A 144,179-nucleotide genomic window follows, 5' to 3' on the forward strand; every position below is an offset into this window, starting at 1 on the left:
TGTGTGGGTAGCAATGCACAGAGATCCTTCAGAAATCCCTATAATACTGATAATAGTATTAAAAGAATTTTTTTGCTAGTGGCGGATACTTCATTTTTCGTCTTTCATCCATACGAAGCTAGTTTTGTAATCAATTTACCAGCAGAGTCGTTGTCCAGAGTGCGCCATAGAAGGCTGGTCTACGCCACACTTGCGATGAAATGAGATGATTATAGTGATATTTTGAGATGCCATAGGAGAATCGGAGCTCCCAGAGAAAACCCCTATGTTAGTTTAACCACCATGAGTTGCCCAACACAAGTTATAATTCGGAGGTACACGGGGATCGAACCCGGATCCACATGATTATAATTTCAGCCCTCCAGCCACCAGACCACTATGACGGCTAGTATTAAGCGTGTTGGTTGGTAAAAGCTTTTAATTTTATTGCAAAACTAGAACATGATAATTTAAGTTTGTTTACTGTCGACCACCGGTGAAATGTCAGAGGTTATTCTTCCAGGGGTTTGGCTCTCTTTATACCCCAGAGCGCACGCAGTAAACATTTAAAATGTACACAGCTGGTAAAACGTGATTAGAAAAACCATTACGACCCATAAAAGGAATTTAATTCCACAGTTATTTTCTATGATAAAGTTTAACATCGTGAGAAATAAAACGTAAATGTTACTAAAAATATACCAGGAGAAATTATGATGACCAGTAACACGAATACGATCTTACATCAGGACCATTAGCTGCAGATAATGTTAGGAAACCAGTATTTGTTCCAGAAAAAAGACGATCCTGGACGTTTTATTAGAAAAAATATAGCATGCTATCAAATTAGTTTAAAACAATGATTCAGCAACGAGCAGAAATTCCATATCGGATTGCGTTTACTCAGTTACTCTGGCAAAATTACCACAAATGATGATGGCAATGATGTGACATGATATTTTATTCATCCATCATATTTCTGTAAAATAGACCTGTTACAATTCTATATTGCCCCAGGTTACAATTCTATATTACCCCAGTTCTGCCTTACTTAACAATTGTATTCACCTGTTCCAAGTCCAGGTCATTATATCCAAAGCAAAATGTTCAAAACAAAACTGTCCGAAGTGTATAATGTCCAATAAAAAAATGCCCGAAGTGCAAAATATTCAATACAAAAATGTCCAAAGTGCAAAATGTCCAATACAAAAATGTCCAAACTGCAATGTGTAAAATTTTCAAAGTAATAATGTCCAATACCTAGAAGTGTCCAAAGTGCAAAATGTCAAAAGCAATAATGTCGAATGCAAAAATGTCCGAAGAGAAATTTATTATTCTTGACGTAATATGAATACGATATTAAAAACACAATACAAAACATACAAATCTCCAATACAAACTGCATCCGGTAGATCATCGTACAGCTGGAGAAATGTTTGTTTCGCGTCATCTAGAGGCACAAATGGTAGAACCATAACCTCCGCTATTACGTGTCGCACTTCTGGATGCTCACGGTCTATATAGGTTTCTCTCAAACATTGGTTCATAACTTTTTGATACAAAGATTGTGTCAAGTGGAAAAGACACCCCTTCACTGTGGCACCATTGAAAGAACGCCGGACTGAAATCATGTTAGTCATTTCATAATCCATCATAACTATTTCAGGGTTCAATTGTAATGTGTTTCTCAGAGAATTTAATTCTCCATATATTCCGAAATAACTTATGTATCTTCAGTTTTTCGTGTCAATGAAAATACTAATGGGAAAACAAATCCTTCCAATTTTCAATGAACTGTAAATAATTGCATGAATATTCTTGGTACACTTCTGAACGTGCCGTCAGTAAATACACCGGCGTGGTTACAAATTATTGGAAGATTTCAGAAGGCTATATTTTCATCAATATTGAACATAAATGCATGATCAGTATGGTCATAGAAAAAAAGTTATTTTTTGGTGGCAATGAGATTACGAGTGCGACAACGCGATGACGAAGCCAATGCCAATGAAATAACGTCGATGAATGAACGTTTTTAAGGAAAAACCGGTGTTGACAGCTGGAAGATTATGAAAATTAAGTCAAGATTATGGATATAAATGAAGATTATGAAAATAAGATAACGATAAGGAGATGTCGATCACGAAAAGACGATGATGACGAGCAGATGAAAATGGCAACAAAGAGATAACGATGACGACAAGAAATGGCGATGACGACAAAGAAATGAGGATGGCGACAAGGTGATGATGACAAGGAGATGAGGATGACAACAAGGAGATGACGAAGGCGACAAAGAGATGGCGATGGCGACAAGGAGTTGGCGATGGCGACAAGGAGTTGGCGTTGATGAAAAGGAGATGGCGATGGCGATAAGGAGATAGTGATGCGACAAGGAAATGGCAATGATGACAAGGAGATGGCGATGACAATAAAGAGATGGCGATAGCGACACGGAGATAGTGATGACGACAAGGAGACGGCGATGGCAACAAGAAGATGGCGATGACAACAAGGAGACGGCGATGGCAATAAAGAGATGGCGATGGTGAAAAGGAGATGGCGATGGCGACAAGGAGATGGCAATGATGACAAGGAGATGGTGATGACAATAAAGAGATGGCGATAGCGACAAGGAGTTAGTGATGACGACAAGGAGACGGCGATGGCAAGAAGAAGATGGCGATGACAACAAGGAGACGGCGATGGCAATAAAGAGATGGCGATGGCGACAAGGAGATAGTGATGCCAACAAGGAGGTGGCGATGACTACAAGGAGATGGCGATGGCGACAAGGAGTTGGGGATAACAACAAGGAGATGGCGAGAAGGAGAAGGTGATGATAACAAGGAGTTGGCGATGACGATGAAATGGTGATGATGACAAAGAGATCACGATAATAAAAAATGGATCGCAATGACAACAAAGAGATGGCGATGATAATAACGAGATAATGGCGATGATGAGATGGAGAATATGACAATGAGATAATGGGAATGGAGGCTCATCACGAAGTAAGCAGTAGGCTAATTCGAAAATGAAACGTACGTACAGTATACTCGTAAATCTACAAATATACTTGTTAGAAATTTCCCTATGAAAATGTGTTTATTTTTATATCAAGACCTAAATTTTAATTCTCCATAAAATTTAAGTGAAAATCGAATTAGAGGCCAATAAAACTGCAGAAATATTTCGTTTCTAGATTCAATATGAGGACTGGAACCACATACAGTATATAGTTGATGGCAACAGAATATTCCTCCTCCGCGCTGCAGAACTCCACGTCTCTTTCAAACCACTTTCAGCATAAATTGTAACGAAAGTGCTACGGAACCATGAATAAAAACAGCAAAGCCGGCACACTCGCGTCCCTGTTGCAGCAACCTGTTGGAATACAAATTAGATAATAAAACAGGGAACGAAATTGTTTGTTAACCAAGTTCGGTACATCTGCTGCAGGATTCATTAGAACGTGTCGCAAATGGAGAAGGATGTACAATGCCCTGACATAAAAGTCCCACACGTGGGAGAGGGCAATGTCTACCTGTCCGACCAGTGACTCGTGTAATCTAATATTACCATATTCAAATTTATTCTGACAAGGATAGCTACAATATCATTTATTTATTCTATGAAATTCTGTCATTGCTCGCTCTGATTCCTCATCCTTGTATAATATCCGTTGTCATAAATGAAACATTTTTAAATTGACAGCTCTACTATGAAGTTTTAAACAACCCAAAGATCAAGAGTACGCACAGTTTTAAGTCTCCTTCTTTTGCCAATACACAGTTTTGGGTTGTTTCCCGTCTGTGAACTACAAATGGAATTGGTCCGTCCAACGTCGGTGAGGTCTGCCTAAATCTCTTCGTCCTCGTGGATGGTAATACAAAAGTCTCTTTGGTAAACGATTTTCAGGCATCCTAACAAGGTGGTTTCTGCATTTACGTTGATAATGTTGGACTTCTGCGGCCATCTCCTCAACTTCCCACTGATTTCTTATGTCTTCGCTCCTAATGCGGTCCCGCAAGGTAACTCCTGTCACTGATCGTAGAAATCTCATTTGTGATGCGTTGGTTCTATTTATTTCCTTCTACCGCAGTGTCCAACATTCACTGCCATATAACAGAGCTGGTTTTGATATTATGTTGTGAAATCGGATTTGGACCTCTTTTCGCATTTGTTTTCCAAGGTTCCTTCTCAAGATACCATTTAATTGATTATATTTCAATATATTTTTATTTATGTCTTTTTGATAATTATACAAAGAAATATGACTTCCTAAATATACAAAATCTGTCACTTGTTCTATTATTTTGTTATCAACCACCATTTTTGCTCGTAGAAGGTTTTTGCCAGAAACTGACATTACTTTTGTCTTTTCGGTTGATATTTTCATATTGTATTCTTGCTGTTATAAGTGCATAATAAAAATCAAATACACACACATATACAGACTGAACCGTAAGTAGTTTCATGTAAGCCTAATATACAGAGTGTTTCAAAAGTGATGGTCAATAATTTACAGATGAAGAGTACAAACTAACGCAAGCAAAGGAGCTCAAATACACATTGGTCCGCAAATTAACAGTTGTCGAGATAATGCACATTTTCTGTTGAGATTCCTCGCTGACTAAGAGCAGACGTGCAGACTTCCCTAACTGAATGTTACCTAGAGCAGCTATCTGAACGCAACGTTGTGCTCTTCTCTGTAGTGAGCTGCGAATCCTCTCGGGCAGTCCTGGATCATTCCTTATTTACTGAAATGCATGTTCAATCCGAAACCGCAATTCCTTTAAGTGTTTTGACCTCAGAAGTGTAAACCAGGCTTTTTACATGACCCCAAACAAAGAAATCTAATCGTATTTAAGTCTGGTGACATAGGAGGCCACGGTACAGCTCTCCCTTGCCGAACGGAATATCGTTTGAACGGTTATTTTGCGGATTAATGTTTACTGGAACTCTTTTTGCTTCTTTCAGCTTGTAATTTTCATGTGTAAATTACTAACCAACACTTCTGAAACATTTTGTATATATATCCGTGATGTCTCTAGAACTTTTATCGTTTACTCCAGGATGACACAATGATCAGAAAATCTCTAAGTGAAGTAAATATGAAACATAAAATTAAGTGAAAACAATTACAGTCCATTACATTATGTATTTTGTTATGAAACGATATTCATAGTTTTATGTAAGATGAGTAATCCATTCATAAAACACTAAAAATTTCTTAATTAGGAAACAATACCAGATTAGATAAATGAGAAAACGTTGAAAGAATGACTACCGTATTCCGAAAGAAACAAAATTAGGCGCATCGCTAGCCGATTAAGAGGTCGAATTTCCAAACAGTAGACTCAGCTCTGAATTCCAGTGAGGAAAAATGGAAACAGTAATAAATAAAGACAAAATTCAGAAGAAGATTTTCTGGAAATACTCCTATTTTCATTTCATGAAATTCTTAAAATTATTTCCATTAGATCCACCTCCTACCAAGGGAAAAACTGAAGACATCAAAATTACGACTCTTTCATCCTGAGGTCCGCATCGAAAGCGCATGAGATCGATCTCTCTAGAGTTTTAGAAGGTTTTGAAAGGCAGAATAATTACAAGTACACACGTTCACCATTGATTTTGTAGTCTATCCCGCTCGATCTTTGCATGTAGCTGTTTGCAATGAGTTCACTAATAGATTGTATATAATATTAGTAGATATGTTTTCCTCTCTGAGAATTCAAATTGAATAGTATCTGTAGTATCTTATGTTGTATTACATATTTTTTAGTTGGTTATTTAACGACGCTGTATCAACTACTAGGTTATTTAGCGTCAATGAGATTGGTGATAGCGTGATGGTATTTGGCGAAATAAGACCGAGGACTCGCCATAGTTTACCTGACATTCACCTTACGCTTGGGGAAAACCTCGGGAAAAAACCAACAAGGCAATCAGGCCAAGCGGGGATCGAACCCGCGCCCGAGCGCAATTGCAGACCGGCAGGCAAGCGCCTTAACCGATTGAGCCACGCCGGTGGCTATTACATAATATTATTTCTTATTCTGATGACACCATGAATTCACTGTAATTCCTAAGGCTAATAAACGTCTCATCACTGATGAACTATTAAGTTATTTAAGTTAAATAAATAACAGCTTCACTGTATTAATATTTAATTTTGATGGTGTTTTACCTGATTGACTAGTTTCGATGTTATATCCATCTTTCTCTGAATTAGTGAGTTCCCAGGTTATCTTCAAGTTTCTTATTATGGTGGGATGCGTACAGGGAGAACAACAGGAATCCAAAGAGAACAAGGTGAATGCAGAGAGAACAAGGGGAATAGAGAGAGAGAACAATGGGAATACAATGACAACAAGGAAACGCAAGGAGAACAAGAAAAGCACAAGGAAACGAGGAAATACAAAGAGAACGAGAAGGATAGAAGGAGCACGAGGAACGAGGGGAATACAAAGAGAACAAGGGGAATGCAAGGAGAACAAGGGGGATGCCAGGAGTAAAAAAGGAGATACAAAGAGAACGAGGGGAATGCAAGGAGACTAAGGAGAAGACAAGGAGAACAAGGGGAAGGCAAGGAGAACAAGGGGAATAGAAAGAGAACAAGGGGAATGCAAGGAGAACAAGGGGGATGCCAGGAGAAAAAAAGGAAATGCAAAGAGAACGAGGGGAATGCAAGGAGAAGAAGGGGACTGCAAGGAGAAGAAGGGGACTGCAAGGAGACTAAGGAGAAGACAAAGAGAAGAAGGGGAAGGCAAGGAGAACAAGGGGAATGCAAGGAGACTAAGGAGAAGCAAGGAGAACAAGGGGAATGCAAGTAGACTAAGGAGAAGGCAATGAGAACAAAGGGAAGGCAAGAAGAACAAGGGGAATGCAAGGAGACTAAGGAGAAGGCAAGGAGAACAAGGGGAAGGCAAATAGAACAAGAGGAAGGCAAGGAGAACAAGGAGAATGTAAGGAGAAGAAGGGGAATGCAAGGAGACTAAGGAGAATGCAAGGATAACAAGGGGAATGCAAGGGGAACAAGGGGAAGGCAATGAGAACAAGGGGAATGCAAGGAGACTAAGGAGAAGGCAAGGAGAACAAGGGGAATGCAAGGAGACTAAGTAGAAGGCAAGGAGAACAAGGGGAAGGCAAGGAGAACAAGAGGAAGGCAAGGAGAACTAGGGGAAGGCAAGGAGAACAAGGGGAAGCCAAGGAGAACAAGGAGACTAAGGAGAGGGCAAGGAGAACAAGGGGAATGCAAGGAGAACAAGGGGAATGCAAGGAGAACAAGGGGAATGCAAGGAGACTAAGGAGAAGGCAAGGAGAACAAGGGGAAGGCAAGGAGAACAAGGGGAATGCAAGGAGAACAAGGGGAATGCAAGGAGAGCAAGGAGAATGCAAGGGGACTAAGGAGGAGTCAAGGAGAACAAGGGGAATGCAAGGAGAACAAGGGGAATGCAAGGAGAACAAGGGGAATGCAAGGAGAACAAGGGGAATGCAAGGAGACTAAGGAGAAGGCAAGGAGAACAAGGGGAATGCAAGGAGAACAAGGGGAATGCAAGGAGACTAAGGAGAAGGCAAGGAGAACAAGGGGAATGCAAGGAGAACAAAGGGAATGCAAGGAGAACAAGGGGAATGCAAGGAGAACAAGGGGAATGCAAGGAGACTAAGGAGAAGGCAAGGAGAACAAGGGGAATGCAAGGAGAACAAGGGGAATGCAAGGAGACTAAGGAGAAGGCAAGGAGAACAAGGGGAATGCAAGGAGAACAAAGGGAATGCCAGGAGACTAAGGAGAAGGCAAGGAGAACAAGGGGAATGCAAGGAGAACAAAGGGAATGCAAGGAGACTAAGGAGAAGGCAAGGAGAACAAGTGGAATGCAAGGAGAACAAGGAGAATGCAAGGAGAACAAGGGGAATGCAAGGAGACTAAGGAGAAGGCAAGGAGAACAAGAGGAAGGCAAGGAGAACAAGGGGAATGCATGGAGAACAAGGGGAATGCAAGGAGACAAAGGAGAAGGCAAGGAGAACAAGGGGTATGCAAGGAGAACAAGAGGAAGGCAAGGAGAACAAGGGGAAAGCAAGGAGACTAAGGAGAAGGCAAGGAGAACAAGGGGCATGCAAGGAGAACAAGGGGAATGCAAGGAGACTAAGGAGAAGGCAAGGAGAAGAAGGGGAATGCAAGGAGATTAAGGGGAATGCAAGGAGAAAAAGGAAAATATAAGGATAACAAGGGGAATACAGGGAGAACAAGGGAAATTTAAAGAGAAAAAGGGGAAGGCAAGTATTATATGAGGAAGACAAGGAGAAAAGTTGAAGATAAGGATATCAAGGACAATATAAGAAAAAATGTATTTACGTTTTTATGTGACGGTCAATTCTCAAGTTATCCCCGTACCTAGTGAGGAGAAAGGCGCAGTTCTACGTAAATGTGGAGAAATGACGAAATAATGGAAAAGATTATACAAAGGAGGAGAGTTCGGCCGGCACCGTGATTCGGGTCTCGGCATAGCTCAGATGGAAGGAGCGCTCAGCGCGCATGGCTGAGAGGTCTTGGGTTCGATTCCCGGTGTCGGAACAAATTTTTCTCCGATAATAGGTATCTACATGTCGACTACTTATAGAAAGTAGTTTTGATTATTCAATGAGCTTGGCGAGGCCCCATATATGAATATATAAATGGAAAAGAAAACTGAAAGATGGCTTGATGTTCAGATATAACATACGAGTATTACTTCGCGGTTTTAAACGAAATGCGATCAGAGCCACGCGAAGCTGTTTGGACTGTCTGACGTCAGCTTGTACATGTTAACGGTTTCGGCTTACACAGCCAGCTTCGAAGACTCCACAGACAAATTTCCACAAAATTCAACCGAATTCCCAGAACATACGATACACAATATGAGTGGGTGCATAAAGTCGTTTGTCCTTCTCGAACAAACAAAACTTGTATGTATTAGTGCTAACCTTCATCGACGGAGAAAACTATTTCTGTTTCTATAAGCAAATATTTGCTCCTCTTGTTTGGTGAAGGAATGTGCAGGGAGGAAAGTTCGCTAGATCAGTACAAAATGGTTTTCACTGGATTTTACTGGTAATATGTTATTTGTATATCCTTAATTTACTTAGAGTAGTTCAGTACACGAATGTGTTGTTGACTTTTCATTATGAACTACGTATTATACTGAAACAAATTGAAAGGAAAATAATATAGCATATACGTATTAATTTTGTCACTTCAGTTGTAAGTCTATCAGGAAACATTAAAAGTGTTAATATATTAACGAAACCATAAATTAATTGATGCTGTCGTCCAAGAGAAAATCCTCACGTTCCCGACAGAAGTTCACATGTAATCTTAATATGCACGTAACTAGTGCTCTTCTTCTGGAGAAAAATGTGCCGGAATTCTGTATAATGTATTTTTCTTTATAGTGGACAGGCAGATGATCACTGTCCAGTGCACGGGAATTTTATCGCTTTTAACTTTCTTTTCGTCCAACTAAGATTTTCAAGAGCTAAGCAGAATTCAAAGAAAAATTATGTCAAAAACATAAATATTCACACATTTTTCGGTTTCATGATGAAACATGCAACAAAAAGGTGTTGGATCGTCGTTCCGCCAGAAAAAAGCACTGGACCTATCCAGGGTTTAAGTTATAAAATAAGTAATTGTCGCAAAAATGCACAAGTGAAAAATTATAGGCTATTTGAGCAAATTGCGAAAATGTTGTGCAATATTATAGGCTAAATAATTATACAGAAAGATAAAATTAATAACATATGCAGAAACAAAAAAATATGTAATTTGTTTCTTGGTTTTTCATTACTTTCAATCCATCTTACCACACTGTAGATAAACTTATATAAGTAAAGTATGTTTAGAATCAATTACTGCTGAATTTACATCACATTAAAATACGTTATTTTCTGAGTATTCTAAACACTGAAATTCTTTACGAGTAGGCTCTTCAAGATTTATTGTTAGCAGAGTGCTAAACTCTTTTTACTGAAAGGCGGTTTCTAATTATAGTTCTTACAAGATTCATGCAAATAAATCCTAGCTCACAATTTACAGTAAGCTATGGAATTATATAAATCAATTATAATAAATTTCTTTACTTAACTTACATAAATTGCACCAACTCTTAGAAATCCATTCCTGAGCATCTATTGCTCAATACTTTTTCGAACATAGCCCATTCCATTAGCATTTCATTTAAATTCAAATTCTTCAGAATTGATTGTTCATACACATCTCAGATTTCATGTTCTCCATTAACAAAATTGTTTCTGAAGTCAAATGTGGTTGTCGCATTTTTGCACGTTTAGGCCTACATTGAAAGTTTGTTGCATTTTTAGAAGTCGAGTAGCAAAATGAGACAACTGCGACTGTAGCTTAAACCCTGGAACTAACCATCCAATAGAAGCTGTGTAATACTACCACGCACTTTTTATCTTAAATGGACTGCCTGTTAAAACCTAAACTTTCATAAGCTAAGTAATTTTATCTTAAAAAGGAACTGTTAATGAACTCATATCGAAATGTTCCCACAAACTACGCACATTTTTAGATCTCATAATAGACACACACATAAAAATAGCCGCTCACACAGCTACAAAGTTGCAAAATTAAAGCTGAAAAAAATATTATCGAAAAATTGAATAATTCTCAGATGATTTTATAGCTCAACAATATCAATTTTATAAAGCTGATATGATTTGCAAATAATGGGCATTCACAGTATCTGTCAGATTGGAAACACTTATAACTAAGCTTAGTATTTCAGCTATGTCTAAGTTGGAATACAGTTGCCTACTCTCATACTGTACCTGACGTCACAGCCCAGGGATACGTCCCGTCTGATACAACATAGAACCACATCTTACTCACGCTTACTCTAGTTTGTGTTGAAGCCGGAACACGGTCATAGTGAGTGCTTTAAACTAGTGAAATGTAACGTAACATTTGTATTTGTAACGAGGTAAAATTCCGAAGACAAAAAGTTCGAAGTATGAAAGGCTGGAGGACTTAATTCAGGAGTTCGGAGCCAATAATAATTTACATTACATGTAAGTTGTGCAAAGTAGATAAAAAAGTTACAAGAAAACAGTGCATTGAAAGACACTGCAATACAAAAAAGGCATAGAAATATGGTTGTACGTAACTCAAAACAAGCAGTACCATCAAACTCTGAGAGAGTAAAATAAGAAATCCATGTTTTGCAGGGATCTGTGTGTCATGATGGTCAATGCCAATATACTGCTTAATAAATTGAACAATAAACACTTTAGAGAAATTCTAGAAAAGTACACGAAGGAACATATTCCAAATGAACTCCAAATCCGTCAGCACTTTGTACCCATACTTTATGCAGAAAAAATATTTGTCACGCAGGTAGGCCCTGGCCAACTTCGGGCTGTTGCGCCGTTAGATGATAAAGTCAGTAGTTGCTCTACTTTTATTTCAGGTTGGATGTACTCTACCAACATGCAGTAAGAACACGTTTGTCTGTCTCTTTCTCTGCTGCATCACCCGGATTCGACCTACTATATAGACTATTTACCCGCAACTTGAGTCTTTTGGTAGCAGGAGTACTAAGCTTACATAAAACCAATTAATTCCCATCATTCCTATCGGAACACAGCTCCGACCCAATGCGGCAAACAAAGGAACTTCTGTGAGGACCCAGCTTCCATTTTAAGAGTTAAATCCCCAAAGGTTATGAGGACTCTTTTATGCTGATGGCCATTTGATGTCCATAAAGGCGATTGCTGCGGTGGCGGCGCGTTAATAATAAGGATTTACATTTGACTTCTCTCGCAAGTGGACATCGGCTCAAGCAGTAGCATGCAAGAGCGTAAAACTTTGGCAATTCCCGCGCCTTGTGTTACGTGAGCTAGGCTGCAGTAATTACAGGTGTACACAGAGCTTTGAGCAAGGCTACGCACGTCAGCGGGGTGAAAGTGGGAGCGACGTTGCGTTGTTGTAAATATCAGAGAGTAACCTTTGGAGTTACACCACCGACACGACTGACCTTAACATATCAACACTCGATTTTGAAGCGACAAAAAAGAGCCCTCAGAGTGAATGATCAACAGTGTTACTAAAGATACGTACAAACAACACAAACTGAAATACTATCTGTTACCATCAAGGATGAAACTTGATAATCGTTTGAATTACAATGTTTTCAACAAGAAACTCTCTTTGCCAAATAATATTCTGATCATTTTAGGTCTGAGATAATTGAACATCCCGTGAAATAAGGGTAGGCCTATATTCTAATTACGAGTAATTTTTAATTACACAACTGGGCAACGATGCGCGACATAAGCTAGAATAACTTAGTGGTATACTTTAATGTAATGTTAACTTTATTTACCACTGTAACTACAAAAAATAAAATGACAAGAAATGGATAAATAATAATTTAATATGAAGTTATGCAGGAACATAATGTAAGCTTAATATAGAAATAATTCATACATTATAGAAAAATAATTACATTAAAAACGAACAAAAAAAAAAACAGAAAAACGAGTGTGGTGGTTTGAACCATGACCTTCAGTTTTAAAGCAGCGTACAAATAGAGAGAACTAAACTCACAGGACTAACAGTGTTACCACATTATGCAATAAAAAATTCTTCGAACGAAATTTTGCTACTAACATTTTCGTCTTCATTTTCATCCAGGATTTACAGGATATAGTCCGTGTGCGCGAAGTTTGGACCACCTTGTACGCCTATATATATATATATATATATATATATATATATATATATATATATATATATATATAAAGAGTTTGTGCGAGATCGTGCGTATTTGCTTGTTTTCCGCACAGAACCAATACGCGGTAAGTGTGAAATACCACATTCAGTATTCCCAACGTAACACACATAACAATTTCCCTCTTCTTACCTCTTAAGCGCGACATTCATTTTACTGCTTTAGGCTTTTAACATATTATCTTTAGAGACGTTTAACATAGTAATAATTATAAATTGGAAACTTACCACTGCAATTTCACCTAAATTGCAATGTTAATTATTATTTTTAAATATTTGCAAAAATTAAGTAAAGTCTACTACTCCACGAAACTTATTGCATTCCTGATACAAGTAACATTAAGGAAGCTGTGAAAAAATCAACAAGATTCCAGATGCCGATGTTATTACTGCAATATGTTATATAAATAATATTGTTAAAATATTAAAATGAAAAATAAATCATTACATAACCTTACCGTTTGTTTTAAGTTCGCATTTATAGACTGGGGGAAAAAATACAGACGTATATCACTGCCTGCTGGAGTATAGTAAACACAGAAAACATTTTACAGCAACAATGTTGAAGAAAGGTATTTTGGTTTTCCGAAGTTGCCGTCATTAAACAGAAACCAACATGGAGATTTCATTGCAACTAATTAGAAATTCGTCTTTCAGGTATGTAATAAACGATCTTCGCACAAAATTATGTACGATACACGAGCGGTATGTTTATTTTCATGTTCTCGGAAATTAAAAAAGCTCAACTACGTTTCGCTTTTTCAATCTTTTCCTCGAACATGAAAACGTCAACATACTGCTCTTGTAACGTATATTACTATTTTATACCATAGAGCGTGAATATGCATTTTATCCACTGTTATGTGTCTAAAATGAGCCTTTAAAACACTAGTGCGTAAAAAGTAAGTAATCGCTTTAGGCGTTGCTATTCATTTTGCGCACTGGCAAAGAAAATGTAATATTCAATGTACAGTAGGGGCAAAAAAAAACCGGACCGACCCTTGTAGCTGATTTCAGAGCCTTGTTCACTCCAGAGCACGATAGACTGGTAACTAAGACTTTCGTGGTTCGAATCCTGCCTGGGAAGGAAACTTTTTTTTTGTTCCTTATTCAAATTTATTTCCAATACTTTTCGATCGCTGGTAAAATTCATGTTCTGGGAATACTAAGTTAATTAAGTAGTAAAATATCGCTGCAATCGAAAAGTATTGGGAATAAATTTGAATAAGGAACAAAAAAAAAAGTTTCCTTCCCAGGCAGGATTCGAACCACGGTAGCCTTAGTTACCAGTCTATCGCGCTCTGGAGTGAACAAGGCTCTGAAATCAGCTACAAGGGTCGGTCCGGTTTTTTTTTTTGCCACTACTGTACAAAATTCATTCAGTAAGAAATTAATGCATTACCTCGAACTTCCATTACTTAAATATTACACAAGTAAGTAACAAATTTAACATTCATATCTACCTTTTAGCCCTTATTTTTCAGAATTTGGATGTAGTACTCACTGTAACAAGATTTATCATTCAACTGATCCTAACCGCTTCGTAGATTATATGGCCGGTTTGGACGGCCATGAAAACGTAAACATGAATAAAACAGGCTGCCATTCCATGTATACTTACTTCTTAATGGTTCTAAGTATAGACGGCCATGTCATTGTGATCTTATAACCTCTCCAACTTGAAATATTTATTTAATGTAAATATGTGCTATCGTAGGAAAACATTGTATGACACACATTCGCCTTTTTCACAAGCTTTACACTCGTGCCAAAAAGGAAACCTTTACGGACTTGTCTCATAAATAACTATTACAGTTTCTGTCTGCTTTGATTGAACACTACTTGCATATTACTTTTCTGTAAAGACGATAAAAGTCTGTGCGAGTTAGAACCAAGAACCGCATCAGGAATATGGGTTTCCTTGAGGAAAATCCCTGATAACACTTCTAATTAATAGACTGTACATATTACTCACAAAATCCTTATATGGATCATATACTAGCTTTAAGTTACTATCAGGAAAAGTAGCAGAAAACAAACAGGAAAATGACGTTTACGTAAACACGCCAAGTTGTCTACTGTAACTCAATGGGCAGCATTTCTAGCTATAAATGCAATAGCGTTCAGTTCCCAGTAAGGAAGAAGCCATTTCACTTCCTCCACAGGGATTGGGTGTGTCGCCTTGACCATGTGTCGGTTCTGCGTTTTTCTAAGCGATGGCCTCGTATAGTGATGACGTGGTCAAGCGTGTTCCTAGGCTTAATTCTTGTCTAATAGAGTTGGACCAGCCTGTTATTACTTGGTAAAGGTAACAGATGTCTCTATTACATAAAAGTAAAATTACAATTAACTCCTATAACACTGGTCAACAAAATTAAACATATTTTTTGTTAAAAGATAACGAATGGGTGATTCTTATAGAATTTTTCGTGCTTATTTCAAATCTATTTTCAAAATGCAAATCAAGATTTCAGGTATAACTCTCTGTAAAGTTGATTTGCATAATTTCGAGGGAAAAATTGTTCCGGAGCCGGGTATCGAACCCGGGACCTTTGGTTTAACGTACCAACGCTCTACCACTGAGCTATCCGGGAACTCTAACCGACACCGATCCAATTTTTCCCTCTATATCCACAGACCTCAAAGTGGGCTGACAACCGTCAAGCAACCAACTTCGAGTGCACACTAACTCCGTGTGACTTAAATTGTGGTTTTCTGTTAACGAACAGTGACGTTTATTATGCAAATCAAGATTTCAGGTATAACTTCCTGTAAAGTTGATTTGAATAATTTCGAGGGAAAAATTGTTCCGAAGCCGGGTATCGAACCCGGGACCTTTGGTTTAACGTACCAACGCTCTACCACTGAGCTACTGAGGAACTCTAACCGACACCGATCCAATTTTTCCCTCTATATCCACAGACCTCAAAGTGGGCTGACAACCGTCAAGCAACCAACTTCGAGTGCACACTAACTCCGTGTGACTTAAATTGTGGTTTTCTGTTAACGAACAGTGACGTGTATTATGCAAATCAAGATTTCAGGTATAACTCCCTGTAAAGTTGATTTGAATAATTTCGAGGGAAAAATTGTTCCGGAGCCGGGTATCGAACCCGGGACCTTTGGTTTAACGTACCAACGCTCTACCACTGAGCTACCCGGGAACTCTAGAGGGAAAAATTGGATCGGTGTCGGTTAGAGTTCCCGGGTAGGTCAGTGGTAGAGCGTTGGTACGTTAAACCAAAGGTCCCGGGTTCGATACCCGGCTCCGGAACAATTTTTCCCTCGAAATTATTTATTTTCAAAATGTTTCTATCACTCAGGGTTTCTGAGTAATTATATGAAATGTAATTCAAACTTTTCTAGTGTTAATACCTCCTAACATTTTATCTAAAATCATGTTTACTTATCTAAAACGTGTGGTAATTAGATTTTAGGCTATACTTGGCTTGAGAAACATCTCTTTTGAGTGTCCAGCAGTAGTCTGCCAGAATATCTGGGCTCTATTTTCGCTGGTAGCGCCTTTCCATTTCAGAAAAATCCTGAAGAAAAGGCTCCTCACGTTCGACACTCACTATCCGAAGGTTTTGAGGAAAGAAAAAATAGATAAGAATACAAGAAGTTATTTAGAGAGACACATTAGATATTACACTTCGTCACGTTATAGTTCTGAATCAGCTCGCTGACAAGTTTTCTGTAATCTTCTGATCTGTGGTTCCTAAAAAGTACGAGTAACAGTCTGTTGAATGATCTTTAGGTTCCCGACACATAATTGGAACTGGAAAAGGCATATGACGGGATCCTTTAGGCAACCAGTTAATAGAATTACGTGGAGCACAACAGATTTCAGGGACTCAGTTCCTGTCCTCATCTACAGTATTTATCAATCAAAATAACACTCGTTAACTAGTGTAGTAAAAATTCGACTGTGTGCTTTCAAAGTTAATTAACCACAAACGTAACAAAAATTGCTTATGTGATTTAAACAATATTTTCGAGGTATGTTTTACTTTAGAAGATACTTTTACCATACTTAAAATTAGGATAAAGAAAACACAGGTTATGAAAGTTGTTACATGTAAGTTCCAACTCAACTGAGAATTAATGCTAACTTTTGTAGTCTAATGGGGAATATAATTCGTTTTTATGAATTCTGACCTCACAGGCAACAATTATCTAGGTAAATTGTTAAAGCAATAAAATGAAATATTTGAAATATTTTCTTTCCATTAGTATTTTAAGAACTGTATACCTATAGCAATAAAAATAAACCATTTTTTCTAAAATTACAAAAAATGGTGAGTGATAGAAAAATTCTGACTTCATTTTTGGAATCAGCAGATGAAATTACATAAGAACAAGCAGAAATTTTACATTTAAAAAATCACTGTTGGCCAGTGTTATTTAAACGAATTATATTAGAGAATGTGACAATATTAATATGGAACTTTTAGATGGAGAAGCCCCCCGGATATTTGGCATGAAGCTCTAGTAATACCAATTTTTTAAAATGGAGATAGGAATTACTGTGAAAATTACAGCGGTATTAGACTTCTAAATTCAGGATTTACACAAAACTTTTAAAACAAAAATTATGTACATATTAGGAAACCAAACTAATGGAAGAACAAAATGGATTCCGGAAAGTTAGATCATGTGCTATTGTGTACTTTACTCTAAAAATGATAATATAAAAACAAAGGGTTTAATAAAGAAGCACATTTTGCTTTTATAGATTTTAAAAAGGCTTTTGATAAAGTTAATAGAAAAGAATTATTTGAAATTCTGAAAGAAGATCATGTTCAACACCAATTAATAATTTATATTGTGAAAATTATATTTCAGTATGTATTGGAAACACTCAAAATGAGTGGAAATCACTTAATTAAGGTGTTTAACAAGGTTGTGACCTATCCCCATTACTATTTAGGCCTCCTACATATGGATCATATGATTAAAAACTGGGAAAGAACAAAACATGGTAATTTGAACATCAATAGAAATTTAACGTTAGATATATCACTGTTTGCAGATGATGTAATATTATTAGCAGATTCTGAAGATGATCTCCAACGTTCTGTTTTCCTATTACGACTCATTTTTGAGGAATACGGGATGGAAATTTCAGTTAATAAAACTAAATCAATGGGATTCATAGGAAAAAATCATCTCCGCAGCAAAATTTGCCTTTATAATAAACCAGTTGAACAGGTCTCATGTTTTTGGGTTATCATTTGAGCTATGAACAAGAAAAAAATATTTCTACAAAATTGAATTCCTTTAACTAGTATGCAATGAATACCATTAACAACATTTTCAAATTTTCCCTTGTCCAAAAACATACAAGAATTAAAGCCTAGAAAACACTGGCGAGACCTGTTCTCATGTATGGAAATGAAGCTTGGACCATACATAAATGTTGACTTAATGTCCATGTTTCTGTGTCATACAATGCTGCACTCGATATAATTTAGACATATGTATGTAAACCTATTCATTTATACTGCAAGTGGACAAACACCCAGTGGTAGTGGTAACTTAATTACACACAATAAAAATAATACACAACAATTACAAAATACACAGTAATTACAATTAATAATAATACATAAAAGACTGTAACTTAATAAGTGAACCTAATTTTCCATTACAACCTACATATGTATAAGCTCTACATAAGTTTCACATTAGTACTGATAATCTCCCACTTCACTCTCATCTCACTCACTGCACTGGCACTATGACACACTTCACTGACACTTTAGAACACATTTCACTTACACTATAGAACACATTTCATTAACACTATAAATTATCACTGATCTAAACTATTCACTGCCACTGTAAACTATAACTTCAATGACTCACCATGCTTCACTAATACAACAGTTCAAATAAGACAAACAATGTTGTTATTGTTCCGTAGAACTATACTTATAAACAGGACTACATTAAACTAAACATTTCTAGTCTAAGACTCTCTTACAAACTATCGGTGTTATGCATAGACATTTCGCTAGCCCGCGCTAAGAGCGTGCTAAACTAGCCCCGTCTATCGAGTGATTACTTGTACAGGATTCATATCATATCATATCATATCATATCATATCATATCATATCATATCATATCATATCATATCATATCATATCATATCATATCATATCATATCATATCGCTAACACTGGTTTATGAATACGAAAAACGTTAGTTCGCTGATCATCCACCGGAAGCCCGCGCTAAGAATATCTATGAATATGGCCCTATATGTTTAAATGACTATTTCTCTCTGGTATGAGAAGCTATGATCAAAATATCTAATATTGGTCGCTTATTCCAGTATCCTGGCACGTGTATAAATCTTGCTTCTAACAGTTCCTTTCGCCAAAAAAAAAAAAAATCCTTTTTGTAAGATTATACAGTAACAATTCTTTTTTAGTGTTATGATTTCATTTCTGAGGATCTTCTTTCGTCGTTCTAAGAAAAAATCTTGATCATCCAAGAATAAGAAAACGTTCATTGAATTAGTGAACTACAGCTCCCAGTGAATTCAAACAAATAATACTTCAAAAGGACGGGAAGAAGTCTTATGTTCATATTCTTGTTTGACAGAACAATCTCCTTAAGAAGTAAAAAATATGCCAGTCGGAGTTCGTCAATACCAGGGAGTCTTCCTGCTTCATGCATTAGTCTTTGCGATAAGGGCTTCGCTCAATAGCTTTGCTTTTACATTAATGGAATTTGAAGCCAGACAAACACTAAACAACTTGAGATTTCAAGACGCAATCTGTTGGAGTCCTTTGAGGCGTTCCGACAACTTCGGAATACATAACTATATTACAGTATATATCTTTCTTTGCTTTGCTATAGGAAGAAGTTAAATCGTTATGCACGAATCCATATATTTGTTATGGACTGAGTATGATAAGTTATTTCGTCATATTTGACTAGTAGCTGAGAAGAAAGAAATCAAAACTCTTTCATTTGTTTATTCATTAATTACCTATTTTATTCTATATTTAAAAATGGGAGTATAAGGGCATCAGTTATTCATACATTTCAAAAAGTCATATGACTCGGTTAAGAGAGAAGTTTTATATGATATTCTTATTGAATTTGGTATTCCCAAGAAACTAGTTCGATTAATTAAAATGTGTCTCAGTGAAACGTACAGCAGAGTTCGTATAGGTCAGTTTCTGTCAGATGCGTTTCCAATTCACTGAGGGCTAAAGCAAGGAGATGCACTATCACCTTTACTTTTTAACTTTGCTCTAGAGTAGGCCTATGCCATTAGGAAAGTCCAGGAGAACAGAGAGGGCTTGGAATTGAACGGGTTACATCAGCTGCTTGTCTATGCGGATGACGTGAATATGTTAGGAGAAAATCCACAAACGATTAGGGAAAACACGGGAATTTTACTGGAAGCAAGTAAAGAGATAGGTTTGGAAGTAAATCCCGAAAAGACAAAGTATATGATTATGACTCGTGACGGGAATATTGTACGAAATGGAAATATAAAAATTGGAATTTTACCTTTTGAAGAGGTAGAGAAGTTCAAATATCTTGGAGCAACAGTAACAAATATATATATGATACTCGGGAGGAAATGAAGCACAGAATAAATATGGGAAATGCCTGTTATTATTCGGTTGAGAAGCTTTTATCATCCAGTCTGCTGTCAAAAAATCTGAAAGTTAGAATTTATAAAACAGTTATATTACCGGTTGTCCTTTATGGTTGTGAAACTTGGACTCTCATTTTAGAGAGGAACATAGGTTAAGAGTGTTTGAGAATAAGGTGCTTAGGAAAATATTTGGGGTTAAGAGGGATGAAGTTACAGGAGAATGGAGAAAGTTACACAACACAGAACTGCGCGCATTGTATTCTTCACCTGACATAATTAGGAACATTAAATCCAGACGTTTGAGATGGGCAGGGCATGTAGCACGTATGGGCGAATCCAGAAATGCATATAGAGTGTTAGTTGGGATGCCGGAGGGAAAAAGACCTTTAGGGAGGCCGAGACGTAGATGGGAAGATAATATTAAAACGGATTTGAGGGAGGTGGGATATGATGATAGAGAATGGATTAATCTTGTTCAGGATAGGGACCGATGGTGGGCTTATGTGAGGGCGGCAATGAACCTCCGGGTTCCTTAAAAGCCAGTAAGTAAGTAAGTATTCTATATTTACTTCATATATAATGTACCTTTCCGTCTCTTGTAGACTACCATTTACTCCTATTCACAATTCGTGTACTTCACGTACTGTTGACATTTATAATTTAAATACAGTATTTCATTAATTACTTACATTGAACAATCAAGTGCATAAGATTTGTTGTTGATATGGCGTTGTTAGCTGAAGAGGAGACGATAATAAGGGACATGTTACTGAAGCTAAATGATAGCTGTGAGCAGTATGGGATGAAGATAAATGCAAACAAGACTAAGACCATGGTTATCGGAAGAAAACCAAAAAAGGTAAATCTGCGGATTCAAAATGAGGCAGTGGAACAAATTGGACAGCTTCAAATACATCGGGTGTACTATAAGCAGTAACATGAGCTGTTGCCAGGAAGTCAAAAGGAGGATAGCAATAGCAAAGGAAGCTTTTAATAGAAAAGTACTAAGAAAGACACTAGTGAAGTGCTTTGTGTTGAGTGTGGCATCGTATGGCGAAAGAACCTGGGCATTACAACGAAGTGAAGAGAAACGACTAGAAGTATTTGAAATGTTGATATGGAGAAGAATGGAGCGAGTGAAATGGACAGAGAGAATAAGAAATGAAGCTGTGCTGGAAAGAGTGGATTAAGAAAGAATAATATTGAAACTGATCAGGAAGAGGAAAAGGAATTGAGTGGGCCACTGACTAAGGAGAAATTGCCTATTAAAAGATGCACTGGAAGTAATGGTGAACGGAAGAAAAGTTCGAAGCAGAAAAATACATCACATGATAGACGACATTAAGATTCATCGATCATATGCGGAGACTAAGAGGAAGGAGGAAAATAGGAAAGATTGAAGAAAGCTGGGTTTGCAGTGAAGGATCTAACTTTCGGTAGAATACTAAGAATGAATTAATATTCTATATTTCAGTAATTTATTTATAGTTTGCTCATTAAATCAGAAATGTTTTCTGGAATCGATTTGCTTTTAATTTTCTATTCATTAGCATTTATATTAGCTAATCATTACTTGATTTTTTATCTGCTACTTAATTCACGACGTTGTACGAACAGTGCACTTATCTATTTTCGGCGGAACTGGCGACAGAGAGATAGCGTTTGACATATGAGGCTGATGATTTGCCATGAGATTACTCGACATTTTCCTTACAGTTGGAGAAAAATTCAGGAAATTCCAACCCGGTAATCAACCCAAGATCGAGTGCAGCCTTGATCGTTACCTCTGAGATACGCCAATGACTGGTGGTAGTGAAGTTAGTAACAGTAACACTGAACTGAATTGAATTTCGGGGAGCACTACGACCCAGCACTGAGACCTAGAAGATCTATTGCGCTAACCCTTAAGCTAGGCGTATTCCCAACTCATACCAGCTGACTACACTAAGGCTCGCTGTGCATTCAGGTTTCTAGTAGGAAATCCCACTCGTCCCCTATAGGCTACTAACCCATTCCGTACGTCGCCAGCCGGTTTTCGGGGAATGCTATGGAATGATAACGGAATGAAAATCCGACGGAATATGCTGATACTTAACATGGAGAAATGGCAGAAGCCCGAAGAAATCCCCATCTGCGACCTTGTCCGTCGCTAGTGTCACTATAGAATTTTGCATATTCGAACCCGGATCGCGAATTGGATTCTTCGGCAGTGATGTTGGCTATGATGGTTATATGAATGGACTTCAATGAAATTAAAAGCCACCGGCGTAGCTCAGTCGGTTCGGTTCAGGCGCTTGCCTGCTGATCCGGAGTTAAGCTTCGGCGTGGGTTCGATTCCCGCTTGGGCTGATTACCTGGTTGGGTTTTTTCCGAGGTTTTCCCCAAACGTAAGGCGAATGTCAGGTAATCTATGGCGAAAGCTCGGTCTCATCTCGCAAAACACTATCTCGTTATCACCAATACCATCGACGCTAAATAGCCCAGAAGTTGATACAGCGTCGTTAAATAACAGTGAAAAAAAATTAATTCTCAAATATTGTGGTACGAATTTTTATCAGTCTTGGCGTACAGTTACAGTAAAACCCCTCTTAACCGAACTCCGGCTTATCCGAAACGTAAAAAAAAAAGCCAATATTTTGTTTATCCCTGCAATATTTTGTTCATCCCCTATAGAATGGCAACAAATTTAAATGTCAATGTCCTCACAGCAATGCTATATCTGTTTTCCACCTCCATCCCCAAACAATTGTTTTGTATAGTAACTGGGCGCGGTCATTCCCGTTAAGTGAGGCGTTTTTTCGCCCTACATCCTCCCACATACTCGGATAATACAGGATTATGTTGTATTCATTCAAGGTAAGTTTCCAATTTCTCATTCATTTTAGTTATGTTGCAGTTATCACGTTATTGATACGTCTTATTTTTTAGTTACGTGAGTGCGATGTCGAGCAAAATAAAACATGTTGTTGTATCCATAAAGGATAAGTTAGAACTGTGAGACGTGTGCTAAGTGGCGCAATCTGCCGAAATGTTACTTCCGATTATGGAGTAGGAGTATCAACCGTCTCTGATAGCGTTAAATGTAAATCCAAACTTTTGAAACATTTCTGCAAAATACCGAAATATTTTTCATCGATTATTCGAAAAATCACATTATCCGCCCCCTTTATTTCGGATCAACGAGGTTCTAATGTATCGAGGAAACATTTCTAGCTTAAACAGACGCACTATCTCGACTACATTATTCCCAAGTAATCGCTCGAGTGTAACATGATCTTCTACGCTTTCAGTTAATTTATGTTTCTTCCCACAAGTCGCAAAATTGGTTCATCCTTGAGTGAATTATGTAAGATACTTTTACTATTGTTGACACACCAGTCCGCGGCATGAACTGAGTGGTGCCCAGCACGCGTGTAAAGACAGAGAGGTAATTCGATGTGGGAACATGAGAGCGCTGGAAAAGCTGCAGATATTATATAAAATTAAAGGTACATTCATTCTACTGGAAAATAACTTCTGACTCAAAGAACAGTTTTCGCAATATCCATGCATTTAATAAACTCCTCTAAAAAACTAACAAACAATGGGCGCGAGAAACATTCAGTGTAGCACCGTTGCGTATTCATAATAAATGGGTTTTCAATCTAAAGAATGTCATTGTGAAAAGATTTTAATGAAAAAAATAATAAGGATTATTAAATTCGCTCCAGATTGAAAGAATTCCTAATGTAATAATGAATAGCAGCATTGTAATAGTAATATACGTTACAAGAGCGGTATGTTGACGTTTTCATGGTCGAGGAAAAGATTGAAAAAGCGAAACGTAGTTGAGCTTTTTTAATTTTCGAGAACATGAAAACAAACATACCGCTCGTGTATCGTACATTATTTTGTGCGAAGATCGTTTATTACATACCTGAAAGACGAATTTCTAATTAGTTGCAATGAAATCTCCATGTTGGTTTCTGTTTAATGACGCCAACTTCGGAACACCAAAATATCTTTCTTCAACATTGTTGCTGTAAAATGTTTTCTGTGTTTACTATACTCCAGCAGGCCGTGATATACGTCTGTCTTTTTTTCCCCCAGTCTATAAATGCGAACTTAAAACAAACGGTAAGGTTATGTAATGATTTATTTTTCATTTTAATATTTTAACAATATTATTTATATAACATATTGCAGTAATAACATCGGCATCTGGAATCTCGTTGATTTTTTCACGGCTTCCTTAATGTTACTTGTATCAGGAATGCAATAAGTTTCGTGGAGTAGTATACTTTACTTAATTTTTGTAAATATTTAAAAACAATAATTAACATTGCAATTTAGGTGAAATTGCAGTGGTAAGTTTCCAATTTATAATTATTACTATGTTAAACGTCTCTAAAAATAATATGTTAAAAGCCTAAAGCAGTAAAATGAATGTCGCGCTTAAGCGGTAAGAAGAGGGAAATTGTTATGTGTGTTAGGTTGGGAATACTGAATGTGGTATTTCACACTTACTGCGTATCGGTTCTGTGCGGAAAACAAGCAAATACGCACGATCTCGCACAAAATATAGTACCGTATATTAGATCCCTTTTTACATATCGTCAAAGCAAAAAAGTATTGCGGGTAATATATGCGCATGTGTAACAGCGTAATAGTAGACCCGGATGTTTAGGCATTTATAACAATTAAAATAGGTAGGTAAAAGGCAATAAAAACGTAAAAAAGGCACAATAATATTTGAAAATGGCATTATAAAATTTAAGAAGGCATAATATATTTTAGCAAAAAATTTAAATTATATCAACATAACTCACCATAAACTTTACATAACAAAAGTGTTCCATCGGTCAAAAACATATGGGCACCAAATTCACTGAATTTAGGTATTCTAGCTAATCGATCTTATACCTTCTGCCACCCGACAATAACTGACTGTTCCTTACTAAAATTTCTTTCTCCTACAATAATAAACACGTGTAACACAAAATTGTGACAGTAAGGTTTGAAAGTATGAAAGCAAACAATTGGAAATGCTACATGACAACTTCTATGAGAACGAGCTGAATATTTAAAATTATAAAGCTGATTGTTGACATCATGAAGACATGACAATATTATATTTGTAACTGTGGATTTCGATTCATATTACACCAGTAGTATTAAAGCACGATTATTAGCAGATTAAGCACCGAAATAAATTACTTTTATTTACTATTGTTAGTAAAGTTAGTCATTGTTTCAAATATTTAAAATTCATACACATTACATTACAATTGATTGAGAATTGCAAGTAAAACAAGAAATATTATACATCTTGATTACACAACTTTTAACACTGTATCACTTCGGAATATGTATGGTAAGACTTTTCTTGTGTTAAATTTCAACGTACCTCGTTTACATGTTTCGACCTATACAAAACACCTCCACATATGCAGAACACATCACAAAAGCTAACCACACCCACAGAGACAACAATACAGACATGGAAATACTACACATCCAACCAAAAAGCCAGAAACTAAACACACTAGAACAATATGAAATATACAGACACACAAAAACACACCCCAACGAAATTCTCAACACACAACTCAACTTCAAAACACACACACTTTTTGACTTTACACTATACCACAGGAACACACCCTCACAGGAAACAGAACAAGTGGCGCCAAGACCAACAATGACCAGTTCTGAAGATGACCCATAAATAGATCGAAACATGTAAACGAGATACGTTCAAATTTAACACAGGAAATTCTTACCATACATATTCCGAAGAAATATTGCTTTAAAATGACAAAAAAGGGGGCATTTATTAGTCAGAAACACCTTAAAAAGACGAAATAGGCAAAATAAAAATTGGCCCTATCACTTTGATTTACTCCAAATCACATTTATATCTATGCTAATAATGATTTACTTCCACCCAGTAAAAAAGGCATTTTGCCAAACATCCGGGCCCTAAGTAATAAGGGTACGTACAAGACGAAGCTGGTAGCCTGACTGGTTACCTTGCTGGAACGAATGCCTAAACGTTACGCAATGGAGACGTGCAAGACGAAAACTGTTCGGTGGATTGCTACCTAGCCTGTTAGCTCGCTGGTAGCTGGTAGAATGGAACTCTTCATGTTTTCCAGCTACCAGCGACCTAAATGCCTTTACTGCGCATGTGTCCTGAGAGTCCGTACACATTGCTCCACGTGCTAAACGCCTACTGCTATTCATTTCGATGCGTATAAGGGACTGTGAAAGATTAATTTCAAATATTTACAATGTTCGGAATCAAGCTCATCCCGACCACCAAAACCTGTATCTTATTGTGAAATTTTGAGATGAAATACGAGTTGAAATGGATATCAATAAAGATAAAGGTAGCCCTTTCTCATGTCATAAAGACTCTTGGGGGCATAGAGATAGTCCCATACTTTCTTGACCTCTGTACTAGAATGAGGTGGTGGTGTGAAATGGATACCAATAATAAGTAAATTTCTAAATTAAAAATTTGGTGTTTTACAGTAAGTGACAATTTTAGAAACTTGAGATAATTGAATGGCTGCTAGAATAACGTTGTAAGTCCGTTTTTGGCAAAACTGAGTTTTCAGCTGAAAAATGTTGTATCGCACATCTTGCATCATGTGCTGTCATCGTCCTGCTGATATTCACACTACTTCGAGAGCTGTAGTATTTTGATTGTGTTGCTGAGCTGAATAACGTTGTAACGCAAATAAAATGGCGGACAATCATACTTGTAGCGTGTCACATGATCTCATAAAAACCGTAAATAGAAAGAGAAAACGTAAGACTAATATCATGCAATGGAAGGACAATGTATGTAAGACACTAAAGAATCAGGAGAAAGAATATACTTCGAAGAAAGGTGACATTACACCAGGTGCGAAACGATCTGAACTGGTGAGTAGAATAATGTTGTAAGTCAATGTAGGCCTATAGAATACTAAAGGAGAATAGTTAAAGGCAATAAGGTCATGGTTATTCTGAATTATTCTGCCATGGCCTAATAAGAGAATAAAGAAAAAAAGGATTCTTGTCTGTGTAATATTGATATTTTATGCCTAAACATATGTTCTAAGTTGTGTAATTTGTTTCAAATTCTTATGATACAAATTTGTCTATTATTATTATTATTATTATTATTATTATTATTATTATTATCATTATTATTTGATGTACTCAAATGTAACAACCATAAAGAATCTACCAGGAAATATGGACAGTATTTAAGTTTCTTTGCTTTACAATATTGTTCATCTGGATTGACATACAACGTTTTTCGACTATAAATGTTCAAATAGTTGTGCCCTTTGGAAGATGAAGACAATACATATATAAATGGTGTGAATACTTACTCAAGTATTAATACAGACCTAAAAGTGTCATATTTTGTAATATTTAATAATGTTAGTATGGAATAAACATATTTTTAATTTCCTGACAAACTGTAAAAACTGACTTACAATGTTATTCTAGGTAGCCATTCAATTATCGATATTGATATTTTGGTAATTAATTCATATTATTTTATCAATGTTCTATTTGCATTTGAATGAACTATATGTGATTTAATGAAACTGTTTTATTTACGACAGAAACGTTTACCAGAAAAGTGGAATTATTTACGTGATTATTTCCGCACTTTAAGTACCAAAATATCTAAAGGTACACTCAGGAGATCCTGGGGACCAATACAGTTCTTTCTGGCACTTTTACAAATTGTAATTATTTTAAAGACAATTTTGAAAAGCAGAGCGAGTTCAGCTACACTGACTGACAGATAAAAACAAGCTTCGTTTTGATCACCCTGACTTTCTACCCAGCTACCAGCTAGGCTACGAGCGATGAGCTCGGTAACTAGCCAGGCTTCGTCTTTCAAGTACCCTAAGGAAATAAAGATTTAAAGTTAGGAAACAGTAAGTCTGAGTACAGAAATTAGTTTAAAATTGCCAATACATTTTCCCGTGAAGTCAATCACATTCAATTTAAATGACACAGTAACTCGCTCACTTGTTGCTCATTTTTATATTCACACAAGACACTGATCTCTTTCTCTGAATGACTGACCAAAGTCATGACAAGTCTCATAGCTTAAATAATCTGGACTAAATCAGTGCTGGAAGATTTCTTTCTCTGTCATCAGTCATCATTTTTGCATAATTTTCACTATATTCTTGCCACAGAGAGTAACGGAAAACTGTCGCATATTATAAAGAGTGTAAAAGATATAAACTGTCAAAAAATACTGATGATAGAGCATAAATATGAGAGATAAAAAAATTATTTCATCACAAGAAAGAGAAAATTGTATTTTATGACGGTAAAAATAAATTGAAAAATGTTATATTCCGACCCATAAAGGTTTATCTCCCCTCTTAATTTATACATATGCATATACACTTAAGAATATGGTGGCTACATATCACAGCATCCTGCAAAGTTTTAAATTTTAACAAGTTCTATGCTTATATCTTGCATAATTTCTAACTAATTGTGATTTCGAAGAAAACATTTCGAACTGTTAACTTTATTAAAACAATGCAGACTCTTACCGAGGCCTCGGACGTAGCTCAGTCGTCAGCTGCTGATTTCAAACCAGCTGCGCCGCATAAAATTCCGAAGTAACTCCTGTAAATTAAAAGTAAGAAATTAGATCTCGCCACCGAGTGCATTAAATACAACCCACTTGCAATTGTAGATGTGAAGGCTTAGTTTTCGATTATAAACATTTTATGACGTAATCATAATTGAAGGAAAAGAAAATATACTTTGCGAGAAACTTATATAAGGTGCGAAAAAGACTTTAACAAGATCGTTTGAAAACTAATTACCAGAAATACAGTTTGCAAAGGAAATCATACTGTTGCGTAAGGAACTATTTTATATAATCTAGTTAGAAACAAGTCCCAGCTTTAATTATGTAAGCTGCAGAATGATATATGATGAGAATAATAAATCCTTAAGGAAGAAATTATTTTCAAATTATATCCAGTGAAGTAACAAGATCATGAAAATGAAACATTTTACAACCAACGGTTGAAAAAGTCTGTTTTTATTTTTTATATAGATGTGAGTCAGAGAATAAAAGAGACTAGATACAATGAAGGGATACGATTAAGAGAGAAAATCATAATAATTAAACATTTGCCCAGCCAACTAATGTTCTGATAGTCGACTGTTTTTTCAACTTTCCCTCCCTAAAAAATTACTCAAGTACTTTCTGTGGGAAAGTGTGAACGAAGTGAGACAAATGGCCTTTAGACTACGAGCTCACAAAAATGTTAAAATAAGTTCCAAGAGCCCTTGCAAGGACGCGAATTTTATAGTGTACTTTTCAAATTAGTTTTCTCCCTTTCTCCATTCATCCATTCGAACATTTATGTCCCATTTAAAAAAATTAAATTTACAAAATGAAATAGATAAATAACATTCAGATAACGGAAAATAGTCACTAGTGCTCGGATTTATATTCACTACAAGTTAATATTGTTAATCGGTATGGTTTATAAACATAAAATCCATCTCCCCTATTCCTTTTAGGTATCATTCTTGACATTCAGTACCTTCGTACCATTAATGGTCTTCAATCCGCCTAACGTCCACTTACAAATGAGCGCGCGGTTTACAAGATACATTGTTTAGTTCTTGTAACTAAGTTCTCTATTATTAAATTTCGGAGTCTTGTGAACCAGGCTCAAAACCTCTTAACCAACGCCACATCCACACAACTATACTCGATGTCGTTTTAAATTTTTAATGTTCATAAATCCGGACTCTAGTAATTATCTTCTCCTACACATCTTATAAAAATATCAACCAAGTGAAAGAAACAGAGCCATCTGAATGGAAAATACTTTCTCACTATACATTTTGCTCATTCATTTAAAAAAGACTATTGTCGGCCTATATGTATTGTATATGACAAGTCTGAAAGGGCACAATACTTTCAAAGTGACAGTAATTTCGCACACAAAAACATACATTCTTTCCTCGTTATCTTCAAAGGGAAATTAATCATGATAGATAAGACTTTCAAGGAGGGATAAGAAGTACATAGTGCATATACTTAAATTTCTCCTGAAATCGTGCTCCTTAACTTGTTGATGGCTCATATATTGGAAATAAATTCCTTGTAATTTTCAGTTTATAATTTTAGTAATTTTAATATTATTCATTTTTTCTGTAGAGGGTTTTAATTGGAATATATGAAAAGGAGTTTGATATCAATATTAAGAGGGACAATCTCTTTAATATATTTTGACCTACGATCTCTGTTTATGTCATTGAAAACTATTTAACATATAATTATATTATGGCATAGAGGTAAACATAATAATAATAATAATAATAATAATAATAATAATCATCATCATCATCATCAAAATCATACGAACTAGGACAAATGACTTCTTTAGGATGCACAAACTCTATGTTACTCTTAGCGCCAAGTTTGTTTCTGAATCTGCAAATATCCAGTATTTGGAATTGGATTCGATATAGGTCTAAATCCATTCAGAATAAACTCTCACTCAATTTAATCTGCATTGTACAATTATGTATCGTTTATAGTAGTCAATTAATCTCTGACTACTTCACTTCTGCGATGGTCAAGTGAAGCGTAACCATAAAATGATCGAATTAATATATTTTCTGCTGTATCTCTAGGTTGCAATAGATAGAGCCTTTGGTTAGTATAAAAAATCCTGAATCGGAATTCATTCTGACGTGTGATAGATAATCACATTAATTAAACTTTTTATTCTTCAATTCATGTTTTTCATAATTCTTATAAGTTGTATTTTTCTCATTATATTACAGTATAACAACTATGATCCTTTCAGTTACAATTCAAAATATATACAGAAATATCTGTGTGCTATTTACATAGTAAGAATGTCTTCTCTTTCAAAGGAAATGTCATTAAAAAGTTATCATGATAACAAATAAATGTTGTGCACTACAAGATCAAGAGTCCTTACAAATTGAAATACGACTTAAATATTAAAGACAAACTTCTTCCTGTAAAGTCATTGACGAATGTCAAGGATGTTTGAACAAAAATAATGTTACACACTAAAAGATTTAAGGGCTCCTACTAAATAATTAACGACACAAAGAAGATCATAAGATTTTATTAAAGTCACATAGAATAATTTTATTTCTTTGACGTCTGTAATCCCAGGGACTCGGTCCCTATTGTACACAACAGACTGAGCATCGATTTCAGTTAGAGGCACCAAAATCGAGTTAGAACCGGAGGCAACAGCCGTGATCTTGCATGTCACCTGTCTTCTGCATTAGCGGGGAAAATTGAAACGTCCTTGTCAGCCTAGCGAAGCGAAAAGCATGCTAATCTGTCGTGTACACCCACTCTGGACATCTAATTTCACAATCATTTAGTCTTCCTATATTAATTGTTTTTTACGGAACTATAATTCTATTATTTTTGCGAAGGCTTTTTCGCTCTCAATGAGGAAGTGACTCGAGCCCAAGGATGAAGTACTCTAACTGGCAGTAATAGGATCTCTTTCAAATCCAAAACTGCGCAATATAAATCAAGGTAAAACGTGTAAGTCAAAACAAACACGTTTCATTATCTTTTTTATCGTTAAATAACGTTCGTCTACGAGTCTGGTCTACACACAAATATAAGTCACGCTGAGGCGTAACATCGTTAAATGCCAGTACCGTAACTCATTACCTGTAAAAGATAACGCAAACTAATGTGTACCTGTCATCATATCATAACCTCTTCACACGCACGCAAAATAGCCTCATACTAGCCATACCAACACATTAGACATCATCGTATTCATCATCATACACAATCTCGCTTTCGAGCTTGTGGAATACCCTACTCAGTGACATCAGAGACTGTCGGAATTTAGTAGCGTTCAAAAGCAAACTTATTAAGCATTTTCTTACTGCGTAGAGTAGGTTTAATTTTTACGTAGTTAATAAAAAAATTTTCTCTCTTCTTAATTTTTACAATGAACTGTCTAGATTTTATTATTCTGTTAATCCTTTAGTACTTTGATTTTTATTGTATTTGTAAATTCAATATTAATTGTAATTATAATTGTAATGTATTCTTAATATTGTAGTTGTAATCCCCTGATGGTCTTATCTCTACCAGGTTATATAAATAAATAAAATAAAATAAAGAACAAATAAAGAGCGTTCAATCTATGTACTTTGATTTATTTCATAACGAACTTTATCTCATAATTATTGAAAACATGGAACAATTTTCATTCACTTCCATCTTCAATCGCTTGCCACACCAAAAACACAAGAGTTGGACCAAGTGCAGAAGAAAGTTGTGTAGCAGAACAAGACAAGTAATTAGAGGTAAATTTCCTGGCAGCCCAGTTCCAACACGAAAAGCAACATTAAAGTAAGTGAATAAGATTAATAAAAATAGGTTCTGTGACTGACTGGTAAAGAAAACGATGACGTCTTGGACTGTCAAGAAATTTACGTCTAAATGTTTGTCATGTAGTGCCACATAACTTCCTGGTGTACGTCTTCAAGATGAATATTTGACGATGCAGTAAATATCTCACCATTGCACAACATATCTGTACTGTGTACTGAAATTTTACTCACGAATACATAACACAGTTATCCTACCCCGACGAAATATTACTCACGACTGGCTGCAGGCGGGAAGAGCGCCGCGATTTAATGGATGGGAATACCAGTGATGCGCGGGCCTCTGGCCGCCGACCGGGCCGAGCTATGTTTCGGGACTTTTAAACTGTTCGGTCTGTATATATTAATTCTCACATACAAGGTGAAACATTTGAAACGAACATAGCCTACATTAGGAAAATAGTTTGGAGAATCCTTGACTACATCACGCTAGGAACCAGGAAATTATCGGTTACAGTAACTTTTAACTTTCAGAATGCAGCATACATTTTCAGTAGTCATCACATTTCATTTCCAGATGTTATATTAGTATTTTATTTAACGACGCTTTCAGCTCCAAAGCTTTCACAGAATGTTAAAAAATTCTATGTCCAAACTTTTAAGGATTATGGTGGAGACCAAAACGAATGTTTTTTGTAAAATATAGCATTTATGGATCGGAAACTCATATTGAGTGAATACTGCCCATGCGTAGGTAAGATACGAGAGTGGAGGGTGTTACTGGGAATAAATGGTGTTAAATTTTTTTCCTCTACTAATTTATTATGATTATCAGAGTTCAGTTGATTACAATAAATGCTCAAACTGCCCACCATCAGTCTCATCGCGCAGCCGAAAGTGACGCTGTAGAGTGTCTCATGTTCGCTGGAAAATGTAAGGTGTACCCTGTATGATTGTGGCGGCTACAAGAATTCGTGAAACAAGTTCCATATCCTAGTTGAACAGGGAAAGAATACGCAATGGTTTCCTTGTAGCGCCAAAGAAAGAAGTCTAATGGGAAGAGGTCCGGATATTTTGATGGTCAATTTACAGGTCCTCCCCGGCCGATCCATAGATTTTCGAAAGTGTTGGTTATTAATTTACAGACTGACTGTGCAAAATGAGCTGGTTACTCGTAACATCAATGTGGCGGTTTCTCCCAGTCCATCGTGGATTGCAGAAAATATAGGATTATGAGGACATATTCGTTCAGAGAAACGTTTGCGGTACATTATTTCTAGGAACGTTGAAACTCAACCGTGACTAAATTAATAGCGCTACAGACTGTTTACTTACTCAATACGTAATATATCGTCGTTGTTCCTGCAATAACTCCTATGTGCAAAATATTCAATTTTTCAGTAGGAAGAAAAAACACATTTATTCATCCTATGGCAGCCGTACATGGCGGATTGTGAATTCTTATATTTTCGAAAGAAAGAAATATAATTACATATAGGAGATTTTATTATTTGCTATATCACTATTTAAGTTATTTAATAGAGCAAAAATCTGAAAATCGGTAAGTGTGTCACATAGGAGTTATTCCAGGAACAACGACAATATACTGTAAGAGTATGATATCACAACGAAATACATAGATCAAATCAGCATGTAGTATCATTATTTTTAAACATAATCATATTATGTTTTGGTCTCTTTCTTAACTATCGTATTTCGTCTGGACATGCTCAGTACTCACTCAATATGGGTTTCCGACCCATGCCATGATTTTTTTAACACTCTGCACAGCGTCCAAATTGAACGTAGACGAGAAATGACCCACAAACTTTGCCTATGGTCCGCCCCAGGAATCTGTGGAGTAACTTCGCACATATAGAAGCGGAGTCTATCTGTGCCAGAGTGCATTGCGGGCAGCATCAGCTCGAGTCCGCTAAGGGTGGTGGTAGATGCTCGTGGTAGAAGGTATAGTAGAGTAGAGTTCAGATAGAAATTATCCCCTCCTGCAGGCGATTGCTCGCTTCGCTCAAGCAATGCCTCCTCCCAGAGCGGTCATTGGCCCTACCCTCCCACATACCACTTGCGCAGAGGTCTTGTCTGGTTTTTCTACTCCACAGAATACTGGGACGGACCATAGATGCCTCTGTCATGAACAGGTTCTTTTACGTGTCATCTAGGACAAGTGATCCAGTCTTTTAGTTGCCATTAGTAAGCGACATAGTATATACACTTTGTACAAGATATGAATTTAAATTGTTTCTGAAGTATAGTATGTGTAGTATCAGTCAGTACCTCGAATACCGGAGAAGTATTTTCAGAGACACTATACTATTTCGCAGAGTTGAAGTCTTTGACTTGCTTCGGGCCATTTAAGTCAGCCTTTAACACGCTGCATGTGCACAAAATTCTCAAACGTCCTTCCGCTCGTAACTCGCCTCCGCCTCTTTTTTCCTTCAAGTTAAATTATTTTTAGACTCGTTTCCTAGGTAACGAAGCGAGATGAGATTCTTTGGTACTTAAAAATTTTAGCTCCTAATTTTAATAAGGTATGCAACGACGGGTGATAAAGACTGGCATCACCGCTCTAGTAAGAGGCATTCGTGGACCAGCCTCGGGTTATGCCAAGCTTCAAGTACGCCATAACCTTTATACGAGTTGATGTAGATTATAATTGGATTCACATAACGCTGTAAGCTAACACTGAACGTTATGATACTGAAATAAATTAAACTGGTTACAACTAAATCATTTTGTCTCATGACCACTCCTTCTAACAAGTCACTTTCTCAAGTAAAATATACATGGAAATGCAATGCGTGTGTCAGAATTAAAATGGAAAATATTAAAGATGAAAAATCTTCCAATTTATTATAATTGTAATGGTTACGACTAGAATATGATATATGATATTGATATTTGTCAGTCAACTTTACAATCCACAGTTATGATAGACCTTTACATTTCTGTGTTTACATCCAAAATCCCTATAATATATACCACACTTTTATGTTAATATATTAATTTGTCAAGTATTTCCTGATTACTTCCTATTCTTCATTTTAACTGAATTGCTATCTATCCTCTTCTATTCTCTCTCATACTTACCGTCTCCCTTCCATTTCTCGATTTTCTATCGAATATTGTATATTCCTTTCCTTAATAATTTGCATTATTTTATTTTTATTCTCTATTCTCAAATCTACCTTCTCTTAATCATTCTTTTCCATCCACTTTTTTCGTAAGTTATTTGTCTTCATTTCCATTTTCTCTATTTTACAACACTTACTGTACATCACTTATTATTTCCTTACTATTCTACCCTCTATTTATTTACATACTTATCTCTTTCCCTTCGCTCCACTACTAAATTCCCTCTCTTATTGCGTCATTCCATAAAATTTATATCTATAATACTCCTACAATTATAGTACCCATCATGATACCCCCAACCCACAACACTGATTCACATGAAATATCTAATTCACTTAATTACAACGACTAGAATATTGTACTGTATAAATCAATGATATTTTCCATTCTATAGAGGGTTCAAATTTAGTTCCGGAATTGTTTTACTTATTTACTTATTTATTTACTTATTTATTTACATATTTATTTATTTATTACTTACTTATTTAGTTACTTATTTTTATTTATTTATTTACTTATTTATTTAATTTTAAGTAGCAAGACTAGGTTACCCACGTCAGTGTAATTTTAAATGTAATATATTTAAGAACTTGTAAATAATTCAAATTATTGTAGTAGATATAAGTGTGTGGGTTACCTACCTCAAATGAATTCTCATTATAATAATATAAACTCAGGCTATAACTATAACCCTAATGTACTTTCGGGTAAAATATGGTTCAAGAAATCGTATATTCAAATAAATAAGTAAATAAATAAATAAATAAACAAGTAAGTAAATATTTATTTATTTATTTATCTATTTATTTATTTATTTATTTAATTTATTTATTTATTTGTGCATTCTTCATATTATCACACAAATTCAAATTTCTATTTTTCTTCAAGGCAATCCCTCAGCTTATTGATACAATTCTTCCAGCAACTAGATAATTTCTTTATCAACTCTTCATAGAAAAGAGCCATATATTGTTTGTGACTCACGAGAAAAATAGCGCGGAGTGAAGCAACAGGGGGAAGTATGTTAGGGATATCAATACATTATGTGTCGCAGTAAGGATACTAATCATTGAAAAATATATAGACTCAATCAGTTGCTGGTGATTGCTCTTGGGCTTAGGAAGTGAGAAGTTACGCTTTTAATTACAATTCGCACTAGATTTAAGCAATTATAGTTTCTTTATTAAATAATTAGTATCCTTTAATTTCCATACATTTATTGCTATTGCTGTCTTCGGTATGAGTTATAAACTGGATACTGGGATGCTTATCTGAATGATGTTTATCATAATCAGCAGCCAAAGTAAGAAAGTCTCATTCCTTCCGCTTGTCTTCTCGTGAGTAACCAACAATAGATAGATATGGCAGCACTTCCCAGTCAAGTTCAGTGAGGACATCTTGTGTGATTTTTGTGCACTGAGGATCAGCGTTGTTATGAAGGAGAATGATCACTAAACATTTTTTTTTATTTTAGTAGGTTATTTTACGACGCTTTATCAACAGCTTTGGTTATTTAGCGTCTGAATGAGATGAAAGTGATAATGCCGGTGAAATGAGTCCGGGATCCAACACCGAAAGTTACCCAGCATTTGCTCATATTGGGTTGAGGGAAAACCCCGGAAAAAACCTCAACCAGGTAACTTGCCCCGACCGGGAATCGAACCCGGGCACCTGGTTTCGCGGTTAGACGTGCTAACCGTTACTCCACAGGTGTGGACAACTAAACATTTTCCACGCCTGCTGAATACGTTACAAATGGAAGAACATTCGAAGCAAAATCTTAAAGGTTTAGAATGTAAAGGTATAATTCCATTTAGAGAATTGTAATAAACACAAATGTTGTTTAGTCAACTGTCCGAAGACAGGTCTGGACCCCACAAGTGACACCAACAAGCCATCATTCATGAAGCAACTAGGCCAGGAGATAATGGGATAAGGTGGCCAGTTCCTTTCCTCCTACATTGCATACATCTCTGACTATTTACACATTACACTAATCAGACTTCAGATGTATACAAACAGTTGAGAACCTAACATTCTAAATGTGCTAAGTGTCAAAAACAACTTTCTGAGATACAGATGATAAACACACTGCGCAATGCATGTTGAGATATCTACAACACCACCTTTTGGCGCACGAAAGAGTCACTTACAGTTGAGCTACGACAAAGACAATTTAGTACGACATTCTCATATGGATTCTCTGTTAGACTGAATAAAATGAAATTTGAAAGAATTGGCACTTAGCACATTTACAATGTTAGGTCTGCAATTGTTTTTCCTCTGACACACAATGTGAAGTGAGATATACTGCCTGTTAATATGTACATATCAGCCATAACCTCCAGAGACGTAGCGTCAATGTAAGCTAAAAAGCTTAGCTTCCCCAGTTAATAATAATTTCATAATAAACCTGCAGTTTATGGAGAAAATTATTTATTAATTTTAATAGAATTTATATTTACGCATTAAATATTGTGATGCGGCAGCTCAGGATGATTTGTGATGCAGCAGTAAACAAGAAGCCTGCACACACCAGCTTCCAAGCAGACTGGTTTCTTCTGTGTAATCCACCCCGCAGATTTTCCATCCCTTTCTAACTACCCTAGTCACAAGGCTCGCAAGAAGCTAGTTTTAACATTTAAAATAAGTAGTTTCCGAGTTATCCCTTTTCGTCACTTGTGTTCAATTGAAGTGTTAGTGTGCATTGTGGCTGATATAATAAATAATGAGCGAAATAATAGTTTCTGACACTAATTTACTTGAACCTTTTAGGACAATTGTATCATCAAGACTGACTTAAGAACAAAAGTGTGATTTAAAAAACAAATGACCGACTCCCTTGCTGTCAATGAAGGACACAATCAAAAGATAGACGCATACTTACGTAATGATACTAATATTGTGATTTCTCTAAGTATGACAGGGAGTGAGCTAATGTTATACGTATACGTGTCTATTTGTTAAGAGATATGTGTGAACCGTGAAATCATATTTTACCTTTTGAGGTCATGCCTTATTGGTGTTACTTACGATGTTCCAACCAATCTTCGACTGCTGACTTGAAATTGACTACTGTTCATTTTAAGACTGTATTTTTGTAATACGTTTTCTCATATTGCATGAAAGACAACTTGAGTTAGCTTCCCCTGCTCAAAATTTCATGCTACGCCACTGATAACCTCAAATAAAATTAGAGGTGAAACCACAAATATGTACTTATAAAATTTAAGACACACTGAAATGCTTATTTCCGTAAATATCAAAATAATATTATAACTTGCAATATGGGCATGACTTAGATTTTGAAATTTTTTATGTTGTTAAATTAATTTGGATGCATTGACAGTTCTCCGTCTGGTGCACAAGGAATGACAGTTTTCATTGAAATATCTGTTTGCATCTTGTAATATCGTTGGATATCTCCGACCATTGACTCTCTTTGCGTTATTGTGCTCCAAATGAACCCAAACGCTCCCTAAAATTTGCAGATACGCCAACGACCCTCTGAAAGACTCTAACGACGCCCGAAGGGAGAAGGGTATTATTGCCAACGTTGGAAACCCTGGCTCAAACGTTACGGGGAAAAAATCGTTATCCTTTGTCAACATTATAACTAACGAAAAATAACACTGAAATTCCGATGTTCATGCAAACGACATTAAAAATAACTATTGAAGCTCTCCTGGCGACGTCATAACTCAAAATTTTCTCGGGCTTCCAGCCAGGTCATAAGTAGGTGATCCACCGACGTTTCGACGATGTTCATCTTCCTCATCTTCAGGGTTAAATGATATCTAAGGGTAGCCAGCTAGCCAGCGTAGCCAATCAGCGCAAAGCTCCTCGGCTGACTCCTCCCTCTGGCACTATAAATTAAGGAGCTGGCTACCCATTAAATTGCCGCCTAGTGAAGCTGTTGGACAATTATATTCGGGGCAGAACGTTCCAGGTTAAACTGAACGACGTGCACTCCACGTCGCGAGGTATTAACGCTGGAGTGCCTCAGGGCAGCATTCTGGCACCGATACTTTTCCAAATTTATATTAATGACCTACCTTTTCATCAAAATTTCAACAATAGCATTCTAGCGCTATACGCGGACGATTCGGCATTTCTCACGGCATCGTGGAAGCCAAATGTTGCCATTACCAGGCTACAAGATCACCTACGTGACATTGAACCATGGCTCGTCAGATGGAGAATTAAATTAAATATAACAAAAACACAAGCCATATTATTTAGCAGGAGAAATAAATTCAATAGACCGGGCATAAATCACACAAAATTAGCCATAAATGGATCACAAATCGAGTGGAAAACTTCAGTAAAATATCTCGGAGTAACACTAGACAGACGGCTCACCTTCTCCGAACACGTACTACAAAAACTCAGACTTTCCAATGCTAGATTGGTGGAGCTTTATCCAATATTAAATAAAAGCAGACATCTAAACATACACACAGTTCTAACTTTGTATAAAACATTAATTAGGTCAGTAATACTATATGCTTGTCCTGCTTGGGGACATGCACCTATTACAGTCCGTAAAAAATTACAAGTTTTCCAAAACAAAATTTTAAGATTCATCACAGGACTTCCTAGAGTAACTCCTGTTAGATTGATTCATGAAGAACTAGAAATTCCGACAATTCAAGAATTTATTTCAAATCAAGCCTTCTGCACGTACACCAAGTCGTACAGCAGCACAAACCCACTAATTTCTTCACTAGGAAATTACAACCCTGCATTAGACAAACATAAAAGACCTAAGAGCGTACCCCACCCTCTAGCTTGGAACGACAACGTACAAGACGAATACCAACTTGAACACTAAATAACCACTTGACTCTACACACAGACAAGGCTATTAAAGCACTAATAATGTTATTTCTCTGTTTCAGGGTCATCACGTTATTGGCAGCATAGATGCATTGCTCTTATTGCAAACAATTTTTTATTTACCTTTAATGTATTTGTACTTTGAATCATGATTAAAATAAAACCTCCCACCTGAACATATTCCGACCCCACTATAGCCAATTGGCTTGTCGTCAGCACGACATCTCATCCTGCTCTAGGTTTTTCCGTGGTTTCCCTTGAGCAATAGACAAATGTCGGGATGAGCCCTAAAAGAAATGGACCACGGACCACTTCCCTTCCCCCACTCTTTCTCTTCTACTATCAGAAAGAACTTGCTAATTTCTTAGTTAACAACCCTGAATTATGATAATAGGGGAACATAAATATATTGTAAGTTCACAGGGCTAACGGCTTCGAAGCTGGGTACCTGGTTCTAATGAAGTGCACTGGTAGCAATCTAAACATGGGGGCATGAGATAGTTACTCTGCCTGCCATTAAAAATTCACTTCACTAAATCCCCAAGGTAAAAAAAAAACCATAGATATCATTTAACCCTGAAAATGAGGAAGATGAACATCCTCGAAACGTCGGTGGATCACCAACTTGTGACCTGGCTGGAAGCCCGAGAAAATTTTGAGACATTAAAAATGTTTTTCTTGTCTTTTGAATTACTATATTTCACTGCATTTAAATGTTAACAAAATTTACAAAACACAACTTACATCCAGTCTAACAAATGGTCAAAGAATTCTCCATCCAAGCATCAGCGGGCTTTGAATGGTGAGCACATCGGCATGAAGTGTTGCAATAAGTTCTTCCAGACTATTATAAACATATTTTGATTTCCTACTAGTGAGAAACCGTCAAATAACCAGTTCTCTTATTTTATAGAGATAATTACTTCATTCTCGTGGACATGGAATGTAAATAACAGCCCTAACTGGTATATCATAATTAGAAACAAATTAGAATAGGAATACAATCGGGTTTTAGAAATTTGCGAGAGCCTTGAAGTGGGGTAAAAGTTGGTAAACAACGTACAGTGGCTGAGTGCGATAATTAAATTAAAAGCGTAGCAATAATAAATTAGCATTACTAATTGATGTTTATAAATAGCAAATTACGGATTACAAGCTAACTGAAATCAACAAAAATTAAGACAAAAATACATGACAATATTGACCGAACTAGCAACAAAGCAAAGTCACTAATCAATAGTAATTGTTATTAAATGTTACAGCGAACTTAAATGGTGGGATATGGCTAAATGGGGGGGATGGCACAAGGGTAAGGAAATATGGTAGAAATCTTTGTAAAACAATATATGCTGAGTTTAGAGTAGCAACATTAGTTGTCCAACTCATAAAAACAATGATTTACGAGGAAGTGCTTTAGAGAGTTTCAAAAGGAATTTTCTGATTTCTGACTCAGATGCTGATCGAATGCGAAATAAATAGTTTGTAACATAGGTTAATGGGAGAAGGTTCGAAAAGTTTAGTGATATGCTTGTTTCGAGTATTTTAAGAGTGATAATCAGAATTTCGCTTGAATAAATTTCTGTGTTTGAAAGCATATTTGGCACATTCGAAAATAATTACAGACGGAACTGAGCATTGCAGTCTATTTTCATACAGTATTTACTTCCAGAGACGAAGAAATGAAATTAGAGACCTCATCGCATTGATTTTTAACAAGAGATAACATCAGATAGTCTCCTAAGGTCACAAGATTTATAGAACAATCAATAGAGAAATGTGGTCTCGGTTTAAACAATAAATAGAGAAATGTGATCTCGGTTTAAACAATAAATAGAGAAATGTGATCTCGGTTTAAACAATAAATAGAGAAATGTGGTCTCGGTTTAAACAATAAATAGAGAAATGTGATCTCGGTTTAAACAATAAATAGAGAAATGTGATCTCGGTTTAAACAATAAATAGAGAAATGTGATCTCGGTTTAAACAATAAATAGAGAAATGTGGTCTCGGTTTAAACAATAAATAGAGAAATGTGATCTCGGTTTAAACAATAAATAGAGAAATGTGATCTCGGTTTAAACAATAAATAGAGAAATGTGGTCTCGGTTTAAACAATAAATAGAGAAATGTGGTCTCGGTTTAAACAATAAATAGAGAAATGTGGTCTCGGTTTAAACAATAAATAGAGAAATGTGATCTCGGTTTAAACAATAAATAGAGAAATGTGGTCTCGGTTTAAACAATAAATAGAGAAATGTGGTCTCGGTTTAAACAATAAATAGAGAAATGTGGTCTCGGTTTAAACAATAAATAGAGAAATGTGGTCTCGGTTTAAACAATAAATAGAGAAATGTGGTCTCGGTTTAAACAATAAATAGAGAAATGTGATCTCGGTTTAAACAATAAATAGAGAAATGTGGTCTCGGTTTAAACAATAAATAGAGAAATGTGGTCTCGGTTTAAACAATAAATAGAGAAATGTGGTCTCGGTTTAAACAATAAATAGAGAAATGTGATCTCGGTTTAAACAATAAATAGAGAAATGTGGTCTCGGTTTAAACAATAAATAGAGAAATGTGATCTCGGTTTAAACAATAAATAGAGAAATGTGATCTCGGTTTAAACAATAAATAGAGAAATGTGGTCTCGGTTTAAACAATAAATAGAGAAATGTGATCTCGGTTTAAATCTCCACAACCAGCACCGGTTCAAGATCGTGAAGGTCTTCACACAGACAACAGTAATAATCTGTTCGGAAAACTCCTTATAACATTATCCAAGCTTTGTGACTTATATTTTAATGCAACTAATAGCATGAAAACATGAAAGAGGTAAAATAAAATCGAGGAAATTAGTGGTGTGAAATCTATATTAATAATAAATCTGTAGCCGAAATTTTTCTGGTAATCTTCGATTTTCCAAAAATAATTGGTCCTAACATATATAATTAACCACCCTGAAACCGAAAATCGCTTTTTTGAAATTTTTGTTTGTATGTCTGTCTGTCTGTCTGTCTGTATGTTTGTTACCTTTTCACGCGAAAATGGCTGAACCGATTTCCATGGAAATTGGAATATAAATTAAGTTCGTTGTAACTTAGATTTTAGGCTATATGGCATTCAAAATACATTATTTAAAATGGGGGTTATAAGGGGGTCTGAATTAAATAAATCGAAATATCTCGCTTATTATTGATTTTTGTGAAAAATGTTACATAACAAAAATTTCTTTAAAAATCATTTCCGATAAGTTTTAATCTTTGAAAAATTTTGGTAGGACTGATATTTAATGAGATAAATGAGTTTCAAAATTAAAATAACTGCCATCTAAGGCGGTGTAATGAAATAAACAAATGAATTTGTCTATAAGGGGCCTTGGTCAACAACAATCGAAAGCTATGAATCATAGCCTACAGATAATGTTTCTGTGTTTGTATGAAGTAATATCGGAAGCTAAATTAACCGATTTGTGTAATTAATTATTATTTCACCACTGGAAAGTGTAGTTTCTCTATATGGACATAATGCTATAATGTTATTACTAGACTTCGTTGAATTGCCACACGCAGCATGCAATCAGGTTGCCGATGTACGGTAGTATAGAAGAGGTGAGCGACCGCCCGGTCTCGTAGTATAAGCAGTTCGTGTTAAGAATTGTGACCGGTCCAAATAGATAGAGCAGCTACAGCTAATGTATACCTATGTAAGCACATGTTTTTGCATTACTGTAGTTGGAATAGTCAAAGCTTAACATTTGTTCAGTGCAGACAAGAATTTAATCAAACATACTACAATGAGAGTGTTGCTGTTCCAAATAATTTCCCCTGGAATACCCTTACCCCCGCAGCCATTCTTGACCCGTTGGGGAACGTGGTTGGATGCTGTTAATTATTATTCAGAACATTACGGCAAAATAATGGAGGGAGGTAATTGATGCATTGGATTGCACAGACAGTTCCGCTGTTGCCTTCTGAACAGCTATTGAAAGATATTCTGTTCATTGATTCTAATTTTAAAATCGTGTCCAAAGTATCATCCTGTTAGAATCGTCTAAACTACAACTCTCAGAAGCCCTTAATATAGTGGATAAAGTATCAGAAACCGTTATCCAAAATAACAATTCACTAATTTCAGAAAAAATGAAATGTAAGTTGAGAAACATTATTGCTAAAAATTCTGCCTATTAACAACTTCGTATTATAAATGATGTACTGTCGGGTCACGACAAGACATCTTAAGTTGGTGTACTAAAAAGTAGTGACTTTCCGTTCTTCAAATATGTACGTATTACATGCTGTGATGTTGAACGTACATTTTCCCAAAATAAAAACTGTTTAAGTGAACATCGGAGGAGGTTACTTTGCAGTCGCTTAAAATGTACGTAACTCTTCACTGCAATGCACATATTCAAGGATGATATATCTTACATTATATTTTAAGAGTTAATATATCTCATTATAAAATAATTCTGTATTTACATGTTTAGACATTTCCTGCTTCAATGATCATTCATTATATTTCTTGAATGCAGGATACAGGTTTTATTGTAACTGCAGTATACTGCTAAGTGTTTACATTAGAGGCATACTCTATCCGTTGACGCCCCCTTCTCATACAGTCTATACCGCGTGCGCAGTAAACCTTGCGATTCTCGTGGCAATTCCACGAAGTCTAGTTATTACAGTAACTTCGGAGTGAATTGCGGACAGGTAAGATTAAAATAGCTTCTTATGCACAAACAACTTGATAGGCTATTCTGTGTATTCGTTTCCTGTATTTCTTAAAATAATGTTTATCTCAGAGAATTAACGAACCATAAGAGTTTATAGATTTAGTATGCAGTAATAATATGTTAGCTTAGCATTCCATTATTTTATAATCCAAATTTTAATTGTGCTTCATCGAATCGTGTTAAAATACATAAATACATAAGCATAAAATGCAATGCAAAAAAATTGGGTAATGAGCCAAGCAGATTATGTTGCGCTGTTGTAAAATGACATTTGTTCCTCCTGAGATTCAAGAGCCCCCATAACAAATTAAAAACTTACTTATCGGTGTACATCCGTTACCAACACATTTTTTATATAATATAATATAATATAATATAATATAATATAATATAATATAATATAATATAATATAATATAATATAAGTTAGTTGAAGGGTTCAGAACCATAGTAGCCCAAGCGCCATTTACTGAATACGTAGAAAACAAGGGTTAAAATTAAGTTATTATCGTAATTCAATGGAAACATATAGCAAGTAAAATAAAGTATACACATTAAATCTAAATGATATGTCAGTCTTCATTAAAGTATGGATGCATGTAATAAAAATTAAGAAACATGTTAAAGGAACTGTCATTGCATCAAATGATTGCCCTCTGGACCAAAATGATCGCATTTTAACTATTTAAAGACAATTTAAACTAAGTGACATATTAAACAATTTATCCTTCTATCAAACACGAATGTTCCCTGGACCAGATGTCCTATTTTAATTATGTAATTACTTTATATTTATTTCTAACAAGTGCAGTGGAGCGCACGGGTACAGCTAGTATAATATAATATAATGTAATATAATATAATATCTATACTAATAATAAACCTGTAGCCGAAATTTTTCTGGTAATTTTAGATTTTCCAAAAATAATTGGTCCTAACATATATAATTATCCACCCTGAAACCGAAAATCGCTTTTTTGAAATTTTTGTTTGTATGTCTGTCTGTCTGTCTGTCTGTCTGTACGTTTGTTTCTTACCTTTTCACGCGATAATGGCTGAACGGATTTCGATGAAAATTGGAATATAAATTAAGTTCGTTGTAACTTAGATTATAGGCTATATGGCATTCAAAATACATTATTTAAAAGTGGGGGTTATAAGGAGCCTGAATTAAATAAATCGAAATATCTCGCTTATTATTGATTTTTATGAAAAATGTTACATAACAAAAATTTCTTTAAAACTTATTTCCGATAAGTTTTATTCTTTGAAAAATTTTGATAGGACTGATATTTAATCAGATAAATGAGCTTTAAAATTAAAATAACTGCCATCTAAGGCCGTGTAATGAAATAAGCAAATGACTTCGTCTATAAGGGGCCTTGGTCATCAACAATCGAAAGCTATGAATCATAGCCTACAGAAAATGTTTCTGTGTTCGTATGAAGCAATATCGGAAACTAAATTAACAGATTTGTATAATTAATTATTATTTCACCACTGGAAAGTGTAGTTTCTCTGTATGGACATAATGGTATAATGTTATTACAGTAACTTCTGAGTGAATTGAGGACAGGTAAGATTAAAATAGCTTCTTATGCACAGAAAACTGATAGGCTATTCTGTGTATTCGTTTCCTGTATTTCTTAAAATAATGTTTATCTCAGAGAATTAACGATCAACGAGAGCGTATTGATTTAGTATGCAGTAATAATACGTTAGCTTAGCATTTCATTATTTTATAATCCAAATTTAAATTTTTAATTATTTAAATATAATTTAAATTAAGTAACATATTAAACGATTTATCCTTCTATCAAACACGAATATTCCCTGGATCAAATGTCCTATTTTAATTATGTAATTACTTTATATTTATTTCTAACGGGTGCAGCGCAGCGCACGGGTACGGCTAGTAATATAATATAATATAATATAATATAATATAATATAATATAATATAATATAATATAATATAATATAATATAATATAATATAATATAATAAATATGTAGCCGAAAATTTTCTGGTAATTTTCGCTTTTCCAAAAATAATTGTTGTTAACATGTATAATTATTCATCCTGAGACCGAAAATCGCTTTTCTGACATTTTTGTTTGTATGTCTGTCTGTCTGGATGTTTGTTACGTTTTCACGCGATAATGGCTGAACGGATTTCGATGAAAATTGAAATATAAATTAAGTTCGTTGTAATTTAGATTTTAGGCTATATGGCATTCAAAATACTTCATTTAACGGGACCTGAATTAAATCGAAATATCTCGCTTATTATTGCTTTTTTGTGAAAAATTCTGCATAAAAGTTTCTTTAAAAATAATTTCTGGTAAGTTTTATTCTATGCAAAATTTGGTATGTCTGATAGACTTTTAAAATAACAATACAATACGTTTCACCGCCGCCTCACATTGTAGCGTTGTTGTTCCTGCAGTAATTCCCATGTGCAAAATATAAAATTTTTGAGTAGGAAGAAAAAACACATTTATTCATTCCATGGCAATGGTACATAGGAGATCGTGAATTCTTACATTTTCGAAAGAAGGAAATATAATTACATATCACTGTTTATGCTGTATCACTATTTAAGTTATTTGAAGGGTTCAGAACCATAGTGGGCCAAGCGCCATTTACTGAAGACGTAGAAAACAAGGGTTAAAATTAAGTTATTACCATAATTCAATGGAACCATATAGCAAGTAATATAAAGTTTACACATTAAAACTAAATAATATGTCAATCTTCATTAAACTATAGTTACATGTAATAACAAATAAGAAACATGTTAAAGGAATTGTCATTGCACCAAATGAGTGCTCTCTGGACCAAAATGATCGCAATTTAATTATTTAAATACAATTTCAATTAAGTAACATATTAAACGATTTATCCTTCTAACAAACACGAATGTTCCCTGGATCAAACATCCTATTTTAATTATGTAATTACTTTATATTTATTTCTAACAGGTGCAGCGGAGCGCACGGGTACGGCTAGTCTAAAATAATATGAGAAACTAGAGAATGTCGGGAAAACTTATCCGATCTTGCCCAAATTCTCCTCGGATAAACCTCATTGGTTACGATATTGGTACAGCCCAAATTTGGGATTTAACCCTTAAATTGGCAAAACTTCATTTCTCACACTAGTTTATTAAACCGTGCCGGACTGTAAAGAAAACTATCGCAATGTCCATATTTGATATGTTATGCATATTATGGTATTGTGAAATTTCAATTTTCCTACCCATTTTTTCTATTGTTCTATTAAAATTATAGCATATAGCCTATTGACCTGTTGTATTCTATAGGATACATTGCCAATTTAAGGGTTAACCAAAACAATAAGCTCGCGCTCTAACGCAGAGCCTTTTTTCTTTAGGAAAATTTAATTTACATACAGTATCCAGAGTTATTAAAATGTTTTCACAATAAATAACGGTGCAAGTAAAACATCACAGACATAACTCTGACCCAAAGATTTTCTCGTCACGTTGACCTCACAGAATTAATCGTAGATAGAATCGCGGACTTCCTGGTGAGAAATCGTCCACTGACAATTGTGGCTGAATATGATTGACTTTAGAATCATTGTCTTTGCTAACCTTGCTATAGCCCCCGCAGGTACATTACGTCTTTCAAGGTCTTTCCCAGAGAGTGTTTGAAGGATGGCGTGACAGTATTTCTCCACAGGTGTGCCTTAGCTCATCCAGAAGATTCTTAGGTTGGTCATAGAAAAAAACACAATTATAGCGTCATATCACAACACTACTGATGTAGGCCTAACATTCTTCTCAATATAGATCTGAAATGTCTTACGTCAAGCGAAGTCAATTCTTGAACATGAATTTGACTCATCTGGGTGTTGCAAAATCATTACCTACACACACGCTGAATTTGAATTAAGGGAAAAGTTGTAAAGCTAAACATTCTAAAGTTGGTCTCAAGGTTAGAACTAGGAATTTCATTCTTAACCAGTTGAAGAGTAATTTCATTATATTGGCCTGTTTCATTAGCGATAAAGGAAAACAATATAGGTACCTTAAGTGACATGCAACAATCAAACAAGTCGTAGAAGTTTGGGTCTTGACATTGCAGTGACGTTTAATTAAACAAAGGAAATCCAAGTGTCTATCCATATTACATGGAATAATAATAATAATAATAATAATAATAATAATAATAATAATAATAATAATAATAATAATGACATTATTGTTTGGGGTGGAATTACAAAAACTAATCTTAATCCATTAAGCTTATTAGAAAAACGAATAATTAACAGTATATTATGAAACAAGTTTATAAAGTTACACTTTATTACACGAGTCAATGTTCAGGAAACAAGCGAAGATGTGATAGAAAGAGTGGCTCAAGAAATAACAATGCTGAAACTGATCAGAAAGAGAAGAAAAAATTGGCTAGGTCACTGACAGAAAAGAAACTGACTACTGAAGGATGCACTGGAAGAAATAGTGAACAGGAGAAAAGTTCGAGGCAAAAAAAGATATCAGATGATAGACAATATTAAGATATGTAGATCGTATCCAGAGACTAAGAGAATAGTCGGTAAAAAGTAAAGATCGGATAATACTGTGTTTGCAGTGAAGGAACTGCCCTTGAGCAGAAAACTATGAATGAATGAAATTACCTGGACAACCACCATGTCAGAAATGACGACATACACAGAATCTTAAGAAATTTTTATCGCATCCAGAGACCGAATATTTTACAGGAGTGGAATTTCCAAGATGGTTTCACCCTGGGGGAAACGCATGATTGTATTATCGCCGCGCTCTCATGGTTAACATGTCGGCATAATACAATTACGTGCGGTGTTCTTTCAAAACATAATTTTGCCGACCGATTGTTGCTCTGTAAGTTTCACTCTAAGCGTCACGTTGTCACGTCTTTATTATTGTTGTTATTATTATTATTATTATTATTATTATTATTATTATTATTATTATTATTATTAATTCATATACGAGTACGTTGATATTCTTAACTCTTAATAATAATAATAATAATAATAATAATAATAATAATAATAATAATAATAATAATAATAATAATAATAATTTTTAATCACATACCTTAATGTTCGTCCTCAGCACAAGACATTGCAACCTCGGTTTTAGTCCACGTGGATTAGACAAGTAGGTGTCATTTAATAATTGAAGCAGTTTATTGGTTGCAATATTGAAATTGAGGCGAGTGACTGGAGCGGCGACATAAGAAATTGAAAACAATAATGCAATTAAATTTCAAAGACCTGCTGAATGTTATGCACGAGGCCACTCAAAGACCTGCCGAATGTTAGTCATGAGGCGATAATAATGGAGACTATTTTCCTGAATAAATTTGTTTTGTTATATGTTTCTTAACGCCTCTAATGTTGCTTAAAAAGATCTTAATCATATGATAGAAGACATTTACTGACACACTGAAGGTTTTTCGTATCTTATCAGCTAATTTAGTTAAAATAGATTAAAAGAGAAAAAGGACAAATGTCCTCTGATAAGTTCAAATGTTCCTTATAAGGAAAGGTTTGGATAGTTCGCTATGTTTGCAAATAATTCTACTTCATGGTACTCTGTTTTGCAGGTGCAGAATACGATCCCACTCCTTTGTAAATTGAAGTACAACTGCAATATCTACTTGGTAAATGAAACTTGTGTAATTTTCTCTGCCTCCATCTCCATTACTTTAATGAGGTGCAGTATTTTCCGCGTCCCTCCACGTGGGAATTGGTCTGCGTAAGTTAACGCGTAGTCTGTATATGACCCAAGTAATGTTGCCTGTTGTACAGCAAAGGACGCTAATATCAAGACCGCGGTGTAAATCAGAGTAATTTCCTTACAAAAAAAATATTTCATTATCACTTGGGATTTCACCTCCTACACCAAATGCAGAGGAACCATTAGCGAGATATGGACTCCAGAAAGTTAATAATTAAAAATTTCAATATATACCGTGTCCCATAACCTTTGCGACACTCCCATAACTAGCGTTGTGTATCTAAAAATAGTTATATATTTACGTTATAGAGTTGACCAAAGCTTACCGTTTGGAGTAGTTGGCAATTATACAGTGTGTTAGAAAAATTAGTAGAAACACAAAGTTATTTTTTAAATAGGACAACCTATATTTCATCCCATAAATTTCTTGTACTCGTCATCCTGATTCAAATGATATAAGCATGAAGTACCAACGCTTTGTATTGAGGTTATTATTATTATTATTATTATTATTATTATTATTATTATTATTATTATTATTATTGAATATCCGCGGGAAAGAATCCTAATTCACCAAGCGATATGCTAGGGTTTTAGTTTTTTTGTTATACGGTATACTACTTATACTGGGTATTCAGTTCAAAGTGTGTCATGGCTAGCTGTACGCCGTCATGTGGCTAGCCGATGAGCCTAGAGAATTCAATCTTCCTACACTTCCGCAGAGGTGTATAACCTATGAGCCAGAGAAGTTGCCTAGCAAGTACGGCGTTCATTCTGAAGAGTACGTACCGATACGTACGGTAACGCCGGTAGTGGCAGGAATGTGAACTGTTTGGAAATACGTACTGTCGGGATATGGGGAGAGGGTTAAGACGATTACTTACGTATTTGTTGACATTAACTTCGACGGTCAACATGGACACGGAGCATTTGATTTGTGTTGTGGAATGTTACCGTACGCAACCGATGATAACAAATACCCTGCGTACGACTTGCCGGCGCAAAACACAGTTCGAAAGAGGTTATGGTAGCACACAGACCGTACAGACCGCCATCTGTTGCTACGACGTTCAAGTTATACCGTACACGTTCTCAAGTTCAGATTGAACACCTACCTTAAATAATAGGCAACTTCTCTAACATATAAGCTGAAACTCGCTTCAAATCGGTGACCCAACAACAGTGACGTCATGACACACTTTGAAATGAACACCCAGTATATACTACTCATTTTTACACAGATAATGGTGAAATATGTATCTATAGTCTTTTAAAGATAAAGTTTAGCAAGTCTGTAAATTGTCTGTAGCAACAAGGTTACTTGATTACTTCACATAGTGGAGTCCTGTATTCGGTGTAGCAGTCCAGAAGATGTGTCTTTATTTGAAATCTCTTTGCTTCAAAAATAGGACAGTCAAATAGAAGGTGTTTCACACTGTGAAGGTCTTCGCGGCAGGAGCATGTAGTGTCGATGTCTGCTGGAATGTTGAATCTTTCGAAGTAAGTACCAAATTTCCCATGTCCAGAAAGAAACTGCGTTGTTATGAAAGTAGGTTTGAAGTGATGGCTTTTGAGTCGGTCGTGGATTGTTGGGAAGTAGGTGTCTCTTGTTAGTGATCCGGTTGTACATGTCGTCCATCTAGTATTCCAGTTTTGATGAGTCTGTCGTCGTATTTGTTTCTTGATATAAGATATCGGTTGTAAACTGTATGTCTGAGTTTCGTTGCTGGATGCTGCAGCTTTCGCTAGCTCATCAGCTCTTTCATTTCCTCTTACACCATTGTGTCCACGGACCCAAGTGAGGCATATGTGCTGTGCGTACTTTCCAAGTAATTCCCTTGCCTCTATCGCTAATGGGTGACGGTTGTACTTGTCAGCGATGCAATGAAGGGCAGCTTGGGAGTCACTAAGGGTCGTATTCATAGACGAGACTTTGGACCAAAGTTGACTTTGGAAAGTACAAAGTCGCCATTTTCCTATTCACAGTCGACACTTTGAGGACAGTAAACTTCAATTGTGACTTTACTACGAAGTCGCCGAAAATCTAGACTTTGACTTTCATTCGTGGACAAATGGAAAATGACTGATATTTGGGAAATTGTTGAATTTTCCGAGAATATTGAAGACATTTAGGAGATTATTAAAACTGCTAATACTTCTTAGCGTATTATTATAGATTATAAATTTAAATGAAGGTACATATTTGATAAACACTCAGTATTAAATATCCTCGTCATGTTTCAACTTTCATTGATGAATAATCAAAGAGGATTATCTGTTACACCAATAAATAATACAACTTAATTCATCACGATTTTACACTATAGGTAAGGATTGATAGCTTAATATTGATTATTACTATTTAATAAATAGAGGATAGGTTATACAGTTGGAAATGCAATTAATTTATAATTCTTGTGGTCGTCATAATGTTTCATGCATATTCATTTCAGATAATTTTTAAGTAGTTTCTGCAGACATGTAGGGAATAACTCTGTCACCTGTCAGCAGGATAATATGTCTCTTTCATAGTCTGTCATTGGTGGCATCTTATCTTCCATATCTTCACAACAAAATGATTTTACAATGAAATAATTTCAGGGCTTAATGTGAAACTAACGTAACTGCAATAGATGTTTTATTCACAACAAAATTCTTAACAAGCAATACTATTTCAGATAAACTATACCATCATGTTTTGTAGTTATGAACTGTATTATATACAAGACTCTTCGAACTGAGTTACGATTTTTTGTGGCCAGGTAGAAGAATAAATTATTATCGATCGGTGTAAAGACCTAAAAATGTCAACTTCTGTACTTACGTAAGTTTCACACTTAGCCCTCGAATAATATTATTCTTATGTAAAGCTGCAAGAACAGTTAAGAATTGCTTAACATGTACCGATGTTCAATTGTTTCATTGATTTGTGACTCAAAAGATGACTTTGATTATGGCAATGCCTACTCTATTTCAACTATCTATTAATTTAATTCGTTTAGAAGGCAGTGATTTTGATTGCCAACATTAGAACAAGATCGTCAGATCTCGACTTACTAAAGTCAAAGTCTCAGAAGTATTGTCTATGAATAGGACTTTTAACAAAGTTAAACTTTAATACGAAAGTCGACTTTGGGAAGTCTTCATCCAAAGTCTCGTTTATGAATACGACCCTAAATATGCGCGCTGTGTTTTCGTTCTTAATGCACCATTTCATAGCTTCATTAATTGCTATAAGTTCTGCCTGAAAAACTGTGCAATAAGGAGACAGTTTTATCTTGGTGCAAAATATTTCATTATCACTGTGGTAGGCAACAAATGCGCAGCCTACTTGTTCTTCCAGTTGCTTACTTTTGTGTCGTGATCCATCTGTATATATGTGGTAGTCGTGTGTCGAGGAGCAGGTGAGGAGTTGTTCTTTTGATGGAATGCTTGGGTGGCCCACTGCTATATGATCCGCTAACTGTTCAATATTGTGGTTATTAACAGAACAAAATTAAGGAACAACTAGATAATACCCACAGCAGAGCAATGTCGATAGTCGACGTTTCTCGCTGGCCACTAGTCACCAGGCCGTACCGAGCCGTATCAAACAAAACACAATCGAAATGGTAGTAGTAAAAGTCGCGACTATATTCTTAAATAATTCACTGCATTAGTCAAGTGCAAGACTTCTGGCTTCTGTTGCATTCAAACTATTATAAAATACGATAATTTGGTCCAGGGAGCATCCGTTTTTGATGCAAAGATAATTTGTTTGGCTTGTTTCTTAAATAAAATTACGAAATGGCGTTCCTGTGCTTAACATTTAATAAAAAAAGAAATATAGCAAAACTGTTTTGTCTCGAGACTCTCATCTAAGTCACGTAATAGGTCACGTAATCTACTTCAATATATTTGCGCAAATATGTCTTGCAGCTAACAGTGGTGCTATCTCTCAGTAATGTTCAGAACGAAGGAGGTAGAGAGAGAAAAGAAACAAATTTCTCCCTCAAACGACGCCACACACCAACGTCGTGTTCTTATGTTGGCAAAATTGTGTATTTACTTAAATTTGGTGCTAAACGTAACGGCACGGTTCAAAGATACCGTGGGAATTCTCCAGTTTAGCGAAAATTAATTTAAAGATCATGTGTACATTTCTAGCTATTTTGTGAAAAATGTTTTTGGAAAGGTACATTTCAATACAAATTAGGTGTAAATTGCATTACAAAATTACATTATTTCATATGTAGGACTACTCAAACTAAGAATGCAAGAATAAATCTGAATTTAATCGGTGTCTGAAAAATAAATACGGTGCTCATTTCACTAGGCCTGTAAGTTCTCTTTCTTTCTTTTTTTTTTTTTTTTTTTTTGGTAGTATTAATACTAAAAACTACTATACATACAGGCTTATTCAATATTAGCAATCATACTTATTATGAAATTTACTTTCTGTTCTTCCCGATTCATCTGCACACTATCTTGTACACCATTATCATGTAAAGTAAAATCAGAACAATATATTGCTTGACGTGAATAGAATACAGCCACGCTAAATTCCTTTATAGTACTGACATTTTGGTGAAGGACCGCTGAACAATGGAAAGATTTATGTAACTTTTGTGGTCTCAATTCAGGAGCTATGTACATGCGGCTACGGTAGTTACCACAAAGTAGGACTCTTTCACTCGTATGACTAATTGCTCATTATGCGAATTCATTTGCATACACGAACAGCGGTTTACCACAATGCAGTGACATGCATGGCTTGTACTTCCTACTCAACACGTTATTTTATCTGTTACTACAGTGAGAGCTTCATCCAAAACAGTACCCGATCCGACCTATTCCCGCCATATTATCACCAGCACCATAACTCACAATCGTAACAAGGCTATGACGACACAAAATACTGCGTGTTCAGTTCAAAGTGTGTCATGGCTCGCTGCATGCCGTCATGTGGCTAGTCGTTGAGCCTAGAGAATTCAATCTTCCTACACTTCCACTTATTACTTATGTGCCAGAGAAGTTGCCTAGCAAGTACGGCGTTCATTCTGAAGAGTACGTACCGATAAGTACGGTAACACCTGTAGTGGCAGGAATGTGAACTGTTTGGAAACACGTACTGAGGTGAGTTTTTTCTTACTGTCGGGATATGTGGAGAGGGTTAAGACGATTACTTACGTATTTGTTGACACTAACTTCGACGGTCAACATGGACACGGAGCATTTGATTTGTATTGTGGAATGTTGCCGTACGGAACCGATGATAACAAATACCCTGCGTACGACTTGCCCGCGTAAAACACAGTTCGAAAGAGGTTATGGTAGCATACAGACTTTACAGACCGCCACCTGTTGCTACGACGTTCAAGTTATACCGTACACGTTCTCAAGTTCAGATTGAACGCTTTGATTAATAGACAACTTCTCTGACATAAAAGCTGAAACTCGCATCAAATCGCTGACTCACAACAGTGATGTCATGACACACTTTGAAATGAACTTCCAGTATAACAAGAATAACACTAAGCAGAAGCAGGGGGCAACAACAGAAGCAGAAGCAGAAGCAGCGGAAATAGCAGAAACTGCAATAGCAGAAACAGAAACAGTGGCAACAACAGAAGCAAAAACAGCTGCAACAACAGAAGTAGAAACATCGAAAACAGAAAAAGCAGAAAGAGTGGCAACAGCAGAAATAAAGGATGCGTCAGAAAGAACGGATGGATTTCAAACTATCGATACGCAACGAGGAGAGAGATATAGTAAGGGGGACCACGACTGTTGGGTCAGCCATAGAATGCAGTTTCAGTTGAGAACATGGTGTTGGTCTGGTGTACAACGTGCTTTCATCGCAGAGACATTTTTGAAAAATGAAGAGTCTGTGATCGCCACTCAGGACTCATTTCGACATCGGATGTCACGCTAGGATTCCAACTCGGAATACAATTTTGCGGTGGGTGGCTTCATTTCGTATCACAGGTTCAACATTAAAGAAGAAATCACCTGGACGAAATTCTATTGCACTGAGATTGTCCGAGGCTACGGTAAGATCTCGCGCCCTGCGACTTCTTTCTTTGGGACCATTTGAAGGCGTAAGTTTGTAAACATCGATCACATACACTGGACGAACTGAAGACAGCGATTCGTGAAGAAATCGTGGCAATTGCACCAGCTATGACTGTGAAAGTGATGGCGAACATCAGAAAACGCCTCGATGCCTGTATTGAAAGCCAAGGACATCATATGGATAATGTTGTTTTACATAAATAAACTGCATGTATTGGTGAATATGTTGATAACAATAAATTTTTGATTTGATGAATCTTTACAATTTTCTTGCCATGTGAAATCCATCCGTTCTTTCTGACGCACCCTGTAGAAATAGCGGAAATAACAGAAGCAGAAACAGCGGAAACAAAAGAAGCAGAAACAGTAGCAACAACAGAAGTAGAAATAATGGAAGAAGCAGAAGCATTCACAGGAGCAAAGTGGTGAAGTCAAGTTGATCACGTGACGGGAAAGAGAACAAAAAAGTTGACGAGTAGGCATCTAAAATTCTGCTTGAACGCCAAGTCATACCCTGACTGTCTCGACCATATCACACGGGGAAAGTCGAAGGAAAGTCGACTTGTTTCAAGCACTTGACTCCTGTAAACTATCCCCGTGTGAATTGGCCTTATCATCTAACTGACTGAAGCTACATAATCGCGTAGGCCTAATTGATACAACATCGTTAAATTATCGATTAAAAATATTTTAAGTGTTCTAAAACAGAACTCATGAAACTGACGGACGTGAGGATGCGCGGAAAAGAGGTCATTAGCTTCAAGCATTACGTTCCAAGAGAGCGCACAGTCAGTATGTCTCCTTGCAGCTCCATTTCTCGGAAACAACGTGAAAAAAGTCTAATTCTGGCATTAACCTATTTCTGCACTACGCAGCAGCAGTGAGGGAGAATTCTCAATTGTGCGGCCATATCATGTAACAAATAGTCCACTTTGCTTTTTGTTACAGATCCAAGTAATAACCCAATTAATAGGCGGAAGGGAGCGGCGTAATGCAAGGAGGAAGAATAACAAAAACACTGCGGTTAACACGGCGTGCTGACTGAAAAAGCAGCAGAGCCAATTCTGAGAAGTGCCAGCCAGAGAGGCAGCCAAGAGTCTGACCCACATCAAGACTGCAGCATCCGACCACAGTCACTGACGCGGGATTTTATGTGGGCGTCGAAACCGGTCTTGCATCTTGCGACTTGTCGAAACTTGAATTTAGTGTCATCATCAGGGAACGGATTTATATGGACTAAAAATATATGAAATATGTAAATATATATGTAGTTATTTTTACCAAAATATGGAATTAAATATGGATTTTTACCAAAATATGGAATTAAATATGGACTTAAAATTATAAAAAAATGACTATGTACGTTAAATATTGGTACATTTTAATCAAACTAAACAAAAAATATAATGGACGTACCTTATCTTCCAATGTAGTTTCAACAAAACACAATTTTTATTGTCTGTTACCATAACAATAGGTTACAAACATTTCTTTCAAGTGCTGAAAAGTGAATCTTCTTCTATTGTCTCTGAGGATAGATTTATACTGACTAAAAGAGCGTTCGACGTCACAAGAAGTAACTGGTACATAATTCAATTTCACAATGTCTGCTGGGGATAAGTCCAAGTTAATCTTCACTGTTGATTCACCACTCATCACAGCAACAACCTTTTGTAGTTCTTCATATCCAGGGTTTTTTGAAAGTACAGTGTCCACCTTAGCTCTTACTGCATCTGCAACTTTACCTCTACCACGATTCAGTTGTTCCACAGTACTATTTATAATTTCAAAACTTTCAGATAGTGAAAGGTGCCTATTTTGGAGACTTTTGAGCGTTTTTATGATGCATGAAAATGTATGCTGAATGTGAGCTAAGTCATTCTTCACACTTATGTCACAGGTAACTGTTTTCGCAGTATCAATTGAGACTGCATCTTCAGAGTCCAATGCAAGGAGAACATTGTTAATAGAGTCTATATGTTCGGCATAATATTCAACTGCTTCTAGCCATGTACCCCATCTAGTTAAAATTGGCTTTGGTGGCAATGGAATTTCAGGGTACATTTCTTTCAACACGTTAACTCTACTGGGAGCTTTGAGAAATACTTTTTTCACTGATGAAATCAACAAATCTACTTTAGGGAAATTGTCTCTGACCACTTCTGCCACACGATGAAATGCATGCGCCACACAAGTAAAATGAGTCAATTTAGGATATACAACAGATAATGCTTGTCCAGCTTTGACCATATAAGGGGCAGCATCGCTAATAAAGAATAACACATTATCGTACATAATACCCTTTGGCCACAGGATACCCATAGCTTCGTTGAACAGTTTAACTATAGTTTTGTTATTGCACTTTTCTAGAACATCACAATGTAAAAGAATTCGTTCAGAATATTGTTCACTTAACAAACCGATAACTACATTACCAACAAGTCTACCTTCTTTGTCGGGAGTCTCATCAATGGAAACCCAAATTGAACTATCTTTAATTTCATCTCTTATCTTCTGTATTGTCTCATCGTAGATGGATGGAGCATACGTCTTCCTAAGTGTTGACTCATCCGGGATTGTATGTTGAGTATATTTTTCAAGGAATTCCCTGAAGACCTTATTCTTTAGTTTGTAGAGAGGAATATCAGCAGAGATGAGAGAACGGCACAGGTCGATGTTAAACTCAGATCTTACATTCGATGTTGTTGGTTGTGTTAAAAACAATTGTCTCTGCTTGGAATTTAGTTGTTTGTTGGCCTGATGTTTACTAGTTGTAATGTGTTGTTGCACCAGGAACTTTTGTGTAGATGATACTGCACACTGACACAAATTACAAAATAATATTTTATTGTCAGTTGATAAACCATCTTCTTTAAATTCTGAAATGTAACTTGTTAGTTTTGATTTTAAATTGACTGAATGACGTACTTTTGGCATATTTACCGTCTTTATAGTATGATTTACAAAACTGAACCTATGTGTACTCTGACTGGCATTTAACTGTTGAGCTGCACAACTGAAGTCTGTTAAAAATTTTAAATTAAATTAATACAGTTTTGTAACTTACTTTCCCATTGTTGATAGGACTGCTAATTTTCAAATAACTCTGATGTTAAAGGGATTACTGAACATGTGTTTAAATCTCTATTGTTGAAATGTATTTTTAAAAGTTAATGGAATTTTGTTTTGTTTTATTGTTAAACCTAATATAATATGGACTGTTTTATATGAAATATGGAAAATATATGGAAATTAACGAAAATATGTACTAAACTCTAAAATATGGAAAAATATGGAAAATAAAAGTAGGATTTTTCAACCCTACACATTGTGAAACATAAAGATAATGCAAAATATAAATTATATTAGCTTTATAAGTAAATATGTATTTACATATAAATCCTTTCCCTGGTCATCATGTTCTTACTTTACATTTGATACAATGAAGAATTTTATTTTCTGATGATTATATAATTTTGCAGAAATGTAATCAATGCATGAACGCTGAACTTCTAATCATGAACTCTTCAAAAGTGACGATATGTTTCAAACTGGGTGCAATAAGAGCGTTAGTCTGTTAACACTGTTGTTGCTGATAGCTGATCTTAAACATATTTCAAGCCTCTATTACTATGCCCCGAAATATCAGTTTTCTAGCTCTCTCCTAGATGGCAGGACACATCTGTAAATCTTAGTATGTCTAACGCTATTGTTGCGGAAAAATACAAAGTGACGGCGTTTTTAGTGGATTGTACTTTTATGCAATAACAGCGTTACTCATAATTTTAAAATAGTGTATGTAATATCTTTGTTTATATTAGTTTTACAATAGGAAAACTCTTTATAAGAAAAGAGCCAAAGTCAGGATAGAAGAAAAAATGTCAGAATGGATACGGAGATGAGTACGTCAAGAATGTCCTTTATCACCTACTCTGTTCAACATCTACTCGGAGAATTTAGTGAAGAACTGTTTTCAGAACACTGGAGGAGTGATAGTAGGAGGAAGAAGAATAAAGTGCATAAGATTTGTTGATGATAAGGCGCTGATAGCAGAAGAAGAGATGATACTAATGGAAATGCTACTCGAGCTAAATGACAGCTGTGTAAGCAGTATGAGATGAAGATAAATACAAAAAATAGGAATACCATGGTCATAAGAAGAAAAATAAAGAAGGTAAACTTGCGAATAGTTAATGAGGCAGTAGAGCAAGTGGACAACTTAAAATACTTGGGATGTAAGTTATTATAAGCAGTAACATGAGCTGATGCCAGAAAGTCAAAAGGAGGATAGCAATTACCAAGGAAGCTTTCAATAGAAAAAGGAGCATCTTCTGCGAACCTCTGGAAAAAGAACTAAGGAAGAGACTAGTGAAGTGCTTTGTATGGAGTGTGGCATTGTATGGGGCATAAACGTGGACATTACGACGAAGTGAAGAGAAGCGTTTGAAATGTGGATATGGAGAAGAATGGAACGTGCGAAGTGGACAGACAGAATAAAAAATGAAGCTGTGTTGGACAGAGTGATTGAAGAAATAATGATGCTGAAACTGATCAGGAAGAGGAAAAGGAATTGGTTGGGTCACTGGCTGAGAAGAAACTCTACTGAAGGATGCACTGGAAGGAGTGGTGAACGGGAGAAGAGTTCGGAGCAGAAGAAGATATCAAATGATAGACGACATTAAGATATAAGAATCATAAGAGGAAACAAAGAGGAAGGCAGAAAATGTAAAAGATTGGTGAAAGCTGGGTTTGCAGTGAAAGACCTGTCCTTGGGCAGAACACTATGAATGAATAAAATATAAAATATTTTGCTGACAGCAGTTGAAATTCACGCTTGAGATGCATTAAAAACTGATTTAGAAAAGACATAATTTCATATTGAAGGTATAAAAATGAGCTCAATTTTACTGATTGTGAGAGCAGAGGTCATAGAAAATTACGAAAGAATACGGCTGTTGTGCATATTCAAGTCCGTACGGTTTGAAGCAAGGGGAAGAATCTAAGCTCGTTCGCGTGCCGTTTCTTATACATCCCTCATAAGTCAATTGTGGATAATGAAGTCAAATACCTGCATAATTGAGTTAAGGAAGCATTTGTAATTAAGGGAAACAATGTAGCCCTTATTTTACAAAAAGAAAAAAGTTAGGCCTACCATTCACTATTTAAAGGGTGTAATTGATGTTTTGTTATTTGAAGTATTGTATCAGTGAAGAAGTGTGTTGTGTCAGCGAAGTGTGTTTGTGTCAATGAAGTTTTATAGTTTCTAGTGGTAGAGCAAAGTATTGAAGAGTGAAATGTGTCGTAGTACCAGTGCAGTGAATGACTTAACAGCGAAATGAGTGTAGTGCTGAAAGGTACTTGTGCATGTATGAACATACCATATTCGTGGGTTTTAGTTCGAACTTAGAGTTAAGATACGAATTAGATTTACTTTAAATGTTATTTTAAGTGATCGTGCTTCATTTAATTTAGAATGTTTCTTGTTAATTTTATTATACTATTGTTATTTATTATTATTATTATTATTATTATTATTATTAGTATTATTATTATTAATTGTGTTTATTATTGTCATTATTGAGTGTAATTGGTTACCACTGCCACCGTGTACTTATCCACTTGCTTTGTGAATAAATACATACATATTTTTTACCGGAAACTGAAAAATGGACAAACAAAAATTTATTGAAGCAGAGCGAAGAAGAATCTTCTGTAATAACTGGAAGCAAGTCGGGAAATACAGTTCATGTCGCTTAAGAGCCTGAACTTCAAGACAAGACCGTAGCTTCGGAGAATGGTGGTACCGGTAATTCAAACTGTCTGTTTTAAGTCTAAAAGCCGTAACTCGGAAATGACTTCAGAAGATATGCAAAACAGAAAAAGTTGCATTGGTTAAAGTGATTTCCTTAGTACCAGAAGTAATAAAAAACACTTGAAACAGAATTACTGTCGATATTGTCCGTAGTAATAAATGTCCTACTTGAAATGCGAAGAGACTTATTTATGACATATTATGTCACAATGTAAACCAAACCCTCAAGATGCAAGTGGATGTAAATGAGTTTTGGCAGACAGAAAATAAAACGCAATTTAAAAAATTAAACGATAATTCAAGACTTGAAAAATAGAACATCTACTTAAATTGCTTTACTTTCAGAATGTCCTCTGACTCGCATCAACTCACAACTTGCCCTTTATTTATATTTCACTTCTGGCCACAAGAGATAATTTTTATGGAAGCACGTATCGCATAAAGTGCTACGTATTCTATGTGCCTCTCGGAGAAATGGTTCATGTTAAAGTAGCCCAGATGGAAAAGTCATGTTGAATATAAAAACACAAGCTCCGTTACAGGAATTCCTACCTCACGAACTTTCACGCACTTCATATTTTATTCTAGTCATAAAATAGGTCAGTTCATTTATGTTATGTTCGCTTCCCCAATAAATATTTGCTCACGACCGTATTGTTTTTATAAATGACTTTCTCCTGTGCGTTTGAATATTTATTCGTTAATATAAAACTACAAAGCAATGAATTAATTAGTTGCTAAAATAACGCCATATACCTGAACCCGTTGTCAATTTCACATGCATAAGCACATAAAGTGTAACAAGGTAAGAATATATCCTTAACACGTGAAAAATTTTGTGAATTCTCAACGGAGTATATTTATTTTCTTGTGTAGATAGTGCAACATGACTTTTGCGTGTCTAAAACAGTGTCATTAAAATATTATAATCCTTTCCCATTCCCATGTAATTTACTCATATTAAGGAACTGGCCAGCCTATCCCATTATTTCCTGGTCTGGTTGCCTCATAATGCCATGGTGATATCAATTGAAGAGTCCACTGCAAGAATGATGGATGTCATTTGGAATACATTTTGCAGGAGAAGCAATTGAAAGTTTGAAATGCTTAGCGCTCAAAGCTTAACTGTGATTTTCCGATCATTACTGGACAATGACTATCAGTGTTAATGCCATATAACTCTGTATGTACATTCTATATGTCTTAAGCTATGCATTGACAGTCTTGGTTCATTTTCGACAAGAAAGTGACATCCATCATTCTTGCAGTGGACTCTTCAATTGTGACGTTCAAAACCTGTCTTCGCATAACAGCGTAAGAAAGTTCGATTGTTCGCCGAAGATATTAACTTCCTTCAAAATCTGCTTTTTTACGTTAGTAAAATTCAATCTTAACCATACAGTCATAATTCATAAACGCTGTAATCATCACCACCGTTATCACCATTATCGTTATAATCATCACCTAAACAACCCCGTTGTTGTCCTCATTTTATTCCCTGGAAGTAGCTGTAGCAATGTGGCAACAGCAGTAGCAACAGTAAAGTAACAGTGGTAGCAATAGGTAGGACTGTAAATAGTAGTAGTAGTAGTAGTAGTAGTAGTAGTAGTAGTAGTAGTAGTAGTAGTAGTAGCAGCAGCAGTCGCAACAATAGTATCATCAGTAGCAGCAGTAGCAGCATCAGTAGCAACAGTAGTAGCAGATGTAGCAACAGTGGTAGTAACAGTAGCAATAGTAGTAGTAATAATAGTAGCAGTAATAACAGTAGTAGCAATAGTAGCAATAATGGCAGCAGAAGTAGTAATAGTAGCAACAGTAGTAGCATACCTTTAAAACAGTAGTTGTTCATATATAAATCTCTTTAATTACTCTAAACAGCTAAATTATTATTTCATTAGTAAATCATTTTTAAGAAGATAGAGTGTTATTAACAAAAAGAAAAGTACTCTGAAGCTCTAATGTTTGTACTTTCACGAAGCATGTTGTTGCTCTTGAAGATACCCAACTGTAATGAATGAATGAATCGATCAATCAATCAATGAACCAATCAGTGAATCAATGAATCCATAGATGATTATATCAATGAATCGATGGATGGATAATTGATTGAATGTACTGAGAGAGGAAGAATGATCAATTAAATGGTAGGCCTACACGGTGATAATCGCGTCCTTGCAAAGGCATGGCTCAATGTGGTCTGTCTTTGCCGTCCACCCACAAAGAGTGAGAAACAACTCGAATATTCGATAAACCGAACACTGAGACACTATGCGAGACGAAAGAGCTGTGCATACTGACTACAGCGTCAGGCGTAAAATAGCAATACATAATATTTTCTATTTTTCGTAACCGGTTGTGCACGACTCTAAATGAGACTCAGCTCTGTTGGACTGGCAATAGCACGCGCTTCCACTTCAGTGTAGCGGAGAAGTGTGACGTTGTAAAAGATGCCGAATTAAAAAGTTGCGACTCCATTCGTTCGGAGGCTGACGCAAGCGGCCCAGTTTGAACTGCGGTCGAGGCCAGCGGCCGGTGGGCGGGGCGGGCTGCATCGCGCGCCGCCGTCTGCGGCCCTGGCTGCACAGCAGACTGCCTGGTGCCTGCCGCCTGCTCCTGTCGGAGGCTGCGTGACGCACCACAGTAACCCTGAGTGCCGCGCGGCGAGGCCGCAGCAGCGGCTCTTCCGACTTCACCTGTCACGTCACCTTGGACCTCCGCTATTCTTAACTCGCCAAGTTGTTGCGTAGCTCGTGGACACTGGACGAAACGTAATTGCCTATCTGACAGCAATTAGGGCGAATAATAAGTAGAACTCTGTCACATCATAGCTTCTCAATGAAGGGAACCAACTTCAATCTCTGATTGTTAATTAGGATAATGAAATTAAGATAAAAATATCATTTGCTGCAATATTTAAATGTATCAAATGATCAGTATGAAATAAGTGCCTATAATGGGGAGAGTAACAGTCAATCCAGTAATAATCTTATGTGTTCGCGTAGGCTTCCGCGGCTGGTGTACATGGTCTGTGGATAAGCTTCGGGGCTTCTACCGCGTTGTCTTGGTGTTGGTGGCTGACGTTTCGACCGTTGTGTTGTGGTCATCTTCAGAGCAGTTGGATAAGAAAATAGTCTGCGAGCTCATATATATATATATATATATATATATATATATATATATATATATATATATATATATATAGTAGTCTCGATGGGGGGAGTGCAAGAATTTATATGAACCGTAGTATATTCCTCGTCCAATATGTAAATAAATACAGATGAAGAATATTGATGCTCCATTTGCAGGTAAAGTTCGTAATAACCAACCATAATTTACGTCACGACAAATGTGAGTAGTTCTTGAAAATGCTATTTCAATATTTGGGCAGTAATGTATTGCTAGAAATAGTCCTGTAGCGGTTTGTATTACTAAACATAATCCTAATAATGAACCAAAGATTCATCATGTTTTAATATTGGATGGTGTTGGTAAGTCAATTAAGGCATTGTTGGCAATTTTAAATAATGGATGTCTAATTCGTATGGGTTTATTCATTAGTTTATTTGTCGTAGTGGTCATTTTGAAATATTTGTAATTTTTACTATTACAATTAATGTTAGGAACAAATAAGAAGCAAGTATATTTGTTATTAAATTTGTTGGTTGATTATATAATTTTGTTAATGAATCTATAATTTTATTTTGTTTATTATAAATATTTTCATGGATTATAATTTCTATATTATTAAATATTATGTCTGTATTAATAATTAGTGATAATGTTAGAATAATAATGATTATGATTATTATTATTTTGGTTGATATAGAAAATATTTCGTTTGATGCTAGTCTTGTACAGTACAGTATACTATATAAATATATATATATATATATATATATATATATATATATTAATACTCCCCCCATCGAGACTACTATATATATACGAGCTCGCAGACTATTTCCTTATCCAACTGCTCTAAAGATGACCACAACACAGCGGTCGAAACGTCAGCCACCAACACCAAAACAACGCGGTAGAAGCCCCGAAGCTTATCCACAGACCAATAATAATCTTCTTCTTCAACTTCAGGGTATAGGCCTCAAGGTCTGTTCCGACTTCAAAGGATGATGTCATCTATCCAGCGGGTTCTAGGTCTTCCAACGCGTCTTCTACCAATAGGATTGTAATTGAGGAGGATTTTAGAAAGTCTATAATATTCCATACTCTGAATATGTTCGTACCAGTTTTGTTTTTGTGCTTGTACGCGCTCATAAAGATTATATATAGGCTAAGTAACCTATTGCGTATATCGTCACTTTTTTGTTTATCTAATAATGTGAGGCCTGTAACACTTCGAAGAAATTTCATTTCACTGCGTTCTAATTTTGTATCGTTATTTCTGTTTAATGTCCAATTTTCGCAGCCATAAGTGAGAAATGGGACTGCAAGTGATTTTATAAAATTTTAGTTGTGTTTCAGGTAACGTTTTATTTTTTAATGTTCTTATAATTGTTCCACACATATTTTGAAATCTATTTATTTTTATATCCACATCTTCTTCTTTTAAATATGTAACAGAGCAGCTTAAGTATTTGAAAGGTGATACCAGTTCTATAATTTCTTTATCTATGACGATTTTACATCTTAAATGATCTGGTCCCAAAAACGCCATCGCTTTAGTTTTTCTATTAGAAATGTTTAGATTATAATTCATCATACATATTTGTAGTTTGTAGGCAGCACGGTGTAGGTCGCTTTCTGACATTGCAAAAATAATTTTGATTGACAGCAAACAACATGGTGTAAATAGGCGGATTATTTATCTTTAGTCCAATTGTAAGATTTCTTTGCCATTCATCTATTGCTGCGTCGATATATAAGTTAAATAGTGCTGGCGATAATGGGCAGCCTTGTTTGACGCCCTGATTGACCTTAGCTTTCTTACTTGTTTCTTTAATGTTGTTAATGAGTAGCCTATTTGTCTGTTATTATACATACTCTGAATTACCCGTACCAGATGGACAGGGTAGCTCTTATCATACATGATTTTCCATAATTTATCACATTTTACCCTATCAAAAGCTTTTTCGTAGTCAACAAACATCATATATGTTGGTAGATTGAATTCCCTTATTTTTTCAATAATCTGCTGTAGCTATAGTAATAATAATAATAATAATAATAATAATAATAATAATAATAATAATAATAATAATAATAATAGTGCACACATACATATATTCTGTACATAGTGTTCTGTCAAATGGCAGGTCTTTCACTGCAAATCCAGCATTCGCCAATCTTTCCTATTTTCTGCTTTTCTCTTAGTCTCTGCATATGATCCATACATATCTTAATGTCGTCTGATATCTTCTTCCGTCCCGAACTCTTCTCCCGTTCACCATTCCTTTTAGTATATTCTTCAGTAGGCAATTTTTTTCTCAGCCAGAAACTTCCTACTGAATAGTGAAGGATTAATAATAATAATAATAATAATAATAATAATAATAATAATAATAATAATAATAATAATAGTGCACACATATATTCTGTACATAGTGTTCTGTCAAATGGCAGGTCTTTCACTGCAAATCCAGCATTCGCCAATCTTTCCTATTTTCTGCTTTTCTCTTAGTCTCTGCATATGATCCATAAATATCTTAATGTCGTCTGATATCTTCTTCCGTCCCGAACTCTTCTCCCGTTCACCATTCCTTTTAGTGTATTCTTCAGTAGGCAATTTTTTTCTCAGCCAGAAACTTCCTATTGAATAGTGAAGGATTATTAATAATAATAATAATAATAATAATAATAATAATAATAATAATAATAATAATAATAATTAGGGAGCACAATTAGCACATTTCCAATTTCATTCCTGAGTTGAAAATCATAGTAATGCCTTATCATCTACTTCGCACGTGCATAAGATTTTAACAGTTGTCACGAGACAGTTCATCAGTTCAACTCTGTTTGTTCTCCCTGAAAATGGAAGCGGTAAGTTCACAAAACACACCATCTTTTCATTTTCTCCTTGGCAATAGAAGAGATTCTCATGGTCAAAGCTCGAAGTCTTTCTTCACTATTTCTTGCCCTTAAATGAGTCACCCAACTTCCGTTCCACTCCGTATAACGAAGTATGATTCAACTTCACCTCGCAAGCTTCTTTTATTTGTTCAGGTTCTGCCACAAAATCGTTATGGCACAGAGAAAGAGTGAAAGGCTTGTCCTCAAATCCCGCTCACTGAGTTTAATTAACTCCTCTGTGTTTATAATAAGAATTTATACTTCATTACTAACATTATTTTCTGTAATTTAAGTTACGTTCCGCCGTAGTATTACGAGCTAAAGTGAACTAACAAGTAGCGCGCGAATCTAAACATCCACGGTTGTTATTTTGTAGCTATTGAGCGACAAATTTTTCAGTTGGCAGAGTTCGATCTCTAAAGATCTTCAGAGATTTATGCTGGAACTTAAGGCCGAAGAGGTCCACCGCTATGGCTCAAATGATAGAATTCCGACTGCCAAATCCATGGGACCCAATTTCGATCCTCGAGGGAAAGTAAAGATTTGCTATCTACAGAATGAACCGAAAGTAATGTCATTAATTTCAGGGTGGTATTCTTTTGAGATATTTCAAACAAAAAAGTCTAATACAATTTTGCTTATTTTCGCTTTCTTTCTGAAAAAAAAAAGTTTTATATTAAAAAATTCATAGCGTGTTTTGGGAAAGCCATTGATTTAATTCCCAATACGCTCAGTCAATTTAAGAGAGCAGTGTATTATGATAATAAATGATTGAAAGAATTTTAGTTTTGGCCCTTGAATGTGAAGAAATTTGCTCCAATTGCATTCATAAACAGAGATATGTCGGAGAGAGTGTGGCAAGAAATTGACTACAGGATTGATGTATGCCGTTTAACAAGATGTTCTCACATCGAGTGTTTATAATGAGCTAATAAAAACTTAGAAAGTTTCTTAAACAAATTATATGCACGAGGTATTGTATCATTAATACTTAGTAATAATGAATGTATTAGCATAATTTTGAAGCATGTAAGTTGAAGACAAACACAAAAGTATTATACTATAGACTACATACATATCTGGATACAACAGAGAGATAGGCTATTTAGTATGTTGATAAGGAAGAGCTCCTTTTGAAGTATTCAGACACGATGGGGTGATGATATGACGCTGAAAGAGGAATAATGGGAAGAAAATCACAGAGAGGATTGAGATATTTGTGAGGAAGATCTGTTCATCTGCTAACAGTCACATTAAATATTTTGAGATATTAATCTCTTACGACTGCATAGTGATAAGATATATTCCAATTCTATTTTGTCTGTCCAGTCACTTTATATTTCAATTAAGTACACCTGATGTCAATGTTAATGGGGAGATGAAAGGAGAATCATACAGGCACGCGAAACGCGTCCTTGCAAGAGTGTTTGACGCTAAGAAAAAATTAATATGTGAGCTCCAAGCCTGTTGACCACTTATCTCACTCCAAGGTTCGCCGTTCCACTGATGAAACCTTAGAGAATTTTGAAGGGAAACCAAAACAGAAAAGGAACGCCGAAAGATGTTAAACTCCTCCACATTGAGTGGGACTGCCGCAGTCCTTGCTAGAGGAGGGTTCCGAGCCCTTGCACTGTGTGAATGACTATCGAATAAACTCACTTCAAGTACCGAAGTAATATGCGGAAATCAAGACTCCTATTTCGAAGGTTCTAATTTGGAAAAGAGCCTAAACTTGGGTAGTGAGAGAGATGAGATCCGTGGCCTATCTCTTTTAGGGCTCATCCCGACATTTACCTTAAAGTCTTAGTAAAACAAAGGAAAAACATAAGCAGGATGACACTTGATGTATAGTCCCTTTTGTGAGAAATTATCAACTAAGTACCGTAGGTATGAACAGTTTTTTTTCTTATGTCGATTTATTAAGGGGAAAGATGGGTGAAATTTTAAACTTCTGTGGTTTTTCAACTAGTTGGTTAATTTTTGGCACACATATTACCCTTATATCTTAATATATACATGCTACAAGTTTTCATGCATGTCACCCAGATATTTTCTGAGTTATGCTCTTTTTCTAAAAAAAAATTAGGGCATATTTTCAAAATCTATCTCCTCGTACAAATTTTGAGTATGTGATCTAGAAAAAAATTACAGTATCTCTGATGTACCTAGAAGCATCTATATTTTAGAAATATAACCTTAGAATAGAAAAAAAATAATTTTATTAAACGTTATTTTTTTTCTTTTCCAGTTTCTATTGTTAAACAAATTATTTTTTTTATTTAACATAAAAATCTGATATTCTAATTTCTTAACCATACTTTATAGAACATGCAGTAAAAATTGCATGTCCCTAGCATAAAAACTGCAAGAGCATTTACAGTTCGAACCTCACGAAATGTGCTGAAAAAAAGGTGAGAAAACAGCTTGTAAAATCTGCATGGAATTGAAGTTCAAGGGTGCAGCCATTTACATATTGCATAATTTTTAAGTTTTCGAGCGCCGCAGAGCATTGAAACTTGCTCAAAATATAAATAAGAAATTGCTGACTCATTTTTTACAAGAAAAGGAAAATGTGATTTTTTACTGAAAATGACCAAAATTTCACCCGTCGTCCCCCTTAACGTGTCTACAGGCACAGATAACTCTGAAAGGCAAGGTGATAGTAGCAACGATAAACGGATGACCGAATTTATCGGCGAGTCTGCATTGACTCCTGGAATTAAAATAACAGGCACAAGCGTACGATTTCGTAACAAGTCAAACAGCCTCGAGTAGTCGTGAACTGTCCGAAGTGAAAGTTGAATAAATGCTCAATAGCCTACATAAAACACAACAAAACCACAGAGTGTGTCATGAATAAGGTCATTTTCAGCTCTCTGAAAGTTTCGGTCTCTTTGTATAGCATTAGACACTAAGAGCGCCTCTCCAAATAATATATGCTAGTTACTCTATATCACCACTTCGGCATACATTGGGAGCAAAATACTGATTCCCAGTATACGTAAGAAGACTGGGTTGGCGACTACAAAGACCAGTGGCGGCTGATTGACTGAGGCAAGTGAGGCCGGGCTTCTGTCACTTGGCTTAACTGAAATCAAATTTTGTGTTTTTATATAATGTTTAAGGTATTTGAATGAAGCATATATCGCTGTAGAGCATTTAAAAACTTTGTGATGTATATAGACCTGTTTTGCAGTAAAGTTTGTTCCTGAGGCCAGGATCGCTCGTGCCGGGTCTGGCTTGTGATGTATATAGACCTGTTTTGCAGTAAAATTTGTTCCTGAGGCCAGGATCGCTCGTGCCGGGTCTGGCTTATACACGTCGTGTCTTTTCGCGGGCTTTGAGTTTGCGCTTAAAACGTTGTAGCTGAGGCACAATTCGTCTGGCCTCGTGGCCTGGTCAGGTTTCACTCCTCACATCCATGGGCCGGCCTCAAGGGTAGAGTGGGGTGGGAATAGCAGTGGTGACTCGTCTTCCTAAATAGGCCATAAATAACAAAGTTCCAGCTCTTTGGCAGGCAGAGACCCCACTCTGTTTTCTCCCCTTATATTAGTTTATGACTTAGCCTAAGCGAGGGTGTTGTACTTCGTAGTACAGTAGTGAATCTGGGCCAATGTTGTTATGTATTTTGGGAAAATATAAAGAGAAACAAATGAGAGAAATAATGCTGGTGCAGTTAATTCATTGTTAGAGTGTCCTTTTTCGAGAAGAAATAATATTGAAAGAAGGGAAGTTTTAAATAGAGAGCCTACCGAGATACCTACGACATCGCTGACAATTTTTCTGACAGATAATCTCAAAACGCGAGATTCTGTTGCATCCTGGTACGGGCAACATAAATGGTTGTGGTGCAAAATAAACTTCTCTTGGCCTTGTTTGTTGCTGTCAAAGGAAAAAATAAAAAGAAAAGAAAGAAAGGGGAATTTCAACACATAATATGGGTTGCTTCAGCACACTGAAACAATCACTGAAACTCATAGCATAACAGCTTATTTGATGAGTGAAATTATTTTTCATTAATAGTAATAATAATAGAGTAATAATAATAATAATAATAATAATAATAATAATAATAATAACAATAATAATACAGTAATAATTAAATTAATAATATAATAACAATAATAATTTATATCATAAACATTTCCTATCGGAGGCACTTAAACTAGTTGCATCTGGCCTCACCGAGGATTTCGATCACCGGCCGCTACTGCTAATACATAAAATGTATTAGATTACATTGACCTTAACTCCACGCAAAATAAAGCTATTACTGCTACAAGGTCTACTATTCGGAAATTAAGGAAAAACGATTATGGATAAAAAATACTCAAATCTAAATAAGTCATTTTTTCAAAAAGGTCAGGGGGTTCAAATGCGATAACTCCCCTTGCATACGCCTTTGTGTTGAAGACACAATTAATAAATATAGGCCAAAGCAAAATTGACTACACCATTTATTCAGAATGGATAGCACAAGAATAACAAAGATAATGTTTTATAGAACAGGCGACATAGAAGACCAACCAGAAGTCCCAAACCTCTACTGGTTGGGGTCGAAACACATCTACGAAAGCCTGAATCGTAATGAATTATTATTAAAGCCCGGATGTTTAGGCATTTATAACAGTTAAAATAGGCAGGCAAAAAATACAATAAAAATGTAAAAAAATAAAGGCACAATAATCTTTGAAAAAAGGCATTATAAATTTTAAAAAGGCATAATATATTTTTAGCAATAAATTTAAATTATATCAACATAACTCACATATTTACTTCATAGGTGACACATGTTGACTTATAAAATACTTTTTTTCGTCATTAACTGTCTTTTCACAAAACTTACATAACAAAACTGTTCCATGGGTTGAAAACACATGGGCACCAAATTCACTGACGTAATCATGAAGTTTACTTTGCAATGGTTTACTGAATTTAGGCATTCTAGCTAACCGATGACGTTCCTCACTCAAATTTCTTTCTCCTACAATAATAACACGTGAAGCACAAAATTGTAACATTAAGATTTGAAAATATGAAAGAAAACAATTGAAAATGCTACGTGGCAACTTCTATGAGAACGAACTTAATATTTAAAATTATAAAGCTGATTGTTGGTATCGTGAAGACATGACAATATTATATTTGTAACTGTGAATTATCGATCATTATTCATATTACACCAATAGTATTAAAGCACGATTATTAGCAGATTAAGCACCGAAATAAATTACTTTTATTTACTATTGTTAGTAAAGTTAGTCATTGTTTCAATAATTAGAAAATTGCAAATAAACAAGAAATTTTGCTTTAAAATGACAAAATGGCATTAATTAGTAAGAAACACATTTAATAGGCAAAATAAAAATTGGCCCTATCAATTTGATTTAGGCTACTAAAATCACATTTATATCTATGCAAATAATGATTAATTCCACCCAGCAGAAAAGGCATTTTGCCAAACATCCGGACTCTAATTATTATCAATACTGCTATAAAATTACAAGCAACATTAATAATTTATAACCTGAAAAGAGTTACTTATGTCATATTTCGAAACTAAGTACACAAATGCAGAGGAAAAATGTGCAGAGGTCAACCATTTCCACTATTGAAACAACACAAGTTAAAAAAAACAACAACAAAGAACAGCCGTCGTACTAAGAACAAAACAAAGACGCTCCAAAAACACAAACCCAAGACATAAAGACATTTTCTAAGGACAATGAACTGAACACCTGCACATTGGTTGAAGCATTTGTTAACGGAGGCAGCTGCTTCCTACATGATAGTATAATTAGAAACGTAAACAGAGTCAATTACTACAAATGTCTTAGGTTTCAAGGGATTCACATGTAGGCTATTGTAGATACTGTATACCGTAACTTAAAGATGACAAGTGAAGTCATGACGATATTGTCTACGAAGGCGATAACAGTGACGATGATACGGCGATTATGTTCAAATCATCATCATCATAATACACCTGTCACAGCAATTGTCATACGTTCTTTTGCCACAGTTTCTGTATGTTTACAGTATCTAATAAAAGTTTAGCTACTTGAAATGAAACTTTTCTAGCATTACATTTTCGTTAATAACCTTATCGGAAAAATTTTGTGAATAGTTTATTGTATTGGGTATTTATTTACACTCCATAGTATTCGTACATCGGCCCGCGCCGTGGCTTCGTGGTCTAAGGCATCCTGCCTAAGACTCGCGTTACGGAATGCGCGCTGGTTCGAGTCCTCATGGGGGAAGAAATTTTCTCATGAAATTTCGGCCAATGTATGGGACCGGTGCCCACCCAGCATCGTGATGCACTTGGGGAGGTACGATAGGTAGCGAAATCCGGTTACGTAAACCAGCTATAACGGCTGGGGGGGCTCATCGTGCTAACCACACGATACCTCCATTCCGGTTGGATGATCGTCAACCTCTGCTTCGGCATGTGGCCGTGATGCCAGCAGCCGGCTGGTAGGTTTTGGCCCTTCATGGGCTGTAACGTCATGGATTATTATATTATTAGTATTCGTACATCACTTCACAGATAGGATATGGAACATGTTAAACAAGCCTTAATAGTACTACAGAGTCTTATTTACCCTACAGTCATAGTGTAATTGAAAAATGTAATATACAGAAGAGTTTTACAATATAGGCTACTAGTAGAACACAAGGAGTTAGTATCGATACTTAATACAAGCTAATATTCATGCAGAGTTGTTGAATGTCATAAATTCACTTACAGAATAGAAGGCGTAAGAAATTACAGTCTGATCCGTATGGGTATGGATAATATTAATTTATTATTATAAAGCTATTATGATAGTAGGAAAAATTTCTTGCTGGTTATACTATGATTAAAAGATAGGAGTTTCCATATATGACAATCAACAATGCATACTCTGAAAGGACAAATGAAAACCATAGACGATTAAAATGACTACTACAAATCAATAACGGGTGCAATGTGTTCTTTGGTAGGTTTATGCTAAATTTGAGTGTGTTAAAAGAGTTCAAAGGGAATTGCGACGTGAGTACGGTGTGCGTAATGTACCTAAATAGATTATTATTAGTAAGTATTATTATTATTATATTATTATTATTATTATTATTATTATTATTATTATTATTATTATTATTATTATTATTTACTTACTTATGGCTTTTAAGCAAGCCGGAGGTTCATTGTCGTCCTCACATAAGCCCGCAATCGGTCCCTATCCTGAGCAAGATTCATCCAATCTTTACCATCATATCCCACCTCCCTCAAATCCATTTTAATATTATCCTCCCATCTACGTCTCGGCCTCCCCAAAGGTCTTTTTCTCTCCGGTCTCCCAACTAACACACTATATGCATTTCTGGATTCGCCCATACGTGCTACATGTCCTGTCCGTCTCAAACGTCTGGATTTAATGTTCCTAATTATGTCAGGTGAAGAATACAATGCTTGCAGTTCTGCGTTATGTAACTTCCTCCATTCTCCTGTAACTTCATCCCTCTTAGCCCCAAATATTTTCATAAGCAGCTTATTCTCAAACACCTTTAACCTCTGTTCCTCTCTCAAAGTGAGATTATTATTATTATTATTATTATTATTATTATTATTATTATTATTATTATTATTATTACTAAGCTCCAGTTGTGGTACACTTAGGTTCTGTCAAGCATATATTGTCCGATCTTTTAGTTTTATAAAATATTTATGTGAATACAAATTAAGCATATTTCTGTTTCTGTGTACGAAATTCAATAAGACATTGTTATAAATTTGGTGGATATAAAGTATTTTAAATTCAGAATACAACAATTTTGAGGGATAAAACAAAAAGATTTTGACAGATAAACACATGAACTTCACTGCTGAAAATTTGGAAAGACTGTACATTATGCTATTCGAAAATAAAATGTAAATTTCAATATTGATAGTGAATATTTTAGTGTTTTTTTTTTTCATTTATTGTGTATAGTTTGTAATTTAATAGTGCATAATTGCCTGCATTTTTTACGACTGGATAGTGTACGAAAATCCTATCTGTAGTCATTTCAAAGACAAATAATTTAACAGCGTAACTTTAAAATGGCGTTTATTATTAAACCAAACATTTGGCAATGTTTTCCATGAAAATGGCCATGTGCTCAAAGATAATTATTGTCGGAGACCAGCATAATTTGATTTTGAGACTCTTGTTATATGCTATAATCAGCGTGCTCTGTTATTTTGGCTAAGGATTGTGATGTTCCACGCATGGGAGGCTGGTTACACTGTGACAAAAATAAAACTAATTCTACACGAAGTTTAAAACAAGAGGAAAAAGTTAAAGTCAATTATTGTATGATTTCCCGTCTACAAATCAAGTCAGTAGATATTCCGCAGTCGCATTACGCTCTAAATGATTCAGCGTTCAATTTCGCAGTTTTCTAGGGGTGGCAGAAATAATTGTATTTCCATGCACACTCGCTTGTTTGCGTGGGGTGATTATTATTCCAATGTGCTTCGTCAGCTTTGCCAGCTTCCCCCTCTGATGAAAGGGTGGACTAATGCAACAACATTTTTAGCAAAATACGCTAGAGGCTAATCCCAAGATAAAATAAACAAATAAGCCCTCAAAACTTAATTAACCTTATTTTCATTATTGCACATGTTGTATTAGCCCTCCGCGAAGGCTTCAAAAGATAGAAATTTCGTCCGCAAACCGTGCACCCAGGATAGATTCCCTGCACCAAAGCATGTATTGTGAGATTGTGTAGTTTATTTTTGTCTCAAGCGGTACCTTTGCGCCATACTAAAACATGTGCACAGACAAAAGCTATGCTCCAGGTTTATGCCCTCTTATACCACTATTTTAGGAATTATTTCTTTTCTCACTCGGTTTTAATATTCTTTTTTATTTTCTTATTTTATGAAATATGAAAAAATAATAGTTCTTACTGCAATTTACAAAAAAAAAAAAAAAACGTTTTTTCAATAGCCACGATAGAGAAAAAAATGATTTTGGGCAAGCCGTCTTTCTGTGGACAGCAATTTTGCCTGAACTATACCAGGACCAATAATTTATCGCTGTATTTTACTGTACAGTACAGTACAGTACAGTACCTCACAAAAATTTAAGACCACTAGTTATCGAAAGAAACCTTTCTGACCTTGTGTTTCTGTTAGTAACCTTGTCAGGAATATTTTTTTTTTTCAAACAAGTAAAGAACATTGCGATATGACATTTAATTTTTGAGTATTCATATTTATATTACTAGAATTTTAAGCATGTTTTAAAGTGCTTATATTTGATCCACAGTAAGTATTAAATAATTAAATTACTTAATAATATTTCTACCTCTGATGGAGGTTCTGGTGATATGTACACCTATCATCAGGCAATACATGTGACTTGATGGTATGTGTCAGAGGAAAAAACCTAAATCAGGCCACCGAAGTTGATATTGAGAAGTCCATATATGAACCTTGTCTGCCGTATCTTTCTCAAAAGTACAACGTCCCTCTTAAACAATGGTCCGTCATTGGTTTGCTGTTTGGCAGTAGAGGTTCAATCACAAAATTCACGTGGAATTATCTTAAGGAACTTCACATTCCTTTTGATTATGTAATGTCTGTTCTTATAAATATTATCAAGGATTCTCTTCAAATATTACATCATCATCTCTATTTCAATTAATCAACTTATATTTGCCTTCAACAATTAACTTTCTTTTTTCTTTAATGTATCACATCACATTATTGTACATGTTTATTGTATTCAGGACCCTTGTGGTCACTCAAAATTCTTTGAGCTGATGTCTATAATTTAGAAATTTATTATTATTGTTTGTATACATGTGAAGTCTGATTAGTGTAACATACAGGGTGATTTACGAGGATTTACCGTCACTTACGGAGCTTATTTCTGAAGACATTCTGAGCAAAAAATGTCATATAAATATTTGTCCTAATCTCAATAATTTCAAAGTTACATTAATTTGAAGTTGTTAGTAAAATACGTTTTTCATTACTTTTAAGGATAAAAGAATATTACAAATAGAGAATGAACTATTTGGAAGTATCATTTCTTTAATTGGCTAGTGTTCTGAAGATAAAATTGTGTTGTTAATTGCTTTGTACAAATTCTATTATTCAATTTTTATCTAAAAATGACATCATTCTTAAGTAAGTTACTTATCACAAAAATTGTTACAAATCATACGATTTCAGAAACTTGATTCTTTACAGTTTAATTATGCATCCTAATGTACAGTATTCAAGAATTTACAAGAGTGGCGTGACTTCTAACAATTGTTGTGATAAATGAGTAAGAAAATGTAATTTTATAGTTAAATACCGAAAAAAAAATCTGTACGAAGCAACTATGGAATTCACGACACATTTTTAGCTTCAGAATAGTAGCTAATTAAGGAAATGATACTCCTGAATAGTTCATTCTTTATCTGTAATATTCTTTTATTTTTAAAACTCAAGAATAACGGTATTTTATAAACAACTTCAAATTAGTGTAATTCTGATAATATTGAGATTAGGACACATGTTTGACATTTTTTGCTCAGAATGTCTTCGGAAATAAGCTCCATAAGGGAAAGTAAATCCTCGTGAACCACCAGCGAAGTATGCAATGGAGGGGAAAAGGAACTAGGCACCCTATCCCATTATCTTCTGGTCTAGTTACCTCATGAGCGATGCCTTGTTGATCTCAGTTGTGGGGTCCAGACCTGTCTTCGGACAGTTACTAAACAACTTGCCACTTGTTATAACACCTTCGCTTCTTCTTATTTGCCCAAAACTTCCAACTCGCTGGGTCAGCCGCTGCATCTGCTGTTACAATTAAACGCAATAAGTATCTCGATCTTCTGGATAGATATAATTTTGTCGTTTTCGCCGTAGAATCTATGGGCCCATGGTGTTCCGAGGCGAAGCTGTTAACTTCTGATATCGGCAAGTATTTATCAGCACTTAACGGTGACTCTCGCTCTACGGCTTTCCTCCGCCAAAGAATTAGTATTGCCATTCAACGAGGGAACGCTATAAGTGTTATGGGGACTTTTCCACAATCTAAATCGTTGGAAGAAATATTTTATTTCGTGTAGAGCTGTAGAGAGTATTTCGCATCCTTTAGTTTTGTTGCTAATTTCTCGTAATATAGTATATTAAAAACATATTCAGGTATCACACCCTTGAGAAATCTATGAGCAATGCATAAACGACCATAAATGATCAGCTGAATCATTACTGTGCCCCATTCTCACGCGTCCCGAAGTTTGTTCTTTACAGTTGTTTGTAACATTACAGCGACACTACAGGTTGTCAGTGTCTTGTGTTTATTATTAGGAACACTGGGTGAAAATTGTTTATGATATAGTGCTTCAAATCACTTTGAAATAGTGATCGATAACATAATATAAGGTCAGAAAACAGACAACTAGCACTGTAACTTTTCAATATTCTAATGTAGACCTATATGTACTTATATTTATTGTCATCAAAATCATGTACAATTTGTATATCATTCGTTATTATATCAGCTATCTGTGTATATAAAAAAAATATTTCAATGTTGTTCCTTTACTGACTTTATAAACAATATCTAAAGCAGATAAAAATACAAACATGAAAAAGAAATTGTACAGTGTTAGATTGATCGCTGAGTTTCATAAATATTTATATGCATATCAATCAATAAAACAATGAATTTAGCTTCCATTGTTTCAAGATTGAAATATACGCTAGAAACATAAACAATGGAGGTCAGAACTTCATCAACGTTCTCTAAAACTGTGTCAAGAATGTAATATATTCCATCATATTGGCTTACAGACCTTATAACGCTGTTGCAGCATGTAAGTATGCGTACGAAATTGATTTTAGATAGTAAGATAGAAACAGGCAGAAATTATTTTAATATTCGTGAACGTCATTACTTCAATAGAAATCTAAGCTCTTTCAACTTGCCTAAAGTCCGTATTTTCTTCTCTCCCATATCTTATTCAAATTCCTACCTATTTTCCATTTTCTCACTCAAGAAATTCGCTTCCCTCCTTTCTTATTCAAAAATGCTTTTCAGCTTTCACTGCCCAAAGAATTCCTTAACATTTTCAAAGATTTTGCTGACGATATCTACATTTTAGGTACTTCTACGGATAAGCAAAGCCATGAATAATGTATTACGATCGACATAGAAATAATTCGCTTCCCTTCACGTTTCAGTCGAGGGTCTAAGGATAATAAATTCTAACAACAAAGATTCACCATCATCACCAATTTCATTAACATCACCACGACAGAACAGTCCATTAAGAGTCCTGATGCTTGGTCCAGTCGTCTATGTACGGCTCAATCTAATTTCGAGTTGCTAACGTCTAAGCATTGAATTACATAATATATTAATTACAAAAGTATTTTTTGAAGGTGGTAGCATATTATTTTACTTAATGACGTGTCATTAATATAAGGGTACCGGATTTTTTCACAACATCCGGGGACGGATATCGACATACAGTAGAACTCCGCTAGTCCGAACTAATTGGGACCGAGGACCTGTTCGGATTATCGAAATTTCGGAGTAAACGGGGGACGGGAATGCAATGTTCCTAATAGAAACAACAACAATCAAATTTCTTGGCTTACAAGTCGATAATGTATTAAAGAGGCGTAGGTAACGACCACCTTGTTTCCTGATAGCTTTTTGATCACTATTTTATTAACATAAGGACGTATCAAAATGCCTAAAAAATCTCTAGCCATAATGCTGACAATATTAAACAAAATTTCCTCCTATTGCAATCATTTTTGTTATATTATTACCACAGTCTAGTATCTACAGTCACGAAGATTGAGTTGTGAGGGTGCTAGAAACAATAGAATGTGCCGGCACTATTTCGCATTGTCTGTAATGAGGCGATAGTAGCCATCCCAGTGGCTAGCAACTATCTATGGATACATATTTACTACGTATTGAGCTTCGTGACTATATATACTAGACTGTGTTATTACTTTATTAGTTTGAAGCATAAGTTCATAGCGTTTTTTTTTTTCGTCATCACAACACTACGTTGTTAGGAGAATGTTTATCGTTTGTCATTTGTTGTCTGGAGTGTTGTGCTTGTTAATACGCCTTGAATTTTGCGGATTTTAAGAAAATTTGTGCTATTTGTGGACTGAAAAAGATCAATATTAACTGGAAAAAGAGCAGTTCCGACATATTCTCCTTTCTTTTTTACTTGGTTATTTAAAGACGCAGTATCAACTACGAGGCTATTTTAGCGTCAATGGATTGGTCATAGCGAGATGGTATTTTTTTTTTTACAGTCTGCATGCTCCATTACTGTGGAGTAATACTACATGCATTGGTTTAACTTAAACTATGTTCATATAATTACTTTATATTGTTCTAAGAGTTTCTTTATAGGCAATATAGATGGATGAATTTTGTACTTTTCTTTCATTGTAATTTGTCAAACTGTATATTATAAATGACAATTAAAATTTATTACATGTGCCGTCTATGCTTATCCTTATTTAACAAATATATTGGTTATACAATATTTTGTTACATAATATATCTATTTAAACGTTTTCGGCTCTATGGAGCCATCATCAGAAACAAGTAAGCCCATATGTATGGTGTGAGTGCACTATATGTTGCCGTACAAGTAAACTCAAATAATATTAAAAATTAAAATGACATGTTTCTATGTAAAATCAATAATTGTATGGCAGAAATTACAATATAAATACAAAGCGGCTCTATGGGCCGTAATAAGGTGTTACAATTGCTGATGATAAAATTAATAACCATCAAACTGGACGACTATTAATTCTGATCTTAACAATTTTAAAGTGCTTGAGTTAATTTTATCATCAGCAATTGTAACACTTTATTACGGCCCATAGAGCCGCTTTGTATTTATATTGTAATTTCTGCCATACAATTATTGATTTTACATAGAAACATGTCATTTTAATTTTTAATATTATTTAAGTTTACTTGTACGGCAACATATAGTGCACTCACACCATACATATGGGCTTACTTGTTTCTGATGATGGCTCCATAGAGCCGAAAACGTTTAAATAGATATATTATGTAACAAAATATTGTATAACCAATATATTTGTTAAATAAGAATAAGCATAGACGGCACATGTAATAAATTTTAATTGTCATTTATAGTAATTAGCTTATCGGCCCCATCATGCCTCTTAAAACTGTATATTGTTAGTAAATCTGATCAAGTTCTTTTGGTATTTGTGCACTAGTTTGTCTTTATTCACTGGCCAGTTTTCAGACTTTAGAACTGCCGCTTTCAGAATGTCTCTTTCTCTCTCAAGTAATTTACAATTGTATAACAAATGATCTATCGTTTGTTCGTCATTGTTGCATGGACATAATGGGCTATCTATAATTTTATATTTATGTAGATAAGATTTTATATTTCCGTGTCCTGTTATTATAGTTGTGAAGTTTGGGGTTATGTTAAGTTTCAATTTTAACCGATCGTTTATATTTGGGAAGAAAGATTTTGTGATTTGTCCTTTTGCTGTGTTGTCCCATTCGTTTTGCCACTTCACTAAACTGAGATTGGGTATTTCACCTTTCACTGCACTTTTTGGTGTCTTGCTGTAGCTCTCTGGAATATCCTCGGAGCGTGCTGCCTCCTTCGCAAGTTGATCTGCTAATTCATTCCCCTCGTGTCCAGCGTGGGCCTTAATCCAGTTGAATTCTATTTGCCACTTCTTCCTCTCCGCTTCCTTTACTTCTCTTCTGATTTCTTCTATAAGATGCGTATGATTTGCTTGATTTCTAAGGGAGTCTAATGTTATCCTGCTGTCTGTAAATATTGAAATTTTTTGCTGTTGACTTTCCAGAGTCTGTACATGTTGAATAGCTTTTAATATGGCTAGTTGTTCAGCCTGATTGTTGGAACATTTGCCATTCAGCCTGTATTTTAGCGCTTCTTCCAGGTTGCCTTCTTTGAATATAAGCGAGATGGTATTTGGAGAGATGAGGCCGAAGATTCACCATAAATTACCTGACATTTCCCTTAAGGTTGGCGAAAACCCAAAGAGGTAATCATCCCAAGCGGGAATCGAACTCGCCCCCGAGCGCAACACCGGATCGACAGACAAGCGGCTTAGCCGACCTTTTTTTTTTAATGTAACGCTACACTCCCACGTGTTGTGTTTTATTATTATTATTATTATTATTATTATTATTATTATTATTATTATTATTATTATTATTATTATTATTTATTTTACAGCCATGGGCCATATTCCTAAATTTTTCTTTTGTTCATGTTCTGTTTCCGTTTTTTTAACTAATACGTACACAACACCTATGCCCGAGGTAGGACTCGAACCCACAACCCTTCGGACCAAGCGATAGAGACATGCCATACTTCTACCGCTTGCGTCACCCAGACCGGCTACCGAGCTACGCCGGTGGCTAACATATTCCTCTAAGTTTAATAGAGGAGCAAAGGCAGCGGAGGCGACCCGAAACATTCGTGCTGTGTACGTGTAGAATGCCATAAGAGAAAGCACTGCAAGGAAATGATTCTGTCGTTTCAACACACGACCCGTACAAAAGTTAGTAACCTTGCCAGGAACATTTTCAAACAAGTAAAGAGCATTGGGTTATGACATTTAATTTTGTATGTACATATGTATTTATTCACACTTCAAATGAGTATATACCCGGTAGCAGTGGTAACTAATTACACTCAATAATGACAATTAATAATAAACACAATTAATAATAAATTAATAATAATAATAATAATAATAATAATAATAATATTAATAAGAACAGGAAGCATCCTAAATTACATGAAGCACGATCACTTAAAATAACATTCAAAGTAAATCTAAATGCTTCAAGGCGTATTTACAAGCACAACACTCCAGACAACAAATGACAAACGATAAACATTCTCCCAACAACGCAGTAGGCCTATTGTGATGACTAGGGCTACGATTATGATGACCTATAAATCATGAAAAAATGTCCTAAAAACAATGCATTTATGACCTAAAAATCTTTCAAAAATGCCCTAAAAATTGACCTTACATAATTGGCTTAATAGGAAGAGAGGTTTTGTACTACTTAATATTTAAAGTAGTAATTAAATTAAATTCTAGTACCAACGTTTAAGTTTATTTAATTTTACATAATTTTTCTAAGTAGTACGCTTTAATTAATTATTTTACCTGATGTAGTTCCATGTAGTCCACCACAAGGCCACTCTTATCCGGAACTAGTAGGCATAGAGGAGTCTATATCGAAGGGGTGGTTGGACTGATCCATTACATGGGGTGTACTAAGTTAAAATGGCAATATTTGTGTAGAAAAAAGGATTAAAATATTATACAAAATAATGGGTATTAATGGACAAAATATATAGAGAAAATATCGAAGGATATAAACATTATTTTACATTAATAATGGGGATTATGGCCAAAATTAAATGAAAATGCCTAAAAAATTACCGAATAAAACAAAAGATGCTCTTATAAGTTCAAGCAGACAAAAAATGCAAAAAAATACCTTAACAAATATGTCTTAGGGAGAGTCGGGTAGTATCGGACATCGGGTAATATCGGACAGTGAGTTTCTTTCATCTGCCACACGATGATAGTACCTGATTGACATGGTTACGTTTCTCTATGCGACATCACAGAAACGTAACCATGTCAATCAGGTACTATCATCGTGTGGTAGATGAAAGAAACTCACTGTCCGATATTACCCGATGTCCGATACTACCCAACTCTCCCCTAAAACATTCAATTTATCACATAACATATAAATACTAAAGCAGCTATGTTTCTGGCTTACTAGAAAAAAAAATGCAATTTCATCAAAATCCTAGCCCTACTGATGAACAAAAACGCTACGAACGTATGCATCATCTAATATAGTAATAATATAACAAAAAAATGATTGCAATAGGAGCAAATTTTGTTTAGTATTGTCAGCATTATGGCTAGAGTTTTTAGGCATTTTTATAAGTTCTTGTGTTCATAAAATACTGATCAAAAAGCTATCAGGAAACAAGGCGGTCGTTACCTACGTACAAATGTTTGATTATAAAAAAAACGCCGGATATTATTTCTCTGTTATGAAACAAGAGATTCACCGAATGAACATTCCCGCGTTTGCGTGATTGTTAATTTCATATTTCGGTTGAAAGGGAAGTGGTCACGGTCACCATTACATAAAATACACAGAATCAATGAGAAGCGTGTAATAAATCCATTCTTCTTCACGGTTGGCCTCGACAGGCAAGGTCTCCCATAGTCCCGTGAGATATCGACAAGAGGCCCACATATTTCTGCTCTCATCGCTCAGAGTTATGTTCGTACAAGCTCGATAAATTCCTGCTGAGACAATATACAAACCCAAACCCGTCCTTACATCAAAGGAATTCGGCCTTGACGAGGTGCACTGGCATTGTGGTGAATGCTGCTTATATTGCCACATTCCAGTCCTTACTCGTCGGGATTAGAATTCACTACCGCGGAGATGACAAAGAGTTTAATAAGGAACACGAAAAGAAGTTTGAGTTTAAATTCTGTTTAGTAGGACATTAAGGTATTCGATGGTAAAATAAATCACGCTAAGAATCTAACATAAAAATAATGATTTACAGCTCAACTTGCTATAAATATGTTTGTGAAAAATAAAAATGGAGACTGACGGAGAGACTTTGATATATTTTACAGGACACAAAAAGTGTAAACACAAAGTTCTGTAGACGGATCATCTTACTAGAGAGGACGAAAAAAAAAAATAAATATAAACTGAGTTTTTAAATAAAATATTTATCGAATGAAATCGGATAATTTTCTGTGAAATGTCAATCACTTCACAAATAAAATTTATTTATTTATTTATTTATTTATTTATTTATTTATTTATTTATTTATTTACTAGCCGTACTCGTGCGCTCCGCTGCATCCGTTAGAAATAATAATTAAAATAGGACATTTGATCCAGGGAATATTCGTGTTTGATAGAAGGATAAATCGTTTAATATGTCACTTAATTTAAATTATATTTAAATAATTAAAATGGAATCATTTTGGTCCACAGAGCACTCATTTGGTGCAATGACAATTCCTTTAACATGTTTCTTAATTTTTATTACATGCAACCATAGTTCAATGAACATTGACATCATTTACATTTAATGTGTATACTTTATTTTACTTGTTATATGTTTTCATTGAATTATGGTAATAACTTAATTTTAACTCTTGTTTTCTACGTATTCAGTAAATGGCGCTTGGCCCACTATGGTTCTGAACCCTTCAAATAACTTAAATAACTTAAATTATATTATATTATATTATATTATATTATATTATATTATATTATATTATATTATATTATATTATATTATATTATATTATATAAAAAGTATGTTGATAACGGATGTACCCCGATAAGTAAGTTTTCTATTTGTTATGGGGGCTCTTGAATCTCAGGAGGAACAAATTTTATTTTACAACAGCGCAACATAATCTGCTTGGCTCATTACCCAAATTTTTTGCATTGCATTTAATGCATATGTATTTTAGCTCGATTCAATTGAGCATAGTTAAAATTTGGATTATAAAATAATGACGTGCTAAGCTAACGTATTATTACTGCATACTAAATCAATACACTCTCGTTGGTCGTTAATTCTCTGAGATAAACATTATTTTAAGAAATACAGGAAACGAATACACAGAATAGCCTATCAAGTTGTCTGTGCATAAGAAGCTATTTTAATCTTACCTGTCCTTAATTCACTCAGAAGTTACTGTAATAACATTATAGCATTATGTCCATACAGAGAAACTACACTTTCCAATGGTGAAATAATAATTAATTATACAAATCGGTTAATTTAGCTTCCGATATTGCTTCATACGAACACAGAAACATTTTCTGTAGGCTATGATTCATAGCTTTCGATTGTTGTTGACCAAGGCCCCTTATAGACGAAGTCATTTGTTTATTTCATTACACGGCCTTAGATGGCAGTTATTTTAATTTTAAAACTCATTTATGTCATTAAATATCAGTCCTATCAAAATTTTTCAAAGACTAAAACTTATCGGAAGTGATTTTTAAAGAAATGATTGTTATGTAACATTTTTCACAAAAATCAATAATAAGCGAGATATATCGATTTATTTAATTCAGGTCCCCTTATAACCCCCCTTTTAAATAATGTATTTTGAATGCCATATAGCCTATAATCTAAGTTACAACGAACTTAATTTATATTCCAATTTCCATCGAAATCCGTTCAGCCATTATCGCGTGAAAAGGTAACAAACATACAGACAGACAGACAGACAGACATACAAACAAAAATTTCAAAAAAGCGATTTTCGGTTTCAGGGTGGTTAATTATATATGTTAGGACCAATTATTTTTGGAAAATCGAAAATTACCAGAAAAATTTCGGCTACAGATTTATTATTAGTATAGATTTATTTATTTATTTATTTATTTATTTATTTATTTATTTATTTATTTATTTATTTATTTATTTATTTATTTATTTATTTATTTATTTTTAAAATTATATAACAAAAATTGTTCCTGCCACTACTGTAAGAGCCAAGCTCGTGTACAGTGTGGTCTTAGCTAATAACATAACATAAAATTTACAAGGGCAGTTTACTAAATACAGTAACTTAATTCGAACCAATAAATAACACACAAGAACAAAGAGAAAAAGAGGGAAAAAACACATTTAATATAAATTGACAATCAGACAGAAGCCAGTGATATTCAATAAAAACATGAATATGTATAGTCGACAGAAATAAAAGGTAAAAAAATACACACATTTGTTAATATTATATATCAAGAATAATTTTATAAATTTCTTTTTTAAAAGCTTCAATTTAAAAATACTTCAAATTTGGAAAATGGTTTGTAATTTTATTATAAAATCTGGGGCCGAAACTAGCACCATATTTAAGAGCTGCACTTGTATGACATTTACGCTCAATTAATGGGAAAGTAGACTTTTGTCTTCGAGTACGATATTTATGTCGATTAGATTTATGTTTTATTTGATTTCTGTGGTAGTAAGTTAGTAAACTATATTTATAAATTTCTTCAATAGTTAATAATTTAAAATGTGTGTAAATTAAATTTGTTGGGTAATCCATATTTTTGGTTAGACAAATTTTTATTAATTTTCTGTGTAATAAAATTAATGGATTAAGTACAAGATTAATATCAAGATTTAAAAAACTAAACAAAGGATACAGAGAAATGAGGTCGTTGTCTTGTTCAATAGAAAAACAAAGATGAATACATGATATTCTTGGAATGGAACTGTAATAAATCATACTCAGGTTTAAACATAAAAACGTATGTAAGAAATCAGCTTCGTGTTCCAGTTTCCATGCCACATTTCTATGCAGAGATTTATAGTTGTAACGGTGGTGATGTTTGACCTATTTACAGATCTATCCAAACAATCGCCTTGTCTTAACTTTCGGCCCTCGGGTATTCAATTCAAAGTAAAACTTTGTGCTAGCACAGCAGTATGTGGTCGTTAAATGAAGCCTTTATAGAATAGTGGTTGGCAGATCTGGCCCGGAGGGCTCGAGAAATGCGCGCACAGCTTCAGCTCTCGGCTCATTTCAGACCTGCTGGGTTTGAAATATGTAGGTCAAGATATAAATACAGTTAATTAGGCAATTATAAACCAACAAATTCGCTTCTTCTTACGAAATTCACTTTCATTATAGCGTTGCCAAGCAACATTAGTAGTCTTCTCCTGGTTTGTTAAAAGTTGAAGTCAATTCATGTACGTTTCTCAGGACACAAATAGTAATGTACGTTACGAGAGCGGTATGTTGACGTTTTCATGTTCGAGGAAAAGATTGAAAAAGCGAAACGTAGTTGAGCTTTTTTAATTTCCGAGAACATGAAAAGAAACATACCGCTCGTGTATCGTACATTATTTTGTGCGAAGATCGTTTATTACATACCTGAAAGACGAATTTCTAATTAGTTGCAATGAAATCTCCATCTTGGTTTCTGTTTAATGACGGCAACTTTAGAAAACAAAAATATCTATACTCCAGCAGGCCGTTACATACGTCTGTCTTTTTTTTCCCCCCCCAGTCTATAAATGCGAACTTAAAACAAACGGTAATATTATGTAATGATTTATTTTTCATTTTAATATTTTAACAATATTATTTATATAACATATTGCAGTAATAACATCGGCATCTGGAGTCTTGTTGATTTTTTCACTGCTTCCTTAATGTTACTTGTATCAGGAATACAATAGCTTTCGTGGAGTAGTAGACTTTACTTAATTTTTGCAAATATTTAAAAACAATAATTAACAGTGCAATTTAGGTGAAATTGCAGTGGTAAGTTTCCAATTTATAATTATTACTATGTTAAACGTCTCTAAAAATAATATGTTAAAAGCCTAAAGCAGTAAAATGAATGTCGCGCTTAAGCGGCAAGAAGAGGGAAATTGTTATGTGTGTTACGTTGGGAATACTGAATGTGGTATTTCACACTTACCGCGTATTGGTTTTGTGCGGAAAACAAGCAAATACGCACGATCTCGCACAAAAGTAGCTTTCAAGACTGTCATATACTGTATTATTCGACGAATTATGCAATCAATTACATACAGTAGGCTCTATTTACAAACACACTGTCTTTCCTTTCGAACATTGTTAGGCAAACGAATCCGTCTCAGATTTTAAAAGAAGAAATTCTGTATCACTAATAAAAGATGTAGGTCACCCCTTATTATTTCCAGATGACACAAGAAGCATAGTAATTACAGCCAATAACTCGAATACATTCCAATCTTCAACAGAGGCAGTGTTCCTCAAAATATATGGTTGGTTCTCAGCCAATAAATTAGTATTAAATCGTAACAAAACTAATACAATCTAATTTAAATTTTGCCCAGATTCAACCTCACAAGTTTCAAGCGTAAACAATAACACTCCGTTCAGATATACAATAGCGTATCATGTTGGACTTCGTAGTAATTGAATGAACTGTAAATCTAATTCAAACAATAATTGTAAATACGGTTGAAATTATATTCTACTAGTTTCTTGCCTGCTTTCAACTATATGATGCGCCATCAGTTACGAATATCGATGCACTACCATTCAATGTTGTGGTTCCTTTCATGATCATTCTCATGGTGTTCGTCGTGATCCATGTAATGATCCTCATCGTGGTCCTTGTCCTCATCATTTTCCTTCTCTTTGTCCTTGTGGTCCTTGTCATTCTCATAGTTCTTATCGCAATCGTGGTCCTTGTGATCTCTATCATAGTCCTCCTTGTGATCATTGTCGTGGTCCTCATAGTGACCCCTATCATAGTGGTTTTCGTGGCCCATATCGTTATTCTTTTCGTGGTCCTTGTCTTTGCTTTGTCCTTATTATTTCCTTGTTATCTTTGACACAGTTCTTATCGCGATACTTTCGTAATTCTTTCGTAGTCCTTCATGGTTCTTTCTTGGTTCTTATTATAGTCCTTTCGTGAGCCTTATTGTGGTACTTATTATTCTCCATGTCATGGTCCTTATCGTAATCGTTGTCGTGCTGCTTATCTTGGTTTATGTCGTATCCTTATCGTGGTCCTTATCTTTATCGCAACCATTAGAGTGGTCCTTGTTGTTTTCTTCATCGTCCTTATCACAATGCTTGCTGCAATTGTAATGTTCTTTATCGCTCCACTTGTCCTTGTCATAGTCTTTATAGTGATATTTCTGGTTTTTGTCATGGTTCTTATCTTGGTAAATTTCGAAGTTTTATCGTGGTCCGTGTCATGGTTCCTACCGTAATGTTTGTTTTGTTTGTCATAGTCCATGCCGTTATCCTTATCGTGGTCGTTGCCGTGGTGTTAATCGTGGTCCATATCTGTAATCCTTATCGTGGCCCATGTCGGAGTCCTTATCGTGTTCCTTGTCATGGTGCTTGTCGCGGTTCATGCCGTGATCCTTATCCTGGTTCTTGTCGTGATATTTATCGTGGTCCATATTGTGATCCTTATCGTCGTTCTTGTCGTGAACCTTATCGTGATCCTTGACGTGAACCGTATCGTGGCCCATATTGAGATTCTTATTATGATTCTTATTTTGAAGCTTGTGTTTCATGTCGTGATACTTATCGTGATCTCTTCGTTGTCCTTATCGTGCTTCTTGTCGGGGTTCATTTGTGATACTTATCGTTTTCCTTACCATGGTTCATGTCGTGATCCTTATTGTGGTCCTTGTCGTTCATATCTTTGCCCTTTTCGTGATCCTTATGAAGGTCGTTGATATTTCTGTCGTGGTCCTTATCGTTTTCTCGTTGTTTTTCTAACAGTCCTTTTCGTGGTCCTGGTCTTTGTCGTAATCCTTATCGTGGTCCATGTCGTGGTATTTATCGCAATCTTTGTCGTGGTGTTCGTCGTGTTTCTTGTCGTATACTATCGTGGTCCTGATCTTTGTCCTTATCGTGGTCTTTGTTGTCTTTCTAATAGTCCTATTCGTGGTTCTGGTCCTTGTAATTCTATTAAAAAATTCAAATATACTGCAAGACCATAATATTTAAAGGAATACTATTCTTTCTGTCAAGAGTGGCTTCTACTACTTTTAAGTCTATGTCGTTAAACATTTGAAGAGTTCGCGGGAAAAACGATGAATGTCACATTTCTGTTAAGGATTAGATAATGATCTAATTGAGTCTATAACTGCAAGATGTAGTGCTGTTTCTATAGAAAATAAAGGAAAGGATTACTGTATTCGTGGTGATAATTCTCCTTTTTACCATTTTTCATAAGAACAACATTAAATTTCGTAGTGATCCATTGAATTAGATAATGACATCAACCTTAACAAAACTGTGACATTCATCATTTTTCCCGCGAACTCTTCATTTGTTTCAAACCTGAAGTGTAGGAAAAGAGAAAATGGTACCAATGTATGTGTGTACAGTAATCATTATTTGATTGGTTATTTTACAGCTTTATCAACTGATACGGTTATCTAGTGTCTGAATGAAATTAAGCTGAGAAGCCAGCGAAATGAGTTCAGGAACCAGCGTCGAAAGTTACCCCGGAAAAACCTCAACTAGGTAACTTGTCCCAACCAGGATTTAAACCCGGGCTCGCTCGTTTCACGATCAGGCATACTAACCGTTACTCCACAGCGATGAACTACAGTCGTTGTTAATGAAAATTTAATTATATTAACTCTTTTTGCACAAAGCGAAGCAATGTGCCAGAACTTGTATCCATAGGTCTGTAATTAACCCGAGATCCCTCAAAGAGTAGAAATATTATATAATAAGCAAAAAAGTCATGTAGTTTTGAGTATTAGAACCTAAGCTACGACAAAATAAAATGTAGATATATGTTCACAACTTTTAGCAACTAAATCTCTTTAGAATGAAATAGTAAAGTACAGTGGATAGACTAACCAATAAGCAGCGTGCTGGAAGTTATGCAAAGAGAGACACTGCAGTTCTTTATCCTAGCTCTAACTGGCAAGAAACACACCTTCATAACGTCATCCGAGAACATCTGCGAATATCCTAACTGGTGTCCTAAACCCACAGTTATGAAGTATGTTTTTATGGCGAGATCCTGGCAATTAACAAAGTACAATTCCTTCTCTTGTAGAAAACATCTCATTCCTCCCTATCGTATTACGTGACCATATAACTTTTTATCGCTGCTTCTAAAGAAGGAACAGAACTGAGACGTCGCGGCATTCGACAAAGGGAAAGATATTGCGGAGTATCGCCTTCTCTTTTTAGTGCGTTTATTTCGTAATTGGCAAGATGTAATTACTTTCTTTGATGACATGGGTTGTAGTTATGCTTCCTCGTTGACTGCTCTCTCCCCTGGAAATTAATTGGGACGCTGGGGGAGAGAGAGAGAGTTTTGGCCTCAACCAACAGACAGAATCTCGAGTTTTTACACACTCTGGAATTCCCAAATATTCTGTTTAACGTTGGGGAATTTTAAAGAAACAGCACTAGGGAATAACCTGAAGTACGAGTATTTCGGTAACATATTATATAGATCTTGATGGATGTTACAGAAAGTTAAAATGAATTAAATACATTTTTATTACAATGCTAAATACATTACATACACACTACAACTAAGCAAAATACTTATCTAGTAGCTTCAATATAATAGTCACTGCTAGATAAAATTATTCCAATGAATAATTCTGCTAAAAATTTGCACAATTCATGCAAAAACACAAATCACTGTACTAAGTCTTCAGATTTTGCCCTTTTTAGTCTTCTTACTACGTAATTGTTGTCTAGAATCTAAAGCACAGTCAGGATTTGATGGTTATGAAGTCTCTTTTCATGCTTCACTGCCACATTACTTATTTTTTCACTGACCGTATCCATTTTCAAGTCTTCATGGATGTTGTCATTCCTAATGTACCATGGCGCATTAACATTTCCTCGTAGCACATATGAAAATCAACCTACTAAGGTACATCAGGAAAAATGCGACTTATACGACCCCACTATACCATATTATAAGGAAAAATATAATCTAACGTCGATCGAAGTTATTGGCTTACTGATTGGGACTAGAGGCCATCACAAAAAGATTCCCGCATTTTTGCAAGCAGTTTAGTCTAGGACAAACTCTTGTCACTGAAGTATCTATGTCTGCAGTGAAGGGATCTATAAAAATCCTAAGAAACCATCTCTACAGTTAAATAGATTGATCTCTTTGCTACAGCGATCTTCCCACTTAAGTTGGGTCTTGCAACTAGTGCTAAATAGACGACTGTGATCACCCGATAGCAAATATATACTAGGAAATTTTCTGTTACTTCTGGAATTAATGGTGTTTTGTTTAGTCGTTTTCAATTATTTATAATTGTGTTATTTCTTTTTCTTTTCCTTCTCCATTCAACAATTTTGTGGTAAGCTTTGTCTTCTAGGCAGCCTTCACTTGGAGGAAGCTGAATAAAATTTATTCGAAATAATAATTAATATTAGATTTCTTGGTGCAACCTCAAATTTGTAACCCATAAATCCAAATTGGTTTTCATAACTGCTTGCATAATAGCAATTTATTATGTATATTCGGTTGGGAACATCTTCCCAGCAACCAATACATTTTTCTGTACTTAATAGCAAATATAATATTGGCCCAACGACACTTCCTTGTGGGAATCCTGCAGATATTTCCTTGAATTCTGAGTACTCACTCCCATGTTTAACTCAAAATAAGAATTAAATATTCCTAATATTTCAGGTGGCTGGGTCACTGGCTAAGAAAAAAAAGCCTACTAAAGGATGCACTGGAAGAAATGGTGAACGGGAGAAAAGTTCGGGACAGAAGAAGATATCAGATGACAGACAAAATTAAGATATATGAATCGTATGCAAAAATAAGAGGACCACGGGCTTGTCCAACACAAGTTATAAACTGGGGTACACCGGGGATCGAACCTGGGGCCACAGGATTACAAGTCCAGCGCACTAGCTACTAGACCAGGTGGCTGCCATGATTTGTATGTAGGGTTACTGGAAAATAAAACGAAATTTTAAAATATCTCTAAAAGTCAATATGAATTGGAGAAAATGATTTTTAATGATCTTAAAAAATATCTATTGGGCAAAAATGGGAAAAACAATGCAACATAAAAATTGGATATTTTGTTTCGTTATCACGTAAAATGAATCAATATATTAAAGGGGATTGTTTTAAAGTCAAAATGAAAATAATGACATTTCATCGGTATCAGTTCCCTAATTATAATAGACGGAAAGAAAGATTTTTTGTAAATATGACATAGACTGAAATAGACCTATTAAGACCTACTTTGTGATTATTATTATTATTATTATTATTATTATTATTATTATTATTATTATTATTGCTATCTCTGTTTTTCTTTCTTCTTTTTTTTCTTGTATTAGCTCGATGAGAGCTCTATAGTGTTCTTTTGACCCTGTTGACCCTCTATAGGGCTTTAATTAAATTTGTATTATTTTCATCAGCGTCTGTATTTCATTTTTTGTATTTACAGTATATGTGCTATCTGGTAGGATGGAAGAGAAGGCCTTATGGTCTTAATCCTGTCAGATTAAATAAATAAACAAAATAAAATAAAAAATATTATTATTATTATTGTTATCTCTGTTTTTCTTTATTTTTTTCTTGTATTAGCTCGATGAGAGCCCTATAGTGTTCTTTTGACCTTGTTGACCCTCTATAGGGCTTTAATTTAATTTGTATTATTTTCATCAGCGTCTGTATTTATTTTTTATATTTATATGTGCTACCTGGTAGGATGGAAGAGAAGACCTTATGGCCTTAATCCTGTCAGATTAAATAAATAAAATAAAATAAAATAAAAATATTATTATTATTATTATTATTATTATTATTATTATTATTATTATTGCTATCTCTGTTTTTCTTTCTTTTTTTTCTTGTATTAGCTCGATGAGAGCTCTATAGTGTTCTTTTGACCCTGTTGACCCTCTATAGGGCTTTAATTTTATTTTCATAAGCGTCTGTATTTCTTTTTTGTATTTATATGTGCTACCTGGTAGGATGGAAGAGAAGGCCTTGTGGCCTTAATCCTGTCAGATTAAATAAATAAAATAAAATAAAATAAAAATATTATTATTATTATTATTATTATTATTATTATTATTATTACTACTATTATTATTATTACTATCTCTGTTTTTCTTTCTTTTTTTTTTTTCTTGTATTAGCTCGATGAGAGCTCTATAGTGTTCTTTTGAGCCTGTTGACCCTCTATAGGGCTTTAATTTTATTTTCATCAGCGTCTGTATTTCTTTTTTGTATTTATATGTGCTACCTGGTAGGATGGAAGAGAAGGCCTTGTGGCCTTAATCCTGTCAGATTAAATAAATAAAATAAAATAAAATAAAATAAAATAAAAATATTATTATTATTATTATTATTACTACTATTATTATTATTATTGCTATCTCTGTTTTTCTTTCTTTTTTTTTCTTGTATTAGCTCGATGAGAGCTCTATAGTGTTCTTTTGAGCCTGTTGACCCTCTATAGGGCTTTAATTTAATTTGTATTATTTTCATCAGCGTCTGTATTTCTTTTTTGTATTTATATGTACTACCTGGTAGGATGGAAGAGAAGGCCCTAGGGCCTTAATCCTGTCATATTAAATAAATAAAATAAAATAAAATAAAAATATTTATTATTATTATTATTACTATTATTATTATTATTATTATTATTATTATTATTATTATTATTATTATTATTATTATTATTATTATTATTGCTATCTCTGTTTTCTTTCTTTTTTTTCTTGTATTAGCTCGATGAGAGCTCTATAGTGTTCTTTAGACCCTGTTGACCCTCTATAGGGCTTTAATTTAATTTGTATTATTTTCATCAGCGTCTGTATTTCTTTTTTGTATTTATATGTGCTATCTGGTAGGATGGAAGAGAAGGCCTTATGGCCTTAATCCTGTCTGATTAAATAAATAAAATAAAATAAAATAAAAATATTTATTATTATTATTATTATTATTATTATTTTATTATTATATCGTCATGATGAAATTCTAGTAATCATAAGGTATTTCAAACGAATGACATGTTTGGGGGTGTAATAAGTAGCTACTCTATATCCTTCAGAAGTATAATATCCGATGTCATCGCCATGCCGTACATTATTAAATGGAAACACCTCACGGCCGGCAGATGGTACAGACCGGCCAGCAAACCTATAATGGAGATCATTTTTCAATGCGGTCGACGGCACAATACGGTTGAGCCATATATCCTTGTACAAGATATGGACTTCATGTATGATTCATGAGGCCATAAATGACAACTCTTCCTTCCGCCCGCTCTTTGATGGCCAGTGGCGGCTATTTCATATTGGTCTTTTGCGTCAACTAACAATGAAAACCACGAAAATTCACAAATTTACATGACGGACCTCCCATCCATTATATTATTACGTTGCAAACACAACGACAACAGTGGTGACATCATCACTACGAGTCTTCCCACTTTATCACCCTCCGTTCATCATCAATTAATCATCATCGTCATTGTCATCAACATGTCACCGTACCATCGTCATGCTGCCACAATAATCATTATCACCACCATCTTGACATTGCTATGAACATCACTGTCACAATTATTATAAACGTCATAAACATCACAACAAACACAAGAACACGATCGCAAGCGTGCGAATGTGTGCAGAATCAAATACAGTATTTACAAAAATGTAGATATTAAAATATGCACAATAAAATAAACGAAATCGCAATCAATAATAATAATAATAATAATAATAATAATAATAATAATAATAATAATAACAATAATAATAATGTTCTCCTCTTAAATCGCATAAATTTCGGGGATGCGCTTTAACAAAGGTTACATTTTTTCTCAGCTTCGCACTGCATCCAAATACACATGTGAAAGAAAACTGATCATATCTGTGATAATTTTATCTATTGTAATCTCAGACCTCGAGTGACATTATTTTATTTGGACTATTTCGTGAATAAAATAAAAATGTAAATAATACATCTCTAAATTCGGTCACAAAATGTTAATAACTGTACATTTACGAATATGTAACCTATTCAGACATTGTGCAGTTGAAATAGATGAATATCGATTACTGTAATGAAGAAATTGGATGTTACAATCAGTAATGCCAATTGCGAAAAGCGAAATACAGATTTAATAATGTTAATTACATGTACTGCACTTTTCTCTTATTATTATAATAACAAATACATTTTCATTATCTGCTGAAATCATAATTTAATTTAAACATTTTATAATATGATTACAAGTAATTTGATTAATACATTAATTAAATGAAGAATTGGTGAAAACGCAGTTATCAAATCTGAATGAAGGAGTGCCTGTGTATCATTCATGTGTTGTGACATAGCAAGAACATTTCAGTGTATACCAAATTTACTAGTACATTAGTAATACTAGTACTACAATAATATAATGTTCTATCTGTAGTCGTTATCGTAAAACGAAGTGACACATTCTTAACGTATTTAATAATTTAAAAAAATGGGCCAATATCTTAAAATATCTTGCATAAAATAGAAAGTATAGGGGAGAGTCGGGTAGTATCGGACGTCGGGTAATATCGGACAGTGGGTTTCTTTCATCTACCATACGATGATAGTACCTGATTGACATGGTTACGTTTCTGTGATGTCGCATAGAGAAACGTAACCATGTCATTCAGGTACTACCATAGTAGTAGTAGTACGTTTATTTTGCCTGGCAGAGTTAAGGCCATGAGGCCTTCTCTTCCACTCAACCAGGTTTCAATAATACAAATACATGAGATACAAAATTTTATTACAAAACAATACAAAAGAAAATAACTTAGGAATTACATAAAATATAGTAGGAAATTACAATAGACAAGATCAGTTACATAATATATAAAATAAAGTAGAAAATTACACATAATCAAAATCAGTTACATAACATAAGGGGAATACACACACACACACACACACACACACACACACACACACACAAACACACAATTTATAAGATCTAAAATGCCCGAGACAAATTGGACGATTAATTTACTTGAGATATATTATTCAGTTAATATGCTAATTGGAGAATACATATGGGTGACAAGACGTAAAATGTTGATTAGCAAAGTCCTACTAAATGGCACACAAACACAAATGATTAAGTAATATATGAAGATAATAAAAAAAAGAAAAGAGAAAAAAAAAGAAGAAGAGAGAGAGGAGAAAAAAATAACTTGGTCATTTAAGACTATTTAGAAACTTCCGCAAGAGTCTAGTTCTGTTCATTAAAGACATTTCTAAGTAGAGTGTACTTAAAAAATTTTAGACTCCGACTGCTCCTGATTTCCTGTGACAAGGAATTCCAGGTACGAGCTGTGTGTATTGTGAAGGAACCAGAGTAGAGAGATGTTTGGTGGAGTGGAATTGATAGAACATGGTTTTGCTGCGAATGGTGGTAGATGAAAGAAACTCACTGTCCGATACTACCCGACTCTCCCCTACGAACTGTATGCAAAATATTTCAAAGCAAACCAAAGGCATGCAAAATCGTCAACGGCAACAATTTTCAGAGAATGAAGCTATTTAATTTTTGTATTATTTTTGTACGCTAATTTATTTACTTATAGTCGCTTTGACATCTAAATTATATCGCGACTAGTCAACATGAAATTACATTTATTATTAAAGCTATTTATTACAGATATTGTAGAATGTTGTACAGTATGGAACAAGAATTTTACATACAAATTCGGGCTCTACTTGTAAGTAATAAACCCTCATATAATCGAGATGATGATGTGATGATGGTGACGGTGAGGATGATGATAGTGGTGGTGATTGTGAGGGTGAGAATGATGATAGTGGTGGTGATTGTGAGGGTGAGGACGGTGGTGATGATGATGATGATGATGATATGATGGCGATGATTCAATATAGTAATTATCATCATCATTAAAATTACATATTTTAACATTAGTTTTCAATTACAATTTTTCTGAAGGGTATTTCTTTAAATAACTTTATCACGTCATGTTGGTAAAACTCAAGGATGTGTACTTTATTAACGTTATATCTAAGTACATTTTGTTTAATAATATATCACTGTCAGACCTTCGCGAATGTCGTCATCACTTTTATTTTAAGCAGTATGTTGCATTAAGGTTTATACAGCATTAAAAATACAACTGGGACATTTAACAGTAACATTAACATTAAACCAAGGTCGAGGTCACTTTTATTGATGAGGATTAAATCTGTTGCATTTCAGCATAAATAAGAACCATATGTTTAAGGTACTTAAACAGTATTTTTGTCGATTGCAGAGTTGAGGCACAACCTTGAAGACTGTGGAAACTATGGGCGTGAGTTCGAATTCCACCTAGAACACTGGTTTTGTTCGCAATGTATATGATGATGGTGATATATGAAGCCGACTCCTGTCATAATGCTAACAAAACATTTTGGAGAGAAATCATCTAAAGTCAGTCAGAAAATTGAGTAAGACTTCAACCTGAAAGTTTGTATACGGTGCTTAATTGTTCAGTTTTGCAAAGCAAACGGGAACTTCAAATCTGAGAATTAATCAGGACTAACGGCCTCGCAGCCAGGTACCTGACTAAATAAGTGCACAGATCTTTGAAATTAACTTAGGAACATGAACAAATATTCTATCTGCAATTAAAACTCACTCATTATGGCTTCACTCGTATCTGATTGATTGTTTTGCACCGCGTCACAGAATGTAAAACATCCAACGTTTCGGAGCTAGTACCGTCTCCATCGTTAAGAAAGAGGAAGAAAAAGTGCAAAACCCCAAGAATTTCGCATAGCGTTAAACATCTTTAAAATCTTAAATAATGCACAATAAAAAAAACGATCACACAGACAGGTCACGAGAATTTACAAATTTTTAAATGCATCGTACAATTTGTAGGTCCTAATGTTGTCAAATATTTTACATTGAATATATTATTACAAAAACAGCCCTAGTAATTTTAATGAAATTGAGTTAAGGACACATTTTCTATTATTTCAAATGTTTATAGACTCCAAAATGATTCATGTCAGGTGTAATAGCCAGAAGGATAAACACCAGTTGTACGGAAACAGCTGACATGTGTTGTTCTATTTATTTTTATTTTTCTCCTGAAAAATAGCAATTTTGACAAGGGTTGTTTTTGTAATAATGTCTTTACATATTCCGATATTACGGCAACTGTGGTCATCTTACAGTACCCATTCTCTAGGTCATGTTCCCAATCTCCTTGTCCATGATTCCTTACATTTTGAGATAATAAAAAATATCCTTATATCCACAAAGCAGAAAACAATTGTTCAATTTCCTGTTTGGATATTTGTTAACTGTTTCATTCTTGGCTATTTTATATTTAAAGAATAGTTATTTACGATACAAATGTTACAAATGACATTTTATTTTGTGAGTAGAGATTTTGCTGAACGAGGTCGCAGGTTGAGTGTAGCAATCCTGCGAGCAAGTTAAAGAATTTTTAACATGTGTGTTGTACACTATTTTTATGCAGCCTCTTCTCCGGGCTGGTTTAAGGACAATTTCCCCGATCTCTCCATTGCTGTATTCCCTTTCACTGAATACTAAAAATTTATCACAATAAAAGCCAAAATGTTGTAGTTCAGTGGTAGAGAATTTGACTGTAAATCGAAAGGTTCCCGGTTTAAACCCTGACCCCTGACCTCTCCTTTTTTATATAATTATTAGGCGATATCTAATACTTAATTGTTTCATATAGTTATCAATAAAATAATTTTTGAAGCAATTTATTTAATTTGTGTACGTTCCTTAACCACAAACAGTCATTTTTGAAGTACATCATCAATTGTTTGAACCCCTTTATTGATCGGTTGTGATTGCTGCCGTGAGACATCTGGTGGGAAACAAATGACAATCGGCGCAAACAGTTGAAAGTGAGTGTTGAAGTACTTTTCGCAGTAGTGTTAAAATTAGGCTTACTTTTCGCCGCACGCTACCGCCTGATAGGTAATTTTTTAACGCCCTTGCCTAGCGTTAAAAGATCTATTTTTTTAGAAATGCCAGTCTAAAGAGTATGTTTTGAATGAAAATATAATTTGTAAAGTAAGAAAACTGAATTGTTGCAAGAGCATAAACATGAGAAACCATAAATTATCTTCATGATATCGATCCTTTCCCTGCCACGTAGCCTGATAGTTTTTTTGCAACATCACAAAGCTTTAAGCTTAATACAAGATTAAAGTAAAAACATATTAAACGCAATAAGGGGTCTGAAACTTTATCTTCAGTTGAATGTACTCGTATGTACAACATTTAAATATAGGCTGTGTTATAAATCATCAAGAACTAGGGTTCTACAAGAGAATAAAAATACACGGTTACAAAGTTCTGAAGATGAATGGTAACATTAAATTGGCAGGATTTAATTTTCTCATTTATCAAATTCTTCGACGCTGACATCAATTTTCAGGAAAGAGAGGACCGCCTGGAATGTTGAGATAAATAACTGGATTTATTATTCAAGGTGTTCATTGAATTCTTGAATCGAGGAGAAGGGATATGACAAAAGAATGGCGAAATCAAATAAAAAGACTGCAGTCAGACTTCGCTGAATTTGTATTAATAACGAGTATTTCTGCAGGATTTAATTGTGTTATAAAGTTGTGGTCGGAAAATCATTGTACAATTTATTTCTCGTCCAGTTAATGTTCTATGATATTGTATTGTGTCTCGTAAACAATTTCAACATTATGCAGACTTTATATCGCTTTTATAAAGGGTGCGTCAGAAAGAACGGATGGATTTCAAACTATCGATACGCAACGAGGAGAGAGATATAGTGAGGGGGACCACGACTGTTGGGTCAGCCAGAGAATGCAGTTTCAGTTGAGAACATGGTGTTGGTCTGGTGTACAATGTGCTTTCATCGTAGAGACATTTTTGAAAAATGAAGAGTCTGTGATCGCCACTCAGGACTCATTTCGACATCGGATGTCACGCTAGGATTCCAACTCTGAATACAATTTTGCGGTGGGAGGCTTCATTTCGTATCACAGGTTCAACATTAAAGAAGAAATCACCTGGACGAAATTCTATTGCACTGAGATTGTCCGAGGCTACGGTAAGATCTAGCGCCCTGCGACTTCTTTCTTTGGGACCATTTGAAGGCGTAAGTTTGTAAACATCGATCACATACACTGGACGATCTGAAGACAGCGATTCGTGAAGAAATCGTGGCAATTGCACCAGCTATGACTGTGAAAGTGATGGCGAACATCAGAAAACGCCTCGATGCCTGTATTGAAAGCCAAGGACATCATATGGATAATGTTGTTTTCCATAAATAAACTGCATGTATTGGTGAATATGTTGATAACAATAAATTTTTGATTTGATGAATCTTTACAATTTTCTTGCCATGTGAAATCCATCCGTTCTTTCTGACGCACCCTGTACTTGTACATATTATCATTGCAAACTAATGTTAGTCTGAAATACATATAATATGTTCTATTATTTCCACCCATCTCACAATACAACTCTCATTTGTGTATACTGTAGAGGAGAACAAAACTAACTGCCGCTCTCGCTCGCTGTGTTCGTTGCATTTGTCTTTCAAGTCTCGTCTCGCCATTCTCGTGCGCTTCGAGTCTCGCTCATCATTCTCGAAGCATTTGGTCGGCATGAAAAGATTTCGTAACTTTGAATACCATAGGCTACATCATTGAAATAAATAACATTATAAATGTTTAATTGAGACAAAAAGACAAAACAGAACAATTTCTTAGTTATCAAAATGTTCTGGTTCTATTATATATTAGATCTACCTATGATTATATAAATAGAAAAAAAAAACAATTCTCAAACAAATTTGCATTTCTAAGAAACATAAAATATAACGTTAATATCTTTTTACTTGAGATTGCACACTTGATCTCAAACATATGAAAAGAAAATTCCTAGCCTTTTAATAAGGGCCTAGTCATTAAGTAAAGGTTGGGGAACGGATTATTATACACTGAAAGGTAGAGATGATGTTTCAAATAGGCTACTTGATTGTTTACACATATAAAACAGTTACAAAAGTAGATAAAAGTTCAGTCAGGTATAAACAACTGTGGTGATTCAAGGCTGCTTGACGTTCGGGACTTCGGGAGTGATCAATCTCGACGGACAGAATAAGAAATGAAGCTATGTGGAAAGAATGGGTGAAGAAAGAATGATGCTGAAACTGATCAGAAACAGGAAAAAGAATTGGTTGGGTCACTGGTTGAGAAGAAACTGCATACTGAAGGATGCACTGGTAGGAATGGCGAGTGGGAGAATAGTTCGAGGCAAAAGGATATATCAGATGATGACATTAAGATATATGGCTCATATGCGGAGACTAAGAGGAAGGCAGAAAATAGGAAAGATTGGAAAAAACTGGGTTTGCAGTGAAAGACCTGCCCTTGGCCAGAACACTATGAATGAATGGTGAGTAGTGAAATCGGATGTGGCAAGCTATCTATAATGAGCGGGGGGTGGGGGGATTATCGTGCTAATCACACGTTGGCCAGCACTAGCTGGATGATCGTTCACGTCTGCCGATGCCTGTGGATCTTGCCTCTCTACTGGCCGTGTGCACCATTCTCGATCATCTAGCCCGTTTATCAGCAATCACGGAAACATGGTTAATTCTTGACAATGATCAAGTTACAGATGCGGTGCACCGACATTTTCCCTCGATCAACTCAGTACCGTCAGCTGACGGTACGCTCGCTTGAGAACAATCATCTGAGTGCTAGGTTACCGCGTATAAAACAGCGAATGAACGCACTCTGTCAATTATCGCTTCGTTTTTGTTTGTCGGACTGTTTCAAACATCCTCGCAGTTTTTCCAAATAAGTTTCAAGAATCATGGAAGAAGAAAAGAAAAGAGCACCGAACTTCTCACAGTCAGAAGTGGGAATTCTTTTAGAACTCGTCAGCAATTCTGCATCCATATTAGAAAATAAAAGTACTGACGGAAGTTCCCTAAGAGAAAAGCAGGCTACCTGGTTGGATTTAACCTCACAATTCAACATGAGTTATACGTGTTTACATAATTCCACATAATTTGTAACGTAATTTATACAGTGATTATTTCATATTATTGATAATAATTGGGAAAATTTCAGTATACGGATACCTCACTGACAATTATCTTGAAATAGGCTACTAAAATGAGCAGATTAGTATGTGTCGAATGCTCATCATCTTGCTTACGAAAACACACATTTCAATGCCAATAATTTATTTGGAAAAATTTCAGTATACGGATACCTCGCTAACAATTATTTTAAAATAAAAAAAAACAATTCGTCTGTGTATGTCGAATATGCATCATCATACATAAGAAAAGGAAGTTTTTACTGCCAATTTAATTTTGTGTGCACAAGGTTGGAATTTTAGAGTAAGAGGGAAAGGAAAGTAGGCCTATCCTTGTTCTGAAATTTATCCATTTATTTTGTATTCACAAGGTTGGAATTTTGGAGTAAGAGGGAAAGGAAGGTATCCGTGTAATTTCTCCTAATTCAAGCGTAAATAGCCTAATTGTCCAAAACGTCATGTAGGTCCTAATAGGCCTAGTCTCAAACGGCAAATCTATAGCTAATACGTGATAACCTCGCATTCTACAAAATGGTCATTTAGTTTTACTATATTATTACCGGCATAGAATAATTACTTTATTATTATGTTAACAAAATTGTACAGTTAGGCCTAATAATATTTTGTCCTCAAGTAAAGTCCCGATCTTCCAAAGCAGAAACATATATAAAACATTAGTCTATTTTGAGAAAAAAAAAACATTTTTATTATTCATCTACAAACTTACTCTTTCTACAATAACACCAATTCTATTATTTCCGCAGTGATTTGCGTGTTCAAGATACATCATTTCATCTTCAATTCCATCAAGTACATCAAATCGTGCCGCCATTTTGGTTTTCTCGACTTGACCATGTTCAATTCAAGATAATCGGTCCCACAACCGTGATCAAATTTGATCATCATCAACTCGCTTGTTTAACTTTGATCGAGATTGATACTCCGCAAATTGGCGTTGAAGATGGTCAAGTGCCGACTTAACCATGGTCAAATTTTAATCGAGAATGGTGCACACGGGCATACGGGTTGTAACGCAACTGATTTTTTTAAATAAATAAATAAATAATAATAATAATAATAATAATAATTATAATTATAATAATAATAATAATAATAAATCCAAATCATAGGCCTCCCAGCCTCAGGTTCCTACAGGAGGAAGACAAGCTAAGAACTTAGTCGTTCTTTAAAACAGCCGTGTTTTGGGTATGAACCCGGAAAACTCGGATCCATCACCTAGAACGGTATCAGCGATCACCGAGGAGGACTACTGATTCTATATTATTTACAATTAGAGGACTCCTATGGACATCTTTGTAACCGCCACGTATTTGTTTATTGTGGTAACTCTTCCCATGAAGTCGCCGAGGTCTTTCTTCCTTCAGTCAATCAACTCGGCGCGGCTTCAAACAATCGTCATCAACAAATTTGTTTCGAGAACGTGAGGCTCCCCTGAGAGGTGCACACACGTGGGAACAGCAGCGGCGCGAAGGATGGAATGTGAGATTCGTTCAGCTCCTCTTCCGACAGTTATAGTACTACCTCGCGACTCAGAGTGAAGCAGTCACTAGCACTGTTGTACTCAACAAAATAAAAACATTGCATCTTCAGTTGAGGAGTCCAGCGAACAGACTATAAACACAGTCTAGTACAGGCCTGCACAAGGTTTGCGCCCTCCGAGCCGGCTCACAGCTCATGAGCGGAATCCACATATTAGCTGCGCTCTGTATAAGGGTGGACTGGAAGAAGGGGTGATCTCGTACAAAATCTACACAAAAGGAAGTACTGTTACGAGTGCTTATGAAATGAATTCCAGTTCAGTGTTTACAAAACTATCTTGGACTATTATTAATTAATAAATAAATATTTATTTTACAGAAGTAATAGAAATTCTATAGCTACTTAAATGCACAATATCATTTTGTTATATTTTTATTTATCAGTAGGCCTACATCAAAACGAGGTTTTATGCTGTTGGCAGCTGAAAGGAACAGTAGCCTACTGATCATAATGAAACAGATGTTCGATGTCTGCCTTTATTAATGTTGATTATAGAAAACAGTTGCTCACAAATATAAATGTTTGAGCCAAACATTTTCACAGCCAGCCTGTGTAGTCGTGGATATTATTGCTGATGTTCAGTCTTGTAAAACTCAACCAGGCTAGTAGTATTATTCAAACGATCTTTAGCCCTTAGGTCACATTGAAGATCAATAACTTCGAGCTGTAAATCGTTAAATGTTATGTTCCGTCTTTTAGATTCCTCCATACTGTGCTGTAACAGTAGGTAAGCAACGTGAAACATGTTACTGAGAATAGGCCTACACACTGCACTCCACTAGATAACTGAGTGGTCGTTTCCCTCTCCTCTACCTATATAGCAAGTCTATGTCATTCTGACGTATCTTCCTCTCCGTTTCGGCGAGCGGGAAACTCTGCTCTCCCGCTCCGAAGAAGCGCGCGCGCTCGTTGAGCGCTGTTTGTGCAGGCCTCTTCCTTCCTGTAAACCTCCTGCTTATACCACAGTCTAGTATATACAGTCACGAAGCTCAGTACATAGTAAATATGCATCCATAGATAGTTTCTAACCACCAGGATCGCTACTATCGCCTCATTACCGACAATGCCAAATAGTACCGGCACAGTCCTATTGTTTCTAGCACCCTCACAACTCAAGTTTCGTGACTGTATATACTAGACTGTGGTATAAGCAGGAGGTTTACAGGAAGGAAGAAAGAATAAGAATTGCCCATGAAATCCATTAAGGGTAAAGGCCTCCTGTTGCGCCGGTTTCAGGGCTAGCTCGATTACTCTCAATTTATGAACCAATCCAACAGAGATTTTTGTCTGTTCTTCCTGTCTCTGGTTAATTTATTTCTTTTCGTTTGTATTGCTCCGTCGATATAGGAAAAAGTTATCAGTTGCACTACGTGGTCTTCCACTGCGTCCCTTGTCACACAAGTTGAGAGTTGCATCAGGTTCATTACGAGCACGAACAGAGCAACGTCGCACAGTACTGATGTCGACACATTGATCACGATAAACAGCCTTCCAATCTCCGATGAATGTCTATCGGGGGCACATTTTCTGCTGTTAAAACTCGATCACAACACGCTGCTTGAGACGCACCAACATACTGCTGGTACACGCCGCCATGTTTCAGTTTCAGGCTATAACTCAGAACTCTCTATTGGCAGAGATACGAAACTTGCGTCACTGAAAGCAGGAAGTTCACTGAATGCAATGTACTATCACTAATATTTTTAACTATATTCATAGCGACAAAAAAATTGGAGGCATTACTTTTCAGCATACCCTCGTAAATACAATGCAATGCACCAAAAATTGACAATCTTCTGATTCTCTGCCGCTAGCATAAACAAAATACAAGCGGAAACTGTAGTATATAGACAGCTAACTAATGAAGTTCCTCGAATACTCGTAAGAAATGAAAGAAAACAACGGTCATGGTGAGAAACAATTGCTGGCATCCACTCCCCGTAACGATCTCCACTAACGTAATTGAAATCATAGGAAAGATGCGAGTGGATATGCTTTCTGATAATCCATAGTCACAAGTATTGGAGAATTTGTTGAGAAAATCGACATCCAGCCTCTATGTATGGTAAATATATGCTAGGAATGAAATTCGAACCTACTGGACTAATAATCGGAAACGCTACAAATTTCATCGCACAATTAATAAGAGAAAATAAACTGAGCTGCATTCAAATTTTAATTAATATTCACTTTACTAGCTGGGATTTCAAGAATGAAAATATTTTGCCTTTTATACAGAATGTCTCAGGAATAATTTAAAATACTCCAGATAATGTAGTGTGGGTTAATCTACATCGATTTAACTTGATGTGCCTATGTCCGAAATGTAACGGTTGGGAAGTTATTGATGGGCGAGCTCTTAAGTGGAGAGAAACATTATAGATGTATTTTTACGTTTAATAACATCGTGATATGATACATTATTGAAAATTCTGCAGCGCATGCTGTTCAAATCAGTTCATTTCATAATTAAGTACAACCTCGGTAAGAAAATAATTACACAAGACAAATTACTGAGGGTGCCCTTCTTCTGGATTCCATGAATTGTAAATTCATATTACATACCGGTACCGGTTCTCTTTCAGACCTCACTTAGTAGTTTGCCAATTTGAGATAACATCCGGTAAACACGGGAAAACACACAGCTAGAAGGAACTCTTCGATTGGAAAAACATCGCGTCTGTATTCCTCAACAGTACCCAATGCATTGCCATCACAAAATCCATAAACGAAAAGCATGTTTGCATATTCACTATGCGAAAACACGAATTAAATATCAAGTGAACGTGTATTCAGTTGTGTGTGTTGCGCTGGTGTCGAGGTGCTCAGATGCTACGGTGAGCAAAAGATCCGTCCTAACACGTCAAGTACGGTGCACGGAACCGCAAGATGTTCCAGTATTTCTCCCCTTAATTTCTCGCCAACCATTAGACTTCGGACATAGGTATTTATATCAAGTTAAATCGATGGAAATTAAACCAAACTACATTATTCTGAAGTATTTTACATTCCTTCTGATTCACCCTGCCTATCAGTAGAAGAGAGGTCCAACCATGGGCAACTGCCTGTGGGTAGTGGCAAAACAAGCCAATTGTCCAAGAGTACCAGCTATATTTTACACAGAACCCCTATGCAGGAGAAGAGAAATGCTCTGAAAACAAATTGCAATTTGTCAACCCTCAGGCCATTACCTCGCCCCTGTTTAAAATATTTATATCGCTAAGAGCACAGCGTCGATCTGTACCAGTTGTTCCGGATGGGAGCTTATTCGTATAGAACGGACCGGAAGCCTCGAGGGACCATCAACAGAGGGCTGTCAGCCACATATCCAAAATACACGGAGTTCTCCCAGGGGAGTTGTTGCAACGCGTTATTCTCAATGCTGCCTCTCCCACTTCCATTTCGAACATCTTACGAGTAGAAAGTGCGAAAGTAATAAAATACAGTAAACTTGGCGAGACTGTTACCACATACGCCTTTATATTACAAAAGAGAGCTTTAAAATTAATTTTTGGAGTCTCATCTACGAGCCATTGTAAATCTCTTTTTATAAGGTCAAAAATGTTGACACTGCCGTCGATATGTGTATTGGCCTGTCTCCTTTACGTTCGAAATAACACTAATAATTTAATAGTATGTACAGACCGATTATTTAGTCCTGATAGCTTAGCAACGCGAAAGAGGGGAAGTAATAGGAGTGGTGGAGAGAGCTCCGGAGTAGAGATAAGGGCGAGCGGTCGGTAAAGGAATGCAGTACAGGTTAACTGTACTAGACACATACCGCTATACCGCACGCATGACATCCAATCGCTCCGAAGACAAGTAAGTGACCAACCGAAACACCCCTTGGCGTAACTAAATGGACTCGTCTGACCCAGGCGCACATCTCCGGCGATTGTCAAGACTAAATAATCGTACTGTAAGTCTGTTCATAATTATTCTACAAGAAATAGGCCTAATATAAATTTATATATTGACAAATGTAAGTACAGTATTATTCAAAATAGCTTTCGTTACTTTGCTTTGAAATTATTTAATAGTTTACCTTTTGATATAGGAAATCTCCCATTCCGAATATTTAGAAGATGGGTTAGGTCAGTTTTGGTGGTAAATTCACTATATGATGTAGAAGAGTTTTTTTTTATATTTATGTATTTTAATTTGTATTTTATGACGATGCCATACATGTTGTACATGTTTTAGCAATATAAATACAGTCAACTCCGGTTATAGTGAACCTCTACGGACCAGCATATTTCGTTCACTATATCCGAGGTTTACTAAAACTGTTTTTATACTACTAACATTGCCATACATACAGTATTAATACTCGTTTGGGACAGACCACGTTCATTATCAGTACTAATAGTCGCTGTATCCTCCAACTTAAAACTTTACGCTCTTGATGTTTACAGTTCGAAACTTGAATCTAATCTAACCATGTAGGTAGTAGACACTGACCGATTTCGCACCTCTTCCCATTAGAGGTATGCTATTGTGTACTCGGCCATGGAATTTCCCAGGGTTATCTTTTACAAATATGCGGGAGGAAGGGTTGAGGACTATTATATTGTAATCATTCTTGTATTTACTCTTTGGTCATCACTCTGCTCCCTTTTACAAAAGAAAACACCTTCCCTCCCTATTCTTTTAATAACCTCTTTTAAAGTAGTCAGAACCAATCCTTCCTTTATCCCTCACTGCATACACTATTCTCTTTAACATGTTTCGAGCTGTCCAGGAAGCTGAACAAATCCTTTGTCTTTCAATGCACTTATGGAGTAGAAGGTTTGAGATTTTGTTCTGAACATATTCTTGGAAGTTTATAGGAGAAAGGGTTTTCTAAATTATCATTTTGGCCTTTAAAATTACATTTTCTTCGGGAAGTTATAGTTTTAGGTTCACTATAAGTTAAGCGAGGGTTCACTATAAACGAAAATATTGAAGTACTTTTTAAACGTATGCGGGTCGGGACCAACGATTTAGGTTCACTGTGGCCGAATGTTCACTATAACCGAGTTCACTATATCCAGACCTGACTGTATATATCCATCAAAATGAATGAGTGTTAAACCGAGTGATAATAAAAATGTGATTAGCTGTCACCATAGTTATGAATCCAATGCTACAACGACATAGCAATATAAGTAATTGCAATATGTAAAAGCTTATAATTTGTAGTTTGGACAGGAATAGCATTTTTCATTTAAATGTATAAAAGATTAAATTCTTCTGCGACAATTTTTCCTAGTTTAATCACACAAATGTTTCACATCATACGAAAAAAACTCTCCGATAATACAAGTGGAAACAATTTCGGTTTCATTTCTAACCAGAACTCTTGAATTGAATATCTATTACAGAAATATATTCCAGAAATGTATTCTGTACAAAAAACTTCTGCAGACTACAAGCTTTTGGGTAATGTTTCCGTATGGAATAATGTAATTTCTGCAAAAATTTAGACCAAAGAGGGCGTGCCAAAATCAATTATAGAGGTAAAAAAGCTCTATAAATGTATGATCTACATTTCTGAATGAATGCACTGGTTGAAATGTCGTATCCATAGCAACGGTAATTAGTTCAGTCTATCCCGTTTCAGATCTATATTTCGCCACATGTGCGACTATGCAGATAACCAAAGCTTTCGACATTTTTGTTACTCCAGACTAAAGCAGTCACTGAAATATCTGTTGCAGTCAGTGTCGTACTGTCAGTAACTCTTCATTAGTGTCTATCAATTCATACTTATATTTTATTCCACTATCCCACTGAACTGTCTCTCATTAATGTGTAAAATTAAGTTGGCTTTATTTAACGACATTCTCGCTAACTTAATGGTTCACGGATTGATGTCTCATAGAAAGAAATGGAACTTAACAGCGTTAAAAATTCTTAATGTGGTTGTATTCAAAATATTGTATCTATTTTTTTTACTTATTCATTCACTCGTTGATTCACTTATTGATTCATTGATTCACTTAATTATTGATTTATTTTTCATTGATTTACTTATTCATCGATTCATTTATTCATTCATTCACTTATTCATTGATTAATTCGCTCACTTATTCAATTACTCATATCCTATTCATCCATTCATTAGTCTCTTTATTTATATATTTATCTATGTATTTATGTCTGTGCGTCTATTTATTTACCTATCTACTTATCGACCTGCCTGCGTAACTATCTATCTATTTGTCTATTTATCTACCTATTTACCTATGTATTTATGTAGCTATTTATCTATGTGGACCTATTTATCTATTTGCCTGTTTATCCATTTGTTTGCTCGTCTGTCTGTCTATGACAAACCAAAATGTATTTTAACTTGTAGTGTTTTTAATTTGTGTTTTTTATTTATTATGTAATTGACGTGTACATCCATGTATATGGCCATGTATAGAAAAACAATCAATCAATCAATCAATCAAATCCCAGTTACAATAGACAGTATCAAATTATACTTATTTAATCAAAATTTGAAAATGAAAAAAGAGATAAATACAGATATAAATGTACGATACATACATAAATATAAATATAGAAAAAGGAACACCTTCTGCGGACCTCTGAAAAAATAACTGAGGAAGATACTAGTAAAGTGCTTTGTGTGGAGTGTGACATTGCATGGGACAGAAACATGGACATTACGACGAAATGAAGAGAAACGAATAGAAGCATTTGAAATGTGGATATGGAGAAGAATGGAGCGTGTGAAGTGGACAGACAGAATAAGAAATGAAGCTGTGTTGGAAAGAGTGAGTGAAGAAAGAATGATGCTGAAACTGATCAGGAAGAGGAAAAGGAATTGGTTGGGTCACTGGCTGAGAAGAAACTACCTACTGAAGGATGCACTGGAAGGAATGGTGAACGGGAGAAGAGTTCGGGGCAGTAGAAGATATCAGATGACAGACGACATTAAGATATATGAATCATATGAGGAAACGAAGAGGAACGCAGAAAATATAAAACACTGGAGAAAGCGGGTTTACAGTGAAAGGCCTGCCCTTGAGCAGAACACTAAATGAATCAATATATGCATTTCTGTGTCAATTTTGACATTTAGGCCTATTTTTGCAGTATATCAACATTTTCTCACATTCCTACAGTTTCGTCTTTCAATTTACTAGAATCATATGTTAATAATAATAATAATAATAATAATAATAATAATAATAATAATAATAATAATAAATAGAGACTGTTAAGACATTTTCTTTTTCGGAAACGAGTAGTAGTAGTAGTAGTGAATGACTAGGGGCGGGTTAGGAACGATCCTTCAGCACGTCGGTTCAACAGTGGGCCCTCCACCCCCTCCCACAACTTAAGTTCATACCGCCAACGTGACCAAGCAGCACAGGATCCATTCTGACAGCCCTTATAAGGTGTCGAAGCGCCCTCGGAAGTGCCCTTAAGGAATGAATCCTGGCAGAGATATTGCTAAAGGCTCAGAACCCAGGGACGGTTTCGGAGATGACGCCCCTCCTACAAGCGGACGAAGACATGCGTCATGACCTGAATATGCCTATGGAATGAGCTGAAGATGAATGATATGATATGAAATCTAAATTTTTTTCTACAGGGAAGGGGAAGGGAAATGGACCGTGGCAATGAATATTCCAATCCGGGATTTGTCTAGGTAACTGTGGAAAACCACAGTCTGGGGATTTGAACAGGGGGACGTCCTGAATGCGAGTCCTGTGTGAAACACATGAGCCACCTCGCTCGGTAAACAAGAGTAACCTTACAAAAGAGAAAGAGACATGACATCAGTGGGATCTAAAAATAAGAACAAATTGTAGAAGCCGTTCAAATTACTCAAGAACATCAGGACGAATAGGGCCTACATAAGCAGAAATTGCGTCTTTCAATAAAGTTTTATTATGTAAATAAACAATGGTTCAAAAACACAATATCGTGAGAAGTGGTTCAGTTATAAGATACTTGACTAGCTCGGGTGGTCCCGGGTTTAAATACCGGGGTCAGTCAATCTAATAGGAGCTTTTAATGGTTTCCTCGATCGTATAGTAAATTAACTGGAAACTACTTATTTAAGGGTCTAGGAATTCTCGTTTCCGGATATCTCGTCATTATACCTTCTTGTCACCGATTACATTTTAGTCACTGACGTTCTGGCCACCGATTACATTTTAGTCACCGACGTTCTCGTCACCGATTACATTTCATAATTTATTAATGCTTTATTCAAAACATTTAATTAGATTTGTGTCATTATAAGGTTGTTTCCGTGGTTACGCATATAAGTATAATGAGATTTAAATATCATTGTAAGGTTGCTTCCGTGGTTACGCATATAAGTATAATGAGATTTAAATGTCATTGTAAGGTTGTTTCCGTGGTTACGTATATAAGTATAATGAGATTTAAGTGTCATTATAAGGTTGTTTCCGTGGTTACGCATATAAGTATAATGAGATTTAAATGTCATTGTAAGGTTGTTTCCGTGGTTAGGCATATAACTATAATGAGATTTAAATGTCATTGTAAGGTAGTTTCCATGGTTACGCATATAAGTATAATGAGATTTAAAGTCATTTTAAGGTTGTTTCCGTGGTTACGCATATAAATATAACGAGATTTAAATGTCATTGGAAGGTTGGTTACATGGTTAGGCACATAAGTATAATGAGATTTAAATGTCATTGTAAGGTTGTTTCCGTGGTTACGCATATAAGTATAATGAGATTTAAATGTCATTGTAAGGTTGTTTCCGGAATACGCTGTATGTTTCGTCCGGAAATATATCCTTTCTCGGGTAGGTAAAAAGGCTTTTTAAATCTGTGTATTTCAAATTGTAAACTTCCGCAGCAGAATTTTTTTTTTCCTTTCAGAGAAGTAAAAATGAATAAAACGCTAAATATATAGATTTAAGTAATACCAAGCCATAATAATTTAATGTGGGGCAAATATGTAAAAATATGTAGTATCAAATTTTAATACATTAACGGTAGGCCTAATTACAAGATTCGCAAAGATTTGTTATTTACATACGGTTAGGTTGAAAGGAATATAATATGTAATTACACAAAAATCCGGTCCCTACATATCATATTTCAGGAGTGATTCCTTTATGTTACATATGTATGAACGTTTTCATCGGACATGTGACATCATCAAATACATTTTTTATAATTAATCAATATATACAAGAATTTCAGCCATCAAATACTTCTATGTCTACCTATTATGCCAACATTGAAATACATATAAAATATTCATAAGAGTTCCACTCTTCAACTTTGAAAACCTTGAGGTAGTTCTACAGTTCTATCAGAACATAACCATGTAAGCCTAAATTGCACATCTATTCTAATGCAGACGTTGCTCAGTCTCTTCTATTATAGATAATATTTAACATCGGTTATAATTCTAAATAACACACATAAACACAATAACAACACGCATCATACATCTTACATAATTATGGTAAATTAAAATTGTATACGAGCTTTCAATTCCACTAATAAACAAGATCAATTATAGGCACATTTTAATAATTACAAAATGTGACAGCTCGTGACATAATTTGTAAGTGTTTTTACTCTCATATATTTTAACTTGTATTTTAACCTTAACTTGTTTTATTGTTTTATTTCATGGATATTTGATATTTAATGTTCACTATGTTTACATGCATTGATATAGTTGAGGTTAACATATTGGTTAATTATAAAAAAATGTATCTCATGACTTCGCATGTGCGATGAAAACGTTCATAAATATGTAACATAAAGAAATCACTCCTTAAATATTATACGATAAGCCACTGACTGAAAAATAATGAACTCATTCAATTGAACTCATTAGGACTTATCTGAAGAATCCTCAAAATGAATTGTAAAATTGAAAAGGATGGCCTTAAGTTCGATTCTAGCTGGTTGTACTAACAAAGGCATGTCAATTGATGCCCATAGGAGCAAGCGCGCGCTTTAGAGCTCAGGAAAGCCTGAGCGCTTTACAGCGGAAAGGAAAGAGACAGACGAAAGAGGTGGTATATGCCGCTTGGTCGAGCTATATTCAAGGATGGCCAGCACTGATCCAATAGATAAAGGGAAGAGAACTTATTAAAACTGTATCCATGTTAATTTCTAGATTTGCCTGAGAAGTATAAGTGCATTATAAGAATGTAAGTTTTAATTTTAATGCTCATTTTTCACAAGTTTGATTTTTTTATTCAAAAGAAATATTTTCTCAACTTTTCGTATAGAAAAGTGGAATTTTCAGGTATAGGCCTATTTATTTAGTAGCCTTACAGAATGTTTTCGTAAATCTAATATACCGTATATACGTATTACTGAAGATAATGTATTGAACATTTTGAAAATATTCGCATGGAAATTGTTTGTAAGGAAATGAATTAACAAAGCAACTACTGTTACATCATAAGCAAAAGATACGTGCCCATGTGTTGTAAAAATGTCAGCTCTATACCTTCAGCAGATTTCGAGAAAATGATTTAATATTCTGATGATAGGAAATTGCTCACAAATATCACCTTAAAAGCATAATGCGGTAAGAGTTTTGTTATGTAATATCAGTTACACTTAAAACAGATACAGTACCTAGGTAACTTTGCTTTGTACCGTAATATTGTTTTGATTAGTTTATTGATTACTTTTATAAGGCTAAAGATACCATCAATATAAATTCAAACTTATCATACTCAAGCTCTTTCTTTGGAATATCACTTTCTTTATGAATGACGTGTTTCATTCACTTAATACAGTATAATATTATACTACTATGGAATTTAAGTGAATATTCCTTCTTAACTCTCTATTATGTTATTAAGATTTAAAACAAGTGCAATATTAAGAAATCAGTGTTAGTACTTTTTTTTTACAGGCAATATAGATAATATTAAACAGAGAGAAGCCATATAAAAATAACGACATAAAATTTCACGTTCCGTTTGAAGTTTGTGCACCACTGTTTTCTTAATCCAACAGGTTGCTTATTCATATACACAATCCTTCCTCTTTTCATACTTAGCGCTTGCTGCCCGCGCACGACGTCAAGGTCAGAAAAAATGCGCTTCCTTTGACATCACTGGACTAACATATCATTCTATGCTTGCAACCACCAAACGGAATGTTTCCGGACTTGGGTTTCTATATAAAAGTTGTTCATAATTGTCTCTTCTATCATCCCTAAGAGTTTGTAACATAGTCGCTGAATCACCCTGTATATTTTTCTCTATCCACATCAAATGGCTCAGAAATACTTTCCTCAAAACAAATCGTAGGCTCAATGATTTCGATTTCACCTTTCCTTCATTTATGCGTTAGTTCATTTAATTTCGTATTATTTACATCAAAGCTACAGTGAAATAATAGCTCAGGATGTTAGAAAAATGAGTAAATTAAGCAGCAAAGATTCGAACAAAATCTATTCAACCCAAAGAGAATATCGCGCAGCTTTGTTGCTGCGAATTCAAATTGACAGACGCGCCCGTCCGTGCTTCCGGCCTCCACGTTGTCTGACGACTGTATCGCGAGGAACTGAACGCTCTTCTGTGGAGTGGAATGGACGTGGGATGCCGTCCTTTTGTCAGGACATTGACATCGGCTCGCTACTGAAAACATTAAGTTCTGTTCGACCCAAACAGCAGAAACAGGTGGGCGATGTGAGGGTAAAATTATACCCCATTAATATTTAACCACCCTGCATTATTATAGGTTTACGAAAGATCTTATGAATAAGTAAGGAGTGAAATCGATAAGAGGGTGACTGTCCTTCCTTCAGTTGGCGGGTAGGTGAAAAGCCTGACATGATTTTAATGGGATGTCACCAACACTTGCTTCGCTGTTTATTTAATCCAGGCAGTCCAATCAACTAGGCAATTTCATAAACATTATGCGAAATGGAGTTGTCATTTCTATTTCTTTGATTATTATTATTATTATTATTATTATTATTATTATTATTATTATTATTATTATTATTATTATTTATTCATAGTGTTCTCCCCAAGGACAGGTCTTTCACTGCAAACCCAGCATTCTCCAGTCTTTCCTATTTTCTGCCTTCCACTTTCTCCGCATATGATCCATATCTTAATGTCGTCTATCATCTGATATCTTCTTCTGCCCCGAACTCTTCTCCCGTTTACCATTCCTTCCAGTGCATCCTTCAGTAGACAGTTTCTTCTCATCCAGTGATACAGTCAATTCCTTTTCCTCTTCTTGATCAGTTGCAGCATCATTCTTTCTTCATCCACTCTTTGCAACACAGCTTCGTTTCTTATTCCGTCTGTCCACTTCACACGCTTCATCCTCCTCCATAACCACATTTCAAATGCTTCTATTCGCTTCTCTTCATTTCGTCGTAATGTCCATGTTTCTGCTTCATACAATGTTACACTCCACACAAAGCACTTCACTAGTCTCTTCCTTAGTTTTTTCTCCAGAGGTCCTCAGAAAATGCTCCTATTTTCTATTAAAAGCTTCACTTGCCATTGCTGGTCTCCTTTTCACTGCTTGGCAGCAGCTCATGTTACTACTTACAGTACATCCCAAGTATCTGAAGCTGTTCATTTGCTCTACTGCCTCATTTTATTATTATTATTATTATTATTATTATTATTATTGTTATCGTAATCAATTCTTTAATTTTTTTGACCCGGTTTCTTTGGCAGTCCTATTTTATTTTTATTTTATTGGGTTATTTTACGAAGCCGTATCAACATCTCAGGTTATTTAGCGTCTGAATGAAATGAAGGTGATAATGCCGGTGAAAAGAATCCGGGGTCCAGCACCGAAAGTTACCCAGCATTTGCTCGAATTGGGTTGAGGGAAAACCCCGGAAAAAACCTCAACCAGGTAACTTGCCCCGACCGGGATTCGAACCTGGGCCGCCTAGTTTTACGGCCAGACGCATTGACCGTTACTCCACAGGTGTAGACCCAGTTCCTATTAATGGTGGGATTTGAAGATCTGTGATTTGTCGCTGTGAAAAATTTGTCACTGGTCCGGACTGTGACTACAGTTCCAAAATCACAGCTCCGAGAAATCGCCATCTCTGCCCGATGTGACTCTCAAAGATGGCGACTGATGTACATATATACTCGTATGTGAGCCCTCCAGAGTCCAGACAACTCCAAGTGAGAAGATTAACTTGAAGGACAACATAACTGGGATCTAATTAATTTTCGTACCATTAAAAAGTTTAACGCCAACAACTATTTTATTCTGAAGTTATTCATTCGATATCTTCAACGAAGATTTACTTAATCATTCCTAAAATTTTTCGGGGAATATACGCGCCCAAACATTGCGATACCAGAGCTCAGATTATGTTTTGTTTTCAGTATACTTGCCGCTCTAATCATTATTGTTGATATAAGACATGGCACAGGTACTTTACTTCATTACGAAAGGTAATAAAATAACTGAGGTTCTCTATTGCAACCGATAGTGCGCGCTAGTGTGACGCGCCAAGTATCGATGGTACAACTGGGCCTGATCGATTACCACGCTATATTTTGGTCAAAGAGAAGAGCTACAGGAATATCACAGTCTAATATATACAATCACGAAGCTCAATACGTAGTAAATATGCATCCATAGATAGTTGCTAACCACTAGGATCGCTAATATCGCCCCATTACAGACAACGCGAAATAGTACCGGCACAGTCAATTGTTCCTAACACCCTCAAAACTCAAGCTTCGTGATTGTATATACTAGACTGTGGCAATATTATTCTAATTATTGTGTGCTCTTTGGTTTGTTCTTTTGTAGTTACAAGGCAACCATCATCATAAAGTGACAATCGATACGAACAGCTGTTAGAGGGGCAGCCATTTTTTCTCTATATACAACGCTTAAACAAGAGGTTTCGTGTATACTCTTGGTTTCACAAGTAAAGAACCTTCGTTGCAGGGTTGGGTTCAGGAAGCCATAAATCTGACTGACACGCTCCCCCAATTAGTGAAACTGTGGACAAAGATACCGCCAGGAGACCGCTGAGAATGCTGTGTTGTGAATTTTCCATTTTTGAAAGAATCCAACCAGTTGCAAAAGAAAATACATTTAAAGAGTCCAGCCAAGAGAAAACGTGGCAACAGCTTCCCCTAACTGGCCTGTCAATCACTGTCATCTGTGCAGAAATGGTGTGAGGCCAGGGTTCTTTACTTGTGGAGCCGAGAGTATAACTACTGTACTGCAAAGCAATTCCCATGTATAGTTACAGACTGTTTATACATCCATCGCTTATGCATGGTTTATTAGTAACGTTTTCTGTCCCAACTCTGCGTAAGTCTCGTATAAAAACTATACACGGTTTATTAGTAAGACTGTGGTGTTATACAAATGAACTGAATATTATTACAAGACACTGTACGTTACACAACATTACGAAGGAGGAACTTCGGACGGCCATAACATAGAACTGGCAGTTGTTACGCTCTTTCTCTTTTCTTTCTGTGATGAATCACAGGTGACTCACAGCCCGCCGAATATGCGCAAACATAAGATGAGAATTCCATGCGAGCGTGTTTACACTCGCGCATTCCTCTATTTCGTTTGGAATCTACAACCTGGAATGGGCGAGAAAACAGACCTTCACATTGAAAACAGAGAGCGCTTGTTGAGATTATACTTCCGAGGCCCATTAACTGTCATATGAAGATGATACATGGCGTGCAGCTGGGATACCAGATTCATATCTTGATGTTTGCAGAGTTTCTTCCGCCGGTGTACACTTCTGGTAACGGATTTTGTGAAGCGATTTCAATTAATTTCACTTAGCCTAATGTGAGTAGCGGGAAATTTTGTATACATTCATGGATTGAGTACAAACACAAAATAATAGGTGTTATGAAGATTAAATATAGCCTACTGTAGACTACTTCAATTCTCCCGAAACTCTTTCGATACGAAACAGTTTCAATTGTGAAACAGTTTCAAAAAATCTGTTCCAGCTTTTTTTACCCATATCTACTGTACTGCACATTCACTGGTAGTGGGGAGCGCTCTTCCCAGCAATTAATGTTTGTAAACAAAACGCACGGACCAAGGATGCCTATCCTGATACAGGTACTTTATCCGAACCGTAATTATAATATTATGCAAAATCAAATACCGGTATATAAATTCTAGCATATTTTGTGAAAACTGAAAACTAAAGTTAGAAAAATAGCAAATATTAGGGGAGAGTCGGGTAGTATCGGACAGTGAGTTTCTTTCATCAACCACACGATGACAGTACCTGATTGACATGGTTACGTTTCTGTGATGTCGCATAGAGAAACGTAACCATGTCATTCAGGTACTACCATATGGTGGTAGATGAAAGAAACGCACTGTCCGATAGTACCCGATGTCCGATACTACCCGACTCTCCCCTAAATCTACATTTTATAAGAGCGATGGGCCACCGGCATAGCTCAGTCGACTGAGGAGCTTGGCTGCTGATTCGGAGTTCACTTGGGCAGGCCTATGAATTTCAGATTTGAAGTACTTAAAGACTATTAGCAACTTTTCACATAGTGCTGAGCTTTCGTATAAAATTTACTTTTACATTCCAGAATACATTATTAGTTCTACTGGTAGGAAAACAATTCACCGAGGGCGTCGAAACTTGCTATCTTCTCCACTACAATAAAATATAGCGAACCTAATTTTTTGGCTCCGTTATGACAATCCAACCTGCTGTTAGTTGACCTTCAGAAAATAAGAAAGCGCATCGAATTTGTGAAATTATCTCAGGATTTATAAAACGGAGAGATCGTACGTGCGTTTACACTTGAGTAGTCCCCAATACGTGGTCCGCGCACCAACAGTCAGTCGTAAACTATTACAGTTCATTCTCGTGAAACAATAGAGAAAGGAACATTATGAGTTGAATTTTATTAAGAGAGATGTGAAGGAGCTCTCCGCATTGGTTCAAGTGGCTCTATCTAACCACCTATCCAACCATCCAGTTATCCAACCAACCATCCACTTACCGGTGTACCTTAGCTTAGCCCCATGTCCCAAGAATACAAACCAACTCAGTCCCGGAATACACTGTCATGCCTATCATGTTCTGAAAACAGTTCTTCATTAAATCCTAAAAGTAGATTTGAACAGGGTATGTTCCTCTCCCTATTTCACTTCCCTCTACATTTCTTCTTCTATCCTCACTTTTACTCGTTTCATATAAAGATTACTGAACAATATATAGAACTCTGCCGCCTGTGAATGGAACCAGCGTGTGACAGACGTCTTCAGCTCTTCGTCGTTGCCAAAACGCTCACCGGAGGACAGGAATTTCTTGAGGTGCAAGAAAACGTGAAAATCGCTGGGAGCAAGATCAGGACTGTAGGGTGGGTGATCAAACAACTCCCAGCCAAATTCCGTCAAAACAGCTGCTGTGCGCCGAGCCGCATGTGGACGAGCATTGTCATGGAGGAGCACAACACCTGCAGTAAGCATTCCACGCCTCTTGTTTTGAATGGCACGTCGCAATTTTCGCAGTGTTTCACAGTAACGGTCAGCGTTCACTGTTTCACCTCTTGGAAGGAAGTCAATGAGCAGAATGCCCTTCCTGTCCCAGAATACCGTGCACATCACATTCCGTACCGACAGCGTCTGAATTTCGTCCTGACCGGAGATCCACTATGCCGCCAATGCATTGACTGCTGCTTGGTTTCCGGGGTAAAGTGCGAAATCCAAGTCTCATCGCCCGTGACGATCCTGTCGAGGAACTCGTCGCCGTCATCGTGATACCGTTGCAGAAATGTCAGTGCTGCTTCTAAACGTCGCATTTTGTGTTCGGGTGTCAGGTTTTTCGGTACCCACCTGGCACACACTTTTTTGAACAGCAGGTGCTTAGTGACAATCTCATGCAACAAGGATCGCGATATCTGCGGAAAATGGCTGCTCAGCTCCGTAATCGTGAAGCGACGGTTCTCCATGATGCACTGCCGCACCAGCTCAACACGATCATCATTGATGAGGGACGGTCGCCCACTGCGCTCTTCATCATGGACACTTTGACGACCTTAGGAAAACTGCCTACACCAGCGACGCACCATCTGCTTACTCATGATGTTCGGCCCATAGACCTGACAGAGCTGCCGATGAATTTCAATTGGCGCAATGCTTTGTGCATTAAAGAACTTTACCACCGAATGAAACTCGCAGGCGGCGGGAGAAGGAATAAGAGCTTCCATTTCGGACCACTGCTGCCACGCTACTGGCACCAGGCGGGACCTTTCCGGCTGGCATATGATTGATACGTCATAAATCTGTTACGCATGCGCAATTGACACGGCTAATTACGTTTACCTTCAAGGGAAAAAAAGTCGGGAAACTTACTTTCTGGATGTGCCTCGTACATACATACATACATAGACCTATTAATTTATTAAAATAAATATGTTTCGTGAGTATCATTCCGAGATAAATTTGATTTGTAGATACGGAATATAAACAAAATGCGTCCAAAAGTGTAAGAGGAATCGATGCACACAGACATAGAGCATGTCGGTTATGCTGAAAACGAATATGTCAACAAAAAACTCTAAATACAATTTTTTCATAACATTTTCTCTTCGTCTTCGCAGGTATAAAGAAAAATTAAAAATCCAGACATGGGCATCCGCCGAAATCCAATCTGGGCTCTTATAAACGAGACAGGAAAGGAAGAATATAATATGTTAACATGAACCAGCGGTGATCAAAACTCGAGCTGCAGTAATTAAATGCTGCAGACAGCCTATGAAGCAAGGAGACGGAGGAAAGGTACTTGGCATGAAAACTGCAACCAGTGGTGGTTCCTGTACTAGCATCTTCATCAACCCCGCGGATAAAAATCTCAAGCTTTGCTGTATCAGTAATGTCACTGCTGTCATCAAGATTTTTCTTACTTCTTTTTTTAACCTTCTTCTTGAATATAATCAGGAATTTTCTAAATTATTTTCCCGATACGTGGTCGATCAATTCGTAGCTTTTCAAAATTAAAAACTTCTTATGGGCAAGTTATTTTAAGCTATTTTAATCATTACTCTTTTGAGAAATTCTGTTCTATTAAAAGGCTTTAGAGCACGAGATATTTCAAACCCCATTAGGTAGCTGACTACCTTACATTTAGTCCACACCTGTGGAGTAACGGTCAGCGCGTCTGGCCTTGAAACCAGGTGGCCCGGGTTCGAATCCCAGTTGGGGCAAGTTACCTGGTTGAGGTTTTTCCGGGGTTTTCCCTCAACCCAATACGAGCAAGTGCTGGGTAACTTTCGGTGCTGGACCCCGAACTCATTTCACCGGCATTATCGTCTTCATATCATTCAGACGCTAAATAACCTAGATGTTGATACAGCGTCGTAAAATAACCCAATAAAATAAAATAAAAAAACCTTACATTTATTTATCTCATCTTTCTCTTCCTGGCTATGATTTAAGACATGTCAATTCTTGGCGTTTAACAGTTCGTTGGCACATAATATTGAATCAGATTTTCTATAATATTATTATTATTAAATGAATAACTAATAAATAGTTACCCTCATCTGAAGATTAAGAAGATTAAAATTGAGGTAAAACCTAATAATTTTATCCTTCTAGGGAGAAGATCTAAAAATATCAATATTCATGCACGTACAGAAGAATGATAAAAACACATACTTAGTGGTCAGTAATAATAATAATAATAATAATAATAATAATAATAATAATAATAATAATAATACTTACAAATGGCTTTTAAGGAACCCGAAGGTTCATTGCCGCCCTCACATAAGCCCGCCAGCGGTCCCTATCCTGTGCAAGATTAATCCAGTCTCTATCATCATACCCCACCTCCCTCAAATCCATTTTAATATTATCCCCCCATCTACGTCTCGGCCTCCCTAAATGTCTTTTTCCCTCCGGTCTCCCAACTAACACTCTATATGCATTTCTGGATTCGTCCATACGTGCTACATGCCCTGCCCATCTCAAACGCCTGGATTTAATGTTCCTAATTATGTCAGGTGAAGAATACAATGCGTGCAGTTCTGTATTGTGTAACTTTCTCCATTCTCCTGTAACTTCATCCCTCTTAGCCACAAATATTTTCCTAAGCACCTTATTCTCAAACACCCTTAACCTATGTTCCTCTCTCAAAATGAGAGTCCAAGTTTCACAACCATACAGAACAACCGGTAATATAACTGTTTTATAAATTCTAACTTTCAGATTTTTGGATAGCAGACTGGATGATAAGAGCTTCTCAACCGAATAATAACACGCAATAGTAATAATTATAACAATAATAATAATAATAATAATAATAATAATAATAATAATAATAATAAGAATAATAATAATAATAATAATACATTATTCAGCGTGGCAATTAATGTTTCTACATACTCCTAATTGAACCGTTGAGCAAAGTAAACATATTACATTTTATCCGATAGAACAACAAAAAAGTTCTCCTTCTCATTCTTTACGAAACCACCTCTTACTGCTTGTAGGGACAGAGTTTGTAGAGTGACATGATACCGCCACTGCTTGCCTTCAGTACGTGAATGAAACACACAACAATATATAGGAAACTCCTCGTACCCGTTTGAATGTCTGTGATTACACGATGTAATCATGACACCCGCACAGGCACACACGCATATAACGGTTGGTGTTAAGAATATGATTTCCCCTCTTTGTTTACATCACGAAGAACCTTACGTGAGATGACGTATAGCACTGTGACCTATATACGTACTAAAATCCGAGTGTTCTTTTTGAAGATCTCCGCATCATTATTAACCGCGACTATGTTGGGTCAATGATCCCGCAGCATCTCTAGGAGACGCCACATACATACGTCTTCACTGTCAGCGGAACAAGTTGCGGCGCAAATATTGCAGCATACAAACCCATGAGTCACCTTCAGATTTGAGCTGGTCATCGATCCTCTTCGCTTCGGCCCACAGGCGCAGGAAATTTAGATTCCTTTCTGATGACCCCTCCTCGTTGCCAGGGGCTTTCACATCATCTAAATTCGTAAGATATTTCAATTAATCATCTGGCCAAGGTGTAACTCGCAGCATTAGCGTCGCGGAATCGGTTAGGGCGTTAGGCTATTGATTTCTTTTCTTTTTTATTTCCTTCAGTCAGTGTGACGTCTTTTTCTTATCTTATAAGCATAAAAGACACGTGTCGGTTTCATTCGGTTCAAAAAGAAAAACTAAAATATCAATAAGGATATGAAAACGTTTGACAAACACATTTCCGTTAATCGTTATGGCGGTTTTAATTTTAAAAAATGTTTGTAAAACTTAAGTATAGGCTTATACTGTGAACATATTTTATCTGAGCCCAGGGTTGCTAATTCAGAAGTTTTCCCGCTAGACATTGTGTATTTCTACTTTAGTTTAGCGTATAAAATTTACGAAATATATATTGCTGCTGTATAGGGATTTAGCTGTTTTTAACACTCGCAACGGCAAAATCTTATAAAATTATAACGTTCTGACATGAAAACATTAGGCCTACTCTGACGTCATTCCTGGCACCATGGAAGCAGAAGTGTAAAGCTTCGGTTTTTCTGAACCGACGCATGCGAGGCCTGTCTCGCACAAATCCGTACTATACGAGAGATAGTGAGTGGCAAGTGGTTTCTATGGCTGCAAGGTACGCAGACCTCGCACCTCGCAGCTATATAAACCACTCACTATCTTTCGTGTAGTCCGAATTTGTCGCTACTCGCATGCGTCGGTTCAGAAAAACCAAGGCTTAAGTGGTTTTCGAAGCGGGTTGTCTCGCTCCATTCTCTATGTAATGTGCCTCGGAGTTTTCACTCGAATCGCTCGAATCACGCAAGTGAAGTGAGTAGGCATTAGATATATTTCAATTTAATGAATTTAGTTTTTACGGATAAATATCCAGTATAACGAAATAAAAATTAAGCTCTTTGCCATAAAAATGTACATTTTTAGCGAGTAATATTTTAAATATAAGCAAGTAGGAATATATTTTATATTGTAATAATATTAGAATTGCATAGAGGTAACGTGGTCATTACGTAAATATCCAGGTAAAGTTGTTTGTCTGCTATGTCGCAGATGTATCTGAATTTTGGGTTAGATTTTTCATACAGTTGTTCCCTTGTCCTCCTCATTTAGTTTCCTTATACCAATCGCAGCTCACTAATCTCTCAACATGGCATTCCAAACAACATGACACCTCTTGCACTACAAAGTGCTTTATAAAGCTTGGAATGTTGTACTTTTCCTATGCCTTTCTTTAAACTTATTTTAAAATTCAAGTTCAACTTTTTATTTTATTTGAGATTATTTTCCAGATCCACATGCAAAATATACGCAATTTTCGGCGTAAGTAGACGTAAATGAACAAGCATGTTTTTTCTTTAGAGAAATGTCGTAATTTTACACAACGAATTTTCACTATAATGAAGTAATTTCATAAGCCCCTAGAATTTCTTCCCTGGTATTTTACTTTATTACATAAGATATTTAATTTACTAACTTAATATATTTAATTCACCGTCATAAACTTGGCATTCTGCAACATGAAATTCAATTTGATGATGATGATGATAATGATGATAATAATAATAATAATATTAATAATAATAATAATAATAATAATAATAATAATAATAATAATAATAATAATATATGAAGAGTCCACTGCAAGAATGATGGATGTCATTTGGAATACATTTTGCAGGAGAAGCAACTGAAAGTTTGAAATGCTTAGCGCTCAAAGCTCAATTGTGATTTTCCGATCATTGCTGGACAATGACTATCAGTGTTAATGCCATATAACTCTGTATGTACATTCTATATGTCTTAAGCTATGCATTGACAGTCTTAGTTCATTTTCGACAAGAAAGTGACGTCCATCATTCTTGCATTGGACTCTTCATATTAAAAGAGACATCGGAACATGGGAATGTCCATAGACTGTTTTATTTTTATTTAATTATTTATTTACTAGACGTACCCGTGCGCTCCGCTGCACCTGTTACAAATAAATATAAAGTAATTACATAATTAAAATAGGACGTTTGTTCCAGGGAACATTCGTGTTTGATAGAAGGATAAATCGTTTAATATGTTACTTAATTTAAATTGTATTTAAATAATTAAAATGCGATCATTTTGGTCCAGAAAGCACTCATTTGGTGCAATGACAATTCCTTTAACATGTTTCTTAATTGTTATTACATGCAACCATAGTTTAATGAAGATTGACATCATTTAGATTTAATGTGTATACTTTATTTTACTTGCTATATGTTTCCATTGAATTATGGTAATAACTTAATTTTAACCCTTGTTTTCTACGTATTCAGTAAATGGCGCTTGGTCCACTATGCTTCTGAACCCTTCAAATAACTTAAATTATATTATATAGTATTATATTATATTATATTATATTATATTATATTATATTATATTATATTATATTATATTATATTATATTATATTACATTATTATATCAGAAGTTACTGTAATAACATTATAGTATTATGTCCATCTAGAGAAACTACACTTTCCATTGATGAAATAATAATTAATTATACAAATCGGTTAATTTAGCTTCCGATATTACTTCATACAAACACAGAAATATTCTCTGTAGGCTATCTTTCATAGCTTTCGATTGTTGTTGTCCAAGGCTCCTTATAGACCAAGTCATTTGTTTTTTTATTTCGTTACACGGCCTTAGATGGCAGTTATTTTAATTTTAAAACTCATTTATCTCATTAAATATGAGTCCTATCAAAATTTTTCAAAGAATAAAACTCATCGCAAATAATTTTTAAAGAAACGTTTGTTATGTAACATTTTTCACAAAAATCAATAATACGCGAGATATATCGATTTATTTAATTCAGGTCCCCTCATAACCCCGCCTTTTAAATAATGTATTTTGAATGCCATATAGCCTAAAATCTAAGTTACAACGAACATAATTTATATTCCAATTTTCATCGAAATCCGTTCAGCCATTATCGCGTGAAAAGGTAACAAACATACAGACAGACAGACATACAAACAAAAATTTCAAAAAAGCGATTTTCGGTTTCAGGGTGGTTAATTATATATGTTAGGACCAATTATTTTTGGAAAATCGAAAATTACCAGAAAAATTTCGGCTACAGATTTATTATTAGTATAGATTTTTTTTTTACGTATTAGCGGCTATGATCTGTTTCGGCTAAATATTTCACTGTTTTTCAGCATTCCAAACTTTTTTTTTTGTAACTAAAATTCGTTTAATAGCTACATTTTATTGAAATACAGCAGAGATTAGTCAGGGACGATGACATCATTTGAAAGCAATAATGGAAGGATACGAATAGCTGGATAAATCTAAGTCTCGAAGAGAACGCACTTCAAAGCTGCTTTGTCCATCTCATGTCTACCGTGATCTACTAGAGATCTAACTCCGGAACTAACTCGTGTGAAGTCACATCTTCCCGAGTCAATGACTGTTCAAAATCTCGCATTGGAGAAATATCAGAGGTTCTTCTCCCACACCCCGCCTTGCGAACGCGTGGAAACAAAAAGACCGACTGAGTTATCTTGGGGCTCTACGTACGGAAGTCTGTAGTGTCAGGAAATGGATTATCGACCTCTTCCACAACCTCACGCCCTGTTAGATAAAAATGGATCGCTGGGAACTGATGGGACAGGGTAAAGAAAGGAGCGATTTTTCTTCTATAACACTACGTTTTATATAAGAATACGTCTTAAAGGCGAGCACAAAATTCGAGAAGACAAAATACGAGGCAAGAAAACTCTGTGGAGCAGCGCAGTCGCTCCAGTTTGCGATCCAAAAAAAAGTGAAGTTCTACTCTCCAGTGACCAACCATTGAAAGTTGCTGGCATATATGAGGGTAGGAGGTACCAGTCCATGCATTTTCAATGCTAGTTCTAGATAGAGGTGTCAGCCTTATGGTCCAGACGCCATTCTCCCCGGGGAAATATTCCTATACGAATTGGTAAGAAATTCTTGGGTAGTGTTGATCACGAAGTACATTCCGTCCTACAGGGGCTGAACTTCGAACATTAAGTTTGTATTAGGATACTTTGAGTTATATTTATTTTCACAGTCGTCAGTGGAAACATTTTCGTTCACAAAATGGAAAGAAATACAGTCAACTCTGGGTATAGTGAACTCAGTTATAGTGAACATTCGGCAATAGTGAACCTAAATCGTTGGTCCCGACCCGCATACATTAAAAAGTACATTAATATTTCCGTTTATAGTGAACCCTCGCTTCGGTTATAGTGAACCTTACATCCTGACAAATTCTTACTTGAAGTCAGACGTTCTTGTACAAAATTGAAAGAATGTGTTGATAACAACATTCTAAGTTTCTTACTCCTTTAGTAAAAGGACAAAGATAAGATTAGTGATTCCTAGACAATAAGCTGTACTGTAAATCCAGGCAACGCGTGACGACCTGGCCACACTCCACCGTCGAAGGGTTGACATTCTATTCTCAGGCACACTACTATACTGTTATTTCTAATCCTCCACCGTCAAAGGATTGCTTTTTGTTCTCAGAAACATTTCCATTATGACGGATAGCATCGAAACAACGGAAAATGAAATTGCCTTCTTTTATTAAAAGGGGACGGACATTATGTCCAGAGCATAAATGAAGGTACAGTAAGATTTCGATGGCTTTCAAACTCCATCAACCCTATCCCACTTTCCATTAAGTGACCCGGGAAATTCCAAGGCTGAGCATGCAGTCTGTTTCTAGTGTTCCAACAGTGAATGTACTGTATAAAAATGTCGAAGTGTAAAGTGTTTTCTTTGGAAGATAAGGCGAATATTATAAGTGACATTGAACGTGGTCTTTCACAAGCGGACGTGGGTCGACAGCATAGTTAAAGTAAATCAACTGTGAATAACAGTATACAGTGTAATCCATTCCACAAAAATGAAATATTTTATTTTCTTGTTCACAATTTCATTCATTTCTGTCATTTAAGGTTAGGGGAGAGACACTTCGGATATAGTGAACCTAGGATATAGTGAACGAAATATGCAAGTCCGCAGAGGTTCACTATATCAGAAGTTGACTGTAAGTACATACCTATTAAAAAATAAGAATCAGCGTATAGAATTTAGAGTTTAGTGGGTGAAGAGAAAAGAATATTTGAATCTTCAGCAGATTATACAAGATCTGGGGTAGATGAGGGATTTGTAGGGCATATTTTTACATTCTCACTATTCGAATTAATAAAGAAAAATATATTTAGATTATTGAAAATCGTACTTTCAACATCAATAGGGTCCACCGCTGTGGAGTAACGATTGATCTGCCTGACAGTAAAACGAACGGGCCCGGGTTTAAATTCTGGTTGGAACAAGTTACTTGGTTGAGATTTTTGCGGAGTTTTCCCTCAACCCATTAAGATCAAATGTTGGGTAACTTTCGGCGTTGGAGATACTGGACTCATTTCGCTGGCATTATCACCATCTCACTCAGACGCTAGATAACCATAATAGTTGATAAATTGTGGTAAAATAATCAATTTAAAAACATCCATAGTAGGCCTATCTGAAAACTTACTATTTTTTGTGTTCTTCCATGTAATTTTCCTTGCATGTAAGCTATAGCTTTTTCTCACAAAATATGGTACGGAACTGGCTTGTACTCAAGATTTACATATCAGTTAGCGGGGAAATATGTACAGTAGTGGCAAAAAAACCGGACCGACCCTTGTAGCTGATTTCAGAGCCTTATTCACTCCAGAGCACGATAGACTGGTAACTAAGACTTTCGTGGTTCGAATCCTGACTGGGAAGGAAACTTTTTTTTGTTCCTTATTCAAATTTATTCCCAGTACTTTTCGATTGCTGGTAAAATTCATGTTCTGGGAATAATAAGTTAATTAAGTAGTAAAATATCGCTGCAATCGAAAAGTATTGGGAATAAATTTGAATAAGGAACAAAAAAAAGTTTCCTTCCCACGCAGGATTCGAACCACGAAAGTCTTAGTTACCAGTCTATCGTGCTCTGGAGTGAACAAGGCTCTGAAATCAGCTACAAGGGTCGATCCGGTTTTTTTGCCACTACTGTACAGCGAAAATTCACAATAGTGGATACTTCTCGATAATTAAAAAGTGTCCGATGTTGGGAGAATTAATATAAATTAGTATATTTCATATTTCTTATATTACATTAGTCATACATAATTAAGCTACATGGATCGCATACGAAGACTATGAGAAAGGCGAAAAATAGAAAAGATTGGAGAATACTGGGTTTGCAGTGAAAGACCTACCATTGGGCAGAACATTATGAATGAATGAATCATATAGGATATTATGTAATTTTAATTTTTTACAATTACAAAAAAAAAAACACTTTTAGCCTAGATCATATATGTAACAGATAACTCATCGCTATGTTAAAATCGGCAGCACTTTGAAGAGAACAACCGCCAGGATCGTCACCCGTCCGCCGTAAACGAACACGAGATGGCAGTACAATCGCTAATGCAATTCAAATGGGAATTATGACGTGACTCCTTATGTAACAACTAGATGGCAGCGTAGTAAACCTGACAAAAGTTGTTGACCTCAACGCCTATAAGGCCAACCTATCTGTGTATATATGATCTAGGCTTTTAGTCAATGATTTGAGCAGTACGATTTCTTCGTTAATTTTATTTCTTATACAAATTTGAAGTGTATTTAAAGATAAATGTGAATTATATATACTGTAGCGCCTGGGTTTTATTATTTTATTAATATCTGCAGAGAAAGTAGTCACAAATGTTAACATAAACATGATGAAAATGAAAAAGAGATATAAATACTACATTTTTATACATTACAAAGTCGGAGATTATTTGCCTGTTGGCAGTGTTCTAATTATTATCAATAATTAGACTATGTAACTACATGATAAATAATGAGTAATGTTCTTAATTCTGCATAATAATGTGTATTATGACAACTAGTAGGAGTATAAATACAAGGAAGGGACTGTGAATTAAAAATAATTGCGTATTCAAATATATATTCTATAAAAAAAATCTTGCGTGGGTAATGTCTGCGTCTGTTATCGAGAATTCCTGCAATTGCGAAGTTGTTATATTTTATAAGAGCATCCTACCAATCTGCTGGTAAACTTGAAAGTAAAGTTATCCTTATAAAATAGGCCTACACGAAGGCCCCTTAGGGTAGCGGCAGGTCAAGGCTCCAATTGCATACAATCGACATTAGTAGCAGTAGGGTTGTCTGTCCTATCCTACATGCTTGCCGCCTGTACCGCCAAAAAAATACACCTGGTGCTCATTTCCGTTAGAGGCTGAGTAAACTCCAGGGCCATAGTTCGGCCGAGACAATGGTGAAAATCCATTACCCTATCCAAAATCAAACCCACGACCTTCCGGCTTGAAGCGCAACGCAGAATCGTAATACTCTGAATCGACTTACTGATTTTTTTTTACTTGGATATGTCTTTAAAAGACTCCCGTATTAGGTACAGCGAAACCTGATGTTACGATTTTACTAGTAATTTGTTTCATGCACTGTTGCTAAACCACTGAACCGAAACGAATAGTGGTGTTGAGGTTATATAGTCAAAGGAATAAAGATTGTTAGGCATCACTCCCCACTCCCTCCTCTGACGCTGTGAATCACTGCGCACCTCCGCAAAGTGACCTTGTAGCGCAACGTTTCGCGAGTTCCGGGAGCCCATATGTTGTCATTTGGTGGTCGCACTTCGACCAAACTGATATCGTCGGAATCGTCTAGTCGAGATCTATCCGAAATAGTGCACTTCATTTACTTTTGACTTGTTTTGTCTCAGGGCTGAACGAAAATTAAAAAAAAAAAAAAATGACTCACTTTGGGAAAAGTCAGACTATATGAAGCAAAAATATTTTTAGAATTACAAAAGACAACAGGCGAATAGAGCAGAGTTAGAAGAATATAAAATGTCCTACTGATTCCAACTGAGTGACACAGAGCCAGCAGAGAACGACGAAAACTGACGAGTAATGGGGCCGAGGTGGCAACTGGTGACGGAGCAGATACGAGCAACGAAGGCTGTAACCATAGGAGTACGAGTTCAACCAGAAGCACCTTAGGATCCAGGAACCAAAGGGACATGAATCAGTTGAACCGCTATTATTGATAAATGAGAATGAAAAGAAATAATCTGACGTACTACATTACAGCAGATACTCGAAATGTTCATTAGAGTAAGAAACACTAACTGGGTCTAAAATATCACTGTGTCTACTGATTGCAGAAATCAAATTCAATAAGTGAATTGTGAATTGTTCACAAAACTCTCTTCTAACTCTTCCAACAGATTCATGCTTAAGGGGAGACATACAGCCTTAAGTACATTGAAGTAGGTACCTATAATGAAAAATTGGTAAAATTCAGCTTTTCTTTTCTCAGCGTTATTATATCCAAGTGATATTCCTGTTGTTCACCGATTTACACACGCACAGGTACACAAACAGACGTACATATACAGTACCGGTGCATACGGGAAGATTGCTTGGTTCATTGAAGCGTGAATTGTTGAATTGCAACTTGCTCTCCGTACGAAGCCAGTATGATCGATGTAAGCCAGGACTGGGCATCGGGAGCGGAACCAGTCTCTAAACAGGGACGCTTAATATTCATCCGTTACTGCATCAACGCTGCGCGGTGTTCGGCGGGGAAGAAAGGGGATGAAGAGAAATCATATGGCTCCCCGTGAGAGAGTAAAATCCGCTCTTGCTGCCCAGTCCTGATGTAAACCTAACTTGTATTCAAAGTAACCAAACCCAGAGCTCTACGTACCAATATTGGATAATCTTTCTGTTATGAACGAATGTCGTTAAAGAGGTAGGCCATTCATACAGCTGGAAAACCTGATTATTCAAGTCTCCATTTACTACATTTATTTGTATTGGAGTTTCAGTAAGGTGTTATTTCTGGTAACCTGAACACACACAAGAATTGGAAGAGTTCCACACGCTGCAGTGATCTGGATGGCTTCCAGAACAGTGGATAACAACAACTCGGCGATAATGAGTTTTCTCAGTAGCAGTAGGATTCGTACGCAAAACAAACAGCACAGCTGTGCAGCACACGCCCTCTGCGCACGAGGTAAACGTCCAGTATACGTTACTTTTCTTGGGATCCGTTCCGCCACAACATGCATCATTACGAGTAAACTTATGTCTCTGCAGTGTTGTAATATTGTCTTCCTAGTTTCTTGCTCCTTAAGTATTTAAAACGTGTTAACTAGAGAATAATTTACGTCAACATTTTTTTAAAATATGCTTCAAAATGGGTCAATGTCAATTTAAGCACAGGGACATTACCACTGCTCTTCGTATTTTTATGTATGTTACTTTAGAACAGGCATGTCAATAGGGATATCTTATGCAAAGTTTTACAGTTAGATGTCAGAAGCGTTCCATGCGGCACAACATGTTGTAGAGCTATATTATGCCAAATGTTACAGTTAATTACGTTCTTCCGCTTGCTGGTTTTCTGTGCGTATGAAAATTATATTTATAATTATTTTGTATAACCTAGTATAACTTAATATAATTCAATATTTTCTTACCTCATAATTAATTTAATTTACAATAAATAATAACGTAAACTTGTATAATACTGAACGATTTCCCTTGAGATGGATGGGAAACTCTGCAATATGCAGAATATAGGTACGAGTAAATTGAATATTCATGAACCTAAACCAGATCTTTGAGAACGAGGTGCACGAATAAAAAAAAATAGATAAAAAATAGAAAATTTGTCGAAGGTGAATATTACCTCTTTAATCATTAGTATTGTAAATACCGTACGCTAAAAACAGGACATGCAGCCACCAATGTGTGTTTTTTTATAGGGAACGGACTATCGAGATTGAATTCCTCGTATTTTTTTCTCTAGTTGCAGAAAGATCAAATGCATTGTTTGATAAGATCATATAATATGATCGCAGTAGTATCACGATTATATCTGTGTTTTGTAGGTTAAGGACATGCAGTTTTGAATACTATGTAGGATGATTTTGAAGTAAAAACATAGATTTAATAATTAATTAGTCTACAGCACATTAAAAACATTCACGAAATGGATTTCACTATGGATCGTCTTGGATAATCAACATCCCAATTAATCGAGAGTTTACTGCAGGCATAAACCTCGGATAAATACTGAATAGAATCTAAGCTAACATAACTTGCTGTCGAGGTTGCATATGTTTTTATCAATTTCTATTTTCTTTCTTCCAAAATGAAACTGTAGCCAGCAATTCCTTACTTGAAGCAGTTCTTTTTGTTTATTTGCTAGCACTTTCGAAGCGCAATTTAATTAGTTAAATTTTTAAGGTTTAAAGCATATATTCAGAATATTTCGGGACCTGAATGAAGACAAAAGGCTTTCCCTGGTTTTTACATATAGGAACACAACAAAAGTTTGGCATTTTGAGTTGTTTTTAAGAGTATTTAATGTACTAATATACTACGTAAATCCTCAATGTTTATATACGGGAAAACAAATGCACACGCAAAGCGCATCCCTCAAAGTACACGTGCGCTATCTGTTGGTGCTAGTTCAGGATATCCCTATTGATGCCCACAGGAGCAAGCGCGCGCTTTAGAGCCCAGGAGAGCCTAAGCGCTTTACAGCGGAAAGGAAAGAGACAGACGAAAGAGGTGGTATATGCCGCTTGGTCGATCTATATTCAGGGATGACCAGCACTGTTTCAATAGATAAAGGGAAGAGAACTTATTGAAACTGCATTCATGTTAATTTTTAGATTTGCCTGAGAAGTATAAATACATTATAAGAATGTAAGTTTTAATTTTAATGCTCATTTTTCACAAGTTTGATTTTTTTATTCAAAAGAAATATTTTCTCAACTTTTCGTATAGAAAAGTGAAATTTTCAGGTATAGGCCTATTTATTTAGTAGCCTTACAGAATGTTTTCGTAAATCTAATATACCGTGTATACGTATTACTGAAGATAGTGTATTGAAAATTTTGAAAATATTCACATGGTAATTGTTAGTAAGGAAATGAATTAACAAAGCAACTACTGTTACATCATAAGCAAAAGATACGTGACCATGTGTTGTAAAAATGTCAGCTCTATAGCTTCAGCAGATTTCGAGAAAATAATTTAATATTCTGATGAGAGAAAGTTGCTCACAAATATCACTTAAAAGCACAATGCGATAAGAGTTTTGTTATGTAATATTAGTTACACTTAAAACAGATACAGTACCTTGGTAACTTTGCTTTGTACTGTAATATTGTTTTGATTAGTTTATTGATTACTTTTGTAAGGCTAAAGATACCATGAATATAAATTCCAACTTATCATGTCATACTCAAACTCTTTCTTTGGAATATCACTTTCTTTATGAATGATGCGTTTCATCCACTTAATACAGTATAATACAGAATTTAAGTGAATATTCCTTCTTAACTCTCTATTATGTTATTAAGATTTAAAACAAAAGTGCAATATTAAGAAATCAGTGTTAGTACTTTCGTTTTACAGACAATATAGATAAATATTAAACAGAGAGAAGCCATATAAAAATAACGACATAAAATTTCACGTTCCGTTTGAAGTTTGTGCACCACTGTTTTCTTAATCCAATAGGTTGCTTATTCATATACACAACCCTTCCTCTTTCCATACTTAGCGCTTGCTGCCTGCGCACGACGTCAAGGTCAGAGAAATGGGCTTGCTTTGACATCACTGCTTTAGAATGTCATTGATAATAGCAGATACCATAAACATAATGCAGTAGTATGTTCTTGAGATTGGGTTAGAAAGAGTTATTGAGTGAATGAGTGGCAGTGAGTGAGAGTGAGTTAATAAATCTGATGACGAAATAATGAGGATATTGTGTGAGTGGGTAAAGAAATGAGTTCAGAATGAATTAGTGAGTGAACTGGAGTGAGAACAAGTAACAGTGAAAATAAGTGAGTGAGATGAATTAGAGAGTGAAAACACATTAGTATATGAGAGTGACAGCTGGTTAAAGAGGAAAGGTTATAGACAGAGCAAGAAAATTAGTAAATGAAAACAAATTAGTAAATGAGAGAGATAATTAGTTAGCGAGGAAGTGTTATACACAGAACGAGAGTTTGAGTGAAAACAGATTAGTAAATGAGTTAACTAGTTACTTAAACATAAGACTGAGTGACTGAAAACAGATTAGCGAATGAGAGTGAGAGTTAACTAGTTAATGAGGAAGAGTTATCGACAAAACATGATACTGAGTGACTAAGAGAGTGAAAAGAGTATCTTGTGAATGATCAGAGCTAACTACAGTAGTTAACGAGGAAGGGTTATACACAGAATGAAAGCCTGAGTGAGTAAAAACAGGTTAGTAAATGAGAGTCAGAGTTAACTAGTTAGTGAGGAAGGGTTATATACAACGTGAGACTGAATGAAAACAGATTAGTGAATGAGAGTGACAGAACGTGAGACTAAGTGAAAACAGATTAGTGAATGAGACAGAGTTAACTAGTTAGTGAGGAAGGGTTATATACAACGTGAGAATGAATGAAAACAGATTAGTGAATGAGAGTGACAGAACGTGAGACTAAGTGAAAACAGATTAATTAATGAGAGTGAAAACAGATTAGTGAATGAGAGTGAGAGTTAACTAGTTAGTGAGGAAGGGTTATATACAACGTGAGACTGAATGAAAACAGATAAGTGAATGAGAGTGACAGAACGTGAGACTAAGTGAAAACAGATTAGTGAATGAGAGTGAAAACAGATTAGTGAATGAGAGTGAGAGTTAACTAGTTAGTGAGGAAGGGTTATATACAACGTGAGACTGAATGAAAACAGATTAGTGAATGAGAGTGACAGAACGTGAGACTAAGTGAAAACAGATTAATGAATGAGAGTGAAAACAGATTAGTGAATGAGAGTGAGAGTTAACTAGTTAGTGAGGAAGGGTTATATACAACGTGAGACTGAATGAAAACAGATTAGTGAATGAGAGTGACAGAACGTGAGACTAAGTGAAAACAGATTAGTGAATGAGAGTGAAAACAGATTAGTGAATGAGAGTGAGAGTTAACTAGTTAGTGAGGAAGGGTTATATACAACGTGAGACTGAATGAAAACAGATTAGTGAATGAGAGTGACAGAACGTGAGACTAAGTGAAAACAGATTAGTGAATGAGAGTGAAAACAGATTAGTGAATGAGAGTGAGAGTTAACTAGTTAGTGAGGAAGGGTTATATACAACGTGAGACTGAATGAAAACAGATTAGTGAATGAGAGTGACAGAACGTGAGACTAAGTGAAAACAGATTAGTGAATGAGAGTGAAAACAGATTAGTGAATGAGAGTGAGAGTTAACTAGTTAGTGAGGAAGGGTTATATACAACGTGAGAATGAATGAAAACAGATTAGTGAATGAGAGTGACAGAACGTGAGACTAAGTGAAAACAGATTAATGAATGAGAGTGAAAACAGATTAGTGAATGAGAGTGAGAGTTAACTAGTTAGTGAGGAAGGGTTATATACAACGTGAGACTGAATGAAAACAGATTAGTGAATGAGAGTGACAGAACGTGAGACTAAGTGAAAACAGATTAGTGAATGAGAGTGAAAACAGATTAGTGAATGAGAGTGAGAGTTAACTAGTTAGTGAGGAAGGGTTATATACAACGTGAGACTGAATGAAAACAGATTAGTGAATGAGAGTGACAGAACGTGAGACTAAGTGAAAACAGATTAATGAATGAGAGTGAAAACAGATTAGTGAATGAGAGTGAGAGTTAACTAGTTAGTGAGGAAGGGTTATATACAACGTGAGACTGAATGAAAACAGATTAGTGAATGAGAGTGACAGAACGTGAGACTAAGTGAAAACAGATTAGTGAATGAGAGTGAAAACAGATTAGTGAATGAGAGTGAGAGTTAACTAGTTAGTGAGGAAGGGTTATATACAACGTGAGACTGAATGAAAACAGATTAGTGAATGAGAGTGACAGAACGTGAGACTAAGTGAAAACAGATTAATGAATGAGAGTGAAAACAGATTAGTGAATGAGAGTGAGAGTTAACTAGTTAGTGAGGAAGGGTTATATACAACGTGAGAATGAATGAAAACAGATTAGTGAATGAGAGTGACAGAACGTGAGACTAAGTGAAAACAGATTAGTGAATGAGAGTAAAAACAGATTAGTGAATGAGAGAGTTAACTAGTTAGTGAGGAAGGGTTATATACAACGTGAGACTGAATGAAAACAGATTAGTGAATGAGAGTGACAGAACATGAGACTAAGTGAAAACAGATTAGTGAATGAGAGCGAAAACAGATTAGTGAATGAGAGTGGCAGAACGTGAGACTAAAGGCTGGTTCACAATAAACTGGGAACGGAAATGACAACGAGAACGAGAACGGAAATGTTAAAATAAATGTATTTAATTGTGAATGCTCACATTTAAATACATTTACTTTAACAATAATTCCGTTCTTGTTTTCGTTCCAGGTTTATTGCGAACCAGTCTTAAGTCAAAACAGATTAGTGAATGAGACAGAGTTAACTACTCGTAGTTAGTGAGGAAAGGATATACACAAAACGTGAGACTGAGTGAAGACATTATGAATGAGAATGAGTGTTAACTAGTTAGTGAGGAAGGATTATACACAAAACATGAGACTTGAGTGAGCGAAAATAAGTTAATGAATGAGTGCGAGTGACAACTAGTTATTGATAATGGGTCGTAACTCATAAGTCGATTCCTTTCTTGTGACAACTTTAATGAAAATTCGTTAGCAACTGAATGGCAAGTGAGTCAGAATGGGTTAATGAGAGTGGCAGTGACTATCGAAGAAATAGAAGAGGGAAAGAGAGAAAAGTCTTGAATGAGTGAATAGAAGTGAGAGAGAGAGAGAGAGAGAGAGAGAGAGTAGTAAAGAGAATGAGAGATTGGAAATGAGTTTGGGAAGGATTAGGGTTAGAGTGAGAGTGGGGGAGAATAGCGAGCGAATGAGTATACATACATAGTGCTAGTATGTCATGTGTAAGTCAGTTAATGAGGGAGCGAATCGAACATTTTCATTTAGTTCTTATACTACGACCACAAAAAAGTTCCTACTGCATCCTTCATGATTTGTATTTTTTGGTGTAGGCTGGGGAGACATTTGGCAGCTACAAATCCGTCATTTCACTTGGATAGGTTATACAACTGGACACTGACTGCGACAATATTTATCCATGTACAGCACGCTTGAACGCACCTACTAAACTGGACAGGTAGTCCTACAGAAAGCGAGATACACGTGACCTTGCTGATGTGGCCTTGTCTGCAAGCGTAATGCAATATGGGATATCCGTACGCATTATCAGCAAGAAAGTGAAAGTCGTGAGTGCGTGTAAAGTACGAGGGGAGACGCACGATTGACTTTATACGGCACAAATTCCGGTGGTGAAGATTGAAAAGTACTTTGGTATGTCCACTTCATCCTCATTGCCAGTTTTGAAATTTCACTAGACATTCAAAGAAAAAGCAACATTTTACAAAATTAATATCTAGGGTCCTGGGTTACTGTGAACGAGAGAAGCACTAGTTTGAACGTTGAACCTCACAGAAGTAACGAACTTTCCATAATTGTCATATTATAAATGTCAGAAATAACAATGAACTCCGTAACAGTTGGACGATATTGTCAACTTTTCTTTCATACTCATTTTTATTTTCGCTATTCTAAAACAAAATGACTACTGGTCCTCAGTGTAAATGTTTTGTTTTTATTTAAACTAACCAAATTTGTCTTTCCCTTACAAAACTTCCATCGATAACGTGACAAAAAAAAACATGCATTACATACACACATGATATTTCTCGAACGATGTCGATCTGATCTGTAGATGTTGTTTACTCAACTGTCCAAAAGTCTGAACCTCACAAGTGATACCAACAAGACACCACTTATGAGGCAACTAGGTCAGGAGATAATGGGATAGGATGGCCAGTTCTTTTAACCCTCCATTGCATACATCGCCGATTAGCTACATGTTATACTAATCAGACTTTAGATACGTACAAACTATTGTTCTCCCTCTTACACACATCATCAAGTGAGATGTACTGCCAGATAATAGATGCACAGTCTTAGAAAAAAGTTTTGTCGCACAGATACTTTATAAGTCTCAGAAATGAGACATTGCACATGATCGGAGGACGAGCGATCTGGTTCACAAGAGAAAGACTAGTTGAGGTAATAAAATTAATTTTATTTCGTTGTATGTCTGATCATGTGCAGTGCCTCCTTTCTGTGCGACAAAACTTTTTTCTAAGACTGTATATATCAACGAGAACCTCAATCAGAGACATTGTAGATGTTAGGAACCTTAATTTTTTAAAAAATATTTATTGTTACATATTATGTGAGTATGAATTGTTTTAAATTTCTATTAATCAATAAAATAAAAATACGAATTTATCAATGAGATTATTTTTTGACATACTGTACATAACAAATTCAAATAGCGTACCTGGGAGCAACAGTAACAAATATAAATGATACTCGGGAGGAAATTAAACACAGAATAAATATGGGAAATGCCTGTTATTATTCGGTTCAGAAGCTTCTATCATCCAGTCTGCTGTCAAAAAAATCTGAAAGAATTTATAAAATAGTTATATCACCGGTTGTTCTTTATGGTTGTGAAACTTGGACTCTCACTTTGAGAGAGGGACATAGGTTAAGGGTGTTTGAGA

Source organism: Periplaneta americana, chromosome 4 (genome assembly GCF_040183065.1).
Source record: "Periplaneta americana isolate PAMFEO1 chromosome 4, P.americana_PAMFEO1_priV1, whole genome shotgun sequence".
Taxonomy (NCBI): Eukaryota; Metazoa; Arthropoda; class Insecta; order Blattodea; family Blattidae; genus Periplaneta; species Periplaneta americana.